Here is a 144179-nt window from a genome sequence, read left to right as displayed (position 1 = left end):
GTTAGGGATGGTGGGGGGGATGAAATAAAGGGGTGGGATTGTGTCTTTAGGATGGTGTGTAAAACCACTGTAGTCGCCTAGAAGGATGACAGAACGCTTTATGGTTTCAGTGGGTGTTTATTTAGACACCAGAACAATGACAATGTGGGGGGGGTTGGGTATGGTCCCGAGCAGGGCCAGGGTCATTACTCACTGTTGTACTGTCTAATGATGTAGTTAACTTCACTGCATCCAAGGTGTCATGGAGTGGGACGCACTTAGCTGGCAAGAGCACGCAGGAAGCTGTCCTCAGCCTTGGTATTACGCTTTGCTAGCTGGGCCTGTGTCAGGTGGGCCCTGTCACTTATGAAGCTCCTTCTCAGGAGGAGGGCCGGGGCGGACTGCCTTGGTCATCTTCCCGCCAAGGTCTGGTGCTCTGTTCTCTTTGCGCTCTTCACGCTCCTTAAATCTCGCTAGATCACACAAGGAGGAGTCCCCACAAATACTTATATTTCTTTTGTCCTTTTTGTCGTGTTTTTATTACATACGTGTATTCATACTTTTTTCTTCTTCTTCTGTCTTTTGCTCACTGTCTGTTTCCTTTTCCTCTTGACATTTTTCTCCACTGAAGATTAACCGTTATCTTACATTTCTACAGGATTGTCTGCAAAGCTTTGCGCACAGTGGCAAACACAACAGCATTGCCAATGGAAGTAAAATAATTGCCATTTCCCTTGAACCACTGGAACTCTCGCTGGTTATTAATGCTGTCATAGTCCGTGCACAACATCCCAACACTGGACATAAAGTCGCACATCCTTATGGTTATCCAACGTCTCTCAACCTCTAGCTGTGGACAACTGGCACTGGCATGCTCCAATTTTCCTCTTGGTGTCATCGATGAGAAAATCACCTTTGCATTAGGAAATATCTGCATCACAGCTCTCATCAACCTCTTTGAATGAACGAGCAAACATAAACACAACATGTGCCCCAAATCTAGTCCTCCAAAATGCACGACCACCACATCCACAGTACCCACAGAGGCCACATATTTGCAAAGAAGATCCATGCAGCCGAAACCCCACTCATAAATTGAGGCCCAAAAAGCCTGCACTCCTTCCAACTGAAAATCAGTATCAAAGCCTCTTTTCACGGCATAACTGTGCAGATTGTGCACAAAGCTATCACCACCTATAAGCACTCGCAGTCTCTCCATGTCCGCCAACCTCAATACATCTGCCTTTCGGTAAATATGTCACTGCCTTTTCTGTTAAACCACTCTCCAATCCTCATTGGAGAATCCCCACAATTCCATTTGCGAAGGCGCAATGCTCATAAAGCCATGAGGTGGCATGTGCACTTTCCCAGCTACAGCTAGGGCCACGCCCCAGTAAATCACACACAATACTTCTTCCCTTTGCACTCCATTTTTCCAAGAAAGCCAAGAAAGCTATGATGTGGCACGTGCGCTTTCCCAGCTGCAGCTAAAGCCACGCCCCAATAAAGCAGACACAATACTTCTTCCCTTTGCATTCGATTTCTCCAACAGTCCCTTATTGCCGCCTATTAACAACTACCACATTTTCTAAAATGCCTGCACCATTCACATACTTAAACTCTGCACTGCACACTTGCATTTCTATACACAACTACATATGTCCCCTTTAACAGTGTTAGAACACGTTCCTTTGCTTCGAAAGCCCCTCCACCAGACACTTTTCCTACATAATGCCATAATTCTGCATCCACAACAATCTGCCGGGGCACCCAGCACACATTTCCCATGCACACAACACTCCACCTTTGCGCACACCCACAACAACACTATGAATGCATGCATACGACCATGTACGCAGCTAACATAGTACACAAATGTAACATACATAGCAGCACTTCAACCCAACTCCCTCACTCCATAAAGCACCCATTGAGGAAAACAAGTCGCAATTACCACCATCCACAAACATACCATAGCCTCCACCACTCCTACCCACTACCATGCAGAAAGTATTGTTTCACTAGCAACCTGACCACAACATTGTCCAATCTACCTCAATAATTCTGCACACATCATAGTAAAGAACCCATATAAGCTGCACTTCAACCATACCCTGTGCCATGCTGCCAGTATGCACACACTGCACCAAGTGGTCACACTGCGTACCTTTTCATTGCACCATGTCCAATCACACATCCAAAACTTTCCCATATTCTACCATCCACCTGCGGAACCAAAAATACACACCTGCCACCTCATTTGCACTGCTCTATGTCATCTGCAATGTACTGCACAACCATTCTTTGTAGGTCATCACCGTCTACCAGATGCACAGTCAACATTGCATTAGTGGCATGGGTGTCCTCAAGTCCTAGGCTCTTCAATCCATGGCCTACAACCTACCACCTGTGACCATATACCCAATAGGCTACACCTTCAACACAGGCACCTCAACTCATGTATTGCTCTACCCAGAGTGCACGGAAAAACATAAATCACCAATGCGATTACAGAGCAAATACTTTGAACGCAGACAGACGCAATAACTCACAACCACACACTCTTAGAAGATAATCAGCTCTTATACGGCTATTTATTCAAAGCTTAGAAGCAACTAATAATAACATAGAAATAACTCACAGACGTAATATAGACATAAATCACAAAAGAAGCAAAGAATTCAAAAGGAAATACATCACCGTGAGCGTAACAGGATTCCTCATCTCGCTCAGAAGCGGCTGGAAGACCCCAGGAACAGCCAGGCCGATAGCACCACAGCTCACAGGAGTGCCGGACGTAAGCGTCCTTCTCCGGCTGAAGTCTCACCTGACCACCTCTGGGTATCCGCATATATACACACTCCGAAAAGGGGTGGCAGTTCTCGAACCTTCTGGAAATGGCACTTGCGCAGTTGATGAGCAGCCGTCGGTTGCCAGCTGGGTCAATCGAGAGCTACCCTCAAAGAGCAGAGTGCCTCCCTCCTCTAAAAACACGCTCCACGGAGAACAGTAACAAACCATAACAAAGTTAGCTTTCCCAGCAGAAATGTCCTTGACCGCATACCAGGATTGGAAAGCATGTTTTCCTCAGCACCATGAATCTAACACTCAGCAAAATGTGTGCAGCTTTTCACTGCGGCATGAAGTAAATATCCATCATGGCTCCGAGCGCTCCCAGAATACACTGCACACCAGCGCCATTTTAGTTCGAGCATAACAATTCCACCCTTGGATATTTACCTTCCATAGCCCGGTGCAAAGGAGCCGGTCTCTGAAATCTACGAAACATTAAAACTAAATTGGGAATACATTGAAAACAACAACAACAAGCTTTTATGATAGACAATATAATAAAAAGCAAGCAAAAGCGTAACGTAGTGTACCCCCAATATCAGGTATCCATGAAAATAACCAATCCCACCAATTCCCAGTACGATCTTGAGACACTTGAGAAATGAGATCCCTCAAACCTCGAATATGACTTTCAATAGATTGTGAATGGACACTTAAATTGAAACTACACATACCTTCAAATGCGTTACACCCTAAATTATGCTTTAGCAATAGATAATCAACAGCAGCTCTGTTCTGCAAAGTTGCTTTTCTAATAACTTGACTATCAAGGAGTAATTCTTCTAATGCCTGAGAAGTATGATTAAGGTTTTTGACTACTAAACATGCTAATTTCATCAAAGATTTGTAACCTCCAGCAGCTAAACCCCAAATTCCCACTAATGAAAGGGTTAATGCTAGAACCTCAGCTTCTGATAACAAGTGTACATGTGAATCACAATCAGGAGATAGACCTACAGATTTGAAAGTTGGCCTTTTACCTCGAGTTATCGTGGGGTGTAAAGGAAACATCATTAGTCCTAATTGAGTTAAGGCACATGGACCTCCGGAAATGTTAGCTGGAATATAAGTATATGTGATGTTACCACATGAAAAGAGCCATCCTGTTGGAAGTTTCACATGATTCAAATGACTGGCAGCTATTACTGTATGATTACAAGACATAGGGCCTCATTACAAGTAGTGCGGTAAGGGTTTACCGGCACCGGTAAGGGCACCGGTACCGGTAAACCCATACCGCCTTACTACGAGGTCCCTTTGCGGGTTGGTACTTTAACGCCTGCTGTTTAGCAGGCGTTTAAAACCACCCCGCAAAGGGACCACAGTGCTAATTACTGTACTGCAATTTGCGGCACCGTAATTAGCGCATTCCCCATTCCCATAGAGCCCTATGGGGCAAAAATGGGAATGGGGACGGGCAATGGGGGAAGGGGGAATTACCACCCCACCAACCTTCGAATAGGGGGGTAATTCCCCTTTCCTCCAAGGCGGTGCCGGTATTTTAATAGCACCTTCGTCCACCGCCTACCGTGTAATGAGGCCCATAGTATTATTTACACTGGTGCATTTGCGTGGCACCCGCGAACATAGTCGTCTCTCAAACATTGTATGATTGTGCTGGTTGGTTAAATTGATCTGTCGGCATTTGCCAATTTCTTGTGCATTGCAGGTCATAAAATAACGTACATCACCTTGGGTTATATTATAAGTAACAACATGTGTCAAATTTCTCCATTTACGATCGGTGTCTTGGCAGAACCTACAATATTCATAAACGGAAAAAGATTGCCTAAAATCCGAGTCTTGAACCAAAGAATCATTGTGTGTGACGCTGAAGATATGCTTTAAAACCGGAACAGGCGTCGGCACTGCTACTAAACACGTAGTCAATAAAGCTTCAGCATTGGGCACATCAGTAAGACAAAAGTGTGATACGTTGAGTACTTGCTGTGCCAGATACGTCCACATATTCTCCGTCTGGGTGATCATAGGAGAATGTTTTCCCCTCCCTGAAAATACGTCTCGCATGACTGGCATCAAGGTTGTTTTCACTTGCTCCTGATGTGTTTGCCGCATTTCACAAATCCATGTCTTCGGTCTGGCTGGCTTTTCGGTATCTGCATAAGGCTGCTTTGGGACAACATTATTCATCACTATCAGTATCCCCTTGATCACTGGCACAGATGTGACATTTTTCGTTGGTAACAGCAGACTGTTTAACTCTCCCAAATGGAGTCCATTTAGTACCACAATTACACCAGCCAGACACAGGATCTACAAGGCAAACCCAGAGAAGAGATATCAATGTTGCACATCACTCTCTCAGGTAACATTTGTCTGCGGGTACATATTGCCATTTCTTTCTACCAGGCTCCATAACTAAAACTACTTGATCTTTGCCTGATGCAATGACATCTGCGGGTACTGGTGGGCCACTTGGCTTTTCCACCCAAACATTTGCACCCGGTACCATACTGTCTGAAGAGCCAAAACCGCGGTCCCCATGGGTAGTTAACACTGTGGGAGGCCCCCTCCTTCTTAATCATGGACAATTTAATGGGAATAATGATCAATTGGGCCACTCGATCACCCTTGTGGATTGATAACAATTGGTCCCCACTATTCATTAGGATGACTTTAATCTCGCCATGGTAATCAGCATCAATTACCCCTCCCAACACTTGACCTCCCTTCAATGCTAGGCCAGATCTAGGCCAATCCATCCCATATGCTGTGGGGGAATTTGTACTCCAATCCCTGTTTCAATTACAACTATCCCTCTTGAGTCTAATCTGATTTCTTCATGGGAATGCAAGTCTACCCCTGCTGACTCTGGAGTTGCTCGATAGGGAGCTAAAGAACCTGGAGTAATTTCCCAGTACAATAGTGTTTCTCTGACTGAATTGGGTTGAACCTGTAAAGTAGGAGTCATTAATCGCATCAACAGAGTTTCATGTTCATACACAGGCCTATTGTTTAATACTTGCACCGCATCAAACACACGATCATGCCAGCCTGCCAAACTGCCGTCTCCAGATTTACGCAACTGTTCTTTCAATAACCCATTCATTCGTTCAATTAACCCTGAAGCAGCTGGGTAATAGGGCATGTGGTACAGCCCCTCAATGCTCTTTTCCTGAAAAAACTCCTGGATTAATTTGCCTTTGAAATGTGACCCATTGTCACTTTGAATCTGCAAAGGCACTCCATAATGTAGTATGATCTGATCTAACAACCTGATGGTGTTCAGTTGTGTTGCACGTTTGCACAGCAAAACCATCAAATATCCTGAGTATGTATCCATAATAGTGCATGCATACTGACAACCTCTACTGATTGGCATAGGACCAATATAATCAATCTGCCAAATTTGACCTGGTCATTTTCCTCTTCTCAATGTGCCTTGAACAATTTGAGGGATAGGTCTAGGCAGTTGGTGTTGGCACACTGGACATTGCAAAATGATCGTTTTCACTAGTTCTAAAGGAAGACTGATTCCTCGAGCTTGTGCCCACCTGATAGTCGCCTTTTCTCCAAGGTGCCCACATTTCTGATGGGCCCATTTGGCCAAACCCTCCAAATCGTCTTCCTGAGCCTCTGCATCCACAGATGAAATCTTGGTGTGCTTGTGTGCAACAGAATTAAACCAACGTTCTAATGAGTCTGTGGCACAGTGCGCGTCCACATGATATACAGTGACTTCACTTTGTAATAACATTTCTGCAATATCTTGCCACAGTTCTTTTCCCCACAACTTTTTTGAATGAACTTCCACCCATTCTTTTGCCAAGTTGGCAACCACACTGCCAATCCATTCGCCACTGACCATGAGTCTGTGTACAGATAACATTGACCAGGGGTCTCTTGTTTCAATGCTTGGTAAACTACGTAAAGCTCTGCAAACTGACTGCTCTTCCCTTTCCCTGTCGTTGTCAACATCTTTTTTGTTTTGGGATTGTACGACACTGCTTTCCAGTACCGCTCAGTTCCCACATATCGAGTTCAACCATCCGTGAACCAAGCATGCTCTGTTTGCTCCACGGTCAAATCGCTGTAAGGTACTCCCCATTTCATGGGAGACTCACGTTTTTAAGGCACTTCCGGTGGTATGTAATCTAAGGGCGGTATGTTGGCTACTTGCTCATGTAATGTTGCCACTCCACCCTTTCCTGATTTGGCTCTGTCTTGAATATACCATTTCCACTTAATTACGCTGGCTTCTTGAGCATGTCCTATTCTATGCGTTTTAGGAGAGCTCAGTACCCATTGCATGATTGGTATTTCTGGTCTCATGAATACATCATGGCCCACCGTCATCTGCTCGGTATCAACAAGGGCCCAATAACACCCCAGCAATTGCGTAGGAGTGTATGAGTTACCAGCGTTGGGCAACTTACGACTCCAAAACCCCAATGGCACACGTTTCCTGTCTTGTTTCTGCCACACGCTCCAGTTAGCATAATTGTCTTGTACAGACACATTTAATTCCACTTCGCCTTCCTTCAAGGGCCATAAATCAAGCACCTGCTGCACGGTGTCTTTCGCCATCTCAAAGGCTTTCTGCTGCTCCTCCCCCCACTGAAACTCATATTTCTTTCGTGTCACCTTGTAGAGGGGGGCCAATATCTGCCCTAAATGGGGAATGTGCTGTCTCCAAAACCCAAACAGCCCTATAAACTGCTGAGCTTGCTTTTTGTTCATTGGAGTGGTGAATTCAAGTATTTTCTGTCGGGCTTTTGGCACCATTTCTCGATGCCCATGATGCCACTGAATCCCTAGGAATATCACTGTTTCAGCTGGACCTTGAATTTTACTCAGGTTGATCTCCCACCCTTCCTTCTTCAATCCTTCCATAATGACATCTAACTGGCTTTGCACACCTTGCTCATCCTTGCCCTGGATCAAAATATCATCAATGTAATGAGAGATTTGTATATCAGGTTTACACGGTATCTTGTCTAAGTTCTCTGCCACCAGCCGGTGACAGAGAGCCAGGCTGTGTATGTACCCCATAGGTAGCCTCCTGAAAGTTTACTGATGTCCACTCCATAAAATGCAAACTGCTCTTGACATTCTTCAGCAATTGGCACGGAGAAAAATGCATTGGCTAAATCGATCACTGCATACCAAGTCCCCTCAAACTTTTGGACATTCTCAATCAAGGTAATGGCATCTGGGACTGCGGGCACTAAGGGAGGAGTTTGTTTATTCAACTCCCTGTAATCCACCGTCATCCTCCACGACCCATCTCCCTTTTTAATAGGCCAGAGGGGATTGTTCCATGCGGTGGTAATAGGGCGTAATACACCCGCCTCCACGTACTCTTTGATGGTGTCTGAAATTTCCTTGTGCCCCCCAGGAATGCGGTATTGTTTCATTGCTACCCGCTTGGTTGCCACTGGTACTTGCACTGGGCGCATCTTCAATTTGCCTACGGTAATGGGTGTACAGATCAATGCACTCACCCCAAACTGGTACGTTTAACGCCAAGTCCCAAGGTTAAACCTTCCAAAATGTAAAGCCAATTATACATTCAGGTATCGGGACAATCAACACTTGGTATTTCTGCCTATTCAAATTGCATATTTTCATCTCCACTTTCGTTTGTACTGCGGGGGTCTCCTTTCCCCCTAAACCTGTAATAGTAAACTGTTTGCCTTTAAATTGTGTTGGATTACCATGAATCAAAGAGGCCTCTGCCCCGGTGTCTATCAATGCTCGCACCTCTTGTGTATTTCCTGGCCCCCAAAAAATATTAACATCAACATGAGGCCGCCTATCCACTTTTATGCAGGCAGACGCTGCCGGAGCTTGGCCGAAGCCCTAGTCAAACTTCGAATGAGTGTGACTCGACTCCGCCTCTAACATCGCACTCACCACCTTTCTCAAATCATCGTATGTTGGCTGGTACGGGGAAGGTGTACCCATAGACCCTTCGTCTTGTTCTTCCGCAGGGGAGCAGAAGGTGAGGTGTCTCCCTGTGGGGTGGTGACTACCTGTTTCTTAACCTGTTTATAGCGCTCTTTGGCTGCAAGTCCTCATTTTTTGTATAATTCATACATTACTCTGGTTTCAATGCCATCAATTTCTTCGTGTGGCACACCATCTTTTAACAAAGCCAAAAACATGTCTTTTCGGGACACTCGGGAGTCTCTACTATCTTGCCGCCTGCCTTCGGTTCTTCTCTCACTACGCCCCCCTCTCTCCCGTGGCTTGTTATCGCTCTTATCCCACTCCCCCAAATCTGCAAGTTGCCGAATGGCATCTGCTACCTCATCAGTAGCTTTGCCTGTCATACCTACGAGCAAAGTCATAATGACACTTTTGTATGCGGGTGGCGCAGTTCTAATCACCATGTTTCGAGTTGAAACTGAGAGCGGCACAGCTCCCATGTGATCAAGAACATCTATGTGAATAGCCTCTTTCATAGCATGCTCCCTGACTTTTTGAATTGCTTCTCTCAACGTATACCACTTTGTTTCTTCACTAGGCCAATCTGTGGTAATGGGGTATTTACGGTTACATGCTTGGGCTACCAGGTGCAACAAAGACACCTGAGTATCTTGACCATTTGCATCAGGGGGCGGTCCTGCCCTTAAGACCTCCTGTACATTGGTGTCAATTGACAGTGGTAAAAAACGCAGTGAATCCGTAGAATCTACCAACAACCCTGCAGCACCCCCATCGAGTAATCTCACCATCCATGTCAATAAAGCTTCCCTGATTTTTGCCTCAAACGGGTAATAATTTCCCCAACCTCCTGTTGTGTGTAATCCTCCAGCGTGGTTAAATCCACTATTCCGCCAGCAGGGTTCTACGGGTGGGGTCCGGCTCGCCGTCTTCTAACGGGCTTATCCGCCACTGTTTTCTGTTTCACTTCTATTTTGGGGTCAGACTCCTTTGCGGAACTACTTTCTAGACTGGTTGAATCAAAAATATCACCATCCCACTTATCCGGATCCCAGTCCACACCAGCGGTAGCGATTACAGTTGCCACCTTTCTTTTGTTGACCCCTGCCCGTCTTTTCCTATATTTATACCGGGCTACTCTGACTGCTGCCCTCTCGGCCACCGCCTGATATGTGTCAGCCTTATCTTTAAACAGTTTCATTTGAATCTGCTGTATTAACGCAGTCTGCCGTTCTGCAGCTAGCTCTCTTTCTAATCGCAAAACCTAATTTTTCATGTCCACCTTCATTTGATGTATTTTCCTATAAGCATGCAAAAGAACTCAACCTCGCCTACCTAATGCCGCACATTCTTTACCACGTTCTACTAGGACTTGTTGCAAGCATGCCATTACATCAGCCGTATCGGCATCTCCCAATCCTTGATCCCATGTTTCACTTAGACCTGCACCACATGCCCACACCTGGGCCAATTTATCATATGGATTCTTAGTCCAGCCTGGAATAACAACATCAGAACAGTCACTGCCAGCGGTAACGCTCTTCTTCCTGAACAAACTACTCATTATCACAAACAAAACAAAACCTTGTTGTATGTATATATTGTTACTCTCCACGCTGCAATCACTCCCACAGGCACTCACACACCGGCAAAGGAAAAAACTTCAGTACTCAAAAACCTCACTTGCAAGACAACCGAATCCTATCTACGTTCCAAAAGATTCTTGAATACTCGGAACAACTCATCACAAGTATCCTGTTTGTGATGCCAGAAATGTATTGCTGTCCCCAGAGTGCACGGAAAAACATAAATCACCAATGCAATTACAGAGCAAATACTTTGAATGCAGACAGATGCAATAATTCACAACCACAGACTCTTAGAAGATAATCAGCTCTTATACGGCTATTTATTCAAAGCTTAGAAGCAACCAATAATAACATAGAAATAACTCACAGAAGTAATATAGACATAAATCACAAAAGAAGCAAAGAATTCAAAAGGAAATACATCACCGTGAGCGTAACAGGATTCCTCATCTCGCCCAGAAGCGGCTGAAAGACCCCGGGAACAGCCAGGCCGAGAGCACCACAGCTCACAGGAGTGCTGGACGTAAGCGTCCTTCTCCGGCTGAAGTCTCACCTAACCACCTCCGGGTTTCCGCATATATAGACACTCCGAAAAGGGGTGGCAGTTCTCGAACCTTCTGGAAATGGCACTTGCGTAGTTGATGAGCAGCGGTCGGTTGCCAGCTGGGTCAATCGAGAGCTACCCTCAAGGAGCAGAGTGCCTCCCTCCTCTAAAAACATGCTCCACAGAGAACAGTAACAAACCATAACAAAGTTAGCTTTCCCAGCAGAAATGTCCTTGACCGCATACCAGGTTTGGAAAGCATGTTTTCCTCGGCACCATGAATCTAACACTCAGCAAAATGTGTGCAGCTTTTCACTGCGGCATGAAGTAAATATCCATCATGGCTCCGAGCGCTCCCAGAATACCCTGCGCACCAGCGTCATTTTAGTTTGAGCATAACAACTCCATACTGACATTATGCAAACCCATCACCCAGTGGACACACTGCATCACTTTTCACAGCACCATCTCCAAGTGCACATCAAATACTTTACCATGTTGTGACAGTGCCCTCACCAGAAAAACCAAACATGCAGACATGGCAGCTCACTTGTTCTGTCCTATTGCATTTCAAATGTGCCCCACACCCTTTTTTTACAGGTCACCACCCTCTACGTGCTGCAAATTCCAAAATGCATAAGTACCGTGTCTGTCCTAAAGTCCTAGCCTTTTGGCCTCTTGGCCTACGGCCTACGGCCTTCGGCCATGTACCCAACAGTCTAGGCCTTCAAAAGTCTCACTTCTACATAATGACACCATCCATTCACCAGCCTGTACTGCTACACATTCCAAAATGCATTAGTGTCATGTGTGTCCTACAGTCCTAGCCTCTTGAGTGCATGGCCTACGGGCTACAGCCTTTGGCCATGCACACAACGATGTACACCTTCAACACTACTAGTGCTACATTATTGCACCATCCATTTGACCATGTGACCAACGTCACCTATCCACATACACAGCACTACCACCAGCACTACTACCCAACCAGCCCACCGCCATGTACCTATACAATAGCAAATAGCACCACTTACCATAATGTAGAAAGAAAACACTTTCACCTGCACCCCTGCGCACTTTCATTCACATACTATAGCCGTCCCCACTTCCATTCCTAATCTGTAGTGCCACTGCCATAACAGTATCCAAACCCATCACTCAGTTAACACGCTATATCACTTTTCACATCACCATCTCCAAGTAAACATCAAATACTTTAGCCTGTTGTAACAGTGTCCTCACCAGCAAAACCAAACATGCAGGCATGGGAGTTCACTTGTTCTTCTCTATTGCGTTTCAAATGTGCTCCACACACTTTTTCTTAAAGGTCACCACCCTCTACGTACTGCAAATTCCAAGATGTATTAGTACTGTGTCTGTCCTAAAGTCCTAGCCTCTTGAGTGCATGGCCTACGGCCTACGGCCTTGGGCTATGCACCCAACAGTCTAGGCCTTCAACAGTCTCACTTCTACATAATGGCATCATCCATTCACCAGCCTGCAACTGCTGCACATTCCGAAATGCATTAGTGCCGGCCATGTGTGTCCTTCAGTCCTAGCCTCTGTAGTGCATGGCCTACGGCCTATGGCCTTTGGGCATGCGCCCAACAGTGTACATATTCAACACTATCAATGCTACATAATTGCACCATCCATTGGACCATGTGACCAACTTCACCTTTCCACATACAAAGCTCTACCACCAACACTACTACCCAACCTGCGCACAAGCATTTACCTACATAGCAACAAATTGCACCACTTAGCACAATTTACAAAACAACACTCTCTCCTTCACCCCTGTGCACTTTCCTTGACATACTATGCCCGTCCCCACTTCCATCCCTAATGTATAGTGCCACCGCCAAAGTACCCACATTCGGTTTGCAACACTATCCTACTGCAATTAATTTCCACACCCCGCACAATGCAAACACCACCCTGCACCGAATGTACACCCACACTTGCCGCGTTGGTGTGTTACATATGGTAAAGGCCTACGCTCTTCACTCCATGCCCTACGGTCTACATCCTTACTCCATGCAGCCAATATTGTAATCCTTCCACTAACCCAACGCAAGTTCCTCAACCCATGCATACCACCATGTGACCAACTACTGCATTCCGTCCGCATAAAAAATATGTGGGCGCAAACAAGTGGCAGCACAATATATGGGGCCGTTGCGTCACCTACCTCCAATCACCACACAAAGTACTCGCAGGTACCCGCCAGTTCACACTGTATGCGCCAACAGTACAGGCACTCCTCCGTCTTCTTCCACCTACACACTCATTTCACATAACCCACTTTTCACTTCCCCACCTGTTCAGTACGATCCAGTTCCCACACCATTCCGCCGCCGCACTGTCCTCTGATACACCATGGTGGCGTTTCCCAAAAACGTTGATGCAGAGCACGCTTCCCTCCAGCCAACCACCAGCCGCGTCCAATGTTCACCGACATCACAGTGTACCGCAGGCCAATGACAATGCGGTCCGTGGAGCGAACTGGCAAATACAGAGAGGATCCATCTATCACAAATGTTTGGAGACATTCATTTCAGTAATTTCCCAAACAAGTACTGGTCGGATTTCCACCAAACACACAAAAGCACGCTTTCTGACCCAAGCCCCCGCTCCTGCCTCAAATTTGCCGAAAATCCGTCCAGCCGTTCCGCCTGTAGCCGTGCACAAAGTTTTTCCTCATTCACTCTATAGGAAAAAAAAATGTTGCCCCCCCTTATAACTTTCCCCCAAATACACCGCAGAAAACTTGGAGAAAAAATTCAAAGCCGCCCATATACTTTTTCTGCTAAGTTTGGTGCAGATTCGTCCATGGGGAGCAAAGTTATAAGCTGACGAAAAAGTACTCTTTCTATGAGTTTAGCAACTTAACCGTAACTACACGGCCGCTACCGCGGGCCGTGTAGTATACATGCAAAACAAGGGGGGTTCTGGGATTCCCTTCCCTCTACCGGCACGAACACGACCCATTGACCTGTCCTTGGGTGGATCCCTTGCTCACTGTTCTTAGAGAGGCACAGCTCCACCTCACTGATGAGGCCTGACTAGGCCGAAACACGTGTCTGGGGTTGCTGTTGTTACTCTTGTTCAGAGGAGAATTGCCTAGCATTTCGGTGCTGGACTGCCCCTGGGCAGGTCAAAGAATGATATGCAGGGATATTTCTCCTCTGTGAAAGGGACAGTGAGCTAAAGACTTGGTGAGACTCTCTCGGGGGCCATTCACTGAAGAACAGGTCAATGGGCTGTGTTTGTGCCGGTAGAGGGACTCCTAGAACCCCCCTGTTTTGTATATATGTATATATTCAGTGAAAAAACATCATTAAAGGTACGCTATGGTTAAGTTGCACTAATAAAAACCTATGAAATTGAACGTAAAAACTTTGTTGAAGGGATGTTATGGTTACAAGTAATACATTTGCCAGTTGTTAGGAAAGATTTCATAATTGTAGGTAATTTTCCTTCCATGTGGCAACCCCCAAAGTTTTTGCTGTTGTTTTACACCCTGATCTAGACTTTGCCAGAGAAGCGCAGCCTTCCGCCGCACTCCTCTTGACTTTCGCTCCATTCTTACGGGGAAACTGACATGCCCTTAAGACAGTCAGTACCGGGAGACTTTGTTTCCCATAGTCCTTTCCTCATGTTGCAGCTTTTGAGCAACATGACACAAGAGTGCACCGTAACTTACATTACCGCGCTCTTGGGTCTCTAGTCATTCCAATGGCCCTAGAAACTCTCGCTGGACTTATCATGAAATGTGCAAGTGTGTCACGGACGGGACTGGTGGCAGCTATCGTTTCTTTGTGTTTTGAACCCCTTTTTGCCATGTTAACTGCGCTTCCCACATTTGGCCCAAATGGGTGGGCTGGCCTCCAAAATGGCCATGCCACGAGGTTCTTTGTCCTGTCCACTGACCGTCTTGCCCCTTCACCTTCCCCCAGGTAGAGCCGGCCCGGGACAGTCCTTATTTGGTCATGCACTTTCCCATGAAACACAACGCTTTCACGGGCTTCTGCAAGCATTGTGTGTGCCTCCAGGATGTGGGCTGGGATACTTTTGAGCACAAGGCTCCACTCTTCCTAGGGCTCGGACTTCCTTCTAGTTAGGTGGCCTCTGATGTCGAACTGGGTCTAACGATTACTTGCACTGCCTGTTTTCCTCCCCATCTAGGTGGTCTGCATATTTTGTGCTTCTAATTCCTTAGACCCCGTGGTTTTATATATATATTATAACTTAAAAGGGTGGCTTTAGTGTAAGTTGCTCTGGAGGGCGACACCTTCCAATTCCTTGACTTTGCCGACGCGTGTGACTTTTTTCTGCTCGAAGGAATCAGACTTTATACTGGGGATATTACCCCGTTACTACTACAGGGACATCATTCCTATGGATTGATTACATGCAAATACGGCCCAGATTTGAAAAAGGCTCAGCAGAGCCGAAACATGTTATCATACATGGGCTTCTTTTTCAATGTGTGATTAGGCAATATTTTTAAATATATACACACTTTGATGGTGCAGAGTCCTGCATTCTTTTCTTTTTTACATTGTATATATATTGTATTGCTTGTGATGTGTTGGTTTATTGGAGTTTTACTGTGATTCTTTACTATGGTCGATGTTACAAAGGCCTTGTAATAAATGTGTCTATATTATTAATATAACACCTCTCTGGAGTAATTTGTAAGCGTCCTTGCTTTGTGTGCTCATTGCAGGCTTTCAGTCACCCTCAACCCTCTTGAGACCTAGTCTTGACCGCCGCCATCGCTACACTGATTGGTCTGGCTTGTCCAGAGGTTACTCTGTTCCAAGAAACTAGGCTGGCCTTCTGAACATCTGCCCCTCCAGGACAGAGTTCAGAAATCCATTTTAACACCAGTTATGGTAAGTTAAGCAACCATAACTTGTGCCACCACTGTGCACTGCTAAGACTAACACACAGGACATGAAAGATGACATCATAAATGTCATTGATGACATAACTGATGACATCACATATTTGGGCCACTTGTTTTTGTTTACTGACATGAATAGAATTGACAGGATGAGGGTAGTTCTTTTTTTTTACTGACAATGAGAATTTCCCAAATTTAAAAGCTGCTATATATCTGCAGAATACCAGGCCCATTGCTCTCCCAACCTGTTCCTGACCCTCTTAGAAACCTAGAACCCACTAAACCCACTCTCAGTACCACCCCACCGGATGCCCACAACACCTCCTACACCGAGGCTGGCCCTCACCGCCAAAATCGACTTACCAAGCCTACCACTAGGCCTGTCTCTCTGAACTCCAGCCCTGCGTTACCTCATTCCCATAACAATGCCACACTCATGCTCACCATTGCCTACCAAAGAAAAGTCGCCCATCTGCCCTCCTTGCAAGGAATTAAATGTTCACTCGTGCCTCCAGCGCTGTCTGCCTCACCTCATTCACCCCACAAAACCAAACCCTCATTAGTCCAAGACAAGCACACCAACACTACTCCCCCTACCATAGGCCCTAAACTGGACTCACATTCCATTAGGGGGAGCACTCATTAATGCTATATCTGCGAATGCCCATGCACTGGACATTGCAGACCTAATTACTGCCAACAACTTAGACCTGCTAGCCATTTCGGAATCTTGGCTCCATGTGGCCTGAGGCCCTGCCCTCTCCCTTGCTCGTCCCCAAAACTACACCATCTTCCGCAAAGAAAGATCAGATGGAAGAGGATGTGGGGTAGCTAGCATAGCCAAGGACTCCCTAACCATCAGGGACACCAATACCCACAACATACAAGCTGACCATTTACTGTCAGTGAACCGTACCCTCTCACACACAGCCACAGCAACCATTCACTTGATCTACCAACCCTCTGATTTCTTACATTCATTCAAAGATGACATATCCTCGATCCTCTCTGCCAACTCTAAACCCACATCTAAAAGTATAGTCCTTGGATACCTACACTTAGGCCTCTTTGACACCACTGACTCTAACGCCCACTCCCTGGCTAACACCCTGGGCGCCGCTGGATTTACTCAGCATATCACACATTCTACCCACAATAAAGGCAGAATCCTAGACTGGCTTGCCAACCTTAACTGCGGCATCACAATCCTCTCTAATCTATCCTGCTCCTGGTCTGACCACAACATCACCACCTTCCAAATACCTGTGCAGGCAAAGCACAATAAGCATCCCCCACTACCCACAATACAAACCAGAAACACCAGAAACATTACCCATGCAGGCATTCTACCCTTCCTTAAACCACTCCTAGAGCAAGTCACACACATTAGCGACCCTACCATCTTGGTTGATCAATACAATCAAACTTTGACCACTGCCATCAACACAGTCGCCCCACTGACCAATAGGAAAGCTAAACCCTGTGCCCATGTCAACACATGGTTCACGCCAGACCTGAAAACGCTCCGTACTGCGAAATGCAAAGCTCAGACCTCATGGAAAAACAACCCTAATCAACTAAACAAAACCTAATTTACATAAACAAGCCAAGCTTACAAGATGGCCATCCTCGAAGCAAAACATTCCACATTCAACACCAGAATTGCAACAGCTAACTCCAGCACTATAGAACTCTTCAGCAAATGTGAACTTGAATCCCCAGCACCACCTAATACCAACTGCACCAAAGACACTGTCTGGTGCACAAACATCCAACTTGTCTTAATGGGTTAGATTTCTATGTTCCAATGCAAAATCCAGCAAAAGAAAAATACACTGCCTGCTCCCAAAAACCCTACTGACCAGGAACCCATAGTCACTAAATCCATCATCCCTCTTTTTCAGTTCAAACCTGTCTCAGAAAGTGATGTCAGAACAATGATAAAGGGACTCAAATCATTCAGATGTCAAGGAAACATCTGTCCTGCCCAAGTCATTAAAGACTGTGCAGAAGCTCTTGCGCCATTCATTTCCTCCCTCATCAATCTCTCCTTCTACATAGGCATTGTGCCAGCTAACTTAAAAGATGCCTGGGTGCTACTGCTCTTGAAAAAACTCACCCTAGACCGTGACATCCCTACAAACTATCACCCCATTACCACTGTACCATTCCTCCTGATGATTTTGGACAGAGCAGCATATCTGCAGATCCAACAACACCTGGAATCCAACAGCCTTCTGGGCCTGCGACAATCTGGCTTCAGACCAGGCCACAGGACAGAAACATCTCTGCTAGACTGAAAAAATCAGCTTGACGTTTCTAAAGACAGAGGCAAACTTGCCCTCCTCCTATTGCTTGATCACTCAGCTGCCTTTGATTTAGTGGATCATAAAATACTATGCCAGTACCTTCTCACTTCAGCCCAATTCTCTAGCAAAATCAACTCCTGGATTTCCTCCTTTTTTATCAAACAGAACAATAAGAGTCTTCTCCACCACTGCCTCAGCCCCCCCGACTCCCATCACATGTGGCGTTCCGCAAGACTCCTGCGTGCCACCCACACTGTACTCACGAAAGCCACTTTTTCTCCTACTTGATGTCCAGGGAATCTCATATACCAACTACGCTGAAGACATGCAGCTACTCCTACCCATGAACGGAGACTACGTCACCGACTCTGCCTCACTGAAACAAGTGTACCAAACTATCCAATCCTGGATGGCATCACGAATGCTCTGCCTCAATGACGAGAATAGACTTGACTCAGCGTACAAATCCTTTGATATTGACGGAAACACTATACAAGTAGCCAGCAGTGTCAAAACCCCCGGAGTTCACCTAGACTATACCCTATCACTATCCATGCAAGTTAACACCATTGCCTCGTCAGCGGCATACATCACTCAACTTATCTGCGATTGTCGCCCGTTCCTCTCCTCAGAAAGTTGCCTCACCATTGAAAGGGCTCTGATAGGGTCTAGGTTGGATTACTGCAACGCCCTCTTTGCAGGCACCTCATCTGCAAACATTAACAAGCTATAAGTCATACAAAATAACACCTTACGAGGTGCCTGAGAACATTGCGAAAAAAATAGCACATTTCGCCTGCTATAAGAAATGCTCCCTGGCTTCCCATCAAAGAGCACATCTGTTTCAAAACTCTAGCTATAACCCACAAATGTATGTCAAACTCTGCCCCAAGATACCTCACTTATAAAGCCCAAAGGTAGCTCCAGCGCAGCCTCCCTTGAAGATGGGAAGCCAAAACCTTGGGAGCAGGTGACTTATGGCACACGCTGAAGACCCACCAAGTTCCAAAGTTGAACTCTGAATGGCGATGGCTTCAGCAACATAGCTCATGAGGGAGCTGTTCAGTCCACTCGGCAGTCCAGAGACAGTGCCGAAGGCTCTGTGGGCACAGATCCTCGAGCAGGGGGGAGACTAGTTAGTCCAGCTTGTCTGAGGGTCAAAGCACTGACAAGGGTCTTCTGAGATTAGGCAGAGGAGCAGGGCTGCACCGAGCCAAACACTGGGGGTGGTGAATTTAGCTAATACCGCAAACTGTATTATCTAAGACACATGTATTGGCAAAGTCAAGAGAATACCAAGAAGGGTATGGTATGAGAAACCAAGTATTGGCCAAAGCCAATAGAATTCAAGGAATTGCACTATATGAGAAAACGAGCATTGGCAACAGTCAAAAAAGTTAAAGGAACTGCATGTTATGAGGAAAACTGCATTGGCAAGAGCCAGAAGAATACTTATGTATTTATTGGTAATATGTTCATAGCCAACAGTGGCTTTTCATATACAAAACACAATGTACAAAACACAATATCTTACTACCTAACACCAATTCAACTATATAAGATTAACATACATATATTCCATCAGATAACTCTTTTAAAATTATTAAAATCAACTCATAAAATTTCATCATGTGGAAAATCAAATTAATATTCCCTTCCATCATTCTTTGCCATGTTGTTTCAATCTTATCTATTAAGCAAGAATTCTTATATCTTAGTAAAAAAGTTTCACGCAATTTACAGAGACTTTCACAATAGCATATCAAATCTTTAGCCGTCTCGATCTTTTCCGTCCCACATAATCTGCATAATCTTAATCTTTTCTCAATGCCAATTTTTTCTCCTAGTATCTCCATTTTCTCACCTATGTTAAACTTAAGCATGAGATACAATTTAACTATTGACTGATGAGGAAAAGCATATTGGTATTTAGGTTTCTTTGTCTCAATTGACCAGTGTTCTAAAAATAGGCCGCTGGTTGATTTTGTGGCATGATTCCTTCCAACTTACTTATTTCATTTAAAAACGTACTCCCCCATATCTCTGCCGCGTATAAAAGGCATGATATATTTTTACTGGAATAGAGTAGTAAAATGGTATTCACAGAGAAACCGCCTTGTCTTTCTATGAATTGACTAAGGGCACCTGCTATCTTTATACATTTAAGTTTTGTCTCTCACCAATGCAGTTTCCATGATAGCTTCTGGTCGATTAGCACTCCTAGGTATCTATAGCATTCAACCTTTTCAATAACCTCTTTTTTCACCATCCACTGGAATTTATTGAAACGAGATTGCTTTGTCATGCCTAAAAATGGTATCACCTTCGTTTTAGCTATGTTTATTACCAAGCCATTATTTTCCACTAATTGGATTAGGCAGTTTAGCCTATTTTGAAGCCCTGCAGGCGTATGATCCAGCAGGACTAAATCATCGGCATGCCCTAATCAAGACAAATATATATTGCCCATCCTCACCGCATCAGCGGATAGCACATCCATCTCATTCATACAGTCAACCAAATAAAGATTAAATAACGTGGCAGCAAAACTATATCCTTGTTTCACTCCACATACTGTGGGAATTGCCTCGGATAATCGAACTTCTCCATCCAGGCAAACTATGACTGATGTGTCAAAATATAACAGCTGTATCATATAAAGTAGCTCCAGCGGAATCCCCCATTTTGTTAATTTAATCCACAATTTCTCTCTTACTATGGTGTCAAACGCAGCGGAGAAGTCAATAAATACAGCATACACTGGTAGTTTTCTCACCTCCCAAGTGTACTTCGCCGCTAACACTAAATTTATGATATTATGAGTTGTCGATGATTTGGCACGAAACCCTGCTTGATAGATCGGCAGGATCCTGTTCTCAGAAATCCATTGATTCAGTTCTTCCAACAATACTTTCACAAATATTTTTGCTGGCATGTCTAGCATTGCAAGCATTCTGTAGTTTTTGGGATTGTTCCACTCTCCCTTCTTATACTATCTCGCAAAGATTCTGGGATAATCCCGTGTTTACCTATCCATCAAAACAAGATATCAAGAGCTTTTGCTCATTCTTCAGGCGCCCGACGTAGCAGTGTATTACAGGCCCCATCGGGGCCAATAGCTCTAGAAGTATGTAGTTTTTCTATCATCCTTTCTAGGGTAACCTCAGAGAAATTCCCTTGCCATCGAGACTGGCAGACTTTGAATCCTTCCTCTTTAACTGCAGCATTGGTATTTTCTACATGTAAAATCCAGTCACTTTCAGCAACACTATTGATGGGTAAAGTTCTTGTTTTTGCCTCATTTTTTGCATTCCATATGCCCTGGTGATTGTTACTCTGGGCCTGGGCAGCAATATATAGCCATATTTCCCTTGGTTTATTTTTTTTGTGGGTTCACAGCCACTTCCCATATTCTTTTTTTACCCATTTTATCTGTTTTGTAGCGTCACTTATCTGGGAATTTACTATTAGTTGAATTGATTTTCTGAGTAAATTTTTTGCTTTATTGATTTCCGCATCATAGTTATTATGCTTACCATGCGAAAGATTCCATCTTTCACTGTTGCTGCAATACTTCTGTTTATGAGTAGAGACTTCTTTGATCTTATTCACTAAATTTTCAAATTTACCAATAATATAATTTGGGATTTCGTCTAATTTATTATCCAACTGGGACCTAAACACTTTCAGTTCCTTTACTGCAATTACATTTGCTTTTCCCAATTTGGTAGTGTTCCAAATTATCCAATTCGCAGCATTATTAACCTCAATATTGCCTCCCACGTGGAATAAACTCTCTACTTTCGGATATTCCAGCATCACATACCATGTATATTAGAAAATCCATTTCCGATGGGACCCGAACCTCTCTCATCAACGTTATTATCATCAGGAATAAACATCTTAGCATTAAAATCTCCAGCTATTATAACGGGTAGCTCAGAGTCACATTCTTTTAAGATTTTCACTATCCTCTCCACATTTGCGTTATTCTGTATTCCGTTAGGAGGATTGTATATATTTATCAGCATTAGGCACGGGAATTGGGGTATGGTAGTTTTGACCATCACCGCTAATACCATATCATTAGACCAGCTTGTTTTGACTCCTGACCATGGATATTTAATAGATGTTGATAGGCTGCCTTTTGGGCGTCCTCTCATTCCTTTTGACGCTAAACTTTGTATGCAGCACCATCCATCAATATTACATGGTTCATACAGCCAAGTTTCCTGCAATGTTACCATACAGAAACTGTTTAAGTTCTCTAGCAACCCATCTTCTTTGTCATAGTGTAGATTACCACCGGTGTTCCAGGATATCATCATATCCAATTCATCAGGGAGGTTGTTCAAATTGAGATTTAAATTCTATCAGAAGCCACTGCCAGTAACCTTCGTTCTTAACTTCCCTTCTTGTCTCATCAGGCTGCACAGTGTTAGAATTCCTGAGAGTTTTGGGTCTATTATTGGCAATTGATTGTCCTTGTATCCCCGGGCCACCACTTGTCAGTGGTTGCAATTCAGTTTCTGTAGACCCTTCCACTGTTATTGCGATGCTGTTATTATTTTTCTTATTGAGATCAATTGCCAACATCTGATTCTTCACCATGCGCATAGAGGTTTCTGTACATGTGTACCCTACTTTGTTAAATAATTCATGGTGACTTAATATAAACTCCACACATTTGTTGTCGCCAACATGGGGGTCACTAATTGGTCAACAATCTTGAAATCACTAGATCTCACCATCCGCAAAGGAACCAGGTTTGCACATATCTCCACAATATGTTGTCTATTTAGAATCTCTATTGTGCCAGACTTGTTAATTGCTTGAAACGTAAGTGCCCTAACAAAATTCTTAGGGTCTTTCTTATATGTGGGCTCGTTATCATCAACTCCCAAGTTATCTTTAAATCGCACAGATTTGTTAGTTACTATCGCAGGGTTATTACAACCAGAAAGTGCTCCTCTATCAATCGGGGGTAATTGCTCATTAACATTCGCTGAGCACTCGTCATTAAATAAGGTCTTAATCGCTTTCAGCACTTTAGTCGTGATCCCTTCTCCTTTGTTCGTATTTATTATTTTCTTCCTTTTCTTATTAATTGGGACTACCCATTCATCTAGTGTAGGGACAACAGTCTTGTAAGGTACTTGTCTTGCCATAGTCGGCTTTTGCAATTTCATTTTTTTCGTAATAAGTCTTTTAGTGGTCGAGTTCGCCACTAGTGTATTAATAGAAACTGTATGTATCCCTAAAAAATTGGGTTCTTATGTCAACGGCGTGGGTTTCAGTCTACTGCGTTGCACACTTACATCTATTGCCAGAGTGGGCACCGGTTCTTCTACTATGTTAGAGGCAGCAACTTCTCTTACGCTACAACCATTCTTGCCTCTTCCCATATGTATGTTATTGTACATTACTGCTTGTGACAATTTTTTGTTCAATTGTTTCCTGATCTTTTTCCCCTTTCTCTGCCTTCTCCTAAGTCCCTCTGCCTCAGCCGCACTTGCTATTGTATATCCCGCAGAGTTATCACAGTGCCGGTTATCCACTTTTGATGATGGCGAACCAGATCCAGGTCCCACCGAAGCAGCCACTGGATATATAACTTCATTGTTATTTCCTATTTTCCTGCAGGTCTTGCGTCCTTTATTAATACTCTTATGTAGCAGGACAGAGTGGATATCCAACATCCGTTCTATAGTTTCACATCTATCCACCAACTCGGTGAGCACTCTTTCTAAAGCTTCCCATAGTTCCTCATTTTTTAGAGGAGAAAAACTCTCATTATCCCGAGATTGGGTGCTATTAACTGTGATGTTGCTAATATTCATTCTTGGGTTTTGCAAGGGATCTTGTGTGTCCCTCTTCAAGATGGTTTCCTCAGTGTATATTATTAGTCCTGAGACTGGATCAATAGCAAACCTTTCAGATTTCCCATTTTTGACTGTGTCACTCAGAGGGTGTTTACAAGCGGCTTGATCTGCTAAGGCAGCTCTCTCTTTATATGGGATCTCTCTTGCCATATTAGGCTCATTAGACTCTATCTCGTTCCAGCTAGGCATATGATTCTCATTCTCTATTAGTTTACGCATATTATCAATCATGTTACCATTGGATAGTAATCGATTTATGATTGAAGTGGCAGAATCTTTTCCTCCCCAGATTGCAATCTCTGTGCACTCATTATTTGTATCTATGATACTAGCAGTCTTCAGCTCATTCCCCATGTTATCACTGTTTGGATATAAAAGCATTCTGGAGAGCAACTTAGCCCCTAAACATGGTAATCTCAACGTTAGTTCTTCAACCAATTCAGATCTAATTTTATTGTTTACAATGTCAGACATTGGGACTTTATTCACTTGGGTTAAAGTGTCAATTTTATGAAAAAATGTGGTAATTTTAGCCAACTTATTCTCGGGTAACAAGCCTTGTTTGCATATGACCTTACATTGCATGTTCTATTGGGCCTCTGTATTCCAACAGTCATCATCATCTCAGATTTGCCTTTGCTATGATTGGACCGTAATTCCATTTCCTTTCAATCTTTTGCAGGTTAAATGGCTCAGCATGTCGTATTGAGCTCTACACACACTCACTTTCACTACCGTACTAACCCGGTATGCACTTTGTATTCAAGCTGGGTTGTATCTATCATCTATGTAATAACCTTTTCCCCACACTTGGATGGCAGTTTCATACCCACGTCTCCATTAAGCTATCCGTTAGTTCCCGCACACCTTGCACCGTGAACAGTAAGCAGTACTTCTGTGTGCTTCACGGTGCATGCGCATGGTGCACTGGGTCCTGGGTAATTATAGAGCTCAGCCAAGACTTATAGGGCGGGATCTGCAATCCACCAATCAACGCCACAAGCCAACTATAGGGGGGACAGGAAAAGAGAAAAAACAAAAGATGGTCTTTAGGTTCCTCACATTAACATCCTCAATCCACAGCACAGGATCCTTGGTCAGTGACCAAGCACCGACCTTTGGGTCTCCGCCTGCTTCAATCACTGTTGGGAAAATATATTCAGCATAAGAGTATAATTACTTTAAAGGGACAGTCTCCACTTGGTGTTGCAGTGAATGCACTCCTCCGGCTGCGTTTTTCCCACAATCTAAATCCAGGTAGGCAAGGAGCTTGTCTCGATTACAGCTTCCCTCCAGTAAAAAGTACTTCCGTGTACTTCACGGTGCGCGCACAGGGTGCACTGGGTCCTAGGTAATTATAGCGCTCAGTTAAGACTTAGAGGGCGGGATCTCTAATCCGTCAATCAATGCCACAAGCCAATTTTAAAGGGCCAGTCTCTGCTTTGTGTTGCAGTGAATGCACTCCTCAGGCTGCTTTTTTTCCCAAAATCTAAATCCAGGTAGGCAAGAAGCGCATCTCGATTACAGCTTCACTCCAGTAAACAGTACTTCTGTGTACTTCACGGTGCACGCGCAGGGTGCGCTGGCTCCTGGGTAATTTTAGAGCTCAGACGAGACTTAGAGGTCAGGATCTCCAATCCGTCAATCAACGCCACAAGCCAATTTTAAAGGGCCAGTCTCCACTTGGTGTTGCAGTGAATGCATTCCTCCGGCTGTGTTTTCCCCACAATCTAAATCCAGTTAGGCAAGGAGCACGTCTCAATTACAGCTTCACTCCAGTAAACGGTACTTCCGTGTACTTCACAGTGCATGGTGGCCAATCAAGCCACGGTACAGTGTCAGGAGAGTGTTACACGGGTGAATGAAACAAGGATCAATGTCAAATGGAAGCAGTGGCATATTGTTGATGGGAAGCAGCTAAGAAGGGGTATTGGTTGCTTGACCTGTAATCGGTGGACCATGTGGTCCAACAACTGTGCTTATATTGAGTGCCCCCCTCTATGGAAAAGCCACTGAAAGTAACCATAGAGAAGCTTGTGCTTTGCAACAACCTATTATATGATTTTAAAGTCAAGAAACAGAACTGCCTAGGTGACCTAGTGAAAAGTACCAACATCAAAAGATCTGGTAAGTGTCCCAAGGGATTGTGTTGTTTTTGAAAAGCTGGAAAAGCTGGAAGATTGGAACTCTTGGGGAAGGAAACCCCAATGCCCTGTGAACTGTTTTGAACTTGGGCAAGGGGAAGCTCTTTACAAGCCGGTAGCTGGAAGAAGCTCTGAACTTTATTTTGAACACTACTCATTTTGATGCCGACATCCCTACACTTTTTACACAGTTAGTTGTGAGGGCAAGTATAGGTTTTGGACACAGACAGGCATTTGACTTGAATTTCCTGACACAGACTAGCCTTAGTTTTCTTTAGGTAGGGAAATCCCACCTTAGCATAGGGCAAGTTAGGCCTTACTCCATCCTGCCTTTTAAGTCTGTGTCTACTACATGATGCCTTCCCATTTCCCATTACAGAAGCGACAAATATAGGCTTGCCACGGTATTCTGTTTCAAATCCCCACCATTTCATAAGTGGGCGATCAATTATGTCTAAAGCACATAAAAGGTCTCAAATGGTAACTCTCAATATAAGGTTGCTTATGAAATATACTAGGATAGAAATCAAGATATGAAGTTACAAGATGAATCTCACCCAGATAATTGTAATTCCTGTACCTGTCCCATAAATTACTTTTTTTTAGCTCTACTTGGTTACAATCAGTAAACCTAGTGGCAAAACCCCAGTTTGAGCTATAAAGTCACAACGTATTTTTACATATTCAACTAAACAGTACCATGTCCTGTCTCCAAAATAGTTTTGTCTGGTGAAAAAGCGTGTTGGGCTTAGCTTTTCGAATCATTGCATTAGGTTCAAGACTCTCCACATAGCTCTTGTGTATAAAGAAATAATTCCGAACTCCCCTCGAATGACCTGAATAGAGATAAAATGAAGGTAAAGTTAGCAAGTCCTTCCAAACTTTTCCATTCAAGATATTCAAATTATGGTCGGCCTGTAAAAGCGTAATCTCAATACCATACGTCAATGATGAAATTATCTTTTGGTCATACAGCTGTATCATCTGCAACAGAGAGTACCCTCCATACCTGTAGTTGAACCTTTTAGTCAGGCCAAGTGTTGACTTCTTGCCACCAAATGAAAAGCCCTCTAGTCAAAAGTATTGGTGATGTGAAAGACCAGATACCTAATATTATCAACTATTTTCAAGGTAGAACCGTCAACATGCCAAACAAAAACGTTTGTTGACATTGGGCCACATTACAAGCATGGCGGTCTGGGGACTACAGTACCGCTAAACATGCCGGTACCGTAGTTCCCGGGCCGCCATACTACATGATGTGCTCGCGTGTGCCTGACAGCCCGCCAGGTTTTTCCTGCCGGGCTGACCAGCACCCGCGAGCACAGCACGGCGGATGAACCGGCACAACTCTGCATGTGCCGATGCATCCGACGTCCCCATCCCCATTCAGCCCTGTGGGGCAGAGTGGGGATGAGGAGGCCCTTGATTCCGATACCCGAAAATGGCCTGCACCGGGGTCGCCTAACTCTGCATGAACCGGTTCTTGCCCATTCACGGGTGCCGGAAAAAATGCAACTCCGGCAGCAGCCGTGGCAACTGCCAGAGTTGTAATGAGGTCCATTGTGTATTTAGGAAACTGTGCCACGCATGGCTTCTCTGTGTTAATATCCATGTTATTTTAAGCTGAAAAATCACAGATCACATTTATACTTCGTTGCAGAACTATCAGAGTGCTGTCAAATGCGCAGCAAATCGTCTGCATTAGCGAGCCATGAGTACCGAAAAAAACAACTCCCTAATTCAGGAATTAAGCCAATGTTATATTTTTACATAATTAATCAGAGAACATGCCCAAAAATTCTTTAAACGAAGTGCAACATCTTTTTGAAAAAATACAATGCATTTTCGCAAACCAATATGTATGTGTGTGCTTTCAAGAAAAGAGATCTTCACCCGAAATGTGAACATTATTTCTGAACGATCACTCATTTTAATGTTCACCTTGGTTTAATCAAGAATGTACATTCAACATACAGTAGCAGCGCATAACGCACGTACATATTAATAGTTGAGGCACCCTGTTGTAAATTAAATAAACCTCCAGAGATAGGAACTCCAGTTAGATTAAAATACTGATTTTTCACATTTTTCTCAGCGGGCAACACTTATTTTATTTTGGTTCGAGCGATAACAGTCTGCAAGTGGGTTATAAGTGCTATGTAATGAAGCCGTTTTCACAATGGGGGTTTGAGTTGGCAACTTTGCATAATTAGAGAAGCGTGTTCGCTTTTGACAGGTTAGCAGTAGACCGAGTGATTGACAGACTCGCTATTCATTCAGGGTCCTTACTACTTCACATGCTTTGCACAATGGTTGAGTCTCAGGAGAAGATGCTTTTTATTTGAAATAATGAGAGAACCTACGCACAGCATTAAAACAGTATTCCTCCATTTTGTTTGCCTAATCGAAAATCACTTAGAGCAAAGGAGAGAATCAGAATTTCACTTGAGCCGGATAACGCTAATTGTGCTAGACGTTTGTTCTCGACTACTGCATTCATTTCTTTTAGATTTCAGTTGCGAACTGCCTCTCGCATGTGACTCTTGATAGCGTGATATAAAAGCTTGTCATCACAAAATACGGTGGTTTCTCAGTATCAAAAATAAATGCACTTTTCCGTAAAATAGAAACATGTCATGATTTTATGAGCATGTGTGTCAATGAGGATGAATTCCCTTGCCTATCTCTGAGGACCTCAAGTGGGGTGACCAAAGGGGTAGGATGCCTCTCTATGCTAGTGGATGATGAGTCAGGGGTGGTATGAGGATCGCCCTCAGTCCGTCTATCACGGCAGGGGACAGTCATATGGTGGCACCTTGGGAAGCCTTTGAAGGCCACTGCTCTGACACCTGGGAAGCAGAGACTATATGGGAGCAGAGAAATCGGGCTCTTCTCCAAACCCAAAGCAGAGTGATTTCGCTTCTTCTGAAGCCAGTGACTCAGCAGCTATGGGCCCTTTAAAGGAATCTAAAAATGGTGGTCTGTTGTGCTGCCATACTTGGTACCCCTCACATGGTTGCAGGAATGCTGTTCACAAAGGTAAAACAATGTTATGAAATAGGAAGGGAAAACTGTCTGCCAACAAGTCATCCATTGTATAAGGCCTCCACTGACCCAGAATTAGCCATACATAAACGCAGGGAGTCCAACGTTGGGGTGTGACAGCCAGAGCGAGAACCACCCAAGAGGAGTGACTAGTGTAAGGAAGACATGGTATCAACAGTAAAACAGACATAAGTGACCACAGTTGAAGGGTGTTTATTGAACTTTAAAACATCTACAACCATCAAATAATAATAACGCAGTCCTAGTGGTGTCTTGTCAAAATAAAATGGGCCTATACTAAAATAAACTATGACAATTCTTACCTCTAATTACAAATAGTGTGGGAAACAGTGTTATGTAGAAGAAAGAAGATTCCAAGAAATGCTAAGACAGGATGTTCTTTCTGTTGGCCTCCCTTCCCCACATTTTTCAGAGCGGGATAAGGTGACAAACTCAAGTTTAGCACAGCCTCTGGCTTCTCTAGCACAACAGTGCAGCTCAAACATTAGCATCAAGTCTCTTTGCCTTTCAAAGTCTCTTCTTTCAGAGGGCCTGATGCAACCAACAAACAATACGTTATTTTACTCTCAGGATTTCACACACACTCAATTTCTCAGGTGATTAACAATTCAGCTCGGATTCCCCTCAGCCGTGCTCATATCCTCTTTTATGCAATGCTCGTAGGATTTTCATTATCCAATTTATGTATCCAATTTCTCGTTTGATTCATGATTCAGCCCAAATCCCCCCCGTCCGCCAGGCTCAGGTCCATTTACAACACAATGTTCAATCAGTCTCCCTCTGCCGATCTCGGACCAATTTTAATTTACTTTAACACAAACTTGCTTTAACAAAAAGGTCTCAGCTGATCTCCCTCGTTCGGACTCGGGCAAACTTTATCTACTTTGACATCAACTTCCTTTACTCTATTAACATCGAAGACTTTCGATAGTGCTCAGGATTTTGCTTGACCCGTTGCAGGACCACTTCGATTCACAATCCTTTGTCACTCTTTTGCTTTTACCAACTCTCAGTTGGATACCTTACGGAGACCTTTGAATGAGGATGCACGCAGTGCCAGACCACTCTGTCTAAGGTATCCTATCTTGATTTCAAAGTCCAATCACTCATCTCTTGTCCACTTTTACTTGCGTTGGTATCTGTCACGCACTCCACTCACCCTCCCCCCAGTTCTTCTAGGGCTCCCATTTCATGCCCCTGTGCCTCCAGTTCCCCCCGTCCTCTGGCCCGGTTACGGGACTCACATGTGCTTTCCTCAAATCCTCAGGTGCCACGGTGCCAAGTGCCACAGCGCAAAGTTCGGCATGCTGCTTGCTCACGGAGACGCCTGCTCCATTGGCGTCTTCCCTGGCGCTTGCGAGATCGGCTTCTTCCGCATCACATGACCACCGCCTCCCGCTCGCGTGTTTCTAACCTACGCTCACGTGATGCGGTCAAGGCTCATGTGATCGGGAGGAAATAGCAGCGTTAGTATTTAAACGGCTGCATCGTAGGGCTTCGGTGCTTCACAGCTGTTCTCTTGGGCTTCTGTACGGCGCTATTCTTGTCTTTTGTCACTTCTGGATTTTGGACTCGGATTTCACCACGGACTGCTATCGGATTACCCCTGGCTCTGGTTTCTACTTCTTGGATTCATTGCTATGACCACGGACTGCCTCTCGGATACCTATCAACTACATTCCACCTTTATTGTGCAGATTCTGGTACCCGGTGGGCCCGGCTCACGCAACACTGCTGGGATCGCTACACTGCTAAAGGAACAGCCTTGTTGGGTCTCGGAACCTCCCCTATAGGTACAACTCATTCTCCACAGACACCTCCTGGTAAGACCGTTCCACTTATTTGTTGATTGGTTGTTGATGCTGTTTTGGCTTAATACTTAACCGGTGTTTCCCTTACAGTGGTTCGTGGTTCCACGAGTTCCGCAGTTCCGGAAGACCATCTCCCACCTGTGGCCTCAAAGGTTGTACAGAGAGTGGCTTAGATTCTCTCTGTGCGGCACTTGTGGACAGAGGGCTCTTCGACTACACGACAGTCAAGACACAACAGACTGTGAAGCAATCCTGTCGTGTAGCCTATGGAGGGAGCTGCGGATGACCCCTTGACCACTATGGTTCAGGCCATAACCGTGTTATGTGCAGACATGGCCGCAGCGAATACTGCCATTCACCAACGTTTAAATAACATTCAGAGTTCTAGACACCCCTTACCCCCGGAAGCTGAATTTGGGGATTTGCCACCAACCCCTCCGGCTGTCCATCCTCCTGTTCCACCCACTCCTAACCCCATCCCCGTGGTACTCCCCTGTCCTTTTCCCTTGACCGCCCCCGAGAGGTATCATGGGGATCCCAGCAAGTTTAGAACTTTCCTGAACCAATGTAAGTTGCATTTTTTGTGCCTACGTTCCCTTTCTATAGGTGTGATCAGACTCCTGATGCCCCCAATCTGCATGGGTCGCATCAGGCCCGTTTATGTACAGGCCGTTCTGCAACCCACGCCTGATGTCTCTCACCCACTCACTATTATCATAGATTCCGGGGCCACAGGCAACTACATGGATATCACACTGGCTCAAACCCTAAACCTACCTCTTCTAGCCAAAACCAGGCCAAAACCAGTGCAGGCAGTCGATGGTACGTCTCTAGTATCTGGGCGCATCAAACAACAGACCGCCCCAATGCTCCTGACCATACAAGCCATACATAAGGAAACCTTGAGTTTCGATCTCATCTCGATGCCCCAGTTTGGTGTGATATTGGGGATACCCTGGCTACGCGAGCACAATCCCTTAATTAAATGGAAAGTGGGTTTGGTGCATTTTGAATCCGATCTCTGTCAACACTATTGTCTAGCAGCAACCACTAGCATCGATACACCCGCTCAAGCATTGGGAGTCATAGCTCAGTTAACCCTAGAAGAGGCCACTATTCACTCTACAGAACACCACACAGTTGGATTGGTCTCCACACTCATTCCAGCTCAATACCAAGATTTCGTGGGAGTGTTTGACCATGGTTCATCGGAAGTCCTACCGCCGCATCGTCCGTACGACTGCCCGATAGATCTGGTTCCGGACAGTGCGATTCCCACAGGCCGTATCTATTCCCTTTCCCCTACTGAAGACCTGGCCCTCAAAGAGTACATTCAGAAGTCCCTCCTTTTGGGCCAGATACGTCCTTCCACTTCCCCGGCGGCTAGCCCCATTTTCTTTGTCCCCAAGAAGGAAGTTGACTTACGGCTTTGTGTGGACTATCGTCGGCTCAACGCCATCACAAAGAAAGACTGCTACCCCATCCCACTAATCACGCCCCTGTTGGACCGCCTCACACACGCCACTGTTTTCACTAAATTGGACCTCCGCGGGGCCTACAATCTAGTCTGTGTGCGTCCCGGAGACGAATGGAAGACTGCTTTTTGTACTCGCTATGGCTTGTACGAATATACGGTCATGCCGTTCGGTTTGTGCAACGCTCCGGCCACGTTCCAGAGGTTCATGAATGACATCTTCTCTGATATCCTGGATGTGTTCGTTGTGGTCTATTTAGATGACATCTTGATATTCTCCCAGACCATGAAAGAGAACATACAACACGTTAGGGAAGTGCTTTCCCGCCTACGAAGCCACTCCTTGTTTGCCAAACCCGAGAAGTGTCAGTTCCATGCCGACTCCGTAGAGTTCCTTGGTTTTCACATCTCGCCTGGAGGGTTAGTCATGAATACCTCCAAAGTTCGAGCGGTGTTGCACTGGCCGGTCCCCGATTCCCTGAAGGCTCGCCAGTCTTTCCTTGGTTTTGCTAACTTTTACAGGCGGTTTATCTCTGGATTCTCATCTCTGGTGGCTCCTCTTACCTCTCTAACTAGCCCTCGCTCTCCTTTCTTGTGGACGGAGACACATCAACGAGCAGTTGAGGCCTTAAAGACGGCGTTCACTACGGCCCCTATTCTACAGCACCCAGACCCCGAACTGCTGTTCATAGTGGAGGCTGATGCCTCATCCTTTGCCCTAGGTGCTGTATTATCACAGACTTGTCCTACCTCTGGTCGTCTTCACCCTGTGGCCTTCCATTCTCGTAAGTTCACAGACGCTGAGTCCCACTATACTGTGACCGAAAAAGAACTACTGGCGGTCATGGACGCATTCCGCGTTTGGCAACAACATCTCTTGGGGGCTAAGCACCGTATCACGGTTTATTCCAATCACCAGAACCTACAAGACCAAGCGTCCCTGAAATGTATCAACAGCAGATAGGTCAGGTGGCATCTCTTCTTTGCGGCCTTTGATTTTGTTATCAAATATCACCCAGGTCCTATCCATGGCAAAGCCGATGCCTTGTCGCATTCCCATGGGGGGGTGGCCTTGTCAACGTTTCCAGATACTCTTCTAGATGTCGGTAAGGTGGTTTTTTGTGTACTCCGACTTTGCCCCTGCTTGACACAATACGGAACTGGGTTACCTTACATCCAGATCAGTTGTCCGATTGGGATTTAGTGGTTCACAACGGTCTTCCCTTTGTTTCTGATCGACTATTCCTGCCCACGGTAGACACCCGCAACATGGCCTTGGAGTGGTCCCACGACGCTCCGGTTCATGGACATCCCGGTCAGAAACGCACTTTGGAGTTGTTGAGAAGGTGGTGCTGGTGGCCGTTCATGAAGAGAGATGTTGAGTCATACGTCAACGCATGTGCTGTTTGCGCACAGAGTAAGCATCGTAGGGGTCGCCCTGTGGGTCTTCTGCTTCCTTTACCTGTCCTTCCCAAACTGTGGCACACTTTGACCATGGACTTCATTACTGACTTACCCCGGATTCGGGCTTTGATACCTTGTGGGTAGTCATCGACTCTTTTTCTAAGATGGCTCGCTTTATCCCTTGTAGGGGCATCCCCTCTGCACCTACACTGGCCCGACTGTTCTTCGAGAATGTCTTCTGTCTTTTTGGGCTTCCTTCGGTTCTCATATCGGATAGAGGTTCCCAGTTTACGTCACGCTTTTGGCAGGCCCTGACCAAGCTACTCAGTATGGACGTCCGCTTCTCCTCCGCATACCATCCTGAGACCGTTGGCCAGACCGAAAGGCTTAACCAGACGCTGGAGCAGTACCTGCGTTGTCTGACCATACAGATGCAGTGTTCTTGGTTAAACGTGTTGCATCTCGCAGAATTTGCGTACAACAACGCTGTGCATTCCTCCACTGGTTTCTCCCTGTTCTATGTGCTCTATGGTCAACATCCTCTTGTTTTACCTTTCACAGATCTGCCTCCCTCAGTCAATCTGGCTGCCTTTGTGTGTGTTAGGGACCTGACCTCCATCCACGCCCAGGTGTCGACTCATCTTGTCGAGGCTCAGGCGTCCATGAAGGCGTAGGCGGCTAGGAAACGGGTGATGGCCCCGTTGTATTCTGTGGGGTCCGTGTTTGGTTGTCCACCCGTCACCTGCGGTTGGTGAGTTGCCGCAAGCTACTGCCTCGTTTTGTGGGTCCCTATGTTGTCACCCGTGTTATCAACCCTGTGTCCTATCATCTTGCACTTCCGGGGTCCTGGCGGCTTCACCCCATCTTCCATGTTTCACTGCTCAAGCCCTGTTACGCTTCCACACGGCTTCGCTCCCCTGTGGCTCCGGTGTCTCTGTCCTCCCCGGATGTGTTTGAGGTCTTTGCCATTCTGGGTTCCCGTGTCTCTAGGGGTTGCCTCCAGTACCTCGTGGATTGGTCGGGCTATGGCCCCGAGGAGAGGTCCTGGGTCCCTGCTGCTGATTTCCAGGCTCCCCGTCTGGTGGCGTGCTTCCATAGGGACAATCCTTTGTGCCCATGGGGTTGTGGGCCTTTGGGGGGGCTCTGTCACGCACTCCACTCATTTTCCCCCCAGTTCTTCTAGGGCTCCCATTTTCCGCCCCTGTACCTCCAGTTCCCTCCGTCCTCTGGCCCGGTTCCGGGACTCACATGTGCTTTCCTCAAATCCTCAGGTGCCACGCCGCCAAGTGCCACAGCGCAAAGTTCAGCATGCTGCTTGCTCACAGAGACACCCGCTCCATTGGCGTCTTCCCTGGCGCTTGCGAGACCGGCTTCTTCCGCGTCACATGACCACCGCCTCCCGCTCGCGTGTTTCTAACCTATGCTCACGTGGTGCGGTCAAGGCTCATGTGATCGGGAGGAAATAGCAGTGCTAGTATTTAAAGGGCTGCATCGTAGGGCTTCGGTGCTTCACAGCTGTTCTCTTGGACTTCTGTACGGCGCTATTCTTGACTTTTGTCACTTCTGGATTTTGGACTCGGATTTCACCACGGACTGCTATCGGATTACCCCTGGCTCTGGTTTCTACTTCTTGGATTCATTGCTACGACCACAGACTGCCTCTCGGATTCCTATCCACTATGTTCCGCCTTCATTGTGCGGATTCTGGTACCCGGTGGGCCCGGCTCTCGCAACACTGCTGGGATCGCTACACTGCTAAAGGAACAGCCTTGTTGGGTCTCGGAACCTCCCCTATAGGTACAACTGATTCTCCACAGACACCTCCTGGTAAGACCATTCCACTTATTTGTTGATTGGTTGTTGATGCTGTTTTGGCTTAATACTTAACCAGTGTTTCCCTTACAGTGGTTCGGGGTTCCACGAGTTCCGCAGTTCCGGAAGACCATCTCCCACCTGTGGCCTCAAAGGTTGCACAGAGAGTGGCTTAGATTCTCTCTGTGCGGCACTTGTGGACAGAGGACTCTTCGACTACACGACAGTCAAGACACAACAGTATTGCATGCGCTTTATACACCTTTCGCGTCAGCATTCACCATAAAATGTTGCCTCTTGCAACCTTGGTTTCAACACAGACCGGTCTCCAATTGGCCTCTCCAACTCAATGGCTGTGTTGATTTCACTGGCGCTGCTTTGTTGTAGGAGCCAAGGGCAGTACCAGGGCAGTAGGCAATTCTCCATGCCTTGATTATCGACACAGGAGAGTGCCGCGTACCTCCAACACACAATGCAGTTTTCTTCAGCCTGGTTTCCTGGTCTTACGCTTTCTATTCTCGAGGTTTCGTGAAAGTAATGGTTCCTCGTCGAAAAGGTCAAGGGCACTTTCCTCATTGTGATGCTCTTCTGTTTTGCCGTCTTTCACCTCATGTTAAACTGCCATCTTTGAACTGGTTCTTCCTTGTGTGCTTTGCCTCGCTCAGAGTGTGCTCTGATGTTCCACCTTTTATCCATGCAGGGAAATGAAATGGAAGTCAGGTGTGTGTGATGGTCAGTAATTGCCTGGCCTGCCTGACTATTGTATTGGGACATGTCAGGTATACGTCTCGTGTGTTAGTCCGTTTTCTCTCATAGTGAGATGTAAGTGAGAAAGTATTTGTGTTGTGAAGGGGGGAGGGTTTGAGTTCCTAAGTATGCTACCTGATAGGCTGCGATAAAGGTGTTACAGGGAAGGGTATACTGCGTCTCACCTTCCGGTGTCCCACTCCCACTCACCGAAGACCCCACACCCAGGTGATTGTCCGGCACTGGTCCACCCCCAGGTACTGCATTCAAAAGCTATGGCCGTGTCCTGGCCACTTCAATGACAGATCCCTAGGGACTAGCGGGTGAGGCACCTTCAGGTTTCTCACACTAGCTACCTCCTAAATCCAACATCCAAACTGGAAGCCATCCTCAGATGGTGAGACCCATCAGCCGGTTCCAATAACAGCAACCTATCGAGGAGGAAATAGGAACACAAGATGGTGAATGATGTTCTTAAAGCAATGGTGCCTCTAAGGCCCAGAGAACTATGATTCCCAAGTGCCCCAAGTACCCTCTACCAATCCTGCACACCTGAGTTCCCTTAACTCAGAGAGAGGCTGGAAGGAATTGTCAGGGAATAGCAGGCAGAGAGAGGACTGCCCAAGTGAAGGGACAAGCCATTTTCAAGACCCACAGCAGGACTGTAAACCATCTCAGGTGGCAGAGTCTAATAGTCAAACCCCCATCCCATCTACTGTGCCTGAGTCTCCTTGCATCAGAGAGCCATGGGCTCAGTCTGAGATTGGAAGTGCTTGAAGTAGGTGCTAGGGACCAGAGACAGGGGCTGTTTTGGAGCATATTGGAAGAGCAACCAAGAGGACCTGAACAGGATGAAGAGCCTGGGTGCTAGAGTATAGATCCATAATCCGAAACGGATGAGCTAAGAGATCTGAAGCTGCTGGTAAGGAATGCAGAATCGATGGCAAAAGATAGTAAAGGTGTCCCAGGGGAAAGTTGTGCTCAAAGGAGTGAAGAAGGTGATAGTGGGAGTAATCTGGAGAGTGGAAAGTTAAAATAGTAAATAAATAAGAAAACATGAACAACTGGGCAGCTGATGGAGGGGTGGGGACTTTTCTTTTTCGGGAAAGACTTTCCAATTGACTGTTTTGCTCTCTTTCCCCTATTGCATCAGTCTCTGCACCTAGTGATATTATTTTTGTTTCTTTGCTCAGGTAAAGCCATTTGCTTTCGTGCCGTTGGACAGGTAGTATTTTGTTTTAACTGGACTGTGCATGAAAGATGGAACTACTGACTATGAGGTTTCCAATTATCCCAGGCTAATGCAATGGATTTTCTGGATGAAGGCCAGTGGATTGCAGTGGTACTAGCTGGTTCAGACAATGAGTTGTTCAGTAATATTCGAAATGATCATGAGGGCGAAGTCAATAAACACCTCACCTGAGGGGGTGAAACCAGATGTTTTTCTGGTGTCGGACTTGTGGAACTTGAAGCAGTACTGTTCCACGTCATTCTTTATCATCAGCAGTGAGAAGGGATTTGGCCCGGTATAAATGTTTTTTTTTTGCGTAACGCATGGATAGCATGCTAGAAGGTCTGATCTACACTTTCCAGACGATTTGTGGGCCACGTGGTAGTACCCCTATACAACTACGTGTCTGGAGTGTGCGTCCGGTTAATCGGGAAGGAACTATTGTATCTAATTCTGGTTTAAATGTATTCTGGTTTTCTTTTATATTTAAATCTGATCTGATTGCGAGCCACGAGAGGGCCTCTTTCTGTTTTGATATCTGTTGCAGATGGTGGGGAAAAAAGGGAACTGATAGAGGAAAAGGGGAACATGAATCACCCACAGCATAGTGAAAGGAGAGTGTGCACTGAGTGAGTGCCCCATAGCCCTTTTCAGGATCATTTATGTATTGAATATTTATAAAGCGCCTATACAGCGAATGGTAGTTCCAGGTGACACAAGGCAAAAAAGGGGGAGGGAAGAGGGGAAATAATAAAACAATAATGGTCCCACTAGGCCTTGTGACATTCGGATCGTGCAAATGCAGTAAAGAGGAGTGCAAAAGAATCGGGAGCGGTGGGGAACTGCATACTGTGCAGAGGGGAGTGCAGCAGGGCCCAAGGGCTAGGAAGTGCTGAGGGGAGCCCAGAGGGATAGGTTCCAGGGTGTGCCAGAGGTGTGGATCAGTGACTAAGTGCGAGGGTGGGGGAGGACCTGACTCGGGAGGAATGCCGGTCAGGGAGGGGGGCCCAGGAGTGCAGTGCTGATAAGGGGGAGTGCTGGTACAGACTGAGAAGGGGGGGCTATTCCAGAGGGAGGGACCTGCCCAGGGCCCAGAAAGCCTTGTGGATGATGCATAGGGTCTTGAATTGGATCCTCGCAGCAACTGGGAGCCAGTGGAGAGACTTTATGGCTGGAGAGATGCAGTTCCTGAGCTTGATGCAAAGGATAAGTCTTGCAGTCCTGTTCTGGATTAGTTGAAGGGGGCGAAGTGAGGAAAGAGGCAGGTTGAGGAAGAGGCTGTTACAGTAGTCCAGCTTAGAGAGGACCAGAGCTCTAGAGGCTTTGAGTTTCTGGGGAAAGGTGAGGAAGGGGATAAAGCATCTGAGGAGGTGAAGTTGAAATTGGGCCTTCTTGGCAAGGTCCATGATGTGTGAGGGGAGAAGGAGAGAGAGGAGTCGAAGATGACACCAATGTTTTGGGCCTCACAGGATGGTGAGGGGAGAGGACCCAAAGAGGGTAGCCAGATAGTAGGGAGAAGCAGGGGTCCCAATGAGAAGGATCTCAGTCTTACTGGCATTATGACAGTGATCGTTAGCAGTGCACCATGCCTGAATAGCAGTCAGACAGTTGGGAATGAGTGAGGCAGAAGCAGAGGAATTTAAGGGAAGCTTGAAGGAGAGCTGTGTCATCAGCATAACACTGGACACGAGGAGAGAAGGAGGAGATCAAGTGGGCAAGATTGACAATATGGATGTTGAAGAGCCACAGCGATAGGATAGTGCGCCAGAGGTAGAGATTGAGGTGGAGGAGAGGAAAGGGCTCAGTTGCACTTGGGAAGGATGATTAGAAAGGAAGGAAGTCAGCCAGTCCAGTCCCCGGTCCATGATGCTGACGGTATCGCAGAGCCGTTTCATGAGGATTGAATGATTGACCGTTTTAAAGGCAGAGGAAAGATCAAGGAGAATGAGAATGGCGGAGAGTTGGAATCAAGGATAGAGAACAGGTCTTCACAGGAGTTTAGGAGAGCAGTTTCCATGCCTGTGGGTGCTCTGAATCTAGACTGGTGGTCATGGGGACAACCAAATGTTTGGTGTGATGGATCAATTGGGAGATGACCAACTTCTTCAAGATTTTGCCCAGGAAGGGGATAGGGAAAATAAGGCAATTGTTAGCTGGGTAGGAAGGACAAGGGGACAGCTTTTTTAGGAGATGGGGCACAAGGGAGTACTTGAGGGGTGGGGGAAACAACCATGTTGTTGGTGGCTCCAGAGATGCAGGCTTGGATGTGGTCCATCTTCTTGGAGCGGATGGAGAAACGGTAATGCCTCTGGAGCAGGCAACAGGTCAGTTTGTCAGTGGATGTGCCCGATGTCTGCCCCATATGATCAGCATCTCTGCACTTACATTTCACTGAGGCTAGGTTGGAATCATACCAGGTATTATACTTGGTAGCAGGCTTCATGCAGATCCACATGACAGGGGCAAGTGTGTCAAGAGTATTGGAGATGGAGAGGTGAAGGTTAGCAAGGGCTGTGTCAGTAGGGGATTCAATAGCAGGAGTGGGAGAGGGGATGAAGGTGGTGGCAACAGCAGCGACTGACACTCGCTTCATCGGTCCAATGACGGCGAAGGAGACTGGCAGTGTGAGCAGAGGCTCAGCCGGAGAGCCCAGGAGCTCAAAGTGGGAAGTGAGCAGAGCGGTGTCAGACCAGGAGATGGGAGTCATGACAGGGTTAGAGAGAGGGATGTCTGCTGAGATGAGTGCATCCAGGATGTGTCTGGCAGAATGGGTCTGATCAGAGGGTACAATGGTGAGGGAGATAGTCACTGAGGTCATAGAAGAGTACAATGACTGCTTCAGGGGAGTCAAGGTGGATGCTAAAGTCTCAGAGAAGGAGAAGCCTGGTGGTAGAAGTCAGGAGAGAGGCATTGAGATCCACTTTTTTGAAAGGAAGAGGGAGATTGTGCCAAGGGGCCGGTAGATGGTGGCAAGACTAAGCGAGAGGGAAGGAGAGACAAAAAGCCAGCAGACGAGGCATTCAAAAGAAGAGTAGGATTGAGTGGGTATGATAGTAGCAGCGACCCATTCAGGAAGATAAGGGCCACTCCACCTGCTGACCTGTTGGGCCTGGGCTTGGAGAGGATATTATGGCCCTTCGGAAGAAGCGGTTGAGAGTAGTGATAAAGCTGACATTGAACCACGTCTCGGTAAGAGTGAGGACGTTGAGGTCCAAGTCTTCATGAAGCTGACATATATCAGAGGAGTTTTTAACAGCAAAGCAAGATCCTGGGTAGCTAAGTGAAGCTGTTTGCCACCTTTGAAGGTTTTCTGAGAAGGGGTGCAGGGTGTGGTACAAAGAGGTCGGGGGTTTGCAGCGGGAGAGGCAGGAGAAGGGAGGCAGTTAATGAGAGACAGAAGACATCGATCAAGGAGAAGGATATTGGGTTGGGAACCCTGGGCCATGACAGTGCCATTGTGATAGACATTAATGATACGCCTAGAGAATGGGAAGTGTGCCAAGAGTACTTCCCATCTTGTTCCACCATTAATGGGCAAAGAAGAGAAAGGGGAGAGGATAGAGACCATATGGGGAGTACATAGGTCTGGAGACAGAGTGACAAAGAGGATGTAAGTGATAGTCTTCCTGGAGGAAGCAATGACGTATGTGTCAGCAATGAGCAGGCCTGGATTTGCAACCAGGATAGCTTTATCAAACTTTTTCCTTCCGGGCTTCGAGTGAGAGGTAGGATAGGTGATAGAGTAACAGAATAGATAGGGGAGATGGAGAGCATCATGGATATATAGTTGCCCCATCCCCCTGCTCCTCAGGACCGGGAAGAAGTGGTGTCATGGTGCATGGAACAGGAGCAACTGGCAGAGAACACTTGCTAATAAAATGAGGCACAGAGCTGTGCAGAGAACAATCAGGTGGAGACCCCTCCAAGGGGTACCCCCTATCCTTTCATGTACACCAGTTCCAACAATGGTAAGTGGGAGTTTCTTGAACTAAGGCATCTACTGATACAGGGTAATGGGTACACTCATTTCCTGATAGAAGGGGCCCTTAATTTGTAAACACTGGGGGCTTTGAGGTGGGCATTAGGGAAACAGAAGAGAAACGTGAGCACTATATAGTGGGGGCCATATACTATGTGGCTGGAGGAAGCAACATCTATGCAGAACAAATCTAAAGTAAGGGAACTAAAGGACACAAATGACAAAATGTGGGGACATAAAGTTTCTGCGGACTGAGGGGCTAGAGGGCTGTTTATGCTATTTTTCCCTTAACTGGTAGACGGGAAGGGGATTGGGGAGAGGGGGACCAAGATAATACATCTTCTGAGATCAATATAGACTTCCTTTCTAGTACATGCATTAACACCAACTGAACAGGGTGCATGACCGCAAGATCCGGACCTGCTATCTGTTGGAGCACAGCCACACATTAGTCTGCTACCTTTACAGGCACAGCCTAAGCCTAGTGCTTTTGAGTTTGCAGGGGTTCCCACACTTTCCCAGCGCACCTCCCTCTTACACTCTGTGGGTTATGAGTGGAGGGGCGCAGAATGGGAGAGATACTATGGTCCTTCAGGTTCCCCATCTGGCAGATTAGAAAACAAGAGCGGCCATCAATAAAGGGGGTGTTTTGTAGCCAACATTCTTGGATGCATATTATGTCAGCAGTCAAGAGTTCTTGAATTATGTTTTCAAACAGATGTTTGAAACCTCTTGAATTCCACGAAGCTATTTGTAGCTTTCTTTGATCTTGTTGGTGGTCGGTCTGTTGTTTAATTTGGCCTGCAAAGGTTGTTGATAACCATTCCCAAGATGCTTTGTTGTCTATTTTTGTAGACATTTTCAAAGAATTTGCGGTATTTATTGTCTCCATTTCCTCGGGGTGTTCCTTTTACTATGAAGCGAAGGGCCTTCGGGCCTCACAAAATTGTTGGTGAAAATCTGATCGGTTTGGTGGTTATGTCTTTCTCTGTTTCATCGAAGGACTCTCTTTTTTGAGCGACTTTGTTCTAGTTTGTTTGCTGTGCAATGTTCTTCATTTTCCTGTGTACTCTCCTGGTGTATTTTAAGGTCGAATCCTAGGATTCTTAGATCTTCCGTCGCTGAGTTGATTAAATTCCTGATTGTCTTGGAGGAAAGATGTATGTGTATGAAATCTGTATGTGTTTCAATCGGAAAGGCCACTATATTAATGCCTTTTGGCTCTATGACTTGCAGATGAGGTACTGAGTGTATTAGCCTCATCACGTTTGCTCTGTTCAAAATCAAACCATCTTTTGCCTTCAAGATTAGTTCAAGCGACAGTTTCGGCCCTTCTCTCAATTCTCTTTTCATTTTGGGCACCAGCTTCTTCGATTTTTGAGTTTCTCTTTGTGTGTTGCTAGGTAGGCGTCTGTTTGGCACATAAGCCTTTTTGGAGTGCACAACCATGGCATCCATTATTTGTCTTTGTTTCATTTCATGTTTCTGTTTGTTTGACAAATATTCTCTCTTTGTAAAGTTTCGAAAATTGCTGGGGTAGAAATTTGCATCTTCGGTTCAATTCCATCTTCGGTCATGCTTTGGGTTTCCTCCGATTCGTTACCACTCTCTAACTCTATGATACTCTCTTCCTCATAGATTGAGAGGTCTAATAGAGCCTCTTGATCTCTTTCCCTGTACTTTTCATCTCCGTCACATTTGACTGGATGTTAGTAAATTGTCTTCTGTTTGTTTTTCTGTTGAAAGCTTTGTCCTCTTGTTGTACAATGTCTTTATTCTGAGGTAGTTCTACATCATGAGCAGGTTCTTTCATCAGTTTCATATTTCTGATGAAGTTCCTAGCTTCGCCGTTGTAAGACAATTTTGCAGTGGGTAGGTTCTTTGGTTTTTTTGGTTGTGAGTCCACGTTTTTTTTTTCTGGCTCCTAGCTCCTTTCCTTTTTCTTAACTAGATGCTTTTATTGATTAAAATACTGCGAAAACATATTTAGTTGTTTTACTTGTTCCTGTGGCTTCCCCCCGCTGACGCACGGGCCAGACATTTGAGGTTGTACATTTATCACTGGATTCAATTGGTTATTGGCTTTACCGTTTGCCAGCTGCGATTTAGGGGGTGTTTGGTTCATATTGGTCGTATCATGGGCCGTGCAGTTCACAAGTGTTGCAATTTTTATGTTTGCTGGATTGTTTATGTGCATATTCATGCCTTGCGGCTGTGAAGGACTTTCTGGAAGTAAGAATTTGCTTCTTGTTTCCGGCCTTTCATTTGATTTCGACATGTCTTAATTTTGCTCTGGTGTTAATAGCTTGACTATGTCTCTAAAGCCGTTTAGAACGGATCTATTGTCGCGTGTCCTCCATTAGTTCAATCAGAGTTTTGAAAATTACATTTTCTGACTTCTTTTCTCTGGCTCTTCTCTCATTAGTGGCTTTGATGTACGACTCTATGTATATTAGTTTTGATTACATGAGTGCAGGTAAGGTAGTCTGATCCTTGTAGTTTTCGTGCAAACCTTCGTATAATTTGAGGAAAGGAGCCAAAGTTATTGTCATCATTGAACCAACCGCCATTTGTAACTTGGTGCATTTGTCTGCCCACACTTGAATGTGGTCTTTTGTCATTTCTTGCGAGTGACTTTTATGTTTCTCTTCTGATTTAGTGGTTTTGAATTGGCATTTAACATTGTGTTTCTCTTGAGTCCGTTTTGTAGTATGATCCGTTTCTTCAGAGTCTTCATTGTAAGATGATGATATGGTAGTATCAATTTCACTTATTTCAATGTGATTTTGAATCACTGGCTTAATTGTAGGTTGGGTTTGCCTTGTATGCACTGAGGGGCTTTCTTCAGTTTGTGCTGAAGTGTCGTTCAGTGCAAGATTGGTTGTGCCTGTTTTTACTTTTTTTGTTGTGGAGCCATTTGAGTACTGGATTGGTTTACTTCCACCTCAACAATTGTCCGTTTTTCTCTACGGCCATAAGGTGTGGATATTTCAGGCTGGTTTGCAGGCACAGAAATGAGGCTTCCTTGTTCAACTGGTTTGGACAGAGATGAATTGTAAGGCTTGTTTTGAGCGTATACATCTTCTTGAACATCTTGGTGGCAACCAGTGGTCTTGTTGTTTAGACTTTGTTGGACCCTGGGCGCGCTATATCTCAGGGGGTCCAAGTTGTCTGGGTCCCCCAAAACTACTGCTTTTAGGTTGTTTTGGACAAGTTTGTCTGGCCCCGATACTTGAAGTAATTCATTGTCCGTGAATTCTCTCCATATATGTGAGTCAGCTTGGACCAGTGTGACCACTTTTTGCGGTGTATTGACAAGTTCCTCATTTATTGGTGGTTGCTCCTTCGGCTGAAAGTTCCATCTAATTAATTTTAGCTCAGAGAGTGATTTTGTCTGAATTTGTGCATGGCCCATTTTAATTTTTTGGCTACTTGTAAGCGCTGGCATCATTTTTTTCCATTTGTTTGTAGTTTCACTTTAGAGGGGATTGATTTTTTTTTGTATTTTGGTGAGATGTTCACAATATCAGTTTCTTGTGCAAACTTTTCTGTTTGTGACAGATTTTTTGTGTCTTTTAGCTGATTTATAGTAATATTTTCCTTTTCATGCACATATTGGTATTCTTTTTGTGCATCTGAAAGGACTGCACTGGTCTTGTTTTTGGTAGCACAATTTGTACGGAGAGCCTCTGTTGTTTCCTCCATTAGAGGGTCGGAGAAGAAACCCAGGGCATCCATGTAAGCAGGTGATTCCTCTGTCGAGGTTTTGTCAGCAGTTGTCTATCTTGCTGTGCAATTTGTAAGTCAGTGTTTTGTAAAGGAGTGACTCTGTGGGCGGAGGAGACTTGCGCCATCGAAGGATTCGGTAGCAGTCCACTTTGTTTGTGCACAGGCGGATCGGCCCTGATGTCAGCGCAAGCGGCCCCTCCACACTCTGGCTCGTCTGGGATGGATGTACACGGTGGATTGTCACCCGCCGGTGACGAAGCAAGGTAAGGCACAGGGAGGAAAAGGGGGAGTCAAAGATTGCTTGAGATACGAAAAGGGGCTCACCTTGAATGTCCTGATGTCCATGACTTTGGGCAGTTGTAATGCCCATATCTCCCTCTACACTAACCTGTGCCTTCAGACCAGCGTCCTTTTCACTGGGGTTTTTTCTCGGTTCGATGCACACAGGGCCTTGCTTGGATGGCCGTGGGCTCTCTTCACATCCTGCTGATGTTGTTTTCGTGTGGCTGCGAGTTCTGGGGGCAGGGTTGGCAGTGTCAAGTGGGGGCAATTCCATGACTCAGCCCCCTCAGCTAACACTCAGCCAACACTCTGCGGATGCTCTGCGTCCTAGTGGTGGTTTTGTAGGAAAACAGGTGAGGAACCAGGTAGTGGAGCTAGTAGACAGACTCAGCATCTGTAGCACAGGAAGGTTGCTCCAAACCAACACTCAGCCAACACTCCTTGGACGCTCTGCGTCCTATTGGTGGTTTTGTAGGAAAACAGGTGAGGAAGCAGGAAGCAGGTAGTTGAGCTAGTCGAAAGACTCAGCGTCTGTAGCACATGAAGGTTGCTCCAAACCAACACTCAGCCAACACTCTGCCTGATGTTTTTAGGGAATCTGGGAGAGGAGACCACATTCAAGGAAGAAGCTATGGTCCCATAGTTCTCTATTAAGTTCCTCTAATAACCATTGAGGTCTAGGAAGGCTCTCACTTGGGTTTGAGTAGTAGGGGTGGCCCAGTTTTGTACAGCTTGTACTGAGGTACTTGGCTGAACCAAGTTTGTCCACCAGTTCATCTGTTCTTGGTAAAGGGTGGGCATCAGTCTTGGTGACTGCATTAAGAGCTCTATAGTCGACACAGAATCTCAACTCCTTGGATCCTGCCTTTGGTACTAGAACAACTGGACTAGACCATGGACTGGTAGAGGGCTCTATTACCCCGAGATCAACCATCTTGTTGACTTCCTCCTTTATGTGGGATCTTACATGATCTGACATCCTGTAACCTCTGCCTTTAAAAGGTAAACAGTCACCAGTGTGAATATCATGCTGGCCCCAAGGGGTCAAGCCTGGTGATAGTGAAAAACAGGGAGGCAAACTGATTTAACAGAAACTTGCACTCCTCCTGTTGTTCAAATGTCAAATTAGAAGAGAGATTAACTCCTTCTATTTTCTCATCTAAAGGCTGGCCTCTGTGTAGGTCAGGTAGAGGTTCACTTTCCTCCTCCTCTTGAGCTGAAGCTAGAAGCAAAGCTCCCACTTCTGGTCTTGAGACATAAGCTTTTAGACGGTTGGTGTGAAAGAGCCTCCTTAGGATTGCCTAAGTCCACCAGATAGTTGACCTCTCCAAGTTTACCCACAACCATGAAGGGTCCTATCCATTTGCCCTGTAAGGCCCTCTGCCTTGTACGTACCATAACCAGAACTAGCTGGTCCTCAGAAAACTCAACCATGCTGGCCTTCTGGTCATGCCAATGCTTCACCAGAGCCTGACCTGCTTTCAAGTTATCTGATGCTTGTGCCCTCATTTGTGACATTCTCCTCTGGAGACCTATCACATAGTCAGTGACTCTCACTGGCTTGGGGGTAGGAACACTCTCCAACCCCTCCTTAATTAGGGCCAAGGGGCCTCTAACTGGATGGCCATAAAGAAGTTCAAAGGGACTAAAGCCAACTCCCTCCTGAGGGACTTCTCTATAAGCAAATAGAAGGCATGGTAGTTGAAGGTCCCACTTTCTTCTAAGGGGTTCTTCTAAAGCACCTATTATGCTTGTAAGTTTGAACCTCTCTATCAATCCATTGGTCTGAGGATGGTAGGCAGTTGAGAACTTGTAAGTTACTCCACAGTTTTTCCACATGGCCTGCATGTAGGGGGACATAAAACTGGATCCCCTGTCAGAGATAGCTTCCTTAGGAAAACCTACTCTGGTAAAAATACCAAGAAGGGCCTTAGCAACCACTTGAGTTCTAACAGTTCTCATAGGTATGGCTTCAGGATACCTAGTAGCATGGTCTACTACAACCAGTATAAACCTGTGTCCTGAAGATTTTGAAGGGCCTAAGGACCAACAATGTCGATTCTTACCATCTCAAAAGGGACTGCCACCACTGGGAGAGGCACCAAGGGTACCACATTCTTGGCTCAACTCTTTCCAGAGGTTTGTCAAGTGTGACAACTCCTACATAATTTATCTACATCAGACCCCAATTAAGGCCAGTAGCAATATAAAGAGAACCTTTCCTTGGTCTTCTTAAAACTTAAGTGACCAGCCAAAGGTATCTCATGGGCTAACTGTAGGAAGTGGAGTCTGCTTTCAAGAGGCACTACAAGTCTTCTGTAGTCCCCTGGGATTGACTCAGTCAGTTCACTGTAGAAGAGGCCATCTTCCCAGTACAACCTATGCTTCCTTGGCTCTTGCCCATACAGCTGGGAAGCTGTCTGTTGGCGAAGACCTTCAAGAGTAGGACACTCTCTTTGACCTCTGCTGAAGTCTGCCCTACAGGGTCCACCTTGTGCCAGTAAAGACTGCAGCTCAGGATGGTCTGCAGGATCCAGATCTCCAACAGGAGCAAGGTCCTCTTCCAGCTCTGATTCCTCGGCAGCTCATTCAACCACACAAGGTTGTTCCACACACTCAGCCTCAGCTGGTGGAGGAGTCACAGGTGTGACTTTGGACAGTTCTCTCGGGGATGTCCTTGTTGGTAGCACAGGAGTGCTGGCTGGTTTCTTCCTGTAGGCTTTAGGTTTACTCTTTTCCTCCTTCTTTGATATTGCAGTCAGTAAGTCCAGTGGACTGGGAGTTATATCTTTGTCTATAATCTCCTCTTGAGAGCCCCTTAAGGTACTCTCCCTGGCCTTCCTAGTCTGCTCCTGTCTCCTTTTGCTGTGAGGCCTGGGGGTGCTTGATATAACTCCAAGAGTTTTTAAGTCATTCCCCAACAGGACTCTCCCAGGTACTTCACTCTGCACACTTACAGGTATCTTGACAGTCATGTCATTGCACTGGATGAGAGCTGGCAACTGTGGAAGCATTTGGACACGGCCTCCAGCAAGCTTAGTTAGGAATTTGGGTGCCTTAGCAACATCCTCTTCTTTGAAAAATGATTCATCAACTACAGTTATGCTGACCCCACTGTCTCTGATGGCAGGGGTCTCCTGACCATTCACAAGAACACTGTCTTTATAATACTATTTAGTATTGTCTGGAATGGAATTATAGACATCTAGGTTCTGTTGTTCCCACAGACCTAGGGATACTAAAGAAACACTGTCTGAGACTTTCATGGGTTCCTCAGCCAGTAAGTGAAAGTTTCCACTTGCTATTGGTACGTCATCCTCTGGGGAGAAGGCTAAGGAGACAATGTGGATCCCTGAAGGTTTACCCTTACATCTGTGATCCCCTTTCATACGGTCAGTTGACCCACAAGCATAACATTTACCAAATGTCTTTATGAATGGGGGTTTGTTCTGACCTCCTTCTGGTTTTGCACCAGGAGGTACACTAGCCTGACCCGGTTTTCCTTGTGGCCTCCCTTTGGTATGTTTGGGGCCCTCCTTTGGAGTGGAGGTATTAGAATTCTCTTTGGTATCTTTCTTGTGCTGCTTCCCCTCATCCTTCTTCTGAGTTACCCCAGAATCCTTGTCAGTAGCTCTGTTGGCAACCCACAAGTCAGCAGCCCTTGTATCAATTTCCTTAGAGTCAGCCAAGTGCTGTCTCAGCTCAGGAGAGCAGGCATCATAAATAGATTCCAACATAAACATATTTCTCATACCTTCATACGTGTTAACTCTGTAACCCTTAACCCATCCATCTACGTTTTTCAAACATTCAGTCACCCAGGTACCATAATGGGTACCATAATGCTTTTTGAGGGTCCTAAACCTCTTAAGATACTGAGAAGGGGTCTTCCCAAATCTTGCTATCAAAGCTAGCTTCACAGTTTCATACTCCTTTCTGTCTATATCCACCAACTCCATTACCACATCAGTTGCAACAGGGGGTAGCCTAGAAAAAGCCAAGGAATCAACTGAATCCCTGTAATGTCTTGAATCCCATGGTTATATTCAAAAGCAGCCAACCAATCCAAAATATCAATCTTAACCTCAAACATACTTACTGCATCTTTGGGCATGTGAGGCCTCTTAGGACTGGAAGAGCTAGATGACTCTGGGAGAGAACCAGTTTCAAGAGACAACATTTTCATTTCAAGTGCATGATTCTACTCCATTTTTCTGAGTTTAAGTTCTTGGTTTTTGCTTTGAGATTGAGCTTGGAGTCTTTTAAAGTCTAACTCAAGTGTCATGTATTCTAAAGAGACAAATTCAGGACTTAGTGTTGGACCCAATGGGGTCCCTGTGGTCAAAGGTTGAGGCCTATGAGCAGGTAGAGGTAAAACAGGGCATACATTCTGAGACTCTTCTGCCTCATCTAACGCATTCATAACATTAGAGCTGGGCTCTGACATATTATCATCCTCATCAACATTTTCCACATTTGCTGCAGGGGTAGGGGTTTCAGACCCACTCCTCAGACTTTGGTATTATAACAACTTTTCTATCACTTCAACCTTCTTGCCTTTTACAGTGAGATTCCTAGCTTTACACATATCTCTCAATTGATCAACTGTTAAAGTGACTAGGGTCTCCTGCCTGTAGCTTTCCATATCCGTCATGATAAAACAATTGCTTCTCTAGTGTTGCTTAGCACTGTGAAGATTATTTGAACAAAAGTAAAAGTAGCACTCCAAATGTAGTAAGTATACTTTATCCTCACCACTGTACACCAGTGTTAGGCAGAATCATGTGCAGTATCCTTTGGGAACACTACACACAATTAAGACCACAAGTGTAAGTACAATTTCACCTTTGGTACAAGCCCATACTACACAGTAAAGTGATAGCGATGGCTGAGCAGCCAGACTTATCTCAAGAGTAAAGTGAGCAGTAGAACAAGTGCACACAAAGGACCAACAATTACAGTGATTTCAAACAAACACTTACTCAAGGTTGCTTGGTAAAAGAATATACATTTATTTACACAGTCAGTTTGAAAACATTACACTATCAAGAGCAGCTCAATATCACACACTAATAAACCACAAATACACAACCGATAAGTAAATGAACACGTTTAGCTCCCCTGAAGTGGGAACAAAATGGCACTTCAAATACTTTCAAAAGGGGTAAAAAGACAAGGTTATAAGAATTATTAGCACAAATACTTGCATAGGCAGGGCAAAGGGTTTCGGTAAACTACAACCAGCAATTCCTCTCATAGGCCTTGGCCAAAGTCAATGATTCCAAATTTTTGTATTGGATAGCACAGTTCTGGTAGTAAACGGTTAAGTCTTTGCCACGAAGTTTAGAAGAATTTGGCTAGGCGAAAAGTTAGCCGAATGTTTAGGGAAAGACAAGCCTTTGAAGTTGAGAAAGTTTCCATGAACTTTCGCAATGGCCGAAAAGATTTCCGGACCGCGTTTGCACATTACCTTGAAAGTGAAGAAGAGCTGTAGCTGAGGCAGTTATTCCTGGCAGTTCAAGCAGATCTCGCTGTTCCTGAGCTTCAGTCGTGGGGACAAGAAGGAGGACATCGGGAGGTTCCTGCACTGCCCAGGGATGAGGCCAAAAGCTTTAGCAAGACGTTGGTTTAAGGTGTGAGTGCCTTAAAGTCCACGAGCTGGTTTCCTTCCCTCTGGCTATCCGGTTTTCAACAGCACTCTGTAGAAAATTCAACCAGATGTGGACGGTGTCCAGGTGGCTTTCGAGTTCGAGTTGGTTGCTCCCACCAAACTCAAGGGAAGAAGTTTACATTAAAGGGCTTCTCTGTCGATGGAGTTTCAGCCAATTCAGACCTGCAGCAGGGCTTCACTGGTTGTCCAGGAGTTGCAGCAGTCCACTTCCTTCAGCTCGTCTTCGGTTCTTTCGTTCCAGTGGTCAACTCTGCTTTCCAAGTCCCAGAGACCTGCTTTTAAACAGTTTTCCCCCATTCATTCCAGCCTGTCTGTCACTCACACAGCAGGGTGGATGCTCTTGCCGGACAGCCAGCTGGCCAATCACGCCAGAGTGCATTCGGGTCTTCCAGGAGACTAAGCACAGGGAGTTTCGGGCACCTCCCTCACATCCTGTCCACCCCAGACAGCACTGAAGCCCGCCAAAGGCCAACGAACAAAGGGACCAAACCTGGTTTGGCGCACAGAGACAAACACAACAAGGACCTTTCCTAAAAGAAATGGCAAAAAAAGTCGACCAGAGTCTGTTTTTGGGAATAGGTCTGGGGCAACATATTGAAAAACATGGCGGATCCGATTTTTAGATAATGTTGTTAGCGGTCGGGAAAAATCACGGTAGTTTGATTTAAACCACTGCCACCAGTCATTTAAAGTCGGAAAGATTAACATTTGACTGTTACATGAGTGTTTTGACTTACGGGAAGCTAGGAAACCTCTCCAGCAATCTATAGTAAGATAGTGTGTGCTGGGTCTGTACATTTAAAGAGACTAGTAAAGTCAATTTGACTGTACATACTCTGGGAGACAGTAGTCAGTACCAGAGAAGGTATTTAAACCTTGGGAAGTCTGAAAGACAACCCTGTGTCACTGCACTGAAGGTGCTTTATGACACAGAAAAAGATGATGCCTATGGAGTTGTTTAAAAACTCCATAACCAAAGAACACAAAAGTAAAACACACATCAAAATACATAGAAGAGTGGGAAAAAAAGGCTCACGCTCTTCCCAGGCAAAAAAATCAAATCCTAGAAATCCAGCAAAGTTGCTGGGGGTCTCAAAAAGTAAGAGAAATTAGCACATTCTTAAGAATTCTCCCTAACACCGACGAGGAATCTGAAGTGAAGTGGCCAGACATTGAAGTCTGTCGTCGACCGAGGTTTGGAGGACCGGTTTAACCTCGTCGACCGGAGCTGCAACGCTCCTTTGCCCAAGACACTTTGAAATCCAGGACTCCCTTGGTCATCACTGTTATAAATCCAAGACCAAGACCAGGTAAAAACAAGGTAAAGGTGGTTGCTGGTATTATGAGGGGGTGTTCACTAAGTAGGTGCCATCTATGCCCCTCCTGTAGGTGTGTCTGGTGAGGCAAAAGAAGGCTTGCAAAGGCAAAATCGGGAAAAACTACATTTCCCAGCAGCCCTGCACCGTGTGACTACAGTCCCAGTAGCCCGGATGCATTGCCGGGAGAAAACAAGCATACAGAGCTTACAGACGGCCCGGAACGTCCAAGCCAATGCCCTTGATCAACACGCATGCACGAGAAAGCTTGTGCGCATGCGCGACCGGCGAACGCTTGTTCGCGCTTGACTCTGATCCTGAGAGGACCTGCCTTACAGAGCTCCAGTGAAACTTTACGCGGGGCTGCCCTTGCTGCCGGAACGTTAACTTCAGGGCCCGTGACACCTGAGATAAGTGATTCGACTATTGATACAAAGCATGCTGTAACTACTTGCCTAGCAAACTAACCCTTGTTAGAGGCTCTGGTTGACTGCCTGACAGCTGGGAGAGCCGAGCAGGCACACAGTACCAAATGCCTGACACGGAATGTGTTTTTAACTAACTGCATGCTGGTTTACACCCGCCAGTTGTGGGTGTTGCGGAATGAACCGTTACCGAAGAGCACACAAAGGCGCATGCTAATTGTTCCTTTTCTCGCCAGGAGCATTTCGTTTGCTAAAACGGCCACACCTCCCTATGGGCCCCAGACTACGGAGCCGGCGGGCGGAAAGAACAAACAGAGAAGCCTGAGCTAAGTGCTTTGCATGTTTTATGTGAACGTTACCCCACCACAGTTAATGCATATGTGCTATGTTAGATTTGTGTTTTGAAAAGTGCTAAGGAGACAAACCCAGTGCTACATTCAAACTGGGTGTTGGGTCTCACCTTTGGAAAAGCATGCAAGTGACACTATAATATAGATTGGCTGCTGAGACGCTATCACAGTTAATGCAAATGTGCTATGCTAGACTTCATGCTAGAAACTAACTAAGGAGGCTAACTTCAGTGCTATACTCAAACTGGATGTGGACCTTTTTTTTGGGTAACGCATGCGAGAGATACCATAGTAAGGGGGGCACAACTCAGTGCAGCCTAACAACTGAGAGTGGGGCCCCGCCTTGGGTAAAGCATGGTAGAGATTGAAATGAGAGTATGGATGTGTAAATGAGAACGTGAAGTTAATCATGTAATCACGGTTATCGAAGCAAAAGCACTAAGGTCGGAGTCAAGGAGCATGTTTTCCCTAATATCCCCCCGCCTGTCCAGAACCTCTCCCTAAACCTCAATCCGGTTATCCCACTTCCCCCAAACCTATCCAACCCGTGGATCCTAACCCTCTTTCCCCGTGGGGGTCGCGGTGACCTGTGTTTTCTTACTCCAGGTGCCAAGACCACCAAGGGGAGGTAGGAGTTCTTGCTACTTCTGCACTGGGACAGACCTCACCTTGACAATCACTGAACACCGCTTTTTCCCGCCTGAGAAAGTCAAGGTCGCTGACAAACTGAGGAGAATCCACCGGTGGGTTTCCCGCCACCTGAAGTCCTCAAAGACACTGACGAAGATCCGAAAGCCAGCCGTGGTCGAGTCCTGATCTCTGATGCCAAACGGCGTCGAATCGACTCCCTTGCTGGGCCTATGTTCTTCATTAAATCTTTGCGGCAATGAACTATCGTTGTTTAGGTGCACCGCATGCCTCATCCTCGCAGGGCATCCACTACCCATCGACAACATCATTCACCCTTTTCCTCGAGAGATCACGACGATCCGTGGCTCCTGCCGTAAAGGGAGTTCACTCAAGAAGGATCCGTCGATGACCAGTCGACGAACTCTGCTAAACCAGCTACATTGGGGTAGTAGAACCTTTTTTTTGAAGGAACCAAGACTACCTTAAGCAATATATGGACTGGGCTTGTCAGTATACTTTATTCACAGGTTGCCCAGGTGGGTGGATCCTCATACAGAACTGTGTTTTTGGTAGGGACAAAGTATTCTGCCAATTGTTTAACCACTTGTTTCCCTCCTATGTCTGGTGTTGGTTCACTTTGCTATAGGACTTGTATGTCATTGCAATTGTCAGCAGTTGATGTATTTTAATGGTGTCAAAAGTTAACTGTGGTACCCCATAGATATTGTACATATCTATCATTTTAGTATTGCCTGAGCACAAAGTGTGTTATTGTGTATGTATTTATTCTGAACCTTATTTATATAAAGAACTGTGTTATTACTAACATAGTGTGTGGACATTGCTTTGTTGGGGGCTTGGAGACTACACTGTACTTAAGAACCAGCCCGCATCACCTCCTGAGAGTTAAGCCTTGATTTCTCGTCCGTTGTTACGGCTTAGAAAATCTTAGCTGGGGTGCTCTCTGCTTCTACTCTGCCATATAGAGGGCAGGAGTACAGATAACCCCGCCTCCAGCTGTTACACTGACATTATTCCAGACTCTCTGCGATGACAGAGGATTTCTGTCCGCATATCCGGAGGGGCTGCACCTACCTACAGTGACCAGTCCCCTGTGCACAAATTGGAGAGGTTTACAGGAGCTCTGTTGCCTGAATTCCTGTCTGCTCTTTGTAGCGGGGTGCTCCCGGATTGTTCAGGCCATTGATGGGACCCCGTGATGGAGGAACATGTAGCTATAAGTGCATCTTTTGCGGGAGAAAATAATATGGGTGTGTGAGTGTTTGGGGAGCGTGGCAGTGGCGCAATTGTGGAGTGGAAAGACCACGTGGCACTATATATCTTTGGATTTTTTTATTGTATGGAGTAACAAGGATAAAAGATGTAGTGGAATCCACTATGATTAGGGTATTAGACAGTTCTGTATGACGAGGAAAAGAGGATTAAGGGTGAGGCCCTGTGTATTGAGTAGGTCTGGGATCCCTCTGTTTGATATAAAGGGGGCTTGAGGACGAGAAGTAGTATTTTGGTGTTTTTATTTTTGTTATTATTGTGATAGTGTGGATCAAGGAGAGGTTCGGCTCTGTGTGTATATATATATGTTGTAGGGCGGCGAGAGCAGCCCTATAGTTAATGTGAGTTGGGCTCCCATAGGAACCCCTTAAAATTATATTGTTAATAGCTTTTGATTCGAGTAACGGATGTGACTGAAATTTTATTAGGGATTTGCAACCCCCAGACTGCAAAGTTTTGTAAAGATATGTTAAAAAATAAGAAAGTTATTAAGAAGACAACATTTGTTTTCCAAAGTCGTAGCCTCCTTCCCATTTATTTCTCCAAGGACAAAGAAGGTGAATTTTTCCCAAAGCGCACAGCCCAAGCTCCTGGATGAATTTGGGCCAGGTCCGAAACAACTAGGGCATAAAGCGTTAACTCGCAATCTATGCTTGGTTAGGGGTTATTCCGGGAAGTAGTTATTTAAATATTTGATGGAGAAGTGGGTGCCCTCTTCTCCAAAATAGATAGCTTTATCTCTGGAATTTACCCAAAACTGGGTGTTTTTAGAAATGAAACCGCCACTGTCTTGTTTTTCTCTCGATGTGAGAGATATTTGAGGTTACAGCCGAGGATATGGGAACATGAACAAAGGAAAAAAGCCATTTGCAGGTCAAAACACATGGAAATTCTATCAGGCTGGAGGTAGGGGGTGTCTAGAGGTCATCAAGAGAAATGTGGGAGTTGGTGGGGGTCTAGGGACTGAGTTTGCAACACAAAGCTTTCTGTAGCCTTGGCTGTAGCCTACATCACAAAGCAAACTGCGTCATAGAAACAGTGTGTTTTTTGGGGGAAAGGGAGAGGTCAGGGGAGGTGAGGAGGTCATCTGGAGAGTGGGGGAGCTGGTACACATGAAGGGGGACTTAGTGAGGCTCAGGGGGGGGCAGGAAAGCTTTTTTTTTCCTGGCGTTTTTCCGATATTCGTGGCTGTAAAGGACTACGAGGGTATGTGTAGTTCAGTTACAGTAAAAAAAAAAAAAGATACATAGTGATGTCGGGGGTGAAAAATCACTGGCCATAGCCTGTGACACGATTGCCATCCAGGTCTCCCATCCATGTAGTAACAAGGACAGACCCTGCTTAGCATCAAGGTGGGTAAGGGGCCAAACTTCTCAGGCCATGTTGCCCGATAAATGAGCAAAACTTACAAGACCACTTGGAGTAATGGGCCGGCCCTTTCCTTCCTTTGAAGCTAAGCTGGGTCATTTGCACTTTGAAGTTAAGCAGGGTCAGTCCTGGTTAATGCATGGATGGGCGACCGAATGGGAATGCGCTTTTTTTTTAAATCGTCCTACTGTCACTCCTCGAAAGTTTTGCACTCAGAGACCATTTGTTGCCTTTTGCTGAATTGCATTCTAGTATTTGTAGTCTCCCAGTCAATAATTTAAAAAAATTATATTTTTACAGCAACAGTGGTTTTCCCATCCCTGCAGTAACTGTGACAAACCCTGCTTGGCTTCAAAGCGAGGAAGGGGTCAGCCCCCTAAGGCCATTTTGCCTAATAAATGAGCCCAACTTACAAGGCCACTTGGAGAAACATGGCTTAAGGGGGCTGGTTTCTTCCTCGCTTTGAAACTAAGAAGGGTCGGTCCCGGTTACTGCATGGATGGGAGACAGTACACAGTCCTGAATGCTGTGTGTTTTCTTAGTTTTAAACATCTCATAACACATGGCATCCACATTCTTTTTTTTTTAAACCATACTACTGTCAGTCCTTAAAGGTTTTGCACTCAGAGACAATTCTTTTGCATTTTGCTGAATTGTATTCTAGTATTTGTAGTCTCACAGTCAAGATGGGGGAATAATGCCACAATTGTACACTTTATGCCTAACATTGTTCGATAATGATTTACATTTTTGAGTGACACTATGGAATGTGTACTTTTCAAGATATTTTTATGAAGCAAAGTATTGTTCAAAGCTAGACATGGGCGTGAGGAGGGAAAATGATGAGAGGCAAGTAACTCATGAGTAGCCCATGATGTGACATGAGAGTTTGTAATCCTGGATACTGGTGCAGTTATTCTCCACTGATTGTGGATGCTTATCAAGGCACAATTAAAGGACACATGTGGGTGAAGATCGTCACAAAGGGCAGACGCAACCACTTCGCTTTTTTGAGGTTGGTAATCTTGCTCAAGTATATGGCTACCAGGATTTTACACAGGTTGCCATGTTTCCAGTGCAGACACTTACCCACAAGACCACAAGCACTTTTTTCGTTTCGGTATTTTGATTATTCTATTTATTCATTCATTGTTTATTTGTGATGCGCACTATACACCAAAGATTGTGTTTCGAGGTACACCAGGACAAGGAGGGGGGAAGGGAAGAGGACAAGGTGTAAAATAAAAACAAAAACATTCTTAAAAGGTACTGAAACATTTGGAAAGAAGAAAGTGCTAAAGCATGAGAGCAGGGGAGGGGCAAGGTAAGCTGAAAGGATCGTGAGGGATGCAAACAAAACATTCTGATTAGGTCATTAGATAATTTGGAATGTGCAAGTGCTGAACAAGAGAAGGGGAGAGAAAGTGAAGGAGGGGAATGTGAGAAGTACATTACATAAACAAATAAAAAAGTACAGGGAACAAGTAGGCAGATTACAATAGGAACCCAGAATGCAATTATGACAATTAGGAATGAGTGAGTGCAAACTAGAAAAGCCTTGCCTCGTGGAATGAGGGGCTTCATCAGGCATGCAGACAAACAATGTAGACAAAGCAGGTAAGTGACTGAGGATTGGAAAAGCCTTGTCTCAAGGAGTAAGGGGTCAGGTATGCAGACAAGACTAAGCAGGTAAGTGATTGAAGACTTAAAAATCCTCACTGAGGGCAAGATAGGATACAGAAGGCTTGCAAGAGTGGGAAATAACAGAGGGCATAAGTGAAGGGACAAAAAAGGAAGACATCAGTGATCACATAGAAAACAATGCAGCACGAGGAAAGGGAAATAGAAGAGTCAAGAAATTACAGTCACATTATGGTGTGTGCAAGGGGAAAAGGCACACCCACATGAAGGGCAAGTAAGTATGCAGCAACACGGCAAGCCAACACTGTACTGGGTGAGCTCATGGGGAAGTCAGAAGGGTGTAGACAGCAACAATAGGTAGGTAAGCAATGAAGAAGTCCCAAAGGAGGAGGTGGAAGGACACAACTGGTGGCCCTGCCTGGCTGAGCAAGATGCAGGCAATGTCACAGCATGGTAAAAGATCAAAAACAGGCAGGAGGCCAGGATCAGAAGAAACAGTCGTAGCACAGTAAAGTTAGTGATATGCTGAAATGTGCAATGATTCAGACACATTGTGAACCGAACAACAGTGGTGCTGCAGGAATGATCAAATATAGAAGACAAGGATGGGTAAGCCAATGGGAAGGGAATATTCCTTACCAAAGGTGAAATAAAAAGGTCTAGCAGCCCACACACATCAAGAAGCACATCAATTTAGAAAAACAGATCAATTTAGAAAAACAGGTGACAGGCACAGACAGGAAGGATCCTTTAACAGGGTCTTTTGCACATTACCCGGCTTTGCCTACCAGGGAATATTTCATGACAGATTGCTGAGTTTAAAAGGGGAGCACCTTTTATACTTTGCAAGCATATTTATTAGAATATTTGCTCTCTCAGGTTATTTTTCTGGTGTTCATTACTTTTTTTTAAAATTCCAATGCTACTTTGCCGTGTGCACTTTTTTGTAATGGGAAGGTCAAATGGACTACATTTGTATATTTCACTTCAAGATATCTGTTCAGTTACTGTGCATATATTCATATGTTATTCTGCTTTAATGTGGTTAGCTGGGGTTTTGCGATGTATCACAACAATCACCAAGAAACCAGCCATAAAACAAGGGGCTTTTAGCACGCTGCTTAACCAAAGTGTGTGGTCCATGGCAAATCATTTAATCTCACTGTGCATTGCCTAAAATCATTGTGAGTTCTCAGTGCCATTATTTAAGTAATCATTGATGTAATTTATGATGCTATTAGCGATACTATCAGTGATGTCATAGATGATGCCATCAGTGATGTCATCATTGTGGTCATAGACTGTGCAACAGGGGGCACGAAGTTAAGGTGGTTTTAGCTGAATTTCAGGGTTTTTATTGTGTTAAGTTCTTGCCTTATCGTCCCTGTAACTAAAGGTTTTTCCTTGAATTTCAAGGGTTTTGTTATTACGTAGATTTTTCCACACATGGCCAGTGGCCATGTCCTACCGCTATGGCCACTGTATATTTTAGAATGCTACCAAACCACTAGCAATGGCCATTGGCCATGGCCGATGGGTACGGCTTTCGGCTGTGCCCACTGTCCATTTTAAAACACTACCAGACCACTAGCCACGGCTTTCGCCCATGTCTAGTGGGCACGGCCACTCAAACACTTACAACCCATCCCTCAAAGATGTTCACCAATCACAAACTGATTTTGACCTGTTTGACAGTGGTATTGTTATTTATTTATTTATTTTTTGTAACGGGCCGCATACCCGAAGGCCTCAGGGCGCACACAAAAACCAGACAGAACGGACAAACACAAGAGGCAGAAGAGGAGCAAGAATCATAATGAGTTATTCTAGGTTGAAAAAGTGAGTTTTTATGGTGCGTTTGAACACAGTGTAGCTCTGGATCTGCCGTATCCGAGTTGGTAGTGTATTCCAAAGAAAGGGACCCTGTGCATCAAGAGTGGTGCCTCCAAATGTAGCTGTCTTGAATCAGGAGTGTTTAAGGACGACCGCAGTAGATGAGCGAAGATTCCTCTCATTAGGCTTGGTACTAATACGTGCTGACAGATATGTAGGACTGCTGAAACTCAGGCATTTGTGTGTCGTAGTTAGCACCTTGTGTGTTATACGATGTTTAACCGGAAGCCAATGAAGTTTTTTTCCTAAAGGTGGAGATGTGATTGCGACGGTATTGATATTATGCACAGCATTATTTTGGGCCACTTGTAATGATTGAATGTTGGAGGCTGTGGTACCAGCAAGAAAAATATTACAGTACTCTAATCTGGAATTAATCAGTTGCGTGGACAGAAGAGCACCGTTTTTTTCAGAGATAAATGGGCAGATGTATCCTATTCGCTTGTTAATGAGTCCACAGCTAGACTTGATGCTAGAAACGTGGGACTTCATGGAAAGTTCTTCGTTCAGGACAACTCCTAGGGTCTTGACTTTCTTTTGGACGGTGATGATATTATCTGAAAAGGGAAGCTGGCGTAGTTAGGGTCAAGTTTAGTCTGAGTGCTTTTAGATGACACTATTAGGAGTTCAGTCTTTATCATTCAAAGCCAGGGAGTTGCAGGCCATCCAGTCCTGTATGGTTGTGTATATGTTATTGATGGTTCCAACATCATTGCTATAAGAGCCACTCAGCTGTATGACTACCTGAGTATCGTCAGCGTAGTTTGTATATTGCACTGCTAATTTGTTTAGGAGGTCGAGAAGGGGACAGATATATAGGTTAAAAAGCAGAGGCGACAAGCAGGAGCCTTGAGGAACTCCGCATGTCTGGGAGATGGGGGAGGATTGATTGCTGCCTATGCAAATCCTTACCATTCTAGGTCCTAGAAAGGAGGCTATCCATCTAGATGCTATTTCGGAGCATTTGGCGACCTCTCCGAGCCTTAACACCAGTAAGCTGTGATCAACCAGGTATAAGGCTGCGGAGAGGTTCAATAGCATAAGCAGTGCAGCTTGGTTTTTGTCAGCTATGCTAGCTAAGGTGGATTTAAGATCTAGCATGGCTGTCTCGGTCCCATGGCGAGCTCTATACCCTGACTGTCGGGTTCGGGACTGTTATGTGTAACATTGCAATCTTTGAGGACTCAGAATGTTTTTAGGCACTGCGCAGTGAGATTAAATGATTTCCTGAGGATCTCTAACTTTGGTTAGGCAGCGCGCTACAAGCCCCTTGTTTTATGGCTGGTCTCATGGTGACTGTTGTGAAAAAAAATGACCGGCTGCAAGAATATTATATGCCCAGGTATTTTTGCCCCCAGAGCGAAAATCAAAAGCTGGCACCCATGAATATACATACAGTAAGTGAACATATATCTTAAAGTGAAACATACAAATGTAGTTCTTTAGACCTTCTCCTTAGAATAAAGTGTGCAAGACAAAATAGCATTGGACTTTTAAAAAAAGTAATGAACACCAGAAAAATAACCTAAGAGAGGAAATGTTCCAATAAATATGCTGGCAAAGTATAGAAGGTGCTTATCTTTTAAACCCATCAATCTGTCATTAAATATTCTCTGCAAAACATAATCCCAATATGAAACCAGTGCTTGTGAGCTTGTGAGTAAGCATCTGCACTGGGAACATGACAACCTGAGTAAAATCTTGGTAGCCAAATACTTGAGCAAGCTTGCCAACCTGAAGAAAAAAACACGCAGTTGGGTTCTCCCTCTGAAAATAAGTAACACTGTCCACCCAAATATGTCCTTTACTTGTGCAGTAAAAGCAGCCACAATCAGGGGAAAAGAACTGCACCAGTGTCCAGGGTTGCTAACTTTCTTGCCACATCATGGGCAGATACTCATGACTTACTTGCCCTCTCATTATTTCTCCTCTTCAACCTCATGTCTGGCTTTCAACAATACTGTGTTTTATAAAGGTAACTTGAAAATTACACGTACCATTGTGTCACTCAAATATATACATCCTTATAGAACTACGTTAGGCAAAAAGTGTACAATTGTGGCATATTCCCCCCATCTTGACTGGGATACTACAAATACCAGAATTCAATTCAGCAAAAGGCAAAATAATATTCTCTGAGTGCAGAACTTTCAAAGACTGACAGTACTACTCTTAAAAATAATAATTATACGGGTGCCCATTTGGTCCCCCATCCATGCAGTAAGCGTGATTGACCCGGCTTAGCTTCAAAGCGGGACTGACCCTGCTTAGCTTCAAAGCAAGGAAAGGACCAGCCTCCTTAAGCCATCTGGTCTTGTAACATCTGCCCATTTACTAGGCACATGGCCTGAGGAGGCTGCCCCCTTCCTCTCTTTGAAGCTAAGCATGGTTTGTCTGGTTACTGCATGAATGGGCAGACGTGGGTCCCGAGTCTGCCGGGCCTAGAGACCCAAGCTACTCCTCACTGATGACGCCCAACAAGGCTGAAACATGTCTGGGGATGCTTGTGGTCTCGTGCAGAAGGGATGTGACCTAGCAGTTCGGGCTGGACTGCCCCTTTTGGGGTAGGACCAAGCCTGATTTGCATATGGTTTTTCCCCTTCTGTAATGGCTTGGCAGGCTGAAAAACGATGGTCTGGATGGTTGCCCAGAGCTTTGCCCGTGGTTATGATGAATTCAAAACCTTCCAGCCATCAACTTTCTGTTTTGCTAAAGTCACCCCGAGTGGGACGGGTATGCCCAGACGTGGGTCCCGAGTCTGCCGGGCCTAGAGACCCAAGCTACTCCTCACTGATGACGCCCAACAAGGCTGAAACATGTCTGGGGATGCTTGTGGTCTCGTGCAGAAGGGATGTGACCTAGCAGTTCGGGCTGGACTGCCCCTTTTGGGGTAGGACCAAGCCTGATTTGCATATGGTTTTCCCCCTTCTGTAATGGCTTGGCAGGCTGAAAAACGATGGTCTGGAGGGTTGCCCAGAGCTTTGCCCATGGTTATGATGAATTTAAAACCTTCCAGCCATCAACTTTCTGTTTTGCTAAAGTCACCCCGAGTGGGACGGGTATGCCCAGACGTGGGTCCCGAGTCTGCCGGGCCTAGAGACCCAAGCTACTCCTCACTGATGACGCCCAACAAGGCTGAAACATGTCTGGGGATGCTTGTGGTCTCGTGCAGAAGGGATGTGACCTAGCAGTTCGGGCTGGACTGCCCCTTTTGGGGTAGGACCAAGCCTGATTTGCATATGGTTTTTCCCCTTCTGTAATGGCTTGGCAGGCAGAAAAACGATGGTCTGGAGGGTTGCCCAGAGCTTTGCCCGTGGTTATGATGAATTCAAAACCTTCCAGCCATCAACTTTCTGTTTTGCTAAAGTCACCCCGAATGGGACGGGTATGCCCAGACGTGGGTCCCGAGTCTGCCGGGCCTAGAGACCCAAGCTACTGCTCACTGATGACGCCCAACAAAGCTGAAACATGTCTGGGGATGCTTGTGGTCTCGTGCAGAAGGGATGTGACCTAGCAGTTCGGGCTGGACTGCCCCTTTTGGGGTAGGACCAAGCCTGATTTGCATATGGTTTTTCCCCTTCTGTAATGGCTTGGCAGGCTGAAAAACAATGGTCTGGAGGGTTGCCCAGAGCTTTGCCCGTGGTTATGATGAATACAAAACCTTCCAGCCATCAACTTTCTGTTTTGCTAAAGACCTGGATGGCTTTCATTTTATTATTCACCCTTGATGCCACTATAGCTGTAAAAATATATTTTTTTTAAAAAGAAGAAAAAAAACTATAACTGCGGGTACAGAACTACACATGCCCTCGGCTATCTGTGGTTATCGGGAAAACGGTCCTTCATTACACGGTCCTTCATTACAGCAGCCATCACCCCAAGAGCTTACGAGACAACCTTCCATACATACGGCCAATTTTTGAGGATCCGGCGTAACTGCACCCAAATGGAGCACTTCCAAAAACACTCCAGTGATCTACAGCTGAAATTGACAGCCAGAGGATACCCCAAAAGACTTATAAAGAATATCCAGAAGAGAGCAAGATTTACACCCAGAGAGGTCCTTCTCACAGCCAAAGACAAAACCAGCCCATCTGAGAACATCCTGACCTGTGTCACGACATTCAGCCCCACCACTTCCAAACTCACGACCCTTATTAAGAAATTCTGGCCTCTGGTGCAACTCAATCTCCCAGATGAACCGAAACCACGGATGGCACTCAAGAGGTCTAAAAATCTTAAAGAATTTCTCACCAGTGCAAAACCCAACAAAAACACGGGCTGCTCGACAATGTGGGACATGAGAGAAATTTCTGGACGCCATGCATGTGGCCAATGCACGGGATGCAGGCAAACCAAGAAACTCAACTCCTTCATGATTGATGGTAAAGAGTGGAAACTCAGGCATTTTTTAAATTGCAAATCCACCAATTTTATCTACGTGATCCAATGCCCTTGCGGCCTTAGATACGTAGGTCAAACATCTAGACCTGTGCACAAACGCATCAGCGAACACAGATCAAGGATACGGTGTAAAACTCTCACTGCCCCTCTGGTCCACCACTTCATGGAATTCCACCACAGCCCAGACTCATTTGCCTGGTGGGTGGTAGACAAAGTTCAAAACAGAAACAACACTGCTTACTCCCTGAACATTAAAGAAGCATGGTGGATGCGCAAACTCAAATCCACCACTTCTGGCTTGAACAAAGCCTTACCAGGACCCTTCCACTTTTAACACTACTTTAATTCTCTATACCTAACCACAGGTTTTGCCCCTGACCTCCCCACTTGGCCTGGCAGTCTCCACTTTCCAGACAAGCCGTTCATTTACGACAGGGAACCGCCTGCTCACTAGGTCTGTGCTCTCTCTTCATCACTGGACTTTCCTTACAATTATGGAACAGCCATTTGTTCTCATTAGTCTCTCTTTATTTATGACATTCCTTTCTCCCAATACAGGAATCTACATTGGCAGCGTGTTGCCTTGATTAATTTGTTCTTGGAATTGTTATAACCATATGCATTGGTGATTCAGCATCATGTGTAACTGCATCTATTACCGTACAGTACTTGTCTAGTTCTCAGAGCTCCAGACATATGTGTGTGTTGTTGTTTTACACTTTTACCACTGGCAGACTAACACAAATGCCCAATCTGATTATGCAGGGCCTTAGTTGGTAATTCATATACAAATGTGTAATCATGCCATGCCTTTCCATGCCTTATGTATTGTCTTAGGTATTCACACTAAACTGGTCTGCATCCCGCATACACTATGTGCAGCAGTCCATGTCCGCAGCACTCGATCAGCAGACTCACCCACTTCAGAGCCATACTTTCGTCCTCCTTCACACTGCAATATCTGTCACGCCCACCGTGTGACTCCCTCACATGGTCCCTTCTTTTTCAGTTACAAATATCTATGCTCACGAGCACTCGAGCACTGGCACAGACGCAACCTTGGCAGTCTTGCCATGATGATACATTTTTTAGAGACTACTCTCCTTCAGTGGTGCCGAGCCCCTCGATCAACCAACCAATACCCGCCCGCCCCCCGCCACATAATTTCCATCGCTACGAGACACTAGTCTCCAGCGCATGCGCGGTGGCGCTCTGCCTCTCTGTGCATATACTGAGCTCTCCACTCCAGAGCCAGCACAGGCACCAGTTTAGACACCTGCACCTCGTTGCTACCTGCCGGCAACAGCATCAACTACGTGCCTCTGCTCCCACTATAGGGCAAGGCAGCTTTTAGTTTTAGACCTCCTGCAACCTTGCATTGCCCCCAGCCTGAGCTTTTGGATTTACACTGATTCCCCCCTCTTTTGCTGTTTTCATTTCATTTTTTTCACAGAGCTCACGAGTCGAATTCATACCCATGAGCTCCACAGCCTCGAAGATTGTTCTCTTGGTGGTCTCCCATTTGGGCTCCCCGTGCTCACGGACCATCTGTAGAAGTGCTCCCACACTCACTCCACTCCTGTGTTAGCACCACAGGACCATCTTGACAGCAGTGTCGCCAACTGCTGAATGTTTTTCTCTTTCCCAGTGTTTCTAAGGTGTCACCTCCCATGGACTTCCTTCGGACCCTGTCCATCGCATCAGGGACTCCGTACCAGCCACGCACAAGGGTTGCCTCCCACCTACCTGGCCACCCCTTCTACCCACGCAGCTTCTACCTGCTTCCTCACCTGCCCCATTTTGGAAGCCACTGCGTGCATCTGCGCTCACTGGAAGCACGACCAGTGGTGAGTGGACCCCTTCTTTTGGAATCTGTCCCAGGACCTGTGTTTTTAGTATTAGATACTATGTTTCGACCCGCTCCAGCACCCTGCTGCTGCTTTTAACATTGACCTCTTTCCTTCATGGTTTTTTCCTTGCTTTCTCTTTTCTCACACAGAGTCTCCTGACTTTTTTTGGCCCAAGAAGAAGGCTATCAACCTATCCTGCCGAAACGTCAGCAGCACACTCACCCAGACTTTCCATGGACTTTCTTTTGTGCTGCCTCCTAAATCCCTAACATCATATCCAGACGTAGACCGAATATAAGGTCAGACTTTAGCCGGGCACAGGAGACACAGATTCAACCGTCTCCTCATCTTACATTCTCACAGTGTGTTCTCCATTCCCAATGACATGGGACACTTTGATTTTCAAGATGTTGGTCATATGCAAAAATGATGAACCCACTTCTCTTGTCACTAAGTACAGTTTCTTTTTTATACAGTGAACTTTCAACTATGTATGTTATTACATGAATGGACATCATGCACTGTTATGAAAAGAAACTACTGGAATTTTCTGCACTATTTTTTTAAAAAAAAAGCTAATAACAGAAAGCTAAATGAAAAATTAAAAATTCATTTTACATATACTTTTTGAGTCATGTGTTTAGCACCAGCAAGCATGTTGCTTTTCTTAATGGTTGCCCAGAATGACATGTGTTCCCATTAGGGTCTAAACAACCAGTATACACTGAATTCTTCCCGTACACCTTTCAGATTCATAGAGGGGAGGACAACCCCTTTGTTATAGCTTCTCCAGCCCTCCAGTCCTTCCCGCTCCAGGGCAGCCTCTTTTCGTTTAACTGTGTCACATATGAAGGCCCTGATGATGACCTGCCAAAAGCAAGTGATTGTGCTCTTGAGGATGGGGAAGTATTTTTCATTGTTGGGTCAGCAACCATTGACCAGGAAACAGGCAAGAGACATGCAGGTGCAACAGTGTTCTGTCTAGTAGACAGTGAATATGAAGTATTGGTACCAAAGAAATTACCCATGCATTTCTCTGCCCAGGCTTCAGAGCTGATTGCCCTAATTGAGGCGCTGGAGGATTCGCAATGTGTAGGGTTACGATCTATTCCGATTCAGCACAAGTTATTACCACTGTGCATTCAGGACTGTCCTGATGGGAAAGGAGAGGATTCCGAACGGCAGATGGGTCTCCAGTGCAACACTCTGCAGTATTAGACAGACTGATTTATGCTCTCTTGTGGCCTACACTTGTGGCTGTTGTCAAGTGCACCACGCATACTAACAATGCTGACACCATTTCTCTCAGCAACGAGGCAGCAGATCAAGCAGCCAAAATAGCAGCCCACCTCCCAGTGCCAGATATTGTAGCATATCCAGAAGTAGCAAGCATACAACTACAAATAGAGTTCCCATATTCTGCATTACCAGTTACCCAGATCATTGAGTTACAAGGACAGGCACCTCAGGTGGAGAAGTTGCTATGGCAAAAGAGGGTGTGTGAGCAATCTCCTTCTGACCTTATATGTAGACAGGTTATGACAGGTAAGGTGGTAATGCCTCAGGAGTTAGTGATGGTTGCCTTTGAACAATTTCTCTACCCCTCAAATGTGTTGAAGCAACACACTACTGTGGACATTCAAGAGGACTGGTTTGTGCCTAACATTCAGGAATGATTAAATGTTATTTCTAACTGTATCATTTGTCACACATACAATATGGGACAAACATTGCAAGGGACATTACCTTGCCCCACTGGACTATTTTGAGAGTTACATATCGACTTTGCTGACATGGGAGAGTGGTGCAAAACATAGGGTCTCATTGCGAGTTTGGAGGTAGCCATGCCCTTAATAAGGGCATGGTTACCCCCAAACTCGGGTCCAGGTTCCCTGAATGGGGAAATACCGGGCCATTCTGACCTAGAAGGGCCCTGTAATTCCCTATTCAAGGAACCCGGACCCGGTACATCCCCATTCGCATTGTGCCCTCATAGGGCTAAATGGGAATGGGGAGTATACTAACAACGGGCCCATTAATGACAGGCCTGTTGTTAGCATGCTGGGCCGCTTGCGGGACCCGCTAAGGATATCTAGTAAAACCAGGTGTCCTGAGCGGGTCCCATGAGTGGACCTCGTAATGAGGCGGCATGGGGTTAACAGCACTGGCAGCTCTACCGGCGCCATTAACCCCATACCGCCAGGGTCATAATGAGGCCCTTACTTTTTTTATTGTTGTTGTCTGCCCGTTCTCCTGTTGGATTGAGGCTTGGCCATGCGCATATCCACATGCTAAATCAGTGGCCACATTTTTAGTACAAGAAGTATTTCCCTGCTGATGAGTGTGCGAAGTACTTAAATCAGATAACAGCACTCACTTCTTCAATGAGCTATTCAAAGAAATAACTGCGGTGCTAGGGATTAAGCATAGGAAGTGTTCCATTTATCATCCTCAAGTCAATGGCTTTTTTGAGAGAAGTAATGGCCTCTTAAAGGCAACATTATGTAAATTGTGTTTCACCCTCAAGAAGAAATGGGTCCACTGTTTGTCCCTGGCCCTATTCAGTTTGAGGATGCAGCCATGAAAGGACTATCACCTCTTCCGCACAAGATAGTGACTGGAAGGCACATGTAGATGCCACTTTCACCTACGCGTAGTGCGTCTGATGCTCACAGGACTGCTGCCATTCTAGGAGAGGAATTTACAGCATACTTGCATCAGTTAACAAAATTCATTAAGCTTCCTTGTCACCAGATAGTGCCAAGAAGAACAGAAGAAGACAACAGTGCTGGACCAGACACTGCAAGCTCTACACCTCTACAGCTACAGCCTGGAGATATTGTATTTGTTCAGAACTTTGTACGCTGATGGAGTGACCTGCAGTTTAATGGTCCCTATGGCATTATATATACCACTCCATTTGTGATAAAGGTCAAGGAATTGCGGTATTGGGTATACCTCTCTGATGTCCAAAAGGCTCCCCATACAGCACCCCTTCACCAAATTCTCTATGTCCACCTTTGTGAAGTAATCGCCCCTCGTTGTTTACAATAACATTATTACCTCAACATATTGTCTACCTCATTCCTTTCAGCGTAACAGTAATATTAAAGAATGTGCATTCCATTTACAATAATATTCATCATCTGGTATAAAGCTATCGTTGCAGCATCTGCAAATCTCTCATCATGAGCATTGTGTGATAATGTGGATATTGTATATATTTGTAGGCTTTGTTTCACAAATCAATCAGTTTATTTGGTTGGGAGGGTATAGTATAGGGGGGTGTATAAAGAATAACATTTTTGAGTATGTTATTGTCCGTAATGAGGTTCTTCAGAATTATTTAATGAACATAAAGAGAACTTGGGTAGTTGATACAGACAAATGCCAATGCAAGCCTCGAGTTAAGTGTGGTGGAGGAGAAAAGGTTTACAACCAATATAAAGCAGTTGTAATCGACACAATGGCTTATGTGCACCACCCAGAATTCAGTAACTTATGGTATAGTCACATGTGCTCAGTGGGGAAGCAGAGGTCAAATGGGAGCTGATATGTCTGCTCTTTTATCCCACATGCATCAGGGGCCCCTAGAATGTTAGTACCCCAAGAGATGTCACCTCTAGAAGCCCAGTGTTTGGTCTATTTGGCACTGTGTCGGATTTTAAGCATGTTCCAGGGGCATGGAGCATGAGTTGTACTGATGGATAAAGATTGGGAGAATTGTGCAAAGGCCAAACAAGACCCCTGCTGGAAGACACACCCATTGCTAAAATGGATGGGGTATTGTTCATGTCAAACAGATGGAAGGAGGCAGTAGTGTGCTGTATAGCAGGGGGGTTGGTGGGGTTCAATTAAGAAATCAAATAGAACATCAACAAGAACTGTCTTATCATAATTGCATCAGTGTCTCGAAGAGTGTGAAGACTCTCTGCATATTTTTAGACCCAAACTCAGAATGAAATCTCATGTCCAACACACACACTCATCATGCGGCTACACAACAAAGCTTCTCAGTCATATCCTTCCCTTCATCTCAGCCAGCAACTGCTCTCTACTAGCCACTGCACTAGTCAACTCAAAGTTACACTATTATAACACACAATGCAAGCTAATCTAGAATCTCTCCAGGTCTCTCAAAACTGTGCTGTTGGTGCCATCCACAGTCTGTCTAGATGGAATCATGTTTCCGACGCTAGAAGGGAACTCACTGGCTTCCCATAGGACACTGAATCACCCACAAGATCCTGACTTTGTCCTATAAATGTTGGACCGACACTACCCCTGAACACCTTAAGGATCGGATAAAGGTGAACAAATAGGTACGCCATTTGGGTTCCCAGGACAATCTCAAAGTGTTTCAACCAAGATACAAGCTCCTCAACTTTGGCGGCATGACCTTCGATGTCCAGGCTCCCCAGGCTCTAAAAGATCAACAGTCACTCTGAATCTCTTTAAAAAATTGTTAAGCACCACCTTTTTAATCTGAAACCTGGCTGAATAGGCAGCCGTTTTCAGCACTTCCTTCCCCCAGCTATGACTCCCATCTGTCGTGTTATTGTTTCTCTGTTATTGTGTCCCCTGAGGCCCATGCCCATGTGGCGCTCTATACAAATTTAATGATAATAATAAGGGCCACATATGTGTCGAAACTGACATGGATTAAAACAAAAGAAACCCCAGTGAAAGTGCAAGCAGCAGATGAATATGAATTTCGTTTTTGAGGACAAGGAACTGTTCCTGTGGGAACCAACAGCAAGTGTAACAAGAAATTATTCATTCCTAATCTCAGCAAAGGCAGCGCAGCCCTTATGGACATATTCTGGGTGTGCGGCCAGCGGGCATACATGCATCTCCCACCATCACGAGGGGGACATGTTTGCTAATGACTTTGCAGTCAGCAATTCTTGTGTTTCCTGATGCACACTTGACACTAGCAACCATGTGCGCTACAGATCAACTGTAGCCACCCCACCTCAACCCCCACAAGCAAAGAGGAAGAAGGCTCACTAAGAGGGCAGAGGCAATCAAATTATTCATTTGAAGATTCCTTCAATAGCTGAAAGCAATTTCAAATACTGCTTGTACAAAAAAACAAAGGGTTTTTTGCCTCCCCTCTGCTACCAGGGGTCGGCCACAGCTAATACTAAATGGCTTCAAAGTGTGCAGTGGGAAATGATCCATTTGGTGAATGACACAGAGCAAGGGCTTAATTCCATCAAGAGTGAGTTGTGTGTGATTCAGTTGATGACTCTTCAAAACTGGGACTTTCTGGACCTACTGATGGTCATGGAGGGGGGCGTGTGCAAGACGAACAGATTGTCATGTTGCACATACATCTCCTCAGATTATGCAGAAAGCAGGTCCCTGCCATACATCATAGGGGCCCTCCACAAGCTAAAGACAGACATGGAAACTGAAGCATGAGTGGACGCTGAAGATTGACTTGATATGATCTCCTTGTTGGCACCAACATGATCAGGAGCAGTGATGAAAATACTGATTCCTATCCTGGTACTCCTGCTGATGATCTTCTGCATGTGCCAATTGATACTCCAATGCTGCGCAAAAACACTCTCAAATAGTGCCATGATGATAGACTCGATAAGGGTAGGTAGAGCTCCTCCTATTACAAAAAACAGGCTCGCCCAAACCTGAAAACTCTAACACACCTCACATGGTGGTGATTGACCGATCCCTAAATCCCCTTGCGACCATAGTATCACCCCCACCAAACCCTGAAAATTATATAGAAAATTGAATTGACCTGGAGAGAGATGGGGATTATCTTTTTTTCCCATGCACCCATGAACAGTGTGCCCATGGTGGAGGGAGCCTGCATCACATGTGTAGGGCATGGGTACCCAAGGATGAGAATAATAGGAAAAGAGAAGCAGCTGGGTTAGTTAATGGAAGATTAGCTCAAGAGGGAAATGTGGGATGCATGTTCAGCCCCCATGCCCCACCCAAATGATTTAGGCTCCAGAAAATGATTTAGTTCACGAGAAAATGAACATCCGCGGCTGTGGGTGGTGGAACATGAAAAGTGTGAATCACATATGGAACAGAATGACCGGGGCTTACCCGGGTCTTGCGAGGAATCCGTGCTGGTCCAACACGTCATTGCGACGCCAGGAACGCCTTGTGTGGGACTCCAAGCGAAGGGTCGGCCGGGTCTGCGCAGCTACCTAAAAAACGAGCGGAAAACGTGGAATGGGGAATAACAAGCGAAAATGTGGCCGTTATGAGGGACCTTCCACAGTCAAACAAATGCACAGCTCATACGCATGCAAAACAACTATATTCATGAAATTTAACAGGGGTCTGCAGTGCGCCAAAAAGCATGTGCAAATCCTGAAACACCTACGCCACGCAATAGCAGGCATAAACATCAATGCGTACACAAAAAGAAATGCATAAAAAGCATGTGCAATGAACAAACACACGTACACAGCTACAATTTGTTGCAGCAGTGGTCATGGGCCCGGATCTTCCACCCAAGGACCACCCTTTTTGGGATGCCTGCTGACCAGGTCTATGCCAGGTATAGGATCCCCCCTCATATCATCTTAGACTTTGTTACGGAGTGGGAAGATGACCTCATATCACCCACCCTGTGCTCCTAAGCAATGAGCCTCTTGCAAAAGGTGCTCACTGTACTGCATTTTTTGGCCTCTCGCTCATTCCAGAGGACCACCGCCATAGTTGGGAGCATTTCGCAGCCCACTCAGTCACGCTGCCTACACCAGGTGTTGGTAATAATAACTGCCCATCCTTCTGTCCTCCAGCATATATATATATATGCCCAGAACACCTGCAGAAAGGCAGGCAGTGGTCCAGGATTTGTATGGGGTGTCACACTTCCCAAAGTGCTCAGTGCCATTGATTGCACCCATGTTGCTCCACCTCGATCAACAGAGAATATATACTGCAACCCGAAAACACTGGCACTCCATCAACGTTCAGATTGTGTGTGATGCCAACGGCATCATTCCTTCAGTCTATGACCACTATCCTGGCAGCAACCATGATAGTTACATCTTCAGGATATCCCCCCTACTCCATGCCCCTGGAAGCTGGGAAGCATGGCAACACATGGCTCATTGGTAAGTATGAATGCTCATGCACATGCACACATGTTGCACACCTACTAATAGACACTGTACAGAAATGACAAACATTCTCACCTCTACAGCAGACGTGCCTACCCTATGACCACATAAATGATGATGCCAATACACAACCCCAGCACACCTGCCCAGGTAAGTTACAACACTGCCCATATTGCAACTTGGTGGCCTAGTGAAGGGCACATTTGGAGTGCTCAAGTGATGATTCCACTCCTTTTACCATGCTTGTGGTGAGTTGCTATATGCATCACCGCTAGTCTGCACGATCATTGTGGCAGCATGTGTCCTGCACAGTGTTGCAACACAATGGGCGTGATCACGACTTTGGCGGTAACGCCAGCAGTGTTACCGCCGGCGGTATTAGCCCAACCGCCGAACTCCCCAGCGCTAATAGTGCAGGATCACGAGTTCGGTGATAATGTAATTCCTCATTCCCTATTGAGCCCATTCGGGAATGCCCCATTCCCCATTGGGCTCAATGGGGAAAATTCACGCTCTTACTGCCGGCGGATTTCCCGCCAGCGGTAATAACGCAAATTTTCGGCGGATTTCCCTCCAGCCAAGAGCTGGGGTGAAATCCGCCGAAGTCCTGATTTGGCGGACCCTTAAATCTGGCAGTAATAGCGTGACCACCGGATTTAAGGGTTACCACCAAAGTCGTGATGAGGCCCAATGTGGCGTACCGGTGGACATGGTGATGGCACCCCATCCAAACCTGCACAAAAAACACCAGGGCACCACTCCTGATGAAAGTTCCGGATTCTGTCCTATGAGAACTGAAACATGTCGAGATCTGCATAATGTTAATACAGTGGAAATGAATCAATGCAATGAACTAAAAAAGTGTTTATGCAAAATACCAGTGTTTTCTTAGACTCAGAAAAACTAGGAACCAACAAAGCACCTAATCTTTGTATGCTATAATACCCTGACCACAGAAGGGGTAGTTTTTGGCAAAGTGATTGATGAATACGCTATATATCCAAATTGTGATGTTTTATATGTTTTTAGAAAATTATTTGCACAATGAATAATGTTTATATGTTGATTAAATTAGTTTTAAACCATTGAAAGTAGCCCCCCTTTCAGTCTTCTTTTTCTTTTTCTTTGTTCATAACCTTCAGACCCACCTCTATCTTCTCTATCTTATACGTAACCTATACCTGGATTTAGATAGAGGTAGTACTCTGATATTTGTTCAAAGAGTACACACCCGGGGTTCATTCGTTTGTTTAAGTACCCCATCCACAACCACAGGCCTTGCCGCTTGCGTGTGGCAAGGCAAAGGGCATGCGGAGAGGCTGCACAGACCCAGTTTATGGTAACGTATTTCACCTAAAATCCATCCCCTGTGTAGTGCACAAGACCCCGCTACATTGCAGGTGCCATTCAGTGATGTCAATGGGCCAAACAACTGTGCCCACAAAACCACCCTGAGAAAGTGTTCTTGGAAGTGCTCAATTGTGTGCATCCCTTAGAACTAAAACACATTTAACCTTGTGTTTCTTAAAACTAACACATTGAAGAGGGAGTACGCCACTAACACCATGCCAAACAATCCATTAAATCCCCTCTGTGTCACCAAAACAATCCCAAATGTCATTTAAAATGATCATGAGACAGTGCTATGGTATGTTATGTTATGGTAAAGTATAGTCATAAAGGGCTGATACAAAAGGCAAGTGTCTTAAACCACTCAAGGATGGATGTAACAAGGGGAAAAAGAAGACTCATTAAGAGCCCTTTAATTCCTTTAACCATAATAGTCTGTACAGGCAGAGTAAGTGCATATTACACAATTAACAGTGGAGGTAACAGTGAATAGGTTTGACGATGATTCAACACTTTTACCAAGTTGAATGTGCCACCATGCAGGGAGTGAGGACAGGGTGGAACGGATAGCCGATCTACAGGCATGGTGAATTCAGAACAAGCAAGTGCAGACGTTTACAGGGGAGTGTTAGTTGGAGGGCGGGAACAAGTTCAGGGGGTGGTCCAAGTGCATCCAGTCGGTGGAGGTGGGGGTAAGTGCAGAGAGATGGAACTCTCTAGGGCCATTCACCAAGTGCAGTGATGATGAGGCTAGTGCAGGACCTGAAGTAAAGAGTGAAAAACACTGGCAGGGTGCCATGGACCAGTGAGACACTCAGGTACATCAGTCATCAAGCTGAATGGAAAAATGGAGGGAGAGAGGGATAGAGCAGAGGAATATGTTAGCAGGGAAGAGTGAGAGAGAAGGAAGAGTAGAAGAGGAAACTTCTGAGGAGTTCCAGGAATTCAAGGAGATGAGGCTTCATACGGAGGGCGGCAAGGAGGCTATTCCAGAGGGAGGCCCCTGCTGAGCATAAATATCTTCCTCAAAATCTCTTCTTCGAGAACTGCCTCATTCGAAGAAGGTTGGAGGTACATGAGCGGAGGGCTTTGGAGGGAGAGTATTTAGGTAGGAATTGTTATTACAGGTATGCTCCAGGCCCCACAAAGCCGTCTGGACAATGCAGAGTTTCTTAAATGTGACCCTTGCAGCCACAGGTAGCCAGTGGATCTATTACAGTGCCAGAAAAATTCTGTCCCTGGTCTTGAGGCGAAGGATAAGTCTTGGGGTTATGTCCTGGATGAGTCATAGAGGGCGCAGATTAGAAGCAGGGAGGTTGATAAAGAGGCAGTTGCAGTACTCCAGCCTGGAGATAACCAGGGTTCTGGAGACAGTGACCTGCTGAGGGAAAGTGAAAAAGGTACAATATCTCTGAGGAGGCATAGCTGATAGTTGTACTTACTAGAGACATCTGAAATGTGACATGAGATGGAGAGAGTGGAGACGAAGATGACCCCAAAGATTTTTATCCTTGCATGTGGGTGCGGCTGCTAGGCCAAGGGAGTCTGGCTAGAGTGAAAGTGTTAAAGCTGGAGCATGGGTCGCAATGCAAACAATCCCAGTCCTGCTGGCATTAAGGCAGAGGTTGTTTGCAGCACTCCATGACTGAATCGTGGACAGTCAGATATGAGTGATGAAGAGGATGCGGCTGAGGGTAGCCAGAAAGAAAGTCCTGGGTCATCCACACAACACTGGAAGGTAGAGATGAAAGTGGCAATCACACGTGCTAAGGCAGCCATGTACACGTAGAAGAACTGGGGGTAGTTTACATCATTGGGTAACGCCACAGTTTGAAAGAGCTGGGGGATGGGTGGTCAGAAGGAAAGGAGTTAAACCACACCATAGCCGGATCTGTGAACGCTGTGCACCATACCCACTGTAGTGCTCCCCTTCAGCTGTTGTGGATCGCAATAACTAACATACTGGTAAAATGTGTAACATTCCAGAATGATCAATATAAAAAAAGATCTTACCTGTCCCCTTGGCATGCGGTTGACAGTCAAATGTCATTCAATCAAATTGCCATCATCACCTGATGTAAGGATCTGCAGACAAAGAAAAACATGAAACATAGTTCATCTCATACATTCATGCACAAATAAATGGAAGAGCCATGGGCACCCCTCAGTGACATCAAACCCATGCAAACCACAAGTCCCAATCCAACCATTAATGTGTGCACCTTCACACATGCACAAACACATTCAAACTCACAATACACACACACTCACACTCAACAACATCACCCACAATTACTGTCCCTCTCAATGATATACAGCAAATGTGCATGCAACATATCCCTATGCATTCCAATATACACAATGCACACATCACTCACCATGCAGCATGAAAATGTGAAGACAGCACATATGCAGATAATTGATCACAAACAAAACATGGGCCACCCCTGGAAGACTAAGGCTGGCCATCACCTGCGTAGTATTGGGACAGTGCACTGCACACAGTCATGGAAGCGCATTATCAATAAACACATGTGTTGTTCATTGCTCAGGCACTCATCCAATAACCTGAAAACTTGTCAAGTGCACCCAAGGCAACAGGTTTGGGACAGGTGAATATAGATAATGATTTACTAACCGAGATCAAATATACAATCAATACTTCAAAGAAATCATGCAAATTACTGGGAGGGGAGACAAACCCACCATGGCTTGTGAGTGTTCACAACGTGCAAGTGTACAGGCAAGGGTGTTAAGGGAAATGATTTGGATTAGTTTATGTAGAACATCTTGTGGTGAACTGAGCAGAAGATAATACATGAATGGAAGTGCTACCTCACGTGGCAATGCTGAGCATGACCAAGTTCAGTATATACACAGTACATTAGATTATACATGTGGGGGGTCAGTGCAGCAAGGACACGTATGGGCGATGTTTTTCTTTTTTACTTGGTTTAATTGTGATAAAAACAATTTTTACAAGATTCCTTGTCAAGAATAGATCTCTTGGTCTGATGTCTTCACAATAAGTCCTAATCGCCCCGGCCTCCACCATCAAGAGGAGAAGGTTGTTCCCTTCAGATTGTTGATATCTAGGGTTCCGGCGTTTAATTAAGCGTAGGCTTTCACAGAAGCCCGCCACGGCTATGGTCCATCTAGTATTTTCTCCACTCATCAGGTTGTTCCATCGTTCCTCTTCGTCAAAGCAGTGAGCATTGCCGAATAGGCGGCACAAGTAGAGGGTACGTACAACATCCACTCCTCTGCACCTTAGTAACAGATGTTTAAGTGTTTCGATCGTATCTGGTTGAGTGCAGAATCGTCAGAGGCTGGTGTTCGATTGTTTTCGTCTGGCTAATATTTCCTTTGTGTATAGGATGTTCAGTCGGATGCGCAAAATGTTTTCACAGAGCTTCCTACATGGGCATTTTAGTAAGTAGGATATGGTTCCATTAACTTTTGCTGGATTATCAGGTCCTTCCTTGGTAAGTTTAGAGACGTGTGCTTCATCCAGAGTTTGGATCCAGTCTGTTTCCATCAAGCTCCTCGTTACTTTTTCTGGATTGGAAATGAGATCCTCTTGGGAACACCCTGCCCAGCCTAGTTGATGTTTGTTTTTCTCCACCCAGAGTTGAAGCATCTTGCATGTTCCTGCCCGAGCTTCATGCTCTATTGCCTTCAATATCAATGGTGGATGTGGCAGAAGAGTCTTTCTGTAGAGCATAAGCTTGTTCCGAGCTACAATGGAGCTTAGTGATTAGAGTGTTAATTCTCTCCTGATCAATACCACCGGTGTGGACTGAGGTAGGTTTAATACTTTTCGCCAGTACAGACCTTCTACTCTTTGCCAAAAGGTTGCCGGGATATAAGGCATTGCTTATGCACTGTACGTTATTGTGGGGATGACTTTCACCCTGTAGAATGTCAGGACTGGAGACAGAGAGAAGCGTCCATATTTGTTGGCTTAGATTCTGGTCTGTGTTATCAAGAGGCTTACTTTTTTCAGAAGGGTTTCGCACATCAGATCTTCTTTGACATTTTTGTTCAGTGTGATTCCGAGGTATCTGAATTTGTTCACGATCTCCAGAGTCTCTTCTTGTATCGTCCAGGCAAAGTTCTCTCTTTTTCTAGTGCATTTTCCCAGGATGATGATTTTGATTTTTTCACAATTCATCTGTAGGTGGTTGGCTTGAAGGTAGGAGTCAAGGTTCGTAAATTGTCTTTGTAGACCTATCAGCGATTGGCCAATCAAGATAATCTTATCTGCGTAAAGCTTTCTTGATATTTTTTCTTCTTCAAGACTTGGTGGAAAGGTGTGAACTTTGGTCTCCTGCTCTTTATAGTCAACTATGTATGCATTATAGAGTGCCGGAGCAAGGGGGCATCCCTGCTTGACTCCTTGATCGGTTTCTATCCAAGATGACAATAGGCCTTGCTGGTTCAGTTATACACACATCTATGTTCTGCTGTACAATTCCTTGATGGGATTCAGGATTGCTGGCGGGCAGTGTTGATTGTCCAGTTTTTCCTATAGGGGTGTCCTGTCCACGCGATCAAAGGCCTGGGTCAGGTCGATAAACGCCATGTAGATTCTAGGATGACCCTCTAGTACTTTTGCTTTCAAGACACTCAAGGCCAAGATGTTAGCTGTCGTCCCTAGGTGTTTTTCAAAACCTGCTTGCAGTGGGTTGGTCATTTTAGCGATGACTGACCAGCCCTGGAAACTTTCCAGAATGAATGATGAGAAGAGTTTCCCAACTGAGTCTAATAAGGCTATGGGTCAATAGTGACTTGGGTTGTCTCTTGCGCCTTTTTTAAAGATTGGTATGACTATGGCCTTCTTCCAGGACAATGGAATTATGGCTGATGTGTTGCAGTTTTTGAATACTTCCCGGATGAACTTTGCCCAGCTTTTGGCCCTTTGTTTTAAATCAAAGTTAGTGATACCGTCAGGCCCTGCCGCCCGTGAGCCATTAAGTTTCTTGATTTTGTCGACGATGGTTTCATGATCCGTAGGGATCTGCCATTTGGCTGTCGTTGTTGATAGGGCAGATGCTGGAGGTTTCTTGGGGGCACTGTACAGTTGCTCAAAATGTTTGATCCACCTTGGTTCTCCCACTGCGTTGGTAAGTAAGTGATTGTCGCCCTTTGCGTTGGCATTAACTAGTGACCAGAAGTCTCTTGTTTTCTTATTGCAGATTATCCGCATCATCGTTTCTGCGTCATCTTGATTTCTCTGATTTTTGGTGGCTCTCAGCCAAGATTGGTACTATTTGACTGCTTTCAGTACGTCCTCTGTTTTTGATTTGGAGCCTGCTTTTGTTTGCTTCTCTTTTTAATCTTCTGATGTGCTTCCTTCTCTCCACCAGATGCATATTAAAGACGTGAACGGTTGTGGTTGGGCGGTTAGAGGGTTTTTTCACATTAGTTTTGAAGACTGCCAGGACTGTCGAGTAGTCAATGATGTTCCTGGAGCTTGTGTTATTCTGAGTCGAGTGTGCTACATAATTTTGCATCAGTGCGTTCATTGCAGTGTCCGAGAGGCGAAGGCGGATGCCATCGGTGTTGACATCAACGGTGATGTTCATTACCCGTTTTTCTCTTTTGTTTGTATGCCACTCGTAAGAGAGTAGATTATGGTCACTGTGTGGTGTCCTTGTCACATTAAATGAGACAGAGTATTTCAGCAGGCTTCTGGACATGTGGATGTAGTCTATGGCTGCCCCTTCCCCATTTTTCTCCCACGTTGGTGTGTGACTGAGCTTGCTGTCAGTTATAAGGTGCAGGTTGTGCAAGTCTCTTGATTCCATTAATTTTGACCACAGCAAAGCGCGGCCTCCAGGGTCTGAATGACGAGTAAGTAAGTTGACGTTCAAGTCTCATGCGATCATTATATGTTTAACGTCTTCCTCGATTAAAGCTGATTCAATTGTCAATTCCAGCTCCGTCAGGAATCTCTTTTTTGATGTTCGAAGGGGGTTCCAGTAGATGTTTAAAAGAAGGATCTGTTCTTGCGTCTTTCTCCTGGAACTTAGGTAGGGGGTAGACCAGTCGATAATTGAGGCCAGTATGAATTCAGTTTCTTTGAAGACTTTTGTCAAGGTCAGGCCACTGCCCGATTTTATCGCTGTTATTAGTCCCAAGCGCGATCTTCCCTTGGGACCTTTGTGGGCAGGGGAGTGCGCCAGCTCGAATCCGTACAGGGAGGCTTTTCGAATGAGCCACGTTTCCTGCAGACACAATACATAAAAGTTGGATAGATGGACGTCGGATTTTGTAGTCAAGTGGGAAAAGCCCCTGGTGTTCCAGAAGGCCAGCAGCAGTGTCGAGGAGAAGTACGATCCCCGAAAAGTTTTCTGTAGCCCTGGCTCTTGCTTTTCTGTAAGTGATGGCTACTTGCTTCTTAGCTTGTCCACTTGAATCTTGAACCAATCACTATTGTTTTCGTTTGAAGTTGCGTTGGAATTCTCCTTGAGGTTCCACCTTTTTTCACCTTTGGGGGCCCAGATGCTTTCCGTCACGTTGCGTTGTCTTTTGTGGTCATGCTCTTCTGGGCTTCTTTCAATGTAATGATGTATGTCCGGGGAGTGGTGTTGCTTTTCTTTTTTCTGATCTCGTGGCCTGGGCTGCGCGTTGATGGTCCACGTTCCCTGTGCTTCGTTTCTCCTTTTTTCTTCCCTAGGTACATTTGGTCTCTCGAGGGACCCATAGGACTGTCTTTGGGGGGGGGTCTTCTTGGTCTTGGCGGTGGCGAGTCAGCAGAATGTCTCGTGTTTCTTCCTCGTGGTGGTGATTGTGAGTTTTGAGGCGAAGTGAGCCGCTTTACCTTCTCAGTGTTACTTCGCATCTCTTCTGTTGCCAGGCTAGAGTCTAGTCCAAGGTTACTTAGGTCGTCTTTCGTGCTCCACAGGAGTTTTTGGGCAATGCTGGAGGATAATGTACATCAGGCACGCTACTGTATCAATATCTTTTTTTTAATTTATTTTTTAATTTTATTTTCATTTAGTTTATACAAACTTTTGAAAAGGATCTTGTCTTACATCATCTTAAAAAGGCAGAGCAGAGGTTAACAGCAATGACACAAGGCACTCAACAAAGACACACAAAGGTGGGTCAAACCAATTATCTCAGTGATCTGCTGCATGCCAAAGTCATCGCAGTTCTAATCAGCCTAACAGTTTTTAGATGATTCTCATACTTTTGAGGTTTCCTCCAAGCGGTGTCCATTGATTTCGTTTTTCCACTTGCTTATCAACTGCTCTGCCTCTCAGGTAATTTCCATACCTTGGGTTAGCCTCGTTTGATCTCAGATAGTCAGCTTCCGTTCAAGTTCTTGCAGAAAATTTGTCAAACCAAAGACATCCTTTTCTCTTGGGTTGGCAAATTTAAGCCACATCTCTTCTGCAGATAAGGTGTCATATTGGTTGACTACTTGACCTAAGTGCAGAGTTCTCAGGTCCTTTAGAGTGGGGCAAAACAGCGTAAGGTGTTTTAGGGTCTCAAGATGTTGATTACAGAATCAACAATTGTCTGTCTCATTTGATCTTCAGAATCTCGGGGTTAGGCTTCTTTTTGTGTCATACAAATTGAGTCTGAATTTTAGAAGCATCCTTGGGGGCCTGGCATTCGCTGTTTTCACCAAGTATTGCATCTGTTGTTTACGGTTTTTCCCTTCAATTGCGGCATCCTCCATCAATTTCTAACGGTTTCTGTTGTCTACTGTTGCGCATCAATCTCGTACCCATAGATTTTTTTTACCTGATTTGGGTTAGCATTTAAAGTTTCAGCGTCCGTACCTATCTCAGCAAGATGGTTGTTACATTCATTTGCCCATTTTATCAATAGTGATTCCTGGTTTCCTTTCATAGCGTCTCGTAGTATGGAAAATTGAGGTGTGCAGTCATTAATGATTATTTTCCTATACACAGATAGCATATTACACAGTACCCGTGCGTTCATAGATATTAGATTCAATTCATAGCGTAGGCATGCACTGGGAATACCTTTTTGAAGCTGTAGCACTTGTCTCCAATACTGGTTTTATAGTTGACTCCAAAGATCGGAGGTTACTCCTAAGGCACATTCTGCTCCGTAGATCATTGTTGGGACTGCTATTTGGTTGTAATGAGCCAAAGCAGGCAGCAGGGAGAACTTTCCATACTTTTTGTTTATAAGCATTCCCTGGCATGCTAGTTGTTTGCATTTTAGTTTGGCATTCTCAGCCCACAGAGTGTCATTTATGTTGCTGTTGATCCTCATACCGAGATATTTAAGCTTTTTTACACAGGTCAGGTTTTCATCATTCAATCTCCATGTAGACTTGTTTGTTTTGGCTTGGTTTTTACTACAAGTGAGGTCTTGAAGGATTATTACTTCTGATTTTGACGGATTCATTCTCAATTTGTTTTTTAACACATATCCTTCCAGGGCTTTAAGCTTTCTTGCTAGACCAATTGGTGTTAGGTCGAGTAAAGCGATATCGTCCGCATATAGCAGCCAACTTACACTCATGCCATTTATTTGCGGAGGATGAGAATTCACTGCTTCTATAGATTCCCCAAAGTCAGATAAGAAAAGGCCAAACAGGGTAGCTGCCAGTGGGCAACCCTGCTTCACACCCTGATTTGTCTTAATCGACTCACTAAGAGTTCCTCTGGCGTCCAGCCTAATCTTAATCTCAGTATCCGTATGAAGTTCTTTAATGGGCTCTAATAAACTTTGCGGACAGTTCAATTTCTTCAATTTAGCCCAGAGCATCTCAAGATCAACTTAGTCAAATGCACTTGAGAGATGTACAAATGCTATGTAGATCTTTTTGTTTTGCCGTATAGCTTCCATTTTTAGAACATTTATGATAGTGAGATTAAGACACCCGTAACAAATCCTGCTTGTCGGGGATCATATCGACCTGTTTCTTGTATCCATTTCAGCAGTTTTATTTGAAGCTGGGTGGCAAAAATTTTCCCCAGCACATCGAGTAGGGCTATTGGACGATAGTTCTTTGGATCTGTCCGTTTACCCTTTTTAAAGATTGGTACGATGATAGCACTTCGCCAGGTGGAGGGGATCTTCTTTTCTTGCAGAATCGCAAGAAATAAGGAGTGACAGAAGGCCATCCATAGCTCTGGTTGTTGCTTTAGAAGTTGGTTTGTTAGCCCGTCAGGTCCGGGGGCTCTCGACGTGCTGAGTCTTACGATGTTGTGGTATATGTCTTCTTTGTCGATTATTATTATCTTGGATTCGTTGGATTAATACACTTTGCATTTTTGTTGTAGAAGGTATCCGAATAATGTTCCACCCAAGCTGATTCCGGAACCATGTCTTTATCACGGCCTCTTGTGGTGTCGATACATTATTTAGATAGGCCCAAAAGGCACTGGTGTTCCGTTTTGTAAGTGTTTCCATCATTGCTTCCGCATCTCGTTGTAGCATTACGTGTTTGTGACTGATCAGCCAGTTTTTGTATTTTTGTTTTAGTTATTTTTTTCCCTGTCATGGTTGCCGTTGGTGTTTTTTCTCAAATTTCATAAGGCTTTGTTCAGTTCTTTTTTCTTAACCCTGATCTCGATATCCCATGCATGAATTTCTGAAAAATCTGGCCTCGACCTCGCAGTTTGCTTTTCTCGATATGTTTCTAAGAAAGTTGTATAGTCAATTTTTCCGTTCACTGACCTTTCTTCCATTGACGTTAGCAGCGATGTGACCTTATTTTGATTTAACCGTAACCGGTTACAGCCTGGTACAACAACCAAATCATTAAATGCAGTAATTGTTTTTGTTGTTGTTGAGTATGAGTTCAGGTACATTTTTAGTATACAGTGGTCACTTGCGTTTGTTTCGATATTTTTTAGGCATGTGACCTCTTGTTTCATTTTTTCAGTTACAAACATATAATCAATAGTGGATTGTTGATGGTTTCTTTGCCAGGTGAAATGTGCTGGAATATCACCGGGGGTGTCACCATTCAGTATTTTTAAATTCCACACTTTCATTCCATTCATCCATATTGTAGTTGCTTGGATGTTGCTACTTTCCCCATGTTCAAGGCAATTTATGTTAAGATCACCGCAAATCAGAATCTTAGCATCCCTCTCATTTTCTTTGATGTCGTAGATCGTTTCTGAGATTAGCTCCATAAAATTATCAAGTTGTGTTGCAGTATGATGCCAATAGATGTTGATCAGCATTAATAAGTTCTCCACTTTGGGCAACATTGTTGGGAGTTTAATCTTGACGACTTGTATGCATGGCGATATGTTTTTTGATGCTAGAATACGCAGGCCACTTGCGATTTTTACAAGAGTCAACAGACCAGACGTGGGACGCCCCTTAGATCCTTTGAGAGCTTGATTGTAGGCAATCTCATACCCATCCGCTATTGGTGGATTCACAAGCCATGTTTCTTGTAGACATAAAATGTCTACATCTTCTAGGTCAGATGGAATGTCGCCAAACAGATGCATGTGACCTCTGGTATTCCAAGAGGTAATGCATCTCTTTCCCGATTCACAAGTCTTTGGGCATTAGCTTTCTTTGTGGCTATTGATGGTTTGGGCGACCCAGGTCCAATCCTGGATATTTTCAGCGGGGAAGCTGCAGTTCTTAGCTGCACAATCAGCCTTCGCAATTGTTATTTTAATCTGTTCAGTTTCGCGGGCCTACTCATTACTGCAGGGTCGGCCATCCTGTACGCTTGTATTGCAAGTAGCCTTGTTTCCTTCCACTTGCTTAGCGGTATCATTAGGAGCTGAAGCTTCAGAATCTGATGATAAGTAGCTTTCCATAGACTTGACTTGCCACTTAGTATCACAAGTTTCATTGATGTCGAATCCTAAGGAATTCAGGATCGTGCCGCTGTTCATCAATGAGTCACAAATGATTTTTGAAGCTATGTGCAGTATTACACAGTCGTTTTTTAATTCATTCTCGAATTCCACGGTTTGGATGTCTTCGGAAACCACAGTTCTTAGTTGAGGTATGTGATGAAGGAGCATCATCACATTCTTCCGGTTTAATATCAGGCCATCTCTTTCTTTCTCAGTACGCTCCAGCAGTAGTAGATATTTCACAGTTCTTTCTTTTTTTTTTAGGTCAACCTGATGTTGGTGACCAATTTTTTGCCCAAAGGAAGCGTCAGCCTTTCCATTTTTTTGGGCGGCCTCAGTTCTAGGTTTATAAGCATCAAAGTTTATTTTTCTTGTTGGAGAGGACCATTTGTTTGAATGGTGAGAATTTCCTTCTTGTTTTGTCACCTCGTTATTCCGGTTCTCTGGTCTGATAGTGGTACTTTCGTGGGACATCCCCTTATCGGTTAGAGCTCTTTTAGACTCAAGGGTCTGGAATTTCAGGTCATATTTCATCAGATCTTGCTTATGCATTGCCTCTTCAAGTTCAACAGTTTTCTGCCAATAGCAATATGGTTCCTTTTGTCCTCCAGCGTGAGAAAGCTGACAGGCGAGTCAGCTAGATGCTTTGGATTAATCTCATCCGGTTTTTTGGGTTCAATAGTGACCAGTCTATGTTCACATAAGAGTGGTTCATTTTTATTAGGGGCTTCAGATTTCTCCATGATAGAGTCATTTTGTTTAGCATTGGCCGATATCTTTTTCGTCTTTCTTGGGTGCCCCGGAGTCGATGTTTATATTTAAGTTGGCAGCATCCGGTTTGAGGATCTTCTTTGTATTTGTGCCCCAGTTTTAGAATGATCAAATACATCATCTTCGACATTCTCGTACGTTGAGAGATCCAACAGCTCTCCTATACTGCAGTCATCTTCGGATATTATAATTTCCTCTGTAGCAGAACATTTTTTTCCCTCAGCAAGTGGGAGTTTTACACCGCTGTTTATACCAGTCTTTTTTTTGTTCTTGGTGTATTTTATTGCAGGTTGTTGTTATACTAAAACCTTTGATGTTTCTTAAAAATGATCGAACATGCGATCTTTGTTGGGTCTTCCTTTTTTCCATGTTTTTGTTCTTCTTTCTCGCATTAGTGTTGTTTGAGCTACCCTCTTTTGCTGCTATTTTGTTGCGGCTAAAGATTGCAAACACTTCCTCAGTCGCAAGAGGCTCTTTGCCAGCTGATTGCTCTTCTGCACATATGAGTCCACTGACTGTTTCTGAGTTAAGTAAATCACAGCTCAGTGTCTGCCTCTCTTGACTTTGAGTAGGACTTGGAGGTAACGGTAAGACCTTGACGGTTGTGTCCGGTAGTGGTAACTCCAAAGTGATGTCAACAGTCACGATCTGAGGTTGACTGGTGAGGTCAGCCTCCTTTGGCTCTTCAGTTGTCAGAGCTGCTTTGTCTCCAGTATATGAAGCTCTATTCTCATTTTCTCCGGGATGATGGTCGAGTAACGTTCCATTTCTTTTACTTCCACTTAGATGCTTCATTTTATGTTTACATTTTTGCGGTTGTGATGTGTTTGGTTGATCTGGGGGTCGAATGACAGTGCAAAATTTACCCACAGTGTTTTGTGCAGCATCATTTGTCACACAAGGTGCCTTTGTTTGATCTTTCAGATTAGACTGGTTCTCGACTGTTATCAAGCCACCATCTTCTTTCGCTTTGTTAGACCGATCTGGTATTGATGTTTCTATACTTGGGCATTTCAGCAAAGCAATTGCTTCTCGAGCAACTTCTGAGAACAGGGGTTTGTCCATCGCACTGTTCTTAGTTTGTTCCAGTATCACTTTAACATTTGCCTCAGATCTTGCGTATTCATTTGCCATAATTTGTTTATTCGTTGTTATCTCCTGTTCGACCATTACCATTTTGGTATTCAGCATAGCTAGTAGGGTTGTCTGGTCTTTAGAATTGTCATTTAGGTGTTCGTACAATTTCATGTATGGCGCTGGAGACACTGTATGGGCACCATTATCAGTGTATTCAGATCTTGGGATATTAATTTAGCAAGTTCTTGTGCCAAATGTTGTGTTTGAGGAGTTTTTTTAGATTTGGTTCATACGGGGCGATGTTTTTGGCCCCGAGAGATCTTCTTCTTTATTCGTGATTCATCTATGTAATTATCATTCATAGAAAAGGTCAAATATTGATCCACTGATTTATTACCTGGAGAATCAAGTTCAGGTTGCGGTTCACTCGTGAGTCTCTTTTGAGAGCCAGGTATATGATCTTCCGTCAAGAATTCTAGTCTCTTTCTTTTTGCCATAGATTGAGACCAAGATGGGCGTTCATCATCGTGCGAAGTTTCAAAGGTTGAAATCTGAGGCCAGTTAATTTGCCTAGATCCAAATGTCCACAAAGGCGGCACTTGTCGATCTCTGTTCTCTGGGATTTCGACCAGATTAGTCGGGTTTGGTTGATGACCAAATCTTGCATTCAGTTCTCTTAGATCTTTTAGAACTTTGTCTACAACCACGATAGAACGATGTCTGTCTGTGCTTTCCTCACTGTCAGTAGACTTGGTTGCCAAAGTATTTGGACTAGCCCAGTTAGCCATTAGTGGAATGTTTGTTTGGTTTGTCAGTGGGTTACCCTTCAAGGTACATTTGCTATTAACATCTCTTAATTGGGGTCATCATTTGATTCATGGCTTGTATCAGTATCTGGATCAGCTGTGTTCCGGTCCATATAGCCTTGAGGAACTTTTGCACATAATGGTGCAAATCTAAGTACTTCTGAGAACTTAGGGCTTTCTTGATGATTATTGATGTAGGTCAAATCAGAGGATGCTTGTGCCACTATAGATTGCAAGGACTTTGCAATAAGGATGTTGTCCTCCAGATTGTTAGAGATCATACAATTTGTCAAGTTAATCACTTGTGACTCTTCATATTCATTTTCATTCAATTTAAGACCATCAATCAAGTTAGATTCAGAGACTTCTGTGTCCCATACGTTTGGAACATTATTGGCACTTGGGCACTCCGGGTCTTTTTTGCCAAGCAGTAAATCTTGGTCATTTACTCCAACCGCCCCTCTATCCAACACATCCGTTACAGCAGGTGGAGATAGCATGGGAAATGTAGGGGAAGGGCAGTCAAAAAAAGTGTCAGAATTTATGGATGTGGTAGAAGCAATTGTTCGTTTTCGGGGCAGTACGGACACTTACCAGAGGAGCAGGCCAGGACTCGGACAGCTCTCTGCCCCCTTCAGCCAAAAAGCGACGCTACCACCGTCTATGCAGATGGATACCTCCGTCATCTCTCGTTTGGTTGAGGTGGAAAACCTCGTCGTTTATGCCAAGTCCCGAGGTGCTGGGACTAGTAGTGACCATGGGGCTCATAGAGAGTGTGATATCACCCACAAATGGTAAACCTTGGACCAGTATATGGCCTGGGGAGTGAAGGTAGAATGGGGAACTCGCTTAGCGCACAGCAGGCAACACAATCAGCGCGCTTGCCGCAGTTATTTCTAGAAATGTATGTACCTTGTAGGCTCCTCCAGCGCCAAAAAGCCACACAACAGCCAGTGGCCTTGACCCCGATGGGCTTAACGCCGCAAGGGTGGTTCACTCTGCGTTATGAAGGAGAGATGGATCACGTGATTTGTCATGTGCTTCGGCTAGCTCCGCCTCCTCCAGGAAGCGAGCTATGGTCGGCAAGAGCCCCTTGACAGCTCGCAATGCTGAGATCGAATCCGCTGATAAAAACGCTCATTTTCAGTTAAGAAGCACTTCTTCTTAGTCCAATAACACTCGCCCCTCGGGTGGTTCACTCTGCGTTATGAAGGAGAGATGGATCACGTGATTTGTCACGTGCTTCGGCTAGCTCTGCCTCCTCCAGGAAGCGAACTATGGTCGGCAAGAGCCCCTTGATAGCTCGCAATGCCGAGATGGAATCCGCTGATAAAAACGCTTGTTTTCAGTTAAGAAGCACTTCTCCTTAGTCCAGTAACACTCGCCCCTCAGGCGCTTCACTCTGTGTTATGAAGGAGAGATGGATCACGTGATTTGTCACGTGCTTCGGCTGGCTCTGCCTCCTCCAGGAAGCGAGCTATGGTCGGCAAGAGCCCCTTGACAGCTCATAATGCCGAGATGGAATCCGCTGATAAAAACGCTTGTTTTCAGTTAAGAAGCACTTCTCCTTAGTCCAATAACACTCGCCCCTCGGGCGGTTCACTCTGCGTTATGAAGGCGAGATGGATCACGTGATTTGTCACGTGCTTCGGCTAGCTCTGCCTCCTCCAGGAAGCGAGTTATGGTCGGCAAGAGCCCCTTGATAGCTTGCAATGCTGAGATGGACTCCGCTGATAAAAACGCTCGTTTACAGTTAAGAAGCACTTCTCCTTAGTCCAATAACGGATCAATATCACGGAAGAGAGTGGAAGAAGGAAGTGGAGAAGAGAAAGGACTTGATGATCATTGGTAATTTTAGGAGTACCTACTCAAGACGCAGAAGGAGAGTGAGTCTATTACACATAATGCAGCACACATAGGAAATTGACCCACCAACAGCCTTTCAATACCAAAGTGCTTCACATGTAGAGAGTAGTTTCCATAGGAATGCTGGAGTATATAAGTAGGGTATTTCATCAGTAAGCATTGAAGATGGTACACAGACCCAGATAGCCCTTTGGGTGATGCACAGGGATTAAAATGTAATCCGTGCTGAGTCTGTGAGCCCCTGAAGGCTTTATATTGCATGAGAGTTATGGTCCGTGTGCCTGAGGCAAATGATGAGTCTTGCAGACCTAATATGGGTTAGCTGTAGGGGTCGCCGGGTGGACCAAGGAACACTTCGGAGCAGGCTGTTGCCGTAGTGTAGCCTGGAGAGAGCCACAGCACGTGTAAGATTACACCTCTGTGTCAAGGTGTGGAAGGGTACAGTTACTTTGAACATCAAGAGCAGAAAGTTGGACTCCTTGACAATCACACAAATATGAGGCATGAAGGAAAGGGAGTAGTCAAGCTGAATCCAAGATTCATGGTTTGCGATGAGGGGGCAGGGAGAGAGCCCATGGAGGAAGGACAGAGTGAATGCCATAAGTATGCTGCATGTGATAGAATATGGACACTCTCATTTTTGTATGGTGTACAAGCCGAGGTCATTTGCAGTGCACCAGGCCAGGATGGCTGAGAGGCAGTCGTGGGGAATGAGGGTCCAAGTGTGTCAGTAGGAACATTGCTGAAGAGTAGTGTGTTGTCAGCATAGCACATGATTTTGTTGTACAATGAGGCAAAGAAGCATTGCAGCAGGGAATGTGTATGTCAAAGATGCATGGCAAAAGAATGGACACTTGCATGATGCCATAGGTGGAGGATGAAGTAGGGGATAAGAAAGGCCACAGAATGTCCTAGTAGGAAAGGCTCACTGTGTGAAAAGCAGATGAGATATCAAGGAGGATGAGGACAGCAGGCGATTATGAATTGAGGGATGCTACCATGGGTGTTCTGGAGAGCAGTGTCTGTGGCTCAGGACGGTTTCAATACACACTGGTGTACATGGACATCCACAACAATGACGTCATGGGCATCCATTTGTGAGAGGGAAAACTTGTCAAGCAGTTTCCCTAGGAAGGTTGTGAAAGAAATGTGCCACTAGTTTGCTGGTCATGAAGGCACTGCATATGGCATATCAAGGATGGTGCACACAAGGGAAAGCTTATTTGTGGAAGGAAACTAAACAGCATAAAAGGAGTGGTAGCAGAGATCAGCAAGAGCAGGTGCCACAGAGGAGATGTTACCATTGATGGTTATGTAAGAGAACTGGCACATCAGTTGGGTTGACACCTTCATGGAGTTGTCAACTCTGGTGACTTATTCATCAGGGGAGACATGCGCGAAGGAGGAGAATGAGGAATGATGAGGGTGAGTGGTGGGGGGGCAGAGGTGCGGAGGGTTGTGTTTGAAGATCATGTCACAAGTAGGTTTAGTCAGTCTTGTGTTTTTGAAAAACATAAGAGATGCAAAAGCATTACAAAGGTACTCTGAATGAGTAGGTGCAGAACATACAGTGGATGGATTGGCAATTACAGAAAAACTCACCTCTTGCACTCTCACCAGAACCATGCATGATGTCACAATGTAATGGTGCCCACCGAGGGAACTGCCATGGAAGACATAAGCAGACAACACAAAGTAATGTGATGCAACAATCAATGATAAAAGCATGCTAAAAGCACTATGTTAACCACCATACCATGTTTAATGCAGACTTCAATATCACAGCATCCAAATGTCAAATACTGCATTCAATCCAATGCAGCAGTACCATGAACCCAGCTGTATTGCACTCGAAGCTGCAAACACCATGGTGCACCATGCATGTTAAATTCATGAGAAAGCACCAACACCCCTAACACTAATATGGTGGTACACAACATATCATCCCAAACAAATGCATACATACCAACATGTTTGTGGTTTCAAATTGGTGCTGCTCACTGTAATACTTTATCCACAAACAAGACAGGCCAAATGTGACATACAGCCATAAACCCACAAACCCTGCTAGAGATCTGAATTGTCACTCATTACGCAATTTCAAAGTGCCATGAGCCAAACATCAGCACAACTGTCAGTACCTGCCAGAGGCCACAAACAGTTGACCATGCTACCCACTTCCAAACAACCATGAAAGCCCCACCCAGTCAGAATGCATACATGTTTTCATCAGTAAACAGTGGCCCCAGCAATCCATCAGAAGAACATGCACATACCCATCATCAAAAGCACCCTCTGTGAAATATGCACACCTTAAGAAGTAGTGTTGGACCACACACAAAGCCAATCCCAAGTTAACACACACAGTGCTACACTCCCATGCAAACACTGCACAAGTGTCAGCAAATGCCATTCACTTACCTGTCCAGGGAACCAACCTGCCTTGCATATAATGCACACCATCGGGAGATGCTTCCCCTAAATTAAATAATGGGCATAGTAACAGCAGAAACAAAATGCACAGCCATGACAACACATGATTTCATAGAGAAAATATGCAGAGACCAGCAACTGCAGGAGCAACACAGGGGCCAGAGGGTGACTTGAAAAAGATTGTGATCAGCCCTGGAGTACAGTGTACCACAACAGAGAGAGGTAGGGATGGTGACACAGAGAGGGAATCCCAAGGAAATGCCAGAGCAAGGAGTACACTGCCTGGATTTCAGATGTGCAATAACATGCTGTACAGCACAGTCAGTGCGGCCATAGAGGAATACACATAGGTAGGTAACACATTGACATGAGCACCAAACATAAATAACAATACTGGCATGTTAGTATTCAAAGCACAAATAAGATAAGCAAGACATGCAGCAAACATGCACACCAATGCAAGACAGTGCTCAAGCTTACCCGATGACTGTGCCGGCATGATGTCAATCCCGCATCACCTTCACCCGGAACTCTGCCTCCTAATTAGGTACAGGAAGGACAGTGCCTGGTGGAGGGCATGGGGAACATGGATGTGAAGGGGCGCAGGGTGTCTCCCCCGGGACAGCAGTCACCACCAGATCATGAACTACTGAAACAACATGGAAGAAGACATTAAAACAGCCATTGTGAAGTAGCAGTGACATAAAACACAGGTGCTACAGAACACCAAACACATAATTACCGGGCCATGCCATCCTGTGTACCACCATGCAAACATGCAAGTTGGCATCACTATGCATGCCTGAATGTACACCAATGCACATGTCATGGCCCAGAGATGTTAAACGCACACCTCAAGGAAATGAAAGGAAAAACAAAGAAAAACTAGGAAAGGGCTAATTAAAAAATACAATGCCGAAATCCGGCCCTGGGGTGAACAAAAGTACCAGAGAATATCAAGAATAAAAAAGGTCCATCATGGACCAGGGGGTGGAGGGGGTTCACCCAGGAGGTGTGATTGGCAGGGTGCATGTCAACTTCCACATGGGTGGACATTGAAAAAAAACAATTCCCTCCATGTGCTCATGGACTGCACAGCTATGGTGGACAGGTAGGCATGTGTCTGCTGGCACCACCTTCCTGAGTTGAATCAGAAGGTGGTAGTGGTGCAGGAAGCTCACCGCGCAGTACCCTGGCCTGTTCACAGTGGCAGCTGCCATGCATGTCCCTGATTAATGCACAAGGACACTGAGGGCATGGAGGTCACCATGCATAACCTCATGGTATGCACAGAGTTCCTCCAAGATGGTCTGCCTCAATTGTTGCATCTCCTGTTGGAGCATTGTCCTGGTGGCTGCCTATTCCTCTTGGATTGCAGCTCTGTGGGCCAATAACTCTTGCCTCAGGGCTTCTCTATGTGCCCAACCCTCTGCAAGCAGTGATGCCTTCAGAGACCTCAGATCTGCCCGTTAGCTCCTGCTGTTGGCCACCATGTGCAGCCTGCGTGAGTGGCACGTGGACCTCATTACCTGCAGTTGGTGCTCAACCTGTGTTGCTGGTGGGATCATGGAACTGGCCACCCTATTCATGTCCTCAGCCAGAGTATCATAGGTAGCACCCTATCAGAGTGCAGCACGCAACATCTGCTGCTCCTATTCATTTTGCCCAGGCTGCACACGTCCACCACATGTGCGTGGCCCACGCCTGCCTGAGGATTGCACATCCGGTTCAGCCCCAGAGCTACTGGATTCATAAGTGTTAGTGTCATATCTGGACAGTCCCAGGATGGTCTGTAGCACCAGTGGATTCACCTGGCCTGCCACCCCACGTCCTCCACTGTTGGTCTGAACTGGTACAGACTCTTGTTCCTCCTCTTCCTCCTCCTGTGCATATGGTGCGTCCTCACCTGCACAACGAGATAAAAAGACATGAGGATTCATGTGAAACATGTCGACAGTAAACTTTTGTATCACATTGCTGTCATGCTACCCAATGCCGGCCATGTCACCATGAGAGAAATAGTATACACACTATGTACAAGAAGACATCTGATCATGGCATATGCAGACTGGCAACAACATTCCATGTTCCTGCCCATGTAGCCAGTGGACACATTGCCAACAAAAATGGTTCTCTGAAGGCACATTATGGAACATGGCACAGCAAAATATTGACAAATACATGCTAAATGGGCATGGTAATGTGGCTCTGTAACATGCTACTACATTACCTGTCAACAGGTACACACACATATTCACATCCAAGTGCATATCCATCACATGCCACACCATTGTTGAATTGGCACAGGGAGTGCATACAATGTGGACATGGCCTCAGTGTGGAGTCCCAGTTGACATATGACTGTAAGGGTAACCCCTAGACAATGTGTGTGATGTGGAGAGAGTAATGACATGCACTTGGAGATAGGAAGAAGGGACAGTGAACACAAGAGGGACAGGGGCATGGACACATGGAGTATGTGCTGGTATGGGAGGGTAACGGGGATGAGTCCTCACAACAATTTGACACTGGGTCATTGCCATAGCTGCAGCAGGGATGTGCACAGTGTAGCAAAATGCAATGTCACTCATGGCACGCTGTGAGGCCATTTGGTTGTCTTTTTGGAAGTTATCTGTAGCATGGAACCACCTACGTACATGTGTGAATAGACTATCTACACCATGCAGTGCATGAAGTGTAACTTGTGCCTCAGACACAAGCACTTGTCTAGCAGTGCAGGGTCACTGATATCACTGATGCAATTGACTAGATGGCACATTGTGGTAGCATGTTGAAAATTTTGTTTGTGTATACTGGTGGGGGATGACTACTGTCACAGTGCCATGTGCAACGGATTTACGACACATGGGTTCTATCCACTCTAGAGTACACTGGACATGAGTCAGTACCCCATGACATGGTTCAGCCAGGGCAGTTATTGAAATGCAGGCAGATGTGCAACACAATCATACATCTTAGTTTTGTTTCCCTACACATACTCAGGATGCACAATCTTGGTCACTCACCAAACGTTCCCTCGTATTCTGTCAGGCTTCCCACGCCTTGCACCTGATCCATATGAATTAATTGGCTCATGGCCTGTTCATGCAGGGTGAGCTCCTCCTCCTCTGCTGACCCCCCTCCAGTTGCCATAGCAGAGGTAAGGTTGGCACCCACCCTGGACTTGGTGCAACGGTTGAGGTCATTCCACCGCTTCATGACATGAGAAGCAGTGTGCTTCTCAAAACCCTAGGCATTTATCACATCCGTGACATGCTGCCAATGCACCATACGCCAAGCAGGTGTGTGTGGCCTCCCTGGTTGCAGGCACATGTCATGGTGGTGATTGGTCATGTAGTCCATGAGGATCTGGAGTTCTTTATCATTGAAGTTCCTCTTCCTCAACGTGCCGGTGTCCTGTGCCGTGCCATGGGGCTGAGCCTGTTCCTGCTGTGGAGGCTTTGCCTTCTTGGCACCTGGTGGTGTTGACCCTGTGTGGCTGAGACCAGTCAGGGCCCCAGCTTCTGGACCACTAGTGGCCTGGGGCATGGCATCACCCACTGATGCTGGGACAGCAGCTTCCACTGCACCTCCCTTACCACTCTGGGCAGGGACAGCAGCTTGCACTGCATGTCCCTTACCCTTTGGGGATTCCACTGCACATGTCTTACCCTTTGGGGCTGGGAGAGCAGCTTCAACTGCACGTCCCTTACCCTTCAGGGCTGGGACAGCAGCTGCCACTGCACGTCCCTGGACCCTTGGGGGTGACAGCAGCTTCCACTGCAGGTCCCTGAACCCTTGGGGGAGCCAGCAGCTTCCACTGCAGGTCACCGAACCCTTAGGGGAGCCAGCAGCTTCTGCTGCAGGTCCCTGAACCCTTGGGGGAGGAACAGCAGCTTCCTCTGCATGTCCCTGACTCAGCCACCTCTGCCACCTTTCCCTCTGGGGGCCTTTCCACTAATGTTGCAGTTGTACTTGAACAATGGAAGGCGCACCAAGCAATTGTCCTGGGCAATTAGAGTGAGGGGTAGTGTGTGTGATGGAAAACGTACTTCTGTGGTCCAGCAAGGCTCAAAGGTACCAGAGGTGACAAAAATACAGGACGCATAGCGCGCAAGCACCCCAAAAAAAGGAAAAATAGCGTATGCGAGACCTTGATAGCTTCTGTGAAAAGAAAAGGCATTGCTCCATACACAGTGGCACCCAGCAACACAAAAAATGCGTACGCAAACCATGGAAAGGTACTGTAAAGGTAAGAATGGAGGTACACGATACACAGGGGCACCCAGAGTATGAAAAAAGCGTACGCGACTCACCGTTAGCCTCGAAAGAAAAAGTATCTGCGCATATTCGCGGAGGCAAATCCCCCAAAAGAGTAGGAAGTTCAAATGGTCCCAGAAATAAATGAATTGCATGGCAGCCCAAGAATCTCAGTAATCCACTCGTCTTTGTACTCCCAATCGCACGTATGGTAGGATTTGCTTCTACACGTACTTCAATATGCCCGATTCTGGCGTGCTGAACGCCAGCGCGCAGCGTGTGTCACGTAAATTATGTGCTGAGGACCTTTCCTCGGATTTCAAAGTCCATGCTAATTTAGAACGCATAAAGTAACTGTCACTCTGTTTCCAGCTGCCCAAGCATTATACACGGAAGACCCACGCTCCTGCCTACGAGCCTTTGAACCTGCCTCCTACTGCCCTGAGCTGCCTCCTACCGAGCCATCTGCTGCTGCCTGCCCAGCGTGTGTGCCTGCTGCCCACCTGCCCTTCATTTTTAGGGCCGCCTGTTCAGCCATTGCCAGTGCTCCTGTCCTTGGCCCTGTGACCACCTCAGCTGATTCACCAGACTCCCACCGTGCCATACCATCACCACCACTCAACAGCACATCTCCAGGACCACCTTGCCCACCCACACCTGCCTCGGGGGTTGCCATGTCACAACCATCATCTTCTGACCAGAGTGGCAACCCCATGGCAGCGAGGCAGAGGGCTGTCAACTTCACTGCCGTGGAAGTGAAGTTGACATCCTGGTCGAGAAGGTCCTGGAGAATCATGATGCCCTCTTCAATCCAGCAATGCAAGTTGGCAAGGAAGGATGTAATCGGATCTGAGACGGGATAAGGGATGCATCAATGCTGAGAGGCTGGCCTACCGGACCTTGAAGAACATGCATAAGCGCTGGGAGGACCTGAAGTCCTGAACCCACAGCAAGGCCCTGCGCTTCATCGATGCCAGTGCATCCATGGAGGTGCACCAAACGCACAGGTGCTGGCTGTCAAGTACCAACATGCAGGTCCTGGAGAAGTTTTACCTGGCGCTGCAAACCCAGGTCTGCGAGTTGCGGCAACAGCAGGAGTCGATTGGTGAATATCCATGTTTTACGGTGCTCTACAGTGCATGTGGAGGTTGCTGCATGTTGTCAGTGAGCCCCTTAGCTTTGTAGCAAGTCTGCCTCTGAGACGGATGTCTGTGTGCATGCCCCATGTGTGCATTGGACCATATTTAATTTGAATGAGATATCAGTTGCATTGTATGTTGTACTGCTGCCTTTCAGAACGTGCACGTGTTTTGTTCCTTGTGTCTGAGACATGCCAGTGTGACAAGTGTGACAGTTGAGGTAGTGTTGGCCACGTCAGGTGCATGCATGGTGTTCATATGTATGTGTCAAAGATGGGAATGTGTGACTGGCCATCACTCATGGTTGGATGCAACATGTGCATTTCAATGCCTGACATAGTCATGTCACGAGAATACAGTTGACGGCACTCTGATGTGATCGCTAATCACACGGCTTGTGGACTCTCTGTTAATGTGTGTGCATGACATATGTATGAGCACATGATGCTTGTGCATGTAGCATATGCAATTGGGTGGTCATGAGTGTGGCACGTACCCTGATGTGAATGTCTGTAGTGATGGACATGCATGTATGTGGATTGCATGTCCATGTGTGTGGTGGTGGAGGATGATGCTTGTTCTCTTGACCAGTGAACTTCATGTGAATGTTTGTATTACCATGCACACATTGGTGCAGTACACTGATGTTTGTGTTCTGTGTCTCCTTTTCCACAGTTGTGTTCTGTGTCTCCAGTTTCCACAGTTCGAACATTACCGCAGTCTGATCAAATCAGACCGACTTACTTCCTGCCCCCATTATTTCCTACCCAGGATAAACTTACCCCAGTGGACTGTACAGCTATTACACCACCAGGCCTAATGACCCCCTCTCAATGGATCCAACTATTTGCCACAAGCCCTAAGCCTAATCAACCTTGCAGACTAGCTTCAGAAATTAAAGGCTGTGGTCTAGGTTTAACAAAACCCCTTCACCTACCTCTACCGTATCTAATACTTTGATCCCACCAGCGCCCTGTAAAAGTTTGGCTAAACCTAAATCTAATGTAGAACCCATCGTTCAGTCGACACCCCAACCAGTAATTTACCCCCTTGACGGTAAATTTAAGAAACTGCCAATGATCAAATGCGCACTTATCAATGCCAGATCGTTGATTGCCCATGCCACCGACATTGCTGATCTCAAAACAGCTAATCAGCTAGACTTACTAGCCATCACAGAGACCTGGCTGCACACAGCAGCAGGACCCTCCCTTTCCTTAGCAATTCCCAAGAACTACTCCATCCTCAGATTAGATAGAGAAACCTCCAGAGGCGGCAGCATTGCCTTTATCGCCAAATCTAATCTAGGATTAAGGATCACACAACATCCCTCGATCCGCTCTGATGAACTTTCGTCAGTAAAACTACGTCTAGCAGCCTCTCGCACAATCCTCATGCACTTGATATATATCTCGACATTTGAGGAAGACATAACTGCCTTACTTAACTCCAACACTAAACCTAGCTCACAAATTATAATACTTGGAGACTTTAACCTTGGACTGAATGATCCTAATGACGCCAATGCAACCACCCTTGCTAACACCATTTCAGAGGCAGGCCTTAACCTTGGAATCAACACGCCCACCCATACTAAAGGTTGTACTTTAGACTGGATTGCAGACATTAACTGCACAACCTCAATCACATCTGTCGAACCCTGTGCTTGGACAGATCACCATCTTCTCTCCTTTGTTATTCAAGACAATCCATTAATTAACTCATCTCTCAAATGGCTCCTCCAGCCTTAACGAGAAACAAACGAAACATAACAGTCAATAACTTACTACCACTTCTCCAGCCTATCACTAACATTGCATACCTCAGCACAGACCCAGTAGCGCTAGTTGAACTCTACAACTCAACAATCAACCAAGCCATTGATACACTAGCGCAGCTAAAACTTTGTAAAGGGAAACCACAAACTCACCTGAATTCCTGGTTTACTCCTAGCCTTAAAGCCACACGCAATGAAAAAAGACACACAGAATCCCTCTGGAAAATTAGCCCATCGGAGAAGAATAAGACTAATCTCAGTAATATATCTGCCAGATATAATCAGGAGATCTTCCAAACTAAGAGAGACACATTCAGTGATAGAATTGTAAAAGCTTACTCCAGCAGCAGGGAACTCTTTACCATTCTAAGAGAATTACAATCTTCGGCCATTCCTATTGGCACCTGCATCAAAAACGAAACCTGGTGCACCAAGATGCCCTCTGCAACAAAATCTCCATGCTCCAAGACAAAATCGCAGCCACAAAAACTATCCTCTACATAATGACTCAGTCACAGGAAGCACAATCTAATAAAAGCAAACCGACTAATCAGTTCAAATTTGCACCAGTCTCCATCCTAGAAGCGGAGAAAATAATAGTGTCACTCAAACCATTTAGATGCCTAGGAGACTCCTGCCCTGCATCTATAATCATAGAGGCAGCTAGGGACCTAGCATCTTTAATCACCCTATTAATCAATTCCTCTTTTGAAACGTGCACTGTCCCCACTGTCCCCACAAATCTTAAAGTTGCATGGGTTCTTCCCCTCCTAAAGAAACCGAATCTAGACACAAGCATACCAACTAACTACAGACCGATAACAACTGTACCGTTTCCCTTAAAAATATTAGACAAGGCAACATTCCTCCAGATTCAAACTTATCCTCAGGCCAATAACTTGCTAGGTATCCGTCAATCAGGCTTTAGACCTAGACACGGTACAAAAACCATTGACTTGAAAAACCAAATGGATAAGCTGAAGGATAAAGGGGCATTAGCCATTCTCTTCCTCCTGGATTTCTCAGCTGCTTTTGATTTTGTAGACCATAAAGTGCTATGTAATTATCTTACCTCAGCTGCCTACTTCTCGAAGGAAGACACTGCAAGGATTCAATCCTTCTTAGATAATCGGTCCATGAGAGTGTTCTCAACTACATCAGCTGCAGAACCAGTTCCGGTTACCTGTGGAGTTCCACAAGGCTTGTGTGTGTCCCCTACTATGTACAACATATTCACCAAGCCTCTATTTGATAACCTGGATAATCTGGGTGCCGCCTACACCAACTACGTGGATGACACCCAGATTCTCATTCCGATCTCAGGAGATTATGACACTGACGTGGCACTGATTAACAAAATCTACCTTATCATACAAGCCTGGATGGCCACACATGGCCTCTGTCTTAATGACGATAAGACAGAGCTCCTACTCATTGGGCCTGCCAATAGACTTAACAAACTTAACAGCTCATTTAAATCTTTCGACATTAACGCCTTAACATCAAAGTCTCTAAGGAGGTGAACAATTTGGGCTTCTACTTGGACTCTGCATTGAACTTGAAAAAACAAGTCAACGCCACTGCCTCAGCCACCAGCTACACGTGTAAACATATTAACAACTGCTAACCATTTCTCTTCACTGATAGTTGCATCACATTAGCTTGAGCCCTCATTCTGTCTAGACTAGACTATTGTAATGCACTTTATCTAGGTACTAACAAACAGAAAATCAGCAAGTTGCAAATACTCCAAAACAACGCCCCTAGAACGGTGTTAAGCATCCCGAGAACACAGCATATTTCTAACGCCAGACATACCACCAAATGGCCTGCCATCAAGGATAGAATCAAATTCAAATCCTTAACACTGACCTACAAATGTCTCGCCAACTTGCACCCAAATACTTAGTCGACAAATTCACTAAACACATTTCGGAACACCCTGTCAGAACCTTGCAGGTCAACAGCCTCAAGGTCCCCAAATATAAACTCAAGAAAGCAGGTGGGAGCAGCTTCCCAGTCATGGCATCCCAGCTTTTGAACTCTATGCCTGATTACTTTAGAGCTACCCCTTCCCACCACACATTCAGGAAAGATACCAAAACATGGCTGTTTTCTCTAGATCAATGATCTCTGCCTCTACTAATATTAGCGTCTCATCTCAGGTATACTCTCTGAGGTTACATATCTCCTTACGAAATTTGCACTGCACTGTAACCTTCAACTTCTAATGTTTTGTCAAGAGAATCACTCTGTAGTGACCTATATTGTAAATAAGTGTTTATTATCTGATACCTTGTACATTTTCTGTACCCATATGACTCATGATGTAAATAATTGCTCATTCTTCTGCTATTATGTATAATACCTGTAGCCATGTAACAAGTCATGCACCCAGATACCTCAGGGTTTGGTGCGCTTTATAAATGAATAAACAAACAAACAAACAAACAAACAAACAAACAAACAAACAAACAAACAAACAAACAAACAAACAAACAAACAAACAGTTGCATTGGAAGAAGAGGGCGGAAGCAGTGCTTTGGAGCATGGCAGCAGGAATGCTTCCACCAGGCAGAAGCGCAAGGCCCAGCCATGCCCCCATGACAGCACATCGTCGGGGAGCACGGTGACTGGGGCCATGCCGGGACCATCAGGCAATGTTGCTGGGTGTGAGCCAAGAGGGCGAAGGTGGGAGTGGAATCCTCAGCAGCAGGGGGGACAGGTGATACAACACAGGGGCTATCCATCGCAGAAGATGCCCCAGAGTCATCCTGGTTGGTGGGGGAGAAGAGGGAGGAGGTGGCCATAGAAACACAGCCCATGTGGTCAGGTGGGGGTGTTGAGGTGGGCATGACTAATGCAGTCCTGTCCCTGGGGCAAGAGGCTGTGCAGGCTATCCTTGCAGTGCCTGTGCAAAATCTTGTTCTTAAGGGCAGCGGATGCAGCTTTATGCGCCTGCCAAGATGCCTCCAGCCAGACCCAGCCCCTGGTGTCGGATGTGTACATACTTGAACCATACTGAACCTTACTATTGTGGGAGATACTGAAGGGCCGCAGGCTGCACCAAGTCTCCCCTCCTCTGGTGGTGCTGATAAAGATTGGCCCCTCAAAGATGGGGCAACCCCATTTGCGGTCCAAATTTATAATCTGTTTGACAACTCTCGTAAGAGAAATAAAGAAAACAACCCTTTGAGAAAGAAAAGTAAAAACCAGAGGGCGGCAGTTAATCGATTTAGAAGTGGTATTAAGCAATTTGTCCGCAGAATTGGGTCAAGGGTGAAAGTGTCTACGGTTAACTGTGTAGCGGTGTCTAAATCAAAGCCACTGCCTCAGAGGCTAAGTCAGCTCACAGATGAGAATCTAACCACATTACCCACTGATTACCCAACTTTAAATGATTTGGTTGATGCAATTATAGAAATAGATGACATTGTTCCTGCTCCGAAAGCTGATATGGCCTGGCGGGATGGTGAACCACTCCCATTGAGGCAGAAAACGGCTCGGTTTTCAATTGTACCTGATCCCATTGTGACTGTTCATACATCAATTCTTGATGACCTTAAAACACAAACAGATAAATCTATTGCAAAATATGTCATGCTACAAACAAATTGCTTGGGATCTGGAACTTTACAAAGACTTAATCAGGACAAATATGTAAACAAGAGATTGGCAGAAAAAGTCAAAGATAATCACAGCGCTTGTAAAGTTAATCTTCAACAAGCACCAGGCAGCGGTTGTTTAGGAGGTGTGGGTACACTGCCAATGTACTACCACAGTACATAAATGAAAAACAGAGAGTCCCCAAACACACTGCACCAAGAAAATGCAACAATTGGATGCGGTCTGATGTTTAGTCAGGGTGATCCGAAAACAGCCTGACACGTGTTTCGAGCTGAACTGGCTCTTCATCTGAGGCTGATGTATAACATGAATATTTGCAACATAATATTAGAACATGTGTAATCAAAAATAGAAAATGAAATGACATTTTTTGAAAACAAAAGAAAAGTAACAGAGCAAGGCACAATGTCAGGAGTCATAAGGGGCAACAAGTCAGAGTGAAGTAATTAGGATAATAGAAATTATAAATGGCATTTTGCACATATCACATAGAAACATATTATTGGTGCATATGAAGAAAACAAGAAGGATACGACCAACACAAAACGGGATGGGGGAGAGAAAGGAGAAAAGAAAACAAATGTGGAACAGAACGTTAATTTCCATGATGGTAGTGCAGCGCAATCCAAGACATTTTGTAAACTATTAGTAAGGTGAATCAGTACCTTGTATTTGGAATTAAGGATTCGATGCAGAGGAGGCATAAAGATGTCTGTAAAAAGGTCAACTAAAGTAAAAGGATTGGACAGGTGGTCAAGATGTCTGTAAAAAGGTCAACTAAAGTAAAAGGATTGGACAGGTGGTCAGTTATATCAGAGATACAAACACCCGTTGGTGCGTGATAAAAGAAAAATAATTGAATCATACCTCTAATGCTTCGCGGATACGGTGAGGTCTGAGATCAGAGAAAGTTATATAAAAACATAATGTCACATGACAGGAAAAGTAGCATAAGCAATCAGCTTGTTCTGAGTTGGAAACTAAAGAAGCCATATGCATGCGTTAGACGGAGTATAGAATGGACTGCTAAAGTGCTGTCAATGGACAGATTATCCAACGTTCGTGATAAAATGAAAAGTGTTGAGAACAAATTGAGTTGCAGCTAAAACATAAAATCAGCATGTGTTGCTAATCAAATTGCAACAGGCAGTGCTTATGGTAATGTAAATTGCATAAAATTGAGTCACGTTATGCAGCCCCAGCTTGCCGAACGGCTATAGCGACAGCTGGCGGCTACAGGATGGTTGCGGCCCAAAGGACCATAGATAAAGAATCTTACCTAGTGGCATTGAAAAAACAGCAAAATTCTGCTCGAGTACGAAGCCGCGAGCGGGGGAAGACATCTAAAACCAGAGTCTCTGGGTGTGAGCACAGCTAGACTGTTAGCACGAAAAAATATAAGATGGACCAAGGAAAAGGAGGCGTGATATTGTGACAAATTTAAATATAAAGGAGACAAAATTCATTGCTGTGTAAGTAGAACTGGCAGGCATTAGTTATAATGCCACGGTTAGGCATAACGTGATAAGTCAACCACGCTAAATGGCAAGTGGTGAAAAAACCCTGTTCAAAAAGAACGGCCGTAGCTGAATTAAGAAGAGTGCTGATATTAATGAGAGCGTAAGCACACTTAGCATACATTTAGGAATTAGATCAATTATGAGCCGTGGGACAAATTGAAATTTTCAGAAGACAAAATTAAATGCTGTGTAAGTTGAACCGGCAGGCATCAATAATAATAACGCGGTTGGACAGAACGTGATACGCCAACCACGCTTAATGGCGAGTGATGAAAAAATATTTGAAAGGAACAGCCGTAGCCGAATTAAGAAGAGTGCAAATATGAATGTAACTGTAAGCACACTTAGCATGCATTTGAGAAATGGATCAATTGTGAGCCATGGGCACCCGAGAGGGGTTCAAGGGCAATGAATGTAATAGAGCCAAATTAGTGGGACTAATTTGCTGTTGACAAAAATGTACAAAAGTCGCGCTGTCCAATCGCATCTAGAAATACAATTGCAAACAACAATTTAACCACAGAGTATACAAAACAATAATACAGAACCAAAGTGAGAGATCAGTGACAGCTGAAATTTGTACTCAGACAAAGCACATTATTATAACAGTAACATGATATGTATTTATAGGAACACTGCAAATTCATGGTCTGAATTAAGACCATTGTACACTGTACAGAATTCACAAATGAGGTGAACCTCAAGTTGGTGGAGTTTCAATTGTAAATTACCTCCTCTTGTGGGCAATGTGACTTTAGCCAGACCCACAAAGCGAATAAGGTCCTTACTGTCAAGTTGGTGATGCACTTGCCAATGTGCTGCCAGTGGCTATTTGGCATCCTGACTGCCTATGGTTGCTAAATGTTCTCTGATACAAGTCCTTAATGGTCTGATTGTACTGCCAATGTATTTGAGCCCACACGTACAAATGATACAATACACCACAAATTTGTTGTTGCAATTTATAAAGGAATCAACACTATGCTCACCCAGGGTCCCAAAGGAAACAACTTGTGTTTCAAATGCTTATTTACACATATTGCAACAACCACATTTGTGGAAGCCTTGGATCCTGGCTGAATGAAGCCATGTGGTTGTAGAGCTAAGTGGGTCCACGAATGAAGGACTAAGTTTATTTTTCAAAGTTTTACCTTTGTTGAACATGATGATGGGTTTAGAATCAGGCCAATTCGAGATGTCTGTATCTAGGTGCAAAAGGTGCCAATGTCTGCTCACTATGTTGTGAATTTTAAAGCTATCTGTATTAAATCTGGTTATCAGCCTAATTTTCTGACCCGCTGATGTTGTAATGCGTGGTTTAGGGACTAGCAACTCAGGTCTCTTCAGCTGGCATACTGTGTCAGCAGTATTGTCGAGTTTAGTAGTTTTATACACTCTCTCTATGAACCAAGATTGAATCAAATTACTTTCTGTAATAAAGTCCTGGAGGCCTGAACAATTTCTCCTTGCACGGATAAATTCACCCTTTGGGATATTGTTAATTACATGTTTTTTGTGACAACTTTTGGCATGCAAGGTAGCATTGACAGACATGCTTTTGCGAAACGTTTTTGTAAGCAAACATTCTTCAGACAACTGAATAGTAAGATCTAGAAAGTCAATTTCAGTTTGACTGCTTGTGGAAGTAAATTGAATCCCCCAATCATTATTATTTAAAAAAGGCACAAATTGATGGAGGATATTACATGTTCCTGACCAAATCAAAATGACATCATCAATATAACGCTTCCATAAGTGGATATATTGAGAGTAGTCTGAATCAATGAAAACAAATGTTTGCTCAAAATGATGCATAAATGCATTTGCTAATGCCGGGGCAAAACTAGCCCCCATTGCGATGCTGATCAATTGTTTAAAGAAGACATTGTTAAAGAGAAACACATTATTTTGTAAAGTGAATAAAAGGAATTCTTACACCATTTCTAGATGTACGAAATAAGACGCAGATGATTCACGAAACAAATATAACCACTTATGGAAATGTTATATTGATGATGTAATTTTGATTTGGTCAGGAACATCTAATACCCTTCATCAATTTGTGTCTTTTTTTGAATAACAATGATTAAGGGATTCAATTTACTTCCACGAGCAGTCAAATTAAAATTGACTTTCTAGATCTTACAATTCAGTTGTCTGACAAAGGTTTGCTTACAAAAACGTTTCGCAAAAGCACGTCTGTCAATGCTACCTTGACCGCCAAAAGTTGTCACAAAAACCATGTAATTAACAACATCCCAAAGGGTGAATTTATCCGTGCAAGGAGAAATTGTTCAGCCTCAAGGACTTTATTGCAGAAAGTAATTTGATTAAATCTCGGTTCATAGAGAGAGGGTATGAAACTACTAAACTCGACAAAACTACTGAAACAGTATGCCAATTGAAAAGACCTGAGTTGCTAGTCCCTAAACCACGCATTACAATATTAGCGGGTCAGAAAATACAGCTGATAACCAGATTTAACACAGATGGCTTTAAAATTCACAACATAGTGAGCAGACATTGGCACCTTTTGCACCTAGATCCAGACATCTCAAATTGGCTTGATTCTAAACCCATCATCACGTTCAGCAAAGGTAAAACTTTGAAAAATAAACTTAGCCCTTCATTCATGGGCCCACCTAGCTCTACAACCACATGGCTTCATTCAGCCAGAATCCAAGGCTTCAACAAATGTGGTTGTTGCAATATGTGTAAATACGCATTTGAAACACAAGTTGTTTCCTTTGGAACCCTGGGTGAGCATAGTGTTGATTCCTTTATAAATTGCAACACCAAATGTGTGGTGTATTGTATCATTTGTACTTGTGGGCTCAAATACATTGGCAGTACAATCAGACCTTTAAAAATTCGTATCAGAGAACATTTAGCAACCATAGGCAGTCAGGATGCCAAATACCCACTGGCAGCACATTGGCAAGTGCATCACCAACTTGACAGTAAGGACCTTATTCGCTTTGTGGGTCTGGCTAAAGTCACATTGCCCCCAAGAGGAGGCAACCTACAATTGAAGCTCCGCCAACTTGAGGCTCGCCTCAATTGTAAATATCGTACAGTGTACAATGGTCTTAATTTGGACCATGAATTTGCAGTGTTCCTATAAATACATATCATGTTACTGTTATAATAATGTGTTTTGTCGGAGTATACATTTCAGCTGCCATTGATCTCTCACTTTTGCTCTGTATTATTGTTTTGTAACTCTGTGGTTAAATTGTTCTTTGCAATTGTATTTCTAGATGTGATTGGACAGCGCGACCGTCGTACATTTTTGTCAACAACAAATTAGTCCCACTAATTTGGCTCTATTACATGCATTGCCCTTGACCCCCTCTCTGGGTGCCCATGGCTCACAATTGATCCATTTCTTAAATGCATGCTAAGTGTGCTTACAGTTACATTAATATTTTTTTATCGCTCGCCATTCAGCGTGGTTGACATATCACGTTCTGTCTAACTGCGGGAATATAACTAATGCCTGCCGGTTCAACTTACACAGCATTTAATTTTGTCTTCTTTAAATTTCAATTTGTCCCACGGCTCATAATTGATCTAATTCCTAAATGTATGCTAAGTGTGCTTACACTCTCATTAATATCAGCACTCTTCTTAATTCAGCTGCGGCCATTCTTTTTAAACAGGGTTTTTTCACCACTTGCCATTCAGCGTGGTTGACTTATCACGTTATGTCTAACCGTGGCATTATAACTAATGCCTGCCGGTTCTACTTACTCAGCAATTAATTTTGTCTCCTTTATATTTAAATTTGTCACAATATCACAACACCCTCTCATGCAAGTCATGCCCCTGTTTGGGTACAGTGGCATGCTCAAGTGTCATCTCATTATGGGCTTCAGCCACGATTTTACCCCACCTAAGATGGCGCCTCCTTTTCCTTGGTCCATCTTTTATTTTTTGCGTGCTAACAGTCTAGCTATGCTCACACCCGGAGACGCCAGTTTTAAATGTCTCGGCGTCGTGCTTGAACAGAATTTTGCTGTTTTTTCAATGCCACTAGGTAAGATTCTTTATCTATGGTCCTTTGGACTGCAACCATCCTGTAGCCGCCAGCTGCCGCTATAGCCGTTAGGCAAGCTGCAGCTGCATAACGTGACTCAATTTTATGCAATTTACATTACCATAAGCACTGCCTGTTGCAACTTGATTAGCAACACACGCTGAATTTATGTTTTAGCCGCAACTCAATTTGTTCTCAAAACTTTTCATTTTATCACGAACGTTGGATAATCTGTCCATTGACAGCACTTTAGCAGTCCATTCTATACTCCGTCTAACGCATGCATATGGCTTCTTTAGTTTCCAACTCAGAACAAGCTGATCGCTTATGTTACTTTTCCTGTCATGTGACATTATGTTTTTATATAACTTTCTCTGATCTCAGACCTCACCGCATCCGCAAAGCATTCGAGGTATGATTCAATTATTTTTCTTTTATCACGCACCAACGGGTGTTTGTATGTCTAGTATAACTGACCACCTGTTCAATCCTTTTACTTTAGTTGATCTTTTTACAGGCATCTTTATGCCTCCTCTGCATCGAATCCTTAATTCCAAATACAAGGTACTGATTCACCTTACTAATAGTTTACAAAATGTCTTGGATCACGCTGCACTACCATCATTGAAATTAACGTTCTGTTCCACATTTGTTTTCTTTTCACCTTTCTCTCCCCCATCCCGTTTTGTTTTGGTCGTATCCTTTTTGTTTTCTTCATATGCACCAATAATACTTTTCTATGTGACATGTGCAAAATGCAATTTATAATCTCTATTATCCTAATTACTTCACTCTGACTTGTTGCCTCTTTTGACCACTGACATTGTGCCTTGCTCTGTTACTTTTCTTTTGTTTTCAAAAAATCTAATTTCATTTTCTATTTTTGATTACACATGTTCTAATATTATGCTTCAAATATTCATGTAATACATCAGTTTCAGATGAAGAGCCAGTTCAGTTCAAAACACGTGTCAAGCTGTTTTCTGATCACCCTGAATAAACATCAGACGGCCTCCTAATTGTTGAACTTTCTTGGCTTAGTGTTTTTGGGGACTCTCTGTTAATCAGGACAAATGTGAGGTTGATGTTACCTCTAGAATACCTGAATTGGTTGTTCCTCCAAAGAATACCGATACAGTAATATTGGGAAACTCGATGATGATGCCCAATGAAATGTCAAGTAAGAGTAATGACCAACAAACCTTGTACAATATGGAAGTAACAAAATAGAAAGTGTAGGGACTCCCGTAGGTAAGGCAGACACGCAAATATCTAGGATGGAGTCTGTAGGAGTAGCAACATCACAATTAGAGCATGAAGTTAAAAATACTGTGGTGAAACCTACTTGTAAGGACATCAGCCCGGTTATGGGAAGTAAGGGTGCTGTGGGGGCTGATGTTGACGTGACCACTCAAATTGCTACAGCAATTGAAAACTACTTCTATACGTTGCAAAGTAACAATGCACAAAGAGAGAAAATACCTGTGACTAGACCCCTGGATCAAACTAAGCAGGTTAATTTTGTATCAACAGTAGATAGTAGGATTAGAAGAAAAGATAGAGAATCAAGGTCTGAAAAGAACAATGAAGGGTTTGGAATTAGGCCGGTAATAAGTTCTAAAAATGAGGATATCTGCAAGTTGAATAGATTACACAGGTTAATTCTAAAATGTTGTGCAGCGACATTTACGCCTGAACCATTCCTGTGTCCTGGCAATTTGTGAAGACATAGAAACTTTTCAGGAAATCACGACTACTGATTTTGAACAGATAGAATTTTTGAATGCCGACAATAGGTCTGTAGTTCGATTGTGGAAGCAATTTAACCTCATTAGGAGTGCGCTTTGGCAAGCTCGTATGGAGCTATTTGAGATGGGCTTCCTCTTTGCACTTGATCCAACTACTTGTGATCATAAAGATGGTCAGGGTGAACGGCAGTTTGGGCAAAATGTTAATAGTGAAACTCGAGACTTTTAGAAATAAACCACTTCCCACGTGGACCAGCTCACATTTCAAAGAGTAATTATCAACCAAACAAGTGGACTCCACGATCATAACTTTCCTGGGATCAGTAAACAAATATTATATCAATTGCTAGCTGGAACACATGTGGATTGTCACATTTATTCGCAGCTAGCGATGATTTTCTCTGGGCTTATGATATAGTATTATTGCAAGAAACGTGGCTTACGGAAGCGCCTATATGGGAAAACCATTCAATAGTACTCCACCCAGCTAAAACATCATCCTGTGGGTGCCCCTCTTCGGGACTATTAGTAGCCATTAAAAACCATAAAGACTGGAAGATATTTTTTATGGGAAGCCCCAAATTTGTATTTGTTGATGGTCAGAGTAGACTACCCAGGAGATTCACTAGCTATCATAAATATCTACCGTAATCCAGTTGGGTTAACAGATAAAAAGTTTCTGATTGATTTTGAACGGCTATTAAACATCATAGCAGTGATGCCTGATATCACAAGGATCATAACAGCTGGGGATTTAAATATGCATTTGTTACCAAGGAATTTAGTTATGTGTAACAGTTCTCTCCCGGGCAATATTCCAGCCCAAAATACCTGGCAAAGAGCAACGAGCGCATCAATTATTGACTATGGGCCTCATTACGACCCAGGCGGTAAGTTACCGCCTGGGCCGTGACTTTACCACCATGGCGTAAACTACGTTTACGCCATGGTGGTTGGTGGACTTACCGCCCCATTCCGATCTTGGCGGGGCGGTAAGTCCCCAATCCCCATTTACCCTTCCCCATTCCCATTTTTGCCCCATGGCGCTAAGGGACCTCGTAATTGGCGGTAAGGGGTCGGCGCAGCTAACGCTGGCGTAAACCCCTTACCGCCAGGGTCGTAATGAGGCCCTATATCTTTACTGATCATGATACATTCAACAAGGCAACGAAATTCACTGTTGAAAAACAGCTTAAAAGTGATCATGAATTGCTGGGGCTATATTGGTTGGAATCTTACACCTGGAGTGATGATAAACCGTCATTGTACCATTATTCTCTCACTGTAAACGATGCACGGACCGGATTTACTTGGAACCAGACCACTTTAAGATCTCTCGAGAATAATATTAGGGGATTGTGTACAGAAGGAACACTAGAATAGCATATCATCACACAAATCCCCCCCATTTAAGAACACTTATGTTCCATGCACCATGTTATATTACCCCATGTAAGGATATGTATGTTGCCTTTGACCTTCAACACCAGTAAAATAAAGACCCAAGTCAAAATATGGAAACATGCGCTCCCCATGTAAGAACACTCATCATGTTGCCTTTGACCTTAATGCGAGTACAACATTCCATGCCAAAGTAAGACCCAGCCAGGCCAGCACCACTGTAGTATTCTCCCCCACCCCACCCCCACTCCAACCCCACCATCACATAAAAACACTCAAGTTGGCTTTCCATTGCCCAAAAACGGCAGTAAAACATGCCATGCTCTTGTCAAAAAATGTTCATTCTCCAATGCCCCCACCCAAATACACAGAGATATGGATACATTCAGACACATGCACCCACAAAGCTTATCTGTCATTCACACGAGCACCCAGAACATTTAGACTGTGCGCTCATTAACACGCACAGTCACACCATTCACACAGTCACACTGCACTCATTCATAGGTGTGCACTTGCAGACACCGCCTAGCATACAAATATACAACCATCTACACACTCCCTCGCATGCATACATTCATACATGCATGCATACATACATACAATCCCTGCATGCATACAAATATACTTTTTTTTTGTTAATGGTAATTATTGAAAGCATGGGCCATGTAAAAGCTGAGCCAGCAGTTAAGATGCAAGGTGCAACATGGGGGGGGGAGGAAGTCCTACTGATGGGCTGGGAGGCTTTTGTCATCAGCCTCTACCCTTCACTTCAATGCCTGTTTTCTCATCTCGGAGAGCAGTGTATTTGTTTAATTAAATACACCGCTCTCTGAGGTGAAAAATGAGACAGGTTCTTGCCGGCTGGGCCGGGCTAGGCATAACAGCAGTAATGCCTGCTGCTAGTGATAGCGCCGGAACTGGCAGATCCTATTCTAAGCTTGTAAATGTGGTTTGAAAACTCTACGCCTGTAGTGTAGTGTTTGTTTATGACATCAGAACTGGCCGATGGCATGGCTCTCCTTGAATCTTCATATCACATGTAATCTTTAAAGTATGAACACTTACGGACACATGGGAGAAGCTTGTAGTCCCCATGGGTCCTTTATGTAGTGTTTGGCTCCGAATTTCACCCGCTCTGTATTCTAAAGGCCTAATTCACAGAAGAGTTTCATAATAGGAAAACCCCATTGGAAAACGCTCTGTGAAGGATATAATAACCCAGCTCAGGTACTCATTTTATGGACATTGGAGTGTGCTTGGCCAGCCCTGTTGGGATTTAAACCAATGGCTGCAGGTTGCAATCAGGTCTCCGAGCAGAGTTGGCTGAACACATTTAGGGGAGCCATAGGGGACCTCTTGCCCCCCTCAAAAGGTGTGCTGTTCATATACAAATCTACAGTCTACATCATATACACATGTCATTTTTCCATCTCCACTGTTGTAAAATAGTCAATTGACTTTGTTCATGCAACATATTAATATAGACATGTAGCCGTACAGGCTCCTTTAATATATCTATATATTGCCCGTACAAAATTCCACTCACTCCTCGGCTATTGCTACCCCTAGGGAATAGGCTGCGAGCAGCATAGGGGATAACGCACGTCCACTGTGCGTTATATAGGCAGTGTAAGTGGCAGAGGTATGAAAATCCAGGGTGCTGGATACGTGTGGGCATTATTCTTTATAAAGCCAAACTGCACATTGCTATTCCTTTGAAGCAGGCAGTGGTAGCATTGAAGTTAGGGAAATGGAGAAGCTCATTACACTATACCTGCGAGCAGTAAGGTGGTTCATATAGTTTTCTATGCAGCCACAAAACCCCCTGCCAATCGCTGTTATGAAGCCTTTGCTTCTCTGCAAACTTCCACGATGTTACTGTTTGGCACAGCTCATCTACAATCACAGTATTACATACCACGTCCTGACAGTTGTTTAGGGTTATGTAAAAATAATCCTGATTTGAAAACCAGTTTGTAATCTTGCTCAGAGAGAGTATTCATGCAAAATCCAGTACCCTGTGCACTGCCTGCACCTGGAAGAAACACAGCCTGAGCCAGCACAAGCCAAAGCAGAAATGCACACGCTCAGGCTGTGTTTATTTCCGGGTCGATCGACTGGCACTGAGCATGTGCGATCATCAATAGGGGCAGGGCCACCATTGCTCTCTGACTCTCCAGTCCATTGCGGGCCGAGCCTGCGGCAAGAAAAAAGCACACAAAAAAAATACTTTTTGCACTGAACTGGCCATTTTATTACTGTCCATGCAGAGTTCAGTGCGAGAAACAAAGTATTTTTTTTTGCTTTTTTCACAGGGTGGCCACTGGGGGGCCAGCATTTTTATAAGGGTGGCCATGGCCACCCCTTGGAGGTGCCCCTGGGGTGGAGGGAGGTGGGCTGACTGTGGGTGTGTTCCATGGTCACGGTCATGGCACATGACTTTGTTATTGCTGTGTAAAACACATGTCGTGCATACATCTTCAGCAGCATGTGGTCTCACACAATGCCTTCCCTCAAGTGTTGGTCAATCTCTACCGCTGGAATCCAGTGGTGGATAACTTTTGATATTCCAGAGTGGAAGCACAATTCACCAGTCTCTGTGAGTCATGCTCTCTCTGACTGCCCGACCATCACCCATGCATGGTCCGTTCACGTGAGAGTTCCCTGACAGCTATTTGACCAGCCAGCTCACTCATGCTCAGGTTGTGACACGCCTGGCCATTGTCAGTGTATTCTGCTGCAATGTTTGATGTATTTGCTTCAGTCGTGGGCACACATTCTGTCACTCTGCTTTGATGCCATAGCAATTTTGCATGTGCAACATGCACATGTTTTTGCAATCACTTGTCACATGTGTATGTTGGGGGATGATTAAGGCCTGGAAGGGTGTGTGAGCAGATGCTCCACCTATGGATGGACCTCCAGTGATTGCAGTTCTTTGGATTTGCAGGATACATGTAGCAATTCATGGTGTGGTCACACCACAGATGTTCAGGTGAGCAACAGACATTCATTGCAGTGGTGATGTGTCACACTGTCAGGGTACTGCCTGTGGGGGGTGTCACGTGTGATGGGGGATGGTGTCCTGTCTGGAGGGGGTTGTCTGTGGGGTGTCACAGGTGATGGGGGCTGGGGGTTTGTGTCACGTCTGGCGGGGGTTGCCTGCAGGGGGTACAGGTAATGGGGGTTGGGGGTGGTGTCCTATCCAGAAGGTGCTGCCTTTGGGGGGTGTCACTGGTGATGGGGATTGGGGATGGTGACATGTCTGAGGGGGTTGTCTCACATCTGGAGGGTGCTGCCTGCGGGGGGACACAGGTAATGGGGCTGGGGGATGGTGTCATGTCTGAGGGGGCTGCCTGCAGGGGGGCTCATGTGATGGGGCTGGGGGTTGTCTCACATCTGGAGCGGGCTGCCTGCTGGCGGGTGGGGTTACATCTGGAGGGGGCTGCCTGCTGGGGGGTGGTGTGTGGACTACAGTGGTTCATGTGCAGTAGGGGGCTATGTGAACAGGGTGGGTGCCGAGGATGGAGGGGTGTAGCGTACACTTACGAGGGGGCATGCAATTTTACTGGGGTAGGGGCTGGGCTTGCGTGGGTTGCGGCCTGGGAATGCCAGGTGTTGTCTTGCAATTTCGCTGGGGTATGGCCTGGCCTGGCAAGGGTGGGCACGTGTTTTATCTGGGGCATGGAATAGGAATGTGAGGTGTTGTCACATGATTTCGCTGGGGTATGGCCTGGCCTTGCGAGGTGTACATGCGTTTTATCCGAGGGTGCGGAATGGGAATGCAAGGTGTTGTCGCACGATTTTGCTGGGGTACGGCCTTGCCTTGCGAGGGATGGCATGCATTTTCTCTGGGGCGCGGACTGGGAATGCAAGGTGCAAGGTGTTGTCACGTGATTTCACAGGATTAAAGTCCGGGATTGCATTGTTTTGTCGCATGTTTTCTCTGGGGTGCTGAATGCTGGACCAGGGATGGAGAGGAGACTTGCGCCATGTTAGTCCTTTCACTTGCTTTTTGGTGTGCAGGGGCGTGTTGGGGCGTTCCTCGCGCAGCTTGTTGTTACTTGCGCGACGTCTAGTAATGCGTCTTGAAATCCATGAATATGCGTGGCGTGCAATATTTTTTCTGCGCCATGGTTCACGCAGGGGCCTTCTCGGCATGAGGCCCTTGTGCTATTTCTGCAGCCCATTCCATGAATCCGCCCTATATGTTTAAAGGGCTTTCTGATGTGTGCCCAATTCCAGCTAAGCACACACGCATGTGCACAACGCATACATACACTCCCCCCTCCCCTTCAGTCTGATCAATGGCTCAGTTTCATCAGGCCAGTAATTTGTTCCAGTACTTCTAGAGGTTGTATGTGTATGCTAACTGCAATTTTTCTGTTTAAAAAATGGAATGAATGTCTCCCAGCCATTACCTTAAGGTGAAGATGGAGCCACTTGAATGAGAAAAACCACATCTTTTCTCATTCTGGCCTTCTTAAAAGGATTGGGTTCAACAGAGGATGTAGATTCACTAACAAACTGATGACTAAGATATTAAGTTAGGGGTTAAGAGAATAGCTGAGTTTTAAGAACTTTGTGAAAGACCCAGTACGATTTCTCGGCTCTCAAAGTGGCGGGGGGGAGATCATTCCAAAGTTTTGCAGCAGTGTAGGGGAAGCTGAAGCTTCTGGCAGTGGATCTTTTTCTTTTAGGCACAATTAGACAATCTGTGTAAGGGGCCCTGGTGGGCTTAGTGGAGTGAGCCTTGGTGATTCTTTGGGTGAGGTAAAGGGGGGCTGTCTTCGAGAGGCACTTGTGGGCAGTGGAGAGTGTTTTGAAAGTGATGTGCTCATGAATGGGGAGCCAGCGTACTTCTATTCTGGCTATGGAGATGTGTTCTCTTTTCAGGATATTGAGGGTTGCTCTAAGAAGGTTGTTTTGTGTGACTTGGAGTTTGTGGATGTTTCCAGTGGAGGTGCCTGTGAATAAGACATTGTAATAGTCAATTTTTGTTAGGCAGTTATTTTTGGAGAGAAAGGGTCTGGCAGCATTGAGGACTTTGATGGCGTAGGCTGTTGAGGCAATGGCGCTTACTTGTCTAGTCATAGTGAGTGAGGCATCAAGGAAGACTCCTAGAGTCATTACTGAGATAGAGACAGGGACTGTGCAGTTGTCGATCTGGAAGCTGGTATATTGATTATTGAGGGCTTTAATGGCATTCGGAGTGCCGACAATCAGGATTTCTGTTTTGTCACTGTTGAGACAAAGGTGATTTCCTGCCATCCAGGCCTGAATTGTAGCATGGATCTCGTTGAGGGTATTGAAGTCATCTGTGTAGTTGCCGGAGAGTGGAATCAGGATTTGGGTATCGTCAGCATAGTTGGTGTAGGCTATTTTGAAGGAATCCAAGATGTTAAAAAGTGGCCTGGTAAAGATATTGTATACCGTTGGGGCGATGCAGTATCCTTGGGGTACTCCACAAGTGATGGGAGAGGGAGAAGCTGTTACGCTCACCTGGTTCCCACGGGGGCGTCGACCGGAACTGGGCCGCTGTTATTTCCACCAGCGTGACATGTAGCGCCGAGATGACTGACTGGACTGGCCCGCTCAGCCTAGTTTGTCTGGCTCGCAAGAATATTCTTCTGCAAAGGAGAAGAGGAATTAACCACCCGTGGAATTGAGTGACAACCCACCTTCCCCACTCCCGTTGTCTTCCCACTGATCACTCTTGATGTCCCCTCCTTAGTCTCACCTGATGGTTTGGAAGGATGAGCTTTCCATTCTGCGTCGACCGCAGGGGCGCGTTGATGACCAGTTACTTCACTGGCGTAGAGGAATTGGTGAGTTCCAGTATTGACTCTAAAGTCCAATTGTTCATAAGAGTTCAAATGTCTGCTCTTCACTCTTTCCGATTCCTTGCAGGTTGCAGATTAATCCACTCGAAGATTTCCAAATGGCAATCGGTAAGATTCAGGTAAGTCTATTGTGTTTTTCCCCTTAGGGGCCGGGGTACGGCGATGAAGCAGAGTTGACTGTGCCGACCCGAGATGAGGTGAGACCCCCGTGGTAAATCAGGTAAGTTTTGTGGGGGGTAACTGGTATTGTCCTTGCTTTCTCCCCTTAGGGGCCGGGGTACGGCGATGAAGCAGAGTTGACTACGCCGACCCGAAATGAGGTGAGTACCTCCCGTGGTAAATCAGGTAAGTCCTTTGGGGTAGCTTGTATGGCCTTAGAGAATCCCCTTGCTCACCTTGCTGTCTTTGTCTCGTTAGGTGTCGGAGGGCGGCCGTGAGATGGAGAGAGCGTGATGGAATGCTGAAGTACCGCCCAGCAGGTGAGTTCAGCGCAGCGCCGTAGAAATGCGAAGCGATGCTTCAAAGACTTCTGTCTTTCAGTTCCTTGGCGAAATGGATCAGGATTCAGGTAAGGATTTAAGTTAAAACTCCTGTTCTAACCTTTATCCTTTTTGTCTTCTTGTTTCAGGAGTCCCAGGACTGAAGCGGGCATGGCTGAAGACTGGAGCTGCTGAAAACACGGTGAGCGTTACGCTACAGCAAGCAGAATAACGCAAAGCACGTGTGGCTGTCCGGGTGTGGTTTAAATAGCCTTGGAAGAAGATCCAGGTAAGTATTCTTCCACAGCCCCACCCAAGTAACAAAATAGTCCCTTCAGTAAAATAGTCCCTCCTAAGCCTCATTTGGCTTGAGTCTTCATGCAGCATGGTCTGCCTCAGGTGAGTATGCAGCATGGTCTGCTTCAGGTAAGTTATCAATAATGAGCCTGGCGCCCATGGCGCCAGGACTGACTTTATCTTTATGAGCCTGGCGCCATAGGTGCCAGGACTGTACCCAAACAGCCCCTAACTGGGGCTTTTGGGCATGCTCCAAGTGGCATGATGCCTGCTTCTGGGGCTGCTGGGCCTGGTCTGGTCTTCCGGGGGAAGGCATCATGACAGCACTCCCCCTCAAGGCCCCTCCTAAAGTCGTTCTCCCCCTTGGCCGTGGTTTGTCTGGAAATTCCCGATGGAACCTCTTCACTAAACGAGGTGCATGCACGTGGTCGCTAGGTTCCCAAGACCTTTCCTGTGGACCATAACCTTTCCAGTCAATTAGGTAAAAGAGTTTTGATCTCGCTCTTTTTGAGTCCAAAATATTCTTGACTTCGAACTCGGGCTCCCCGTCTATGAGGATAGGTTCAGGTGGAGTGGTTAGCCTTGTTCCTGGTTGCAATGGCTTCAAAAGAGACACATGAAAAACGGGATGGATTCGCATATGAGCAGGTAGGTCCAACTTGACGGCCACTGGGTTAATAATTGCCTTGACAGAAAAAGGTCCCAAATACCTGGGGTTAAAGGTCAGAGTTCCCTTGAGTGGTAAGTACTTAGTGGCTAACCATACTTGGTCCTCTATTTTGTATTGAGGAGCTTCACTTCTGTGCTGACCCGCATCCTTTTTGTATTTTTCCTTAGCCTTTTGCAAATAGACGGTTGCTTCTTTAAAGGCTTGTTTAATAACAGCGTGGAGATGGTCCACTGCGGGCATCTCTAAATGCTGGGGTGAGTCCAAATCTGAGGTTCGAGGATGGTGCCCATAGTTGGTAAAAAAAGGACTTTGTCCAGTTCCTGAGTGTACAGAATTATTGTACGCATACTCTGCGATTCACAGAATGTCTTTCCAGTTCCCCTCAGACTGATGTAGCATACAACGGAGGTACTGTTCAAGAGTCTGGTTGGTCCTCTCCGTTTGACCGTCGGTCTGAGGGTGGTGACTGGTCGAAAGTCTAACATCAATTTGTGCCAGTTGGCAGCATTTCCTCCAAAAATGTGAAATGAATTGACTGCCCCGATCTGAAATTAACACTGAAGGAAAGCCATGCAGGCGGACAACATTTTCAAGGAATTCCTTGGCCAGGATTGAAGCTGAAGGTATCCCTTTTAAAGGAATGAAGTGGGCCATTTTAGAAAAAAGATCTACAATAACTAGAATGGTATTGTAACCGTGGTACGGGGGTAAATCCGTGATGAAGTCTAATGACAAGGTATGCCAAGGGGTAGGTGGTATGTCTAATGGTTGCAATAATCCAGCAGGTTTTTTCTTTTGCCCTTTATTTTGTGCGCAAATGCCACAAGACATGACAAATGACTTGACATCCTTTCGCCAGGTAGGCCACCAAAATTGCTTCCTAATTTTAGCTTCGGTTTTTGCAATACCCGGATGCCCTTCTATTAAGGTGTCATGGTAATGGGAAATGACAAGTTCCTGTAGTTCCTTTTGCAGTAAAAATAGCCGGCCTTGGTAATAAGGTAAATCATCGATGACAGAGTACTCTGGACCTTTCTTTGCCCAGTCCTGTAGGGCAACGGAATCAAAGAGTTGGTGGATCTTGTTTTGAATGTTCTCCAGTGTCTGTATGGATGTCAGGCCCATGATTCTCTGTTCTGAAATTATGGGTACAGGTTCTAAAGTTATTTCTGCTTCTCCCATTCCAATCCGGGACAAGGCGTCTGCTTTACCATTCTTACAACCTGGTCGATAGGTTATTACAAAATCAAACTCGGCGAAGAACAATGCCCAACGGAGTTGGCGCAAAGATTGGGCTTTGGCTGTCTTTAGGTATTGTAATTTGCGGTGATCGGTGATGACCGTGATGGTATGTCTGGCACCCAGTAGATAGTGCCGCCAAGCCTTGAAGGCGGACTTGATGGCCAGCAGCTCCTTGTCGGTTATGGCATAGTTTAATTCGGGGGCTGAACATTTTCTTGACCAAAACGCCACTGGGTGAAGCTGGTGAGTTTCGGGATCCTTTTGGGAAAGGACTGCTCCCATGGCTGAACTGGATGAATCTTTTTCCACTATGTAGGGAAGCTCGGGGAGCAGGTGTCTTAATATTGGAGCAGATGTGAATTTAGCTTTTAACTCCTGGAAGGCGTTCTCGGCTTCCTCTGTCCACACAAAGCGTTTGTTTTTTCGCAATAGCGTTGTGATGGGATGTACAATGTGCGAGAAGTCCGGGATAAACCTGCGGTAGAAATTGGCAAAGCCAAGCATGCTTTGAACTCCTTTGATTGAACTTGGCGAAGGCCAATTAAGAATGGCATCCACTTTTCGTGTATCCATCCGGATTCCTCTCAGGGTCAGAATAAATCCAAGGAATTCCACTTCCGTAGTGTGGAAGATGCATTTTTCCAGTTTAGCATATAATTTATGCTGGCGTAACTTCTCTAGGACTGCTCGGACGTGTTTTACATGCTCAGAATCTGATAAAGAGTATACTAAGATGTCGACCACACAAACGTCGATAAGCTCTCGGAGGACATCGTTCATGAAGAACTGGAGGCTGCTTGTGCATTGCATAGTCCGAAGGGCATCACCTGGTACTCAAATAGTCCGTACTTGGTGCGAAAAGCAGTCTTCCATTCGTCACCCTCTTTGACACGTACCAGATGATATGCCCCCCGAAGGTCTAGTTTTGTGTATATGCAAGCGTCCTTCACCTGGTCTAGTAGTTCTGGGATCAAAGGCAGTGGGTATCGATTCTTGATGGTTATCTGATTCAGTGCGCTGTAGTCTATACATGTTGTAAGGTCGCCTTCCTTTTTCGGTACGAAGAACAAAGCTGAAGATGCAGGGGATTTGGACGGGCGAATGAAGCCATTAGCAAGGTACTGGTCTAGGTACTGGCGCAAATGAAGATTTTCGGGTTCCGTAAGGGCATAGATTCTGCTGCAAGGTGGTTGTGCTCCAGGTACAAGATCTATTTGACAATCATACGATCTGTGAGGTGGTAAGGTGTTTGCCTGTTCCTTTTGGAAGACATCCTGAAAGTCTTGGTATTCAACAGGTAATTGCATGGCTACTGGAATTACTAGGGCCTGGACTGAGTTTTGAGTTTTCCTTGGGTAGCAGGTGTGAGCACATTCTGGGAAGGTTAGTCTCTTCTCTCGCCAATCAATACAGGGATTATGTTTTTCCAACCAAGGTATCCCCAGTATCAGCTGAAACTGTGGGGCCTTGATTAAGTCAAACATCATAGCCTCTCGATGCCCATCTTGACTCAGCAATGTCATCTCTGCAGTGGAATGAGTTACGGGTCCAGAGGCTATTTCTGTTCCATCTACAGTGGTGACAACATCGGCCGTGGTCTTGCGGGTGAGAGATAGATTCATCCTGGTAGCCAATTCCCAGTCCAAGTAATTTCCTATGGCTCCACTGTCTAAGTACGCCTTTACCGCGTGCATGCGTGATGGCTTCTCTGGATCTACAAGGACCATGGGTATGGTGAAATGCGAGGTCAGAGTGTCCTTCTTTAAGCTCGGCAAGCGGACCTCTATGCTTGTCGGGCGTGGTCGTTTCCTGAGTCAGATTTCACATGGTTTTCGTCTGCTGCTCCTATAACTTTCTTGGGTGATTTTACAGGGCAGTTCCGAAGAAAATGACCAGTAGTTCCGCAAATAAACATAATTACAGTTGCCGTCTTCTATCACTCTCCTTTTGGGTTAGGGGTCCTTTAACCCCCCCGATTTGCATTGGTTCAGAGACATCTACTCCCTTTGAGCTTACGTGGGTTTTAACCAACACCCTGTTCTCAAACTTGGTTCGGTCAGCCTTCCTGGTTTGAAGTCTGTGATCGAGCTGGACCACTAGGTCTATATATTCAGCACAGTCTTGAGGTGGGTTCACGATTTGGGCCAAAACATCTTTGAGTTCTCCTCAAAGTCCTCGATGGAATAATGTGATTCGCTTGGCTTCAGGCCATTCGGTTTCCACTACTAATCTATTGAAAGTTGCAATGTAAGATAAAAGATCCTGGTTACCTTGACGTAGGGATAAAAGTTCGTTGTCCAAAGCCTGTCCTCGGGAGTGTCGGGCGAATAGTCTTTCCATGCTTGTTTGAAAACCCTGGAAATCTCGAAGAATCGGGTCATCCTGGTTAACTAGTGGAATGGACTCATCCGCTGCACTGCCGCTGAGATATAACAGTACAAAGGCTACCTTGGCCTGATCGTTTGGGAAAGCTCCAGGTCTACATAAAAAGTGCAAGCGGCATTGATTCATGAATGTTGCAAACCCTTTTGGGTCTCCGGCAAAACGTTCAGGCGGAGCCAAAGGAACGGCTCCAGGTAAATTTATCTGCACCGGGTTACTCGATGGTACAGGAGCTGGACTTGCCCCAAGTCCTGGTAGAGGTGTTTGTCCAGCCTGGCTCTGTAATAATTGTCTGGCCAACTCATCAGTTCGTTCTTTTGACACTATCAGTTCCCTCCTGAGGGCATTGGTTTCTTGGTGGGCGGAATGCACTTCGGCCCTTAATTCCCCTAATAATTGGGCCAACTGATCAGTTTCCGAGGTCTCCATGACGCCCAGGTGGGTATTTGTGGGTAGGCTTCACGTTCTGTTCTAACCTTTATCCTTTTTGTCTTCTTGTTTCAGGAGTCCCAGGACTGAAGCGGGCGTGGCTGAAGACTGGAGCTGCTGAAAACACGGTGAGCGTTACGCTGCAGCAAGCAGAATAACGCGAAGCACTTGTGGCTGTCCGGGTGTGGTTTAAATAGCTGTAACGCTCACCTGGCTCCCACGGAGGCGCTGGTCTGGTCTGGGTTGCTGTGGCCTCTTCAAGCGTGATGTGCAGAATTCGGACCACCGATTGAACAGGACCCCCAAATCTTGCTTGTCTGGCCCGTAGGAATATCCTTCTGCAGATGAGAAAGGGGATTAACTGTCTCCAGAATAGTGTGCTTGCTCCCCCCTATCCCCCTTCGTTCTTCTCTGACTTCCTCCAAAACCCCCGGTTTAAGCTCACCTTATGGTTTGGAAGGGTGAACTCTCCATCCTGCTTCTGGTGCAGGGGCGCGCGTTCGTCCAGTTACTTCACTGGTTTTCAGCATGGCGCTGGCACATCGACTTGACTTTTCTGAGCGATACGCCGTAAGTATGAAGATGCAAAAGTTCAAGTGTGAGCCTCCTTTTATGTTGTTTTTTCTGTTCTTTATTTCAGGTGCAGAACAAAGGCGATGCGTTGAAGGGTTAAATTGCCGGTGGTAAAATCAGGTGAGTTAGTGATGAGGGCGACCCCTCTAAATGTCTTTATAATTTCCCAGTAATGTCTTTTGTCCTTTCCCCATAGGGGCCGGGGTGTTGTACCTGCCAAAGATGCGGCGCCGACCCGAGATGTGGAATGGTTCACCAAGAAAAGCCGGTAAGTAAAAATGGCTGAAAATTCGGCTTTCCTCTTGTGTTCCCTTGCTCACCTTTTGTCTCTTCTTCTCTCCCCTAGGTGCAGAGATGTGGCAACCGGTGCTGAGAGCCGCGATGGAGCCGGGCGGCGTCTCGGGAACAGGTGAGTGAAGCGCGGCGCTGCAGCGAGCAACGCAGTGCTTTTAAATGGAAGTCTTCCTTCAGGAATGCTGGCGTGAAGATTCCGGATGCAGGTAAGAAGGTTGAATAAGTTCTTGGTTTTCACCTTTCTCTTCTCTTATTCCCTTACAGGTGTTCCAGGTTCGAGGCGGGCGTAGCTGGAGTCCAGGTGCAGGAGCAGACACGGTGAGCGTTCAGCTGCTGGGATGCAGAACAACGCCAAGCACGTGTGGCTGTCTGGGCGTGGCTTAAATAGCTTTGGAAGAAGTTCCAGGTGAGTATTCTTCCACAGCCCCACCCAAGTAACAAAATAGTTCCTTCAGAAAAATAGTCCCTCCTAAGCCTCATTTGGCTTGGTTCTTTATGCAGCATGGTCTGCATCAGGTGAGTGTGCAGCATGGTCTGCTTCAGGTAAGTGCACCAAACACTTCCCCTTATGAGCCTGGCGCCTATGGCGCCAGGACTGATGTCCAACATGAGCCTGGCGCCAACGGCGCCAGGACAGAGTCTAAATAGCCCCTCTAAAGGGCCGCTGTGCTTTTACCTGGGGGCATGATGCCTGCTCCCGGGGGTGCTGGGCCTGGCCTGGTGCTCCGGGGGTAGGCATCATGACAATAGCCTTGGAAGAAGATCCAGGTAAGTATTCTTCCATACCCCCACCCAAGTAACAAAATAGTCCCTTCAGTAAAATAGTCCCTCCTAAGTTTCATTTGGCTTGAGTCTTCATGCAGCATGGTCTGCCTCAGGTGAGTATGCAGCATGGTCTGCTTCAGGTAAGTTATCAATAATGAGCCTGGCGCCCATGGCGCCAGGACTGACTTTATCTTTATGAGCCTGGCGCCATAGGCGCCAGGACTGTACCCAAACAGCCCCTAACTGGGGCTTTTGGGCATGCTCCAAGTGGCATGATGCCTGCTTCCGGGGCTGCTGGGTCTGGTCTGGTCTTCCGGGGGCAGGCATCATGACAGAAGCGTTAGCAGTCTCTGAGAAGACCCTCAAAACCCTTCCTTACAGGAAGGAGGTGATCCAGGTGGTAGCTGGTGGGGAGAAGTTGGCATGGGTGGTGAGGTGGTGGCAGAGGGTTTCATGGTTGACCAAGTCAAATGCAGCAGAAAGGTCCAAGAGCAGGAGCAGGAGCGAATTGCCTTCATCCCTGATCATGTCAAGCTGATTTTGTAGGCCAAGAAGGGCAGATTCAGTGCTGTGCCCGGGGCAGAAGCCCGATTGCCGCATCTCTAGGATTTTATTGTCTTCCAAGATTTGCTGAACTTGCAAGTAGGCTGCACGGTCGTGGATTTTTAGTAGAAAAGAGACGGTGGTGATTGGCCTGTAGTTGGAAGGAATGGCTGGGTCTAGAGCAGCGGTATTCAAACTCTGGGGTGCCGCGAGAGCCCAGCATGAAATGTAAAAAAAAAAAAAAGATTTTTTTTTTTAGATTGGAAGAAATGGGTAGGAGTTGCTCACATGGTCGTGTTGAAGCATGACACTGTCTCAGGCACCAATGAAAAAGTGGCCCGCATTTGTAAATGGTTATTCATTAACAGGCTGTTTGAATAGTACTCAAGGGGGTGCTTTGTGTTAAAATGTAAGTACATTGTGATATTTATAGAATATTTATTCAGCAACAATGGTCAAAATTACTAACTGCATTGTGAACTAACTCATCAAACTGGCCCACACTGGCAAAAAAAGGTGGCCCATTTTGACTGGCCCTACTAGCATTTTGTATTTTTGGTACAGGCATTGCCCTATAAGCCAGTCCGAGTCTGGCGGCTCATCCATAATGGCGAGGGGGTGCCCACCCAGTGGCCCCCTCACCCATTATGGAGGAGCTAAGGAGCCAGCCCAGTGAAACAATGAGCACTCCCTCAGCTGCTTTTTCCAGCTGAGGGAGTGCTCCTGGGCTGGCTGAACTGTCAAAGAGAACCCCTATTTCCCTTTGACAGTTCAGTTCATTCCCCAGCCACACATGCTCACTGACCCATGCAAGGCTGGGGCGTTTTGCTTCGCGAGCATTGCACAGCTCATTGGAAATGCTGGCCGGGGCACTGCATGTCTGTATGTGCGAGGGGGAGTTCCTGCGCTTCCTCGCACATGCGGACAGAGCAGCCTGGAGCAGAGCGTTTCAGCACCCACACGCAGGACAATGCAGAAGGTACGTTTATGTTCATTTTTTATTTATATAAACATGTGCATGGATGTGTGTATATTTGTGTTATGAGTGAGTGCATGGTGATGGATGCTCATGTGAATGATAGAGTGATTGCTGTATGAATGTGTGTGTGTGTGTGTGTGTTAGTTTGTTTTGGTCCGATGAGCTGAATTTGGCAAGTGGTGGATAGAGGGGGGAAGGAGGGTTGTACAACAAAGGCATTTTAAAAATGCCTAAATGCCTTTGTTGCACAATCCCCCTAACCACCTCCCAAAATCAGCTCTCCTTCTGCGGTGCTGTCTAGCCCGATGGACATGGATGGTATTTTTTACTGGATTTCTATCACAGATGTACAGTCAAAAATACCATGCTTTCCCCCGGGCACCCCAGCGGCTTGCATACACACATAACCATGTTGATTGTGTTAGGCCTAGTGGGGCCCAGGGGGCAGGGATGGTGTATTTTTGCTGGCCATCTATCATAGATGTCCAGTAAAACATGTCATGCCTGCCCCCTCACCCCCCTAACAGCAATTGCAAACTGTTTGGATATTTACCCATTTTTTATTTTAAGAATGCTCTACAGTGCAATATTTTAACCCATTATTTTATTAAAAAATTCACGGGGGGGAACCCCCCGAATCCTCCTTGATTAGTTTGGACTCCCTCACTGCGCTCGGTCGCTATGGCATTTTGGGGGAAATAGTTATGCCCCTCCACTTAAAACATTCACGAGCCGCCACTGGCTCTCGGTCTGTGTTGGGAACGAGATTGGGGAGCCCAGGGACTGTGGTGTGAGCAGGATGGGCAGGAACCATGGGATAGTGGTGGGAGCAGGGTGGGGAGAGCCCAGTGTGTGTGTGATGGTGTGGGGAGAGCCCAGGGACTGGGTAGGAGTGGGGTGAGGGAGCCCAGCCACTGTAATGGGAGCAGATGGCGGAGCCCAGGGACTATACTGGGAGTAGGGTGCAGTGACGGTGCACAATACATACTGTCCATTTGGCATTTTCTGTGGGGCCCGGCCTGCCCAAATTTTGCTCAAGGGCAGGCCAGGCCAAAAAATGTTGAGGACCACTGGCCTAGTGGATTTACAATGTGAGGCAACTTCTTTGATTGGCATGCTCGTCAGAGTCTCATATACAAAACAAACCAGTGTACTTGTGTATGGACATCACACTTTTCACAACTATCTCTATAAAAAATATAATACCAACACAGAGGGGCGGGGCAGGGGGGTCCTGAACAATTTATTGTTTGCTCAGGGGGCCTTGGCATACATCTTTTGCAGTAAATGGAGAATCCATGCTTCCTTGAGGCTAGCAGGAACGGTTCTTTTAGCAAAGGATGTGTTTATGATGGCAGAGAGATGTAGGGTGTATATGGTCTTTGCATTTTGACGCTTTATAGCTTTTGTTAAGTTGTAAGCCTTCACTTTCTGAGATGTCTCTGAAAAAGAAATGAGTGGAGGATAGTGGGGGGGCGGAATGCAGTTAATGTCTAAGGCTAATGGGCCATTGTTGAATTTAGCCTGCTGCACAACGATTTTCCTGTTTAGGGTCTCAATTTTGCCTAAAAGTGTTGCTTGGTTATTTGAGCACCACATTTCTTCTCTGGACACAGTTGTAGGTGGTGGGGGAGGGGATTCAAGTTCTCTGAAAATGGTGAACATTTCTTTGGCATCAGATTTAGCATTGCTTATTCTAACGTTGAATGAGTTTTAGCTGAAATTATGCCAGATTTATAGTCTGGATATATTGGTAAATTCATTTTTTACAGTATTGGTGGGATCTTTCAGCCATGTTAACTGGGCTTGTCATTTCTGGTTGCACAGATCGAGGATGTCGGGTGTAAACCAAGAGTTGGAGTGTATCACTGTTTTGCCTTTGTGAGGAACTAGGAGGATTATGGGTTAACAACATTAGAGAGGATGTAGGTGTAAGTATCTGCAAGTGAGATGGGGTTGGAGTGAAAGGGGGCTGCAGGGCAGGAGCGTTGAGCAGGGGCAACATGTTGTCTCTCGTGAGCCTGCGGGAGCTGTGAGTAGTTGCTGATGGTAATGGGTTGGGAATAGTTTTAAGTTTAGAGGGCTGTGGGATGGAGAAGTGAATGATATGGTGGTCTGACCAGAGACAGGGTGTGATGGCACTAGAGGAGACCTCGCAATTGTGGTAGGTAACTAAGTCTAGGGTATGTCGTTTGGAAGTCTAAGGTGTGAAAAGAACACTCCATATTACCTACCATCTGGCAGAGGAGTGGAGAGGTACAACAAAACAATTGTGGGAGTCCTTAAAATGGGTTTATGGTCTTTGCATCGAATGCATTGCATCGAAAATGGAATGCATTGAAACCTATTCAACGAAAACTGTTCCATTGAATTACCATACATACAATGCAAAGTGTTTATGCATCAAAACCCTTTCATTCAAAAGGGTTTCGTTGTATAAACACTTTATATTTGTTGTATGAAATTTGAAGAAACATGTTTAATGTTAAAACGTTAGATGGAGCTGTCCAGTGCTGAAATCTTTAAAGTATTTCGGCACTGGCCAGCTTCATGTACCTTTTTAGTGTTTATTGTTTATTGGGGGGTTTCCCTCAACCCACATGGGCACCCCTAACCCTAACCCAACCCTAACCCTAGTGTTAAAAACAAAAATCCATCGAAATCCAACAAAATTCATTTAGTGAAAAAGCATTTTGATGAAAAGGGTTTTCATTCAATAACATTTGTTGAATAGTAATTCGATGAAACTCATTTCGATGGATAGACTAGATACCCTTAAGATGTTTCTGGTTCTGAGCCTATTTGGGGTGTTTTCCTACCACTGGTTCTGATGGCTTTGAGCTCTACCTCTTCTCCCTCTACCCAGATGTCCCCCATTTGAACTCATGACAGGTAGAAAGATGTTGTTGCCTCCACATCTGTTATACAAAACACAGGAACAGACATTAATCAGGAATCACCCTAAAATATCGAGAGAAAAAAAGCTGAATGTGCATTTACTGCACATTCAGCATTGACCAAAAAAACAAATGTCATAATGCCGAACAGGGGGAGCGAAGGTTGCAGGGGTGTCTCCTGCTCCTCTTTTTAGCATTATGGCCTTCAGGGGTTGCAGGGCTGTCACCCGCTTCCATGACATTGGAAGCAGGGACAACAAAGATAAAAATAGAAAAAAGCACCCTACAGTGCCAGGTCTGACCCTCGTTAGTGGGAGGGAACAGGAGAGTTGGCAGTACACTTCCGTGAGAGCCACCGGAACAGGTAAGTTGCAGGGTATGGGGAGGGGGATGTCGGATGGCGGAAAGTTATCTATGTGATCAATGCGCATTGCGATTTTGCAATTCGATCTTTTCAGATTCGCAATTTATTGATGCACAGTAATCACGTATATCCCATTAATCAATGCTTTTACTACTCATGATTATGTCAAAAACCTTAGGAGGCATTTAAAGCATGCCTTTGCATATGCCAAATGAAACCTTCAGAAACGTGCGCTGAGTATAAAAAGATACTATTATCACAAGATCAGGAAAAGGGATTATGAGGTGGGGGATCTGGTTTATTTTTATAATTCTCAAAGACACCAATAAAAGGGGAAGAAGACTTTACTTTCATAGAGAGGATCTTTGGAAATTGTAGATAAAATATCCCCAATAACAAAATTCAAATTCCAAAAGGGTATCAGACAGAAATATGATTGGGCCCCATCAGCCAGACGAAATGCGGTCATCCCTGATACACTCTAAGATCAACAATCATTCATTAGAAAGGACCAATGGGAGCCTGTTATGTCTTGTGGCGTAAGAGAGTGCCTGTCTAGCTGTTCTGAGTACGCTCAGAATGGCGTTCTGCACATCCTCCGGAAGGCGTTTTATTCTGGCTTCCACTCTTCAGCTCACACTGCACACCTTATGTTTGCAGAGACTTTGTTTCCTAGCTCATGTGAGTAATTGATTCATCCTGCTTCTGGCATTCTAATCCTTACCTTCCTGTTCTATGGCTTTCCTTGCCCTTCATTTATTCTCTCCCATTTAATTTTGAAATCATTATTTTTCTATCAGCCTCCTCGTCCCAGTACCTTTCAAAATCTGTGCTTCCTTTGCCAAGAATACCCTACCAGACATGCACCAGGAGTTTTTCTTCCCCAGAGGATTTCCCTCTTTCTTGTCTGCACCCTGCGGAGGGGCTTCCTTTCAGCTGATTATATTTGGCTGGCAGGGTGGCCTTCTATAGGGCCAGACCTGTCATTCTCAACACCAGATGCTGCTCCACATCCAGGAGGAACCATCGGAACCCATGGTTGACGTGGCTTCACAATAAAGAACAAGAAGAACACCTTAAGGAAGGCTGCCTTGCAATCATGTTAAAGAGTCAGCAAGAATATTTATATGGGAGGATTGAAGTTTCAGTCATATTGTTTAAATGATTATCATTATGTAAAGGACAGAAAGCAGGTTGTTCGGTTAACCCTCTGTGTACATGCCCAATAATAAACCAGCCTTCCTACCCACCTCTCATAGTAACTAGTAGAAATCCTTCCAGATTGGTGACCCAATCACAGATGAAGGATACCATCTATAGAAAAAACAGAAAGTGTCAAAAGGGAGAAAAACAAAGGAAAGGAAGAAAAGACCAAGACAAAGACCTTACACTGTCAGAATCCATCAATATTGATAGCAATTGTGAAGACAACAAAAGATTTTGAAGAAATGCCTACTTGTTGCAGGTCTTCTCAATTGTCACATTGTTTCAGAAGATAAAGGTGGATTTCAACACAATCAATTCATTTAAAGATTCCCTTTCATTACTTTGTGTATTTAGTAACTGGGAGTGTGTATGCTTTCAATAGCCTATTTAGCATGCAGCTGAATACTGACTACTTTGTCAACTAGTTGGCTGAAGCTGAATATGAATGCAACTATTTATTTTTGCTCCAAAACTGAAAGGCACACTTTAAAAAAAAACATTAAAGCAGTATTTTAAATATGTTGCCATGTTTTCTTCACTTTAATCAACGTGTCATCCTTAGTGAAAGCAAATAGGTCAGAAAAGAACTGATTAACTGAAAAGCAGGGACCAAATGCATGGAGGAATATTGCCAATACAAAACAAAACCAGTGCTTTTCAAAGTGGAAGGATTCACGACTGAAAAGTAACAGCTTGCAATGAACAAATGCATGTTGCAATTTGCTATTGCCACTGCAAATCAAACACATTGTGATCTCTTGCAAGTTGCAAGGTAGCTTAGGTAGAAAGTGAGTTGCAAACCTTCTTTCTAGCTTACATAGAAATGTGTGAATGGTTTCTGGCCGTCATACAGTACACAAGTCAAGGGTACATGTTAGGTGGGTGGATGGCATCTCCAGACTATATTCTGCCACTAAAAGGCCAAATGAGGCAAATGACTCCCATAGAGAGGGCTATAAGGCAGGAGAAAGGGTAATTAATCACATGTAGAAAATCCAGACATGTGACTTGAATGTGCCTAAACCCTACATGCTCTATGAAAGCACTTGCCTGTCACTCCATTCCACATACTCTCATTTCATGTCACTTTGTCCAACCTCCTTCCCACCTTAGTAAGGAATAAAAGGCACACTGGCATTTTGTGGATATCTCACCCATCACCCCTACACTCTACAGCACCTTCAGGTACAGTACACTCTATCTCTCTCTGTCCACACAAAAACATGCTCTTATCTCACATTTTTCCTATTGCGGTAGCCTGGCTTCTGATGTTGTTCAATATATTTCCCAGTAAGCAAGTGTATCAAAGATACCAATATGGATTGGGAAATGTCAGCAACATCTTGCCCTCCCTGACATGTAACTGACTCATCCCCAGCTCTTCTGGCCTAGAAGAGGCAGACTGCCTGTTGAGAAGTGTTCAGATTTCCAAACATCTTCCATTCCTACCCGTTTCACCAGCAGAGTATGGGCCACTGACTATGCCCCATATAAATAGAGTCCTCACCTTTATATACCTATACACTCTGGACTCTTGGTCCACATGGAACTGTAGAGATTTCTCAACATGGGAAAGGCCACTTAGGCATGGAATGCCACTCTGCATGGCACCTAACTGACTACCTCAGCCCTACTGATCTCAACTACCTCTTGTGAATTCTTCAAATGTAAACATGGGCTTTTCCCATAGGAACAAACCATGCTCACCCCCTCCTTCATCCTCACTAATCCTTCTCCTCAATAGACAAACATTTGCAAGCACCTTTGTCTGATATTTAATCAGGAATTCATTCAGACAATGTTTAATTCAATTCTATTTTGCTATACACACTCCAATTTTGCATATTTGGGGATTTACAGTCTACTGAAATGAGAAGTCAACCTAGTCTGCAGGAGACAAATAGAAAGAAATCAATAATGTTATTTCCCAGCCAGAATTCATCTGAATACTTACTCAATGCTGAGATTTGGCCCCACCCTAGTACCAATGTCTGAATCTGATACTCCTTATTTTACATGTAATAGAAAAAACCCTTTTGTTAAGGGGTGAACATTGACCATGGTAAACTTTGGAATGTGTTTTCTAGAATCAATAGACCATGTCATCAAGCAAGATCCTGTTTTCTAAACAAAACAGATGTTCTTCATCCAGGCACGCATCTATTATTTTTAAACTACAACGACATTTAGAGTCCCTTGAAGTCACTGTGAGAGACCTTAAGTCACATCTGTGCTGGGAAGTTAGCCACTTTTAATAAGGCTAAGGTGTTAAAAGTAGGTTATAAAACTGCTCTGTGAACTGCCAGTTTGACAGATGACCTTAGAAAATACACGCTAATAAGATTAATTCAAGCCAAATATGGTCTTATGGTTGTCAGGAATCTAAGTGTGCTCTCCCAAAATGCCTTCTTTCTACGAAATGGACAATGTCTTTAGCCTGCCGGACTCTGGGGAAGACATAACACTTCATGTCCTCAGCGAACATTACAAGAGGACACATTCTGGATGCATTCCTTTCTGCCACACGGTGAGAACCGGAGAAAGTGAATAACTCCTGAAGCATCAAAAGTAATTTTTGTTACAAATGTGAAATTTGAGGAGTCTGGCCATTTGCCCCAGAGAATATCTTGCATTAAAGAGATGAAGGGGGTCTTATTACCATGTGAATTAATGTATCCCTTTCTTCAAAGAAATAGACATGTAACTTATGTTTTTAACAATGTGTTCCAGCATTGAAGCTGGAAAATGATGAAAAGTACATACAATGCATAATAGGCTTAAACCTAGACATTTTCAAATGTGTTATGTTCAAGAGTCAAAAACCATAATGTCTTTTAAACCAGTCTAGCTAGTGAAACATGAAATTATGATTGTGGCCTGCAGAAGGAGGCCTTTGCAAATGTGTTAGCCATGTAATGATTCATCCATGTATTAAATTATATATAACACTTGGTAACTGGGCTTCATTACGAGGTTGCCGGTAGTAGCAGCAGCCTACGAGCAACCTCGGCTTACCCTTTCCACTGCCTGATATCCCCGTATGACCGGGATATTCCGGACGGCTGTGGAACGGTACGTTTCCATTCCCATGGAGTACATTAGGACTCCATGGGAATGGGAACACTGAAGCACCAGCTACCGGAAGGTCAGGCCTGTCGGTAGTTTGCAGCCCCTACCGGCAAACACAGAGTGAGCTGGTCCAGAAAAGGTGCTGGTAACATTGTCACCAGCACCCTAATTCCAGAGCTGCTCACTTGTGATGAAGATATGTGTCTAGCTGTTTACTGTTTACTTTTAAAAGCCTAATGCTGTTTTCTTTTAGATGGTGAGGTTCTTGAAGATATAATTGTGTTAACCTATTACTTATTTTGCAAATATGTCATCTTTTGATGTCATTTTACTTAGGGGGTAACATGGAGCATGTGATCTCTTCTCCAGTTATGGGGGGGTAGACATTTGAGAAATCCTCCCACCTCAAAATCATGTTCTTGCTACTGGAAAATCAGAAGTTAGAGGTGTTGTCTGTTGAAGGGTTATGCAATCCAAGCATCCAATCAAAATAGAGAACCAGTGGAAAATAATTTCATAATAAATATCTCATGATGGGTGGACTGATGCTCTTTGTCAAGGTTAACCCTCTGCAATGAAGGGAGAAATACTGCTGGTGAGCCGAGGTTGTGAGCCAGTCTGCCAGTCATTCCACATCGTTGTGTGGAGGTGGTGCCTATATTTACCCCAACACACCGCAGAGCTGGTGAGCCGAGGTTGTGAGCCAGTCTGCAGCAGTTGTCCAGTCATTCCACATCGTTGTGTGGAAGTGGCGCCTATATTTACCCCATCACACCGCGGAGCGGTGAGCGGAGCTGGTGAGCCGAGGTTGTGAGCCAGTCTGCAGCAGTCGTCCAGTCATTCCACATCGTTGTGTGGAAGTGGTGACTATATTTACCCCAACACACCACGGAGCGGTGAGCGGAGCTGGTGAGCTGAGGTTGTGAGCCAGTCTGCAGCAGTCTACTGCAGACACGGAGCCAGAGCCGTATGGATCCTGACGTGCGACCGTCGAAATAAACAGCAAAGTCTCCAGGACCAAAGGCTCCAGGGCGCAAAGAGAAGGATACATTGGAGAAGGGGTCCGTTCTACTAACCCCGTCTACAGATATGAGTGAGCATAAGGACCTGAAAAGCACGGGCCAGACACCGGAAAGTGAGAACAAAATGAAACAAGCTCAAAACCACGTGGCCGGAGATGATAGAACAACTGTACCTGAGCTTTTGAGTGCGGCGTCATCGGCTGAGGTGGGTCCGGAGGTCCAAGAAACCCATCCTGGGCATCAGGGCTGGTGCCAGGCGAGAATGAGCCCAACGGTCCTGGAGACCTCCGGTCGTAGCAGTGTCAAAGTCCACAGGGGTAGCTTCAGCAAAGAGACGAGGAACCCGTCTTCATCCGCCGCTGGTTGTACTCCACAGTCCGCCGGTGAGGCGAGTGGAGCCGGAGTGAGAGCGGTCAGAGGACGGCACTGGCCGGGCGCCAAGTGGAGTCCTAGTAGTGGGGAAGAGCGAAGTGGAGGAGTGGAACCGGACGAAGACCAGGAGGAGTCAGAAGGCAGTGAAGCAGCACTCCTTCAGACACGCACAGGAGAGGCCGACTCCAATACGGCAGAATCAGAGAACGGCCCGACGCTCTGGGGCGACGCGCCGAGGGAGCTGAAAATTCAGCTAAAACCCTGGGAAATTCCGAAACCCGAGAGATGGAGACTCATCTAAAAAACAAAGAGAACGGTCCCAAGAAAGGACCGCTCAATGGATACGAAAAAGAGGAAAATACACAAAACAAAATAAAAATAATGGCAATGATCCACAGTGACAGTAGGGAGCAACACGAAAAGTCGCCTGGGCGGGTGATGCCCAAAACAAACGGGAAAAGGTTGCTTAACAACAGCAAGAACATTATAGAGATTTCTGGAAATGAGACGGACACGGAAAGGGAAAAGGAGGGGGAATCTGAAGAGGTGGATACTGACCCAGAAAGTATAACGGAAGATGAGCCCGAAGACTCCAATAAGGAGACTGATGGGGAACTACTAACGACGAGGTCCAGAGGAAGAAAAAAACAGAAACAAAACAAAATGGAGGCCAAACCAACAAAATCGGGGGCGAAGAATTCCTCAAGAACGAGATCAACAAATAAACTCCCGTTGATGGAGCTAAATGGAAAAAAGCCAATATCAAAAGAAAATGGGGGTTTAAAGGTGACCAAAAGGCGAGGTCACACGTCAAAAGGCTTGCCAAATCCTCTCTTATCATGCCCGTTAAAAGCGTTCTTTACACAACAATACAAAAGAAAGATAAACACTGAGACAGAAGTATTAGATGCGGAGATGCTAGAAGTGGCTCAGGAAATGCTGCCAATGTCTAAACAGAGGAAAACGGATATGGTCGGTGTATTAAAATCCACACCAGCTGGCGAAGAGGCCAGGCCTCAAGAAAGTCAAGACAACCATAACCAGGAAGGTAGTAGAACTCAAGAAGAACTGAAGGGGGTAGAGAAGCTATCTACCAACCAATCAGGGACAAGGAGCGACCCCCGATTCAAAGCGTACAACGAGCAGATTCAACGACTAAAGAAAGGGGCGCAACCCAAACCGGCCCAAACAGAGGAGAAAATGGAGGGACAAACGCTGGAGACAGCACAGGCAGAGCAAACTACGCTAGAGGCGCAACGGAGGGACCATATCCAGATCGAAAGAGAGCAGCGCTTTGCCTGGACTAAGCCCCATTTGACCAAATGTCAGTCAAAAATGACACCGTTCAAAAAAGCAGATGAGGAAACAAGCAATCGGGACGACTATCAGATGGCCAAAAGGCCATCGAGGTGTCAAGCAGTAAGAGAGCAGGACCAAATATCGTCTATGGAGCGCTCATCAATGGAATCACCAGGTGTTACTAAGAGAACTGAAAAAATCCAAGTATCACCGAAAAACCGAAGGCTTAGTGACATCGCAGCAGCAATGCAAAATGAATCACCAAATAAAAAGCCGGACATGTTAGCAATCATGTCCGCGATGACTATTGTACTAGCCCCGTTCTGCAAACTCTACAAAGCCATTAAGGAGGAGATCCAAGATAATACCGCGATTCAGACGAATACGATAACAAAAATGTCACACGTGGAAAGCTATATAACGGCGGTGGAAGACAGAACTAGCAGTCAGCAGAAGAACTGGGAAAGTAAAATTGAGTCCTTAGAAAAAAAGATCGAAACCATGGAATTAACAAATAGACAACTAACAGAGTCAAAGACAATTCTGAAGCCTAAAAATACAGACTCGCAGACGCAGAGTATGGATTTGGATAAAATCATGTCCTCATCGGCAGCAAGACATAACTAAGATTTGCACCAACTAAAACAAAAAAGGGACCCAAGAAAAATAGTACTGCAGATAGCTGCTAACAAGAAGCCAAACGAGGAAAAAGAGGCGACCGTTGACGCATCGGGAGCAGCAAGATAGCACTACCAAACGGCTGACAGAAATTGACACAGCAAGATCGCCAAGAACAGCAGAGGAATTTATGAGTAATTCCGACCTAATGAACTTATCACAACACGTGGAAAAAAATGAGATTGAGATAAAGGAGGATGACATAAAGATAACCAAAAGTATGGAGAACAGTGACCATAGAAAAGAAGCAAACAAGGTCGGAAAAGTAAGAAAAGAAGAGGAACATTGTGAAAATGATCCAAGCTGCCCAATAATGACAAAAAAAGGACTCACAAGATAAATCCCAATGACACCTAAGTGAAGAACGAGAAAAGGGGAAAAATAAAAAAACCAGAGGGAGTCCACGGCAGTATCGAGCAACAAGAGAGGAGGTTGAAAGGCAAACAAAAACAAAAGAAGAGACACGCGTATTTTAGTTAGAACAAGTGGAAGTCAAAGATGAAGATCTAATACTAAATCGGCCAAAAGTATTACAGATAACAAAGAAAATGAAAACTTTATGGAAAATCAGAACAGAAGATCTTAAACTAGTGGAACCTTACCATAGCGAAAGAAGGGCCAAAGCATATCTCCATGTTAAAGCAGCCGGAATCAAATATATTGACCACTCTCTGTTTAAAGAAATTGAGCAAATGGGCTTTTGTCTAACAGAAATAAAAAGGAAGGGACAAATGGAGCAGGAGTATGAAAAGAAAGAAATGATAAAGTACTCAAAGCATTATCAATCGAAAACAGAGGACCTATACCGACACAATCGCTGGAAGAATCCCAAGGCAAAAGAGGAAGCTTGGTGGACAAACCAACATATGCAAAGAAATGAAAAGCGACAAAGCGACAAAATCGGGAGGGTGGAAGAGGAAAAAACGAGACAACAAATCTGCTTTAACAGGGAATACTCAGAGTATGGACAGGGCTTATTGAGAAGACGAAGAGAGGAACAAAATGAACATCAGACTCATACCGAGTCTAGCTCCATAGCGCAAGAGCCGAAGAAAAAGTTAAAGGAGACACAATTGGCGAAAAGGACAGGATCTCCCCAATTGAAAGGCCCTTGGAAGTGGTTAACATCGACTTGGAACAAGAACTCTGTGAAATAGCAACGACTAGGGCCTGCCCGCGACCAGCCCAACGACGCAACAAATGGAGTGTAGTGGCCCGAAAACGAAAGATACAGTTTGAGATCTTGGAACACGAGAGGCCATGTGCATCTAACGACAGTCGGAGACGTGAATCTGGGCCTCTATGACATAGTCTGCTTGCAAGAGACTTGGCTGATGGAGAAGCCCATGCTTGATGGGTTCACGGTGGAAATATCGCCAGCAGTTAAGGGCCTCTTAGGCCGACTTTCGTCGGGTCTTTTAATGGCAATCAAAACGGGCCTGGGCCTAACGGAACACAGAAAATGGAAAGAAGCATATGAAATGCTCGTTATTCTGACAACATGGTTACAACGGTGCGAGAAGAAGCTAAATGTCCAACCAAACCATCTAGCAATAATAAATTGCTACTGGAATCCGCAACGCATGTCAACAGCAACCTTCTGCTCCAACATGGGAGCTGCGATAGACCAGCTGTTTGAAGATTTCGAAAAAGAAGAAATCATTATATGTGGTGACTTCAATGCCAAATGCAATGACACATCTGAGGCGAAGCCGAGTGATGCACAGGGGCCCGATGGTACTGAAGCAACTAAGGACCAAGGGAAAGCATCGAAAGAAGTTATCAAATCGAGAAACATTCAAAACATTGACTTGTTGTTCCCAGAACAAATCAACATCCCGACTTGGGAGCGAATGTCCTCAAAAGCAACACTTGGCTATATATTCATAACGGAAGGTCTAATACCGAGCATTGAGAGCTTTAAAGTGCAAAGAACAACGCACAGCGACCACAATCTACTTTCCTGTACTTGGCAAGGAAAGAGACCTGAAAAATTGAATTATCACGTGGTTACTGAATTAAATACACAACAAACACGACTCCGAATATCAGAAGGGGACATCCAGAAAATCAAGAAGTCTTGAGACTTGACAGTGGCTAGCGATCCGTCTAACAAGGCCAATGAAAGACCAAACTACTTACCACTATTACCGGCTTATCAAAAGCCAATGTCAAGAAAAACCACCAAACCGGATCATGCAAAGCATGCCTACAACATAGCAGTAGTCGAAAAAAGAAAAGTGGGACAGAGATTGCGAAGAATAGCGAAGAAAACAAACACCAAAGTAGATTGGGAGAGTTGGCAGTTAGAAGTGAAAAGCTATAACAGCTGGCTGAAACAACATAGAGCTGTCCAATACCAAAATGATGCCGAAGAGATGATGAGAAAAATATCGACAAAAATAGCAAGTACATTCTGGGAATTGATAAGAACCATGAACAATACAACAACCGCGACACAGGGCAACGCAGTGTCGGAAGCAAAGTGGATACACTACTTAACGACAGAATTTGAAGGCCTGGAGTTAAATACACCAGTGACGGAATGCGGCCTCAACTCAGCTTGGGTTGACGTAACAAATCCTGAGGATATAGAAATGTCAATCAAGAAGCTAAAAACATCCAGAGCACCCGGTCCGGATGGACTGACGAATGTAGATCTAAAGCAGTTCCCGAAAGAGTGGTCTGAAGTGATCAGCAAGATATTCGCGGAATGTGGCAAAAAAAAACTGATTCCAGAAACATGGCTGAAAGCAGTCATATTACCGGTGTACAAAAAAGGAAGTAGAGAGGACCCGCAGAGCTACAGGCCGATAGCATTACTGGATATTATAGGAAAAATATTTGCAACACTCCTGCTCGACCACTTCAGGACCTGGGAAAGAAATGGACCATCCAAAGACATCCTACAAACAGGCTTACAGAAAAACGGCAGCACAGTGATCAACATCATGCTATTAAACATCCTAAAAGCAAAAGTGAAGGAAGGAGCACCCAAGGTCAACTTGGCATTCGTGGACCTCTCGAAAGCCTTCGATAAGATCGATCAGAACAAACTATGGGCGAAACTACGCAGCTGGAACTGTCCTACAAAGATGCTTGACCCTATAAAAGCTCTGCACTCTCAAACGAAGATAAGAGTTAAGCTGAACCAGCAAGGCACACTATCAGAAGAGATCAGGGTGAACAGAGGTGTCAATCAGGGATGCCCTCTGGCCCCGACCCTATTCATTGCATTTTTAGGTGATTACCAACATACTGAAGAAAAAATTAGGGCCTTCCCTCCTAAAATCAGAAAAACCATCAACCCGAGACTGCTGTACGCTGATGATGTTATCTTAATAGACCAGACAAAAATTGGGCTACAACGCAAATTAAATAACCTGGTGAAATACATGGAGGACAACCCTTTAGAGATAAACAAAATGAAATAAAAAATCATGGTAATCGAGAAGGCACCGAGAAAAGTAACTAAACAGCGGAACTGGTTTCTCGATAATACCAAAATCGAAACGGTAAAGAACATCAAATATCTCGGAGTCCAAATGGATAGCTCAGGAACTGATATGGCGATGCAAGACATGTTGTGGGATAAAGCTAAACGACTAACTTTGGAAACAAGAGCAGTAGACAACAAATTCAGGAAGTTCTCATTAATCCATGCGATAAACTTTTAGAAGACCAAAGTGGTTCCAGCACTGGTGTACGGAATGGAAGCCTCGTTGAATATCCATGTCTGCTCTGGGATAAGTTGGAAGGTCTTGTTTGGAAAGCAGTCTTGGGCGTGCCAAAATCGACCACCATGCCTGCTATTGGGCTTAGTATCACTAGCCGCTATGGTCGACCAAAGTGCAATGAGATTTTATAAGAAAATCAGCATGGACGACACTCTACCGGCATATCACATCATTATGGAAGAAATCGAGATCGGAAAATGTGAAGCCCTAAAAAAATGGGTACACAACAGAAAAGTAAAGCTAATAGAAATAGCCTGTACAGAAAAGGAGCTAAAGGAAAACCCGGACAGAATCAAACAAAAAATGGAAGAGATGGATTGGATCCCGGCGATTGAGAAAGCAGCAGGGAACAAACTCTTAAATCATCTTCCTCCGACCTTTAACAAGGGGAAAAGTCGCCTAAACTATTGTGTCAAATTACCTGAAAAAAAGAAGAGAAATCTCTTCATGAAAGCCAGACTCAATCTATTACTAACACAGGAAATCATAACTATCCGTGGATCGAAGAGTGATAATGAAAATGTTTGCCGCCTTTGCAAAAAGCCAGCAGTGATCGAAACCCTGAGACACCTGGTGATAGACTGCCCCAAAACAAAAAAAAACGAAATACTTATCTCCTACCGTTGACATCAAATCCTTGGATGATGCAAGAAGATGATCTGTGGAACAGATTAATCTCGGGAGAAACTACGAGATGGACAGTGGCCATGGTAAAATTAATAGAACTAGCATTCCAGCAGATCAACCAGGTATCAAGGTCGTCTAGTCCACTGTCGAACTAAAACTCTGCTAACGGACAAAAGTGAGGAGGGAATTTCGGGAAAATTCATTGTATGACTAACCAGATAGACTCTACAGTGAACGGGCCGACAAGATGTAACAAAGTGCATTCGAATGTTTGATAAAATTCAGCATTCCCTGAATAAAATTCAATAAATAAAAAAAAGAAATACTTTTATAAACATCCAAAGCAAAAACAAAGAGGATCCATAAAAACTATCAGTCTTCCCAAAAGGCAATGAAGTGGTTCCAACTGAAGAGAGCAAGAAGCAATACTGGAAATGTGGCTCTAAAGCCATTCCAATGAGGCCCTTTCTAGACTGTGAGTGAAGTAGAGAGATTCCAGTGCTCAGCAGCAGAGTCATATTGCATACAGTTGGAGTTGGTTTGTGGGAATAGCTGAAGGCCATGATGATGAACAGGCAGTGTGGCAGTATTGCCAGAAAGAAAATATTAGAATGGCCAGTCCTATTGCCTTGTCCCCACTATTTTAGCCCAAGACAGCTTGTAGCCTTGAGAATTGCCTGTCTTGGGTTGAAAAATGTTCTGTTTATAAAAGCACTGCTGTATAGACAAAGACATTTTTCCCAGAGAAAGGTCTTGTCATTTGAGCTAATTTGCATTCCCACCATGCATTGCCCATCTGGCTCTGAACTGGAGGTGAACTTCCAGTGATGGCTACTGGGAGACGCTGTGCTGTGTGTGATTTGGTTCAACTGGCTTAATCTGCGTTCACATTTCAGGTGGGAGGCTTTTTTCAGGGATTCTGCCCCCTCCTGTACCAAATTCCTAAAAAAGTCACATTTAAATATAGTACTTTGGTCTTTGCTACTTCTTGATCCATTGTCTCAATATGTCACAGTCATTCCACCATTCTCATATCACATTTATGCCATTTGCCTCCCCTTGCACACACATAGAATGCTGAGTGTACATGTTTCACAACAGGTAAGCAAAATTGTGGGTTGTCCCATTTTTATATCTTTTTTGCAATATCCAGTCTGTTTACTAATGCTACGTATTGATGTTTGTTAATATGTCAGTGGCAACCGCAGACACACAACTAATACTAGTAATTGTGTAGCTTTTGTGCCAAAGATGTTGAAACATTGTGCCATCTTGTTATTGTGTGCTCTGCTCTTGAAGTGCGGCATTGTGAAACTTTTGCATCGATTTGTTTTTAGTGGTCTTTTGTAAATACTTGAACGTTCTCGATAAGGATTTAAAATAGCAATGACATTTCATTAGATATAGCACTTTTACATTTTTTGGAATTTATTTTAAAGTCAGTGATTTCATTTCTATTTGTGTATTCTTATTTGTATTAATGCATTTCTGATTTTATTGTAAACCATAAGCAATTAATTAAATAAATAAATAAATAAATAAAATAAAGTAATTGTGTAGCTATTATAAAGAACTAATTCACAAGAAACAGTAATATTGAAAATGATCTTTTTAGGCACTCATCTAGCTCAAGAAAGTTAATGCGTGGATCTTGTCTGATTCTCTTTGTTTGTGCTGGATAAAGCATTAATATCAAGAAGAGACTTTATAGAGGTGCCTTTGTTATCCTATTGTGAATATTACTCTTTTCATACCTGTTTCATTGTTGCCTTTAGTTTGTCCCTCATGGGCATTTGATTAGGTATACAATGTACCTACTATTGATTGAAAAACTGTTATTAATTTCATCCTAGTCATTCAATACAACTGATGTGGGGGAAAAAGAGAATGTTACTGTCCTTCCAGTTGATCATGGGCCAGTGTGTATCGCCTCCCTTATGTATTCTTCCAAGTTGCTCTTTTACCGCATTGCTCCTGCAGGGTTTCTGCCACAGTGTGGGCCTGCAATTATAGTGTGTGAAGCTAGGATGTGGACATTCACAGCCTCCAGAATCCATAGGGATTGGAGGAGGTATAGAAATCCACACACACTCTAAATTCAAGCAGTTCATCAAAAGTCTATCGTTCGTTTTTCCATACTTTGTGATTACAAT

The sequence above is a fragment of the Ambystoma mexicanum genome, chromosome 10, assembly GCF_040938575.1.
Source record: "Ambystoma mexicanum isolate Mex_15411 chromosome 10, UKY_AmexF1_1, whole genome shotgun sequence".
In the NCBI taxonomy this organism is placed as follows: Eukaryota; Metazoa; Chordata; class Amphibia; order Caudata; family Ambystomatidae; genus Ambystoma; species Ambystoma mexicanum.
This window is presented reverse-complemented; position numbering follows the sequence as displayed.